Below are 132,562 nucleotides of genomic sequence, written 5' to 3'. Positions count from 1 at the left end.
GGTTTAATTGTAGAGCGTGTTGTGCTAAAAGAGATGAGAAAATGGTCACTTACATGGAGTTCATTAGCTGTGCAGTTGGAGGGGGTGAGACCAGCACAGCAGATTAAGTCCAGAGTGTGACCTTGTGTGTGTGTCGGGAAGATGATGAATTGATGGAGTCCAAAACTGTCCAGGTATGATGAAAACTCTCTGGTGAGAGATAGATTACTGTTGTCCATGTGTATAATGAAGTCCCCCAGTTCAGTTAATCCTCTTCGCCCCTTCTGGAGCATTGGGCCACAGTGAGTTTTCTCCACCGCTTTCGGCCTCCGTCAGTCTTCTTTACCTCTTGCCATGAGGTGTTGGCACTGTCTAGGTCTTTCTTGACATCCCTCCTCCAAGAGAGCTGCGGTCTTCCCCTCTTTCTTTTCCCCTGAGGGTTCATTCCAGCGCTGCTCTTGTGATGGATGATGGAGGCTTTCTTAGAGTGTGTCCTATCCACCTCCACTTTCTTCTGCTGATGGTGACTTCCACCGGCTCCTGGCCTGTTCTCTCCAGAAGATCTATGTTGCCTATCTTCCTAGGCCACCAGATGCCAAGGGTGTAGCGTAGTCTGGAGTTGATGAAGGTTTGGAGTTTTTTGATGTTAAGTTGTGTTAGGCCCCAAGTTTCACAGCCATACAGCAAGATGGACTTCACGTTGGATACAAAGATCCGCAGCTTGGTTCTGACAGAGATGCTTCTGGCCCTCCAGACGGGTTTCAGCTGGGCAAAGGCAACCTTAGCCTTACCTATACGCACCTCGACGTCCTTGGTTGCCGCTCCATCATTGCTGTTGACACTCCCAAGGTACGTGAACTCCTTCTCTGTTTCCAGCTCTGTTCCTCGGCAGCACACAGGTTTTTGCCTTCCCCACACTCTTGACCCGCATCTCCTTTGTTTTTGATGCATTTGCTATCAGTCCCACTTGGCTCGAGCTGTGTTCAAGTTTCTGGGTTTTCAATCTCATCTGACTGATCGTGTGGCTCAGGAGCGTGAGGTCGTCCACAAAGTCTAGATCTTCTAACAGTGCCGTCAGTGTCCATTGTATCCCTGTCCTTCCTTCTTTAGTAGTTTCCCTCATCACCCAGTCGAGTGCAGTTTTGAACAGCAACAGGCTTAAGAGGCACCCCTGTTGCACTCCAGTAGTCATGTTGAAGGGCTCTGTCAGATCTCCTCTGTGGGATACCTGTGCCACCACCAGGTTTGAGATCCAGGGTGAAGCGTCGGTCTGCTCGATAATGCCGGCGTCCAACAGCTTCTGCAGCTCAGCCGTGACATCGTCACGTAGGGCGAGGGGTAGCCGACGTAGAGGCTGTGAAACGATATCGGGCCAAATGGATTCTAAACAGTGCTGTATGCTTGTTTTATGTCATGTTTGTCATAAGTATTTAATACCTCACTACATCTGATGTATTTGCGTTATATAGGCAGTATTTGTGAGAGGTTTTACTATCTGTGGCTAGCGTTATGTCAGTGTTAACAAGCACTATGCCGTTGTCAGTTGGCTGATGCTAGTCCTATTTCGCGTTTTCCTTGAGCGTCTCTCAATATACCATCGGGCTTCATCTTAAACCACCTTCCTGAGGCCTGAGCAGACGTGAGGGCCACTGAACTTCCCCGTCAGATATCACCCGGGCTGCCGTTAGCTGCCATGCTAACTGCAGAGTTTATCAGCGAAAACAACATTCTGGACTAATATGTTCGCATTGCTAGGTGTATTGGCTGAGCTTGTGGATTATTCCAATAGATTGAGGACTTTTTTTTACCTTTCTGTCTGTTATTATTGTTCCTTGGGTTGTACCCTGTACATGTTAAATGCACTCTGAAAATAAACATGACTGATGATTGATTGCATATATAGCTGTGTCCAAGAAGATTAACTTGTTAAGTAATTTAGATCAATAAAAGGCATTCATTTTACATATACCAATGACCATTGATTATTTACTATTGATTACTAATTCATCCCTCCACAAATAAAAACAGTGATGAACCATAAAAATGACATGTATCACAAGTATAAAAGTATGACAAAAACTGTACAAAACAGAATAAGGACACTTTATAAGGACACATGAGGACATTTCTCTTCCTCTGTTTCTTTTATTTGCACAGTTTGCGCAACGACATAAGTCAGTGCAACAGAGTCCTGCAGAGAAACTTGAAACTTCTCACAGGCAGACTCTATGCAGCTGCAGTTGCCAGTATATATGTCACTTACAGTATATGATCAGTCAGCTGCCGAAAAAATGTAAATGGGGCTAGGTACAGGGCTTTCTGTATGGCCTCATTGGTCTTGCCAGAATTAAGCATTCCCCCTACTACTGATGCCCGCCATCAGCACTGCAAAATGGCAGCTTACCAGGCTGCAATGATGAGGTCCTGTCTCAAAACAAAAATAAATGCTCCATCACCTGGTGGATATGGTTGGCACATAGAGGATGGGAACTTACACGTCACCTGGATGACAAGAAATTCAGCCTGTCAGTGTTTTGAATGTTACACAGTGCAGCTGCAAAGAGATGTTCATGTTTCTCTGCAGGACTCTGTTATAGGTTATAGATTATGTTATTTGTTGTAGATTATGTTATAGACTCGCGAAATAGGACTAGCATCAGCCAACTGACAACGGCATAGTACTGGGTTGGTAGCGGTCTAAAATCCCAGACCGCTACCAACCCAAATCCAAACTTGCCTATATCAAGTCATAACACGATACAAAAATGAAATAAAATGGATAATCAAACCAATACTCTCCAACAGGCCACTGGATCTCCCCTCAACCACCAACTCATCCCACACACAGCAACTATGGGCCCTAGGAAGCAATTTAAGTGGATAAGACTGGAGAGAAAGAGAGCACAGGGAGAAAGTGCAACACCACTTACAACTGAGGCATGTAGCCGAGCTATGTAAACATGAAAAACAAAATCAAATGAATGGGCTTTTAATGCGCACGAGACATCTGCAAGTATATTGTCGCGCCCCTTAATATGACGGATATCAAGGTGGAAAGCCTGCAGAAACAGGCACCAACGCTAGGAGTCAACGGCACCAGCCAATATCCCTTTAACAGATCAAATTTACTCACAAAGTGGGGAGGACCGACCTGGTCAACACAATCCTCCATTCAAGGAAACAAATCAGGTTTAGTGACATGGTTCACCTTTCTGTAGTCAGTACAGAACCAAAGTGTTCCATCCGGTTTGTTCACCAGGATACAAGGAGAAGCCCAACTGGATGAGGAGGGCTCTGCTATCCCATTCGCCAACATATAATGCAAGTCAGCCTCCAAAGCAGTCTTCTTGTCAAATGGGACCCGATAGAACCTTGGGCTGATGGGATTAGCATCACCAACATCGATGTCATGTTTTATCAGGTCAGTTCTATAAAAAAACTTCTTCTTAAGAGAAGAAGTTTTAGTAGAGTAGGAGTAGAGATCAGATAGTTGACGTCACTACACTTATGAATCACTGAAAGTGGACCCTGAAACTTACCTGATAACCAGGACTAAAAGAACGCAGCTCTGTACCACGGTCAAACAGTCGCTTTATCTGTGCTGCGAGGAGACAAATCTTTTTTAGCCTACAGAAATAATTTACATATATTTGCAGGTTCCTGGGAGGTGGTGAACTGACCCAATCTTCCTGCAGCACTGCCAACGGGCTCCAAACAACATGCCCAAACAGCCGTGGGTACGGTTTGCTTTCACATATGCATAGTTCTAAGTGAACCAAAATAGAACGTGAAGACCCTCGGCACCGGAAACAGACTAACCCTGGATTTCCTGGACTGGACACGTTCCACACAGTGGCGCGGTCGCCGTTGCAAATCGCTTCCATTCTAATCAATGAGAGCATTTCCACCAGGCGCGCTGCGGAACGTCTCAGCAGTGTCCCAGAAGCGGCTCGCCGCGCCGCAGCGCTATCGATAGGTAGCAGTTCTATTTTAGCCGTTGCCGCTGCTGAACCGCGTAAATTGCAACAGAGCAGATCGCACAGGAAGTGCAACACAGACTCAGAGTAAAACATTTCTGCCCCCCTTTCAAAATAAAACACAATACGCAGGTCATACTTCACATCAACATTACGTCGTGGCCGGTGCTACCAGGTCAACAGTCAATCAATCAGAGCGTCTCAGAGAGTCATAATGTACGACGAGAGACTGATTGTTGAAGTGGAGAAACATAAAATCATTTATGACACCAGATCAACAGTTCTTCCACGTCGGAGAATGAAAAGATGCTGCGTTGTTGTTTCCTTTATACACACAGTCTATCACAGGATCTCGCATCCGTTCAGGATTATCGCGTGATCTTCCGTGTATACCGCTGGCTCCCAAGGCACCGCGCCGCTGCCGCAACGTGCCCGGTGGGGATTGACGCTGGGCAGAGGACGAAGCAGAACCGCGCCGCTGACGTGCCGCGGCTGTAACGCGTCCAGTGGAAATCCGGGGTAACTCCCCATTTCCACCGGGTGTGTGAGTGTAACGGAGTTAAGTAATGTGATTCCACTTGCCATATAAGAAAAACCTCATCTCACAACACGGGAGCTTGTTTGTCCTATGGCAATTAAATGCAGCACCCCTGTAGATTAGGGTCGTGCAACCTGGGGGATAACAGCAGTCGGACCTTGCTGTTTCCCTGGCATGTATGTGTGTGTGTGAGAGGAGCCGGGACTGACTGTACTATTAATGTCTCTACCAGGTACGCTTTGTGCACATATTGCCTCAAATAAACGGCAAGATTGCCAACCTGAAGGTCTGCTTCGTCTGTTAAACTACACAACGCAACGATAGATTAACTCCGCTACAATGGTGCCGTGACCCGTTCTTGACTGCAGTGGTGCCGGGGTATGTTCGTCTCGACCCGCATCTCTCTTTTTTGGTTATTGTGCGTATGTTATATGGTGGCCTGTCTGTGCCAGAAAAAAAAAAAGATAAAGGCGAGAGGAAAGGAAAGTTTGTTGTGGGTTGCAGTAGTGGACATGTTTTGATTTAATGATGTGTTTTAATGTGTATTAGTGGGGATATTTATTTCATAATTGTGGTCCATTTGATGCATAAATCCCCCGAGTTATATTTTTGTTTTCTCTCCTTTTGGGATAACTGATAACAGGTTAGTGAATTAAAGCTGCAGAAAGGCAACAGACTCTTACCTGTAGATTATTTTTCTATGACAATGTCTCAACATAACGTGTCAGGTGCTGGGAGGGGTTCTAAACAGTGGTTCAGTCAGTTTACTACTCTGGATGGGTTTAGTGAAGGCAGACATGTTACATCTACTCCTCACAGTCGTCCTGGGAGGGATAGTGCATGTGCCACTGCAGATATTGGGATGGATGGGGAATATGCACTTTCTGGTCAAGATGTACATGTTCTCAGTGACCTAGTGAAACAGATACGGACCAGTATAGGTGAGAACATTGTTTCATGTCTAAAGTCCATTCCGGCTAATGATGCTAACATGTCTCAGTCAGCCACAGCTGATCTTTCTAACGTTAACTTGACCATTACGAATGACAGTTATGAACCACATCCTTTCAGAGGGGAAAACACTGATAAGATTTCAGTCTCTGAGTGGGAGGCTTTACCTGAGTAGGAAGGGCATTGAGCTACGTTACCAGGTGGATGAGGTTTTGAGTAAGTTAAGGGGGAGGGCACGTGATGTAGTGACCATTGGGCTTCGCAGTCAACCCTCCTTGGACTTAGGGTCAGGCGCTCAACCTGTGTTTGACATACTTAAGCAGCACTTCGGTGACTCTGTGATCTCTTTTATGCCCCTTGCTGACTTTTATGACACAAAACCCCGACACAATGAGACAGCTGTTGATTATTGGATCCGGCTTAACAAAGCCATTGACATTGCTGTAGAGGGACTGAAGAGACAGGGAAAGACTCTCGACAATCCTTCCCGTGAGGTCACAGTCATGTTTATCACTCACTGTCCGGATGCTGAGTTGTGTCTAGTTTTCAGCTGTAAGTCGCTGGAGGAGTGGACTGCTACTGATGTTCAGGTGAGGTTGAACGAACACCACCGGAAGAGGCGCCTCCAGCAGCGTCAGTTTTCACACCCAGCCGGAAACTTGCAATCCAGCCAGGCTGCAAACGTTTTACAGTGCCACGCCCAGTGGAAGTGACATCCAAAATAAAAAGAACACCCCACGCACACAGCAAAAATGTATGTCTAAACAAAGAAAATCTTAAAAAGGGGATTACACAGCACACAGGGGATCACCACCACCCAGGAGAATCACCACCGTCAACCTTCAGCACTAGGGGAAAAGGAGAACACAGTTAACAGGGTTCAAAATAAAGAAAAACAACAAACCAAATTTTTTTTTAAATTGAATTAATAAATCAACCAGGCAAAAGACACAAAAGAGTCTCTGGCCAGAGATATCAAGTCAACAATAAACCAATTTTAACAGTTTTAACGCAATTTGATCAAATTAACAATAGAAATTCAACCATTAAAAAAACAAAAAGTGAATGAGTAAACAATTAGACCAAACCTTGACAGATTGCATTTAAAACACACAAACACACACTCGCACACATACAACCCAGCTGTCTCAATGAGCGGCTGAGAGTCTGGGCAATACGCCTCCGGCCGGGTGACCAACACACACACACACAAACACACAAACACACACAAAGCAGCGCTGCACGTAATGGCAGAAAGCAGGCTGAACACCGATGGCCGACTGGACAAGAACCAGACCGTCGGAACAGGAGCAGCAGCAAAGCAGCGGCAGGAAAGCGGCAGACAGTGGCGAACAGCGGCAAATTAGCCTTGATTAATCAGCTGTGCTCGTCATTGCCGTTAGCTTTACAGTCCCAGTTATAGGTTCGGGTGCATTGGCATCCCGTCCAAAGAGGGATGGGGTGAAGAGAATAACATGCAGCAGGGAATACAGTCGCCATGCAACACACGACCAGCAGACTGTTAGAGGGAGAAGAGCGGAAGAGGAGCTTAGCACCTGGCTACAGCAGTTAACAACAAAAGCATGTCATCACTCACCAATACACTGGTCGGCAGCGGTAAACAACCCCCAGGACCAGGAGACAGCAGGATCCCGGATCCGCCCTGGGCAAGCCCCCCCATACAGGTATGGGTCAGAGGCCGAAAGATCCGTCACGGCGGACCCCACTCCGGCGCCCCGGAGCTCCACAGCCGCCCCCCAGCCCATACCGCCGACCACAGCCCAGCCGGGAGGTGGTAGGAGGCTTCTTAGAGAAAACTTTTGTATCAGTTGCAACAATTGATGGGTGACAACAACGTGGCAAATTATGATAGGCCTTTCTGCCACAAGACCACATGATTCCTGGTTGGGATGAAAGCTGTTCAAATGGGCAGGCAAATTGTGTCAGGGTATTGTTAGGCCATCTGTGAGAACAATTGGTTGTTCTTGTAGCATTCACAAATATTCTAGTTTGACAGCTTGACTGGCCTAGGTAAGGACCTGGGGCCTCATGTACAAAGGTTGCGTACGCACAAAAACGTAGCGTACGTCCTTTTCCACGCTCACGTTCAGATGTATGAAATGTGAAATGACCGTGGAAATGTGCGGTGCCCACGTCAACTTCATGGCTGGCGTACGCCCGTTTCTCCAGCTATTATTCCTTTGGCGACACTTAGTGGCGATGCTGGGAAACTGTTAATCATTTGAAATCAGAGTGATGTGCGCATCAGAGACACACCTATGAACAATTAACACCTTGCAAATGGTGCAATCCGACATGAGTGAGTATTTAGGGAACGCGAGGATTTACTTGCAAATAATAATAATTGGCTCATAAGCCGATTAAATAGTTTATAATAGTTAATTTGTATAATATAATAATTGTCCCTTATGTAAACCAGCGCAGGGTATGTGCACATTCAAATATCATGTTTTTGGATTGTGTGTGTGTGTGTGCGCTGCTCGGATCCCACAGCATTTACAGATTACACGTTTTATCAGTAATTATTTTAGATTAAGGGATTGATGTTTGTTGTTGTTATTGATTAAATTTAATTAGGGCTGTCAAAAGATTAAAATTTTAAATCAGATAAATCACAGGGTAGCTGTGGATTAATCACGATTAATCACGATTAATTACCATTCGTAAATATGCCAAACAAATTCTAATTTTCTCTTTATATTGTTGTAGGAACGGAGAGATAAATAAAGTATGTGAAAATATAAATGTAAAGAACAATAAAATACTGTAAATAACTTGTAAACACCTATACAAACTTAGTAAAAAAATAAACATTACATTGTAAAAAAAAACACATTATAAGACAATATAAAAAAATAAAAAAATAAAATGCTGTAAATAACTTTTAAAAAAAAACTATACATTGCACTGTAAATAACTCACATTCTAAACAAAATATAAAGTATAGAAGTTAAATGGTTTTCTTACTAAACCCACAGCAGGAAATTCCTCATCATCACTTTGAAGCACTGCTTCTACTAGTTAGCGTTAGCGTCAGCTAGCATTCTGACGCTAATGTTAGCTGCTGTCTGTGTCCCCGTTAGTTAGAAAGTAACTGTTAATGTTATGATTATATCATTATCTGCGCCAGCAGCGCCATTTACAACTGTGTGTCTTTCTTTCTTTTTTCTTCATCCTCTCTTTTTTCTTCCTCTTCTAACTTCCTGATTGATAACTCCTCTTCATTTTCCTTCAGCTTCACACAGGTTAACGTGAGGAGACGTGGGGCCTCTTTAGGGAGGTTTCCGACCGAGATGTCATTGCAAATCAACCCTTGTTGTTTAAGTGGGACGGGGATGCGGCTGCTCACTGATGCATTTAGGCTCCGAGTGTCGGGAGCCTCCCTATCGGCTCAGGGCCCCAAGCAGTTGCCCGCCGCCTTGCCTGTTCATAAACTGCACGTCTACCCGTAGCGCGATGAAAGTGAGAAAGTGCGTAAATTAAAATGAAATGAAAAAAATTAACGAGTTAGTTCCACAAATTAATCATCCTGCGTTAACGCGTTAATTTTGACAGCCCTAAATTGAATACTTTAATAAATGTTAAACCTTTACTTTAAAAGTACTCTTTCTGTCTTTTGTGCTTGCTTGTTTGTGACAAAGGGTAATTGAAAGAAGCCAGTGTACGACCTCACACCTTCCTTGTTAATTAGTTATTACTGTCGAGAGACACTTGAAGGTCATTAAGTGACAGTTTCACTTCTCCTCCCATTAAGAGGAGTGGTGCCCCGTTTTTATAGTTTTAAGAAAATTGATAGCATAATTAATTATATAAGAATAATTAATCACATCTACTCATATTTTCTCACCAATAAAGTAAGTTGAATCACAACATAATTGGTGCCCCATGTGATGTTCTTGATACATTACCTTGTTACTGGCACGCTTGTGCAAAACACAGAAACCACTAGCTGTGAACGGATATTCAGTTTCTTCCTGCTAAACAGGAAAAGAAACGGTATCGAATCAGCTCGGAGACTGACTGGTGACCGTTTACTGGGGGTCACCCGCCATTAGGATTGTGCTGAGCAAACTAGTGTTGGTATTGTACTGCCAAGTGCATGTGTGGAATTGGAATTGGATTTGTGGAATATCTAACAAAGCGTTACTACTAACATTCACTTGAAGTGTGTTACATAACCTTTCGTGGATACTCTGTGTTTGTTTGCCACCCTTGTGCAGTTTAGAAACCACCAGGAAGTCACGGGACAACCATTCCCGTGCACAGTTTGCCACCGTCAGCTGACTGTATTTTAATGAGGCCAGGTTACTTCGCTCCTGCGCCTTACCCTGTGTTTGTTCAACCAGTAGGAAACCGCAATAGCCTAGCCGCCGCGCCTCTGAACAAAATGAGCCAGCCAAGCGACCTTTCTGCAGCAGCTCAACCACAGAAAGCTGGGACAGATGATTTCCTGCGGGACCTAGTTGCCGACCTTAGCCAGTGTTCTGTCGATGATATAAACCGGTTGAGTGAATATGATGAGAACAACTGCGATGCTGCTCTCCAGAAGCTGGGCGACTATGTACAGGACCCCCCAAGGTAAACCTGAACAAACTCCCTCCGGCGAGAGTGTATTTCGTCGGATGGGGAAGAGAGGAGGGAGAGGGCAGAACTCCTCCCCCTCCAAGGTGCTCTTTCTTCCCCATTCCTGACTTTTCTTGGAAACTTGGTCCGCCAGGGTAATGCGCGCCGCATTTACACCTCAGTTATCGTAGGGGGGTGTGTCGACACATTGGCTCTGTTGGACTCCGGCTCAGAAATCAGCCTAATGTGCTTCAGCACGAGGTACACCCAGGATCGGTCCACGGTCACACAGCACGTGTGGCTGGACCTAACCTTCCAGGGGTTGACCTTGATACATCCCGTTTACATCTGTGGGCTCGACACCGAACCACTTCTTATTGGTCAAGACCTCCTTGACCGCCTGCCGCCGCTGATCGACTGCCGTCAAGGTTGCATTTGGGCTCAGGTTGCCACGCCTAGGCCCTTAGAGACACCTCCACACACCCCTTGGAACAGGTGACGGCCATTCAGGAGACCCGCCAGCCTTCACCAAAGAACGACTCTTGCCTAAAACCTACTTCCAACCGGGAGTCTCTCATTCCGCCACTGCCCTTGCAGCATCGGGTCTCGGATGTGTCTGCTCTCCAGAGACACAGATGATTTCCTGCGGGACTGAACCTGACCTAATTCGGGGAAGAGCAGTCCAATTTTATTCTTCACTTTACGCCTCTGAACTCGAGGAGAACAAACAACTGTTCAACACTTTCTGCAGTGAGGTGCCCCAGGTGTCTGAAGAGACGAACTCTCAGCTGGAGGCACCGCTGCAGATAGGTGAGCTTCACGCCGCTCTGCAGGGAATGCAGGGACAGAAGGCTCCGGGCATTGACGGCCTAACAGTCAAGTTTTTTAAGGCGTTTTGGACTGTTCTCGCTCTGGATCTTTTAGATGTTTTTAACGAAAGCATGGTCATGGGTTCTCTGCCAGTGTCCTGCCGAAGGGCAGTGATCACTCTCCTGCCCAAAAAAGGAAACTTGCAGGAGATAAAAAAACTGGCGCCCTGTGTCTCTGCTTTGCACTGATTATAAAATTCTGTCCAAGGCTTTGGCTAACAGGCTGGGAGGGGCTATGGAGCAGGTCATCCACCGGGACCAGACATACTGTGTACCTGGCAGGTCTATGGTAGATAACATCTACCTAATTCGTGATGTTTTGAAAGTCTCCAGTTCATTAGGCTTAAACACGGGTCTAATTTCACTAGATCAAGAAAAGGCGTTTGACCGCGTTGAACACGACTTCCTGTGGAAAACCATGGGAAAGTTTGGGTTCAGCGCCGGTTTCATTGCTAAGATCAAGGTGTTGTACAGTGAGGTTGAGAGTTTGCTGAAGATAAATGGTAGTCTGTGTGCGCCTTTCAGAGTGTGTAGAGGTGTCCGACAGGGCTGTGCACTCTCTGGCATGCTCTACACACTCTCCCTCGAACCCCTCCTACAAAAAATACGAACCAGTATTAATGGCCTCGTTTTACCTGGTTTTAATGAACACATTGTTTTATCTGCTTATGCGGACGACATCATTGTTTTTATTAAAAACCAAAATAACATTGACTTTTTAAACAGCATCACCAAAACTTTTTACACTATTTCAAAAGCAAAAATAAATTGGAATAAAAGTGAAGCACTTGCTGTTGGTCAGTGGCGTGGCGGCCCCCCAGTTCTCCCCCAGAACCTAAGCTGGAGAACAGACGGCCTAAGATACCTCGGCGTATTTCTGGGCAATGACGCTGTGGTCAGGAAGAACTGGGAGGGTGCCACAGAAAAGGTTGAAGGAAAATTATCCAAATGGAAATGGCTGCTCCCTCAGATGTCTTATCGAGGCCGGGTTCTGGTTTTAAATAATCTGGTGGCTTCCCTTTTATTGCACCGCCTTAAATGTGTGGACCCTCCCCCCGGTTTTTTAGCTGAAACTCAAGCAAAGATGATACATTTTTACTGGAATGGTTTTCATTGGGTCCCAGAGGCGGTGCTGTTTTTACCCAGAGAGGAGGGGGGACAGGGCCTCATCCACCTGGCCAGTAGAACAGCCACCTTCAGACTCCAGTTTACTCAAAGGTTTTTAACAGGCCCAACAGATTTAGTTTGGAGAGGAGCGGCGAGCTGCATCTTCAGACGTGTTAATAATCTAGGGTTGGATGCTGCTCTGTTTTGAACTGATTCTAAATTTTTAAATTTAAGGGTTTTATCCTCCATTTTATCAGGGTGTTTTTTAAATCCTGGGCACTTTTTACCTGCAAAAGGAAAAAGTGTGAGTCTCTGCACTGGCTGTTGAAGGAACCGCTGATCCACGGAGCGAGGCTGGACGTCAGCACTGATGCCAATCCTGGACTAACGGCAGCCCTAAAAAAATCAAAAACTGTGTGCTTGGAGGGGCTCATCAGAACAGCAGGACCTGACATGAACAACACTGCAGCTTTGGCGTTTTTATTAAATCTTCACTCCTGTAGGATGGCCCAGAGGGTTCTGGAGCTCTGGAGGCAGAGGCTCTCTAGAAAGGAGAAGAGCCTCATCGTGGAGTACAGTAGAGGGGCCGCTGTGCCGGACGAGCTGGACTGCTTCCCTGACCTCGACCTCTGCCCTGATATTGGTGAGCTGAGTGGCCCCCTACTGACTCCACACAACCCAGAGAGACTGAGCCTCGGGAAAGCGGACAAAAGAACCCTCTATATAAACTGTGTCAAGGCCATCCATAAGAACAAGCTTCACGACAGACCATCCACTGTGTGGACAGAGAGACTGAAGGGCGGAAACCCCATCTGTCCACAGTGGAAAAGTTTTTATAAACCTCCCCTCAAAAAAAGGACTGGTGACCTCCAGTGGAGGATTTTACATGGTGCTATAGCCTCCAATGCTTTCATCACTGTGATTAACCCGACTGTTGCGTACAAGTGTCCTCTCTGTGTTTTAAAGGAAACGGTTTTTCATATTTTTACTGAATGTTGCAGGCTCACTGTTCTTTTTAATCTACTGACTCATGTTTTTAGTCTTTTTAATGAAACGTTTTCTCTGTCTGTTTTTATTCTTGGTGTTGGTTTTAACAGAACAAACAAAGTTAAATGGCAGCTTTTAAACTTTATCTTAGGTGAAGCAAAGCTTGCTGTTTATGTTACTAGGAAAAACAAGTTGGAGAACAAAGAAGGTCAAGAGGTCAATGCGGTGTTAGCCTGCAACATCAGAGCAAGACTACGGCTAGAATTTGCTTTTTATAAAATGACAAAAGATTTAGACACTTTTAAAAATCAATGGTGTTTTAATGATGTCATCTGCAGTCTTAAAAATAATGACCTGGTTTTTGCACATTTTTTAGTTTAATCTTTTAGATGTGAAGCTTTTCCTTGAATGAATGTTTTTTTCCATGTAGAAAAATGTAAATAAATGTTATTTTTAAAAATCAAAAAATCTCTCTCTCTCTCACACACACACACACACACACACACACATTACGAAGTGACAGGATTACACCAGATAACACACAGTTCAATGAACAGAGCAACTATTCGCCCACTGCGATGCTAACACCAGAACTGGACGGAGGCTAACTATTAGCCGGCAGTAGTGAGCAGCCGCAAACCAGACCAGCAGCGTTAGAGCACCGCGGCTGCGGGTGCAAATATAAATCTCAATCTCAAGTCTCAATGCAGTGTAGAGCCAAGCAGTCGTTCAGCGCAACAGTTGCGAAGCAAAGCGAACAATAAGCAGCCAAGCGACGCAGCTGTTAGCAGTTAGCAGCAAAGCAGTTAGCGGGCAAACAGTGCAGCAGTGAGGCAATTAAGCGGCGAGGCAAAGCAGCAGCGATTCCTTGCTGGTTAGTGGTTGTTATTCCACTACACAGGTATCTTTACCCTACAATAAAAGAATAGATATTAGCGACTTACGAGTGGCTGGAGGAGGAAGCTAAAATCACTGTGCTACATACCGGTCAGGCAATCACAGTCGACGCAGCGTGGAGCAACGCAATCTGTTACCTGGCAACGCGGACAGTAAGGCAAACAACCAGCTGGAAGCAACATGCAGACAGCAACACCCAAGCGAGCCGCTGAAATAAAATAACCAGAATGAAACAACAGGAGGGACAGCGTGAGACCAAACTATAGTGGCCACCGGCAGCCTACCTGCCACCAAACGAACGCGGAAGTGAAGGGCGCCCGGGAGTGACGTGACCCAGGCTCCGTCAGGCAAGTCGACAACCAGGTGCTTCCTGCCTATATTTATAAGGTACTCTCCTACAGCGAGTGGCTGGAGAGAGTCGCACAGCTGAAACCCATCAAACACTCTATACTGCTACATATTGGAGAAGCAAATCATCCGGGGGTGTAATTCCACTTATAACTCCCCAATCTGGCCTGTTTTAAAACCCAACGGCAAGTGGCAGCTCACCATCGACTACCGCCCCCTCAACAAACAGGTTCCACTGTCTCGCTGGCCCATGATCCATTTAGATCAGGAATTGGCCAAGGTGAGGAATTCCTGCTAATTTTCCACAGTTGATGTGGCAAATGGCTTCTGGACAATGAGAGTTGACCCAACGGACCAGTACAAACTGGCCTTCTCATTTGGCAACCGGCAATACACCTGGAACCACTGTCCGTTTGGGTACTCAAATTCCCCGGCCGAATTAAACATATTTTTGCATAAAGCCATGAGCGACGCTGACGCTCGTGGTAACCTCATCTATGTGGACGACATCCTCATGAGGAGTCGGACTTGGGAAGAACATCTGGCTGAGATCCGACAAGTACTGGGGCAACTTTCTATCCTGACGAGCCAGACCCACATCAAGATGTAGGGTCTGGGAACTCTCCATAGGCAGGGCTCAATCGGAGGGGTGGGATAAACGATTGTCTTTCAAATTCCCTCTCCACGCAATAGGATAGCGCTACAACCAATCAGAGCAACGGAAATGAGGTTTGGGAGTGCTCTGTGTTTATGTGCTGTTGTGAAGTTTGGTGAAGACATGCCGTAATCAAATGTTGTAATGGAGACATCTTTCAAAGACAGAAGAAAAAAGAAACTGTTGCCGAGAGATTACAACATATTGGAGTGGCGATAGGTGACACACTGGCAAAGTCGAAACGACTTTGTCAGCGGTGTCTCACCGTTTTGTTGAGACTAGAGCTGACTTGCCGGTGTACTGGAAATGGGTGGAGGACGAAAAGGACGTGGAAGCCTCCGCAGCAGAAGTCGTGCAGATAAAAGAAGGAAACGATGAGGCGGACAGACTGGCTAAGTTGGGGGCTGAGCAAGGCACGGAATGGGAGTTTACCCTAGTTGGGTCGTTCCTGTGGAACATAGAGGAGTCATGCTAGCTCACGCTCATGACTCTCCTAGCAGTGGCCACCGGGGGCAGAAAACCACAAGTGAGTTTGTGCAGAAGGTAGCATACTGGCCATCAATGTCACACGTAGACGGTTGCCTTGTTTGTTGCCAATTTCAACCGACAAAACCACTGAACCGGGCGCCCCTCCAGAGCAGAGGAATCACGTTCCCTTGGTCCCACCTCCAGATAGACTGGATCGGACCGGTTCCGGCCTCCTCCCGAGGAAATAAATCTCTCCTCACGGTCACCTGCGCTTTCACCAAATGGGTAGAGTGTCTTCCAGCGACCAATGACACCGCTACCACCTCCGCAGTTCTGCTCTTGAACCATGTGTTCAGCCGCTGGGGCCTGCCTCTATCTATCGACTTGGAGAGAGGTACCCATTTCACCTCCACGGTCATGACAACTATGCATGAGCTCTTGGGAGTTAAGGTGGACTATCACATCGCTTACCACCCACAGTCATCAGGACAGGTGGAGCGAGCTAACCGTACCATTGTGAGCATGCTAAAGAAATATGTCAGCGGCAGTGGTAGGGACTGGGACATGAAGCTCCCTTTGGTGTTGATGGCCATCAGAGCCACGCCCCACCGAGCTACGGGAGTCACGCCTTTCGAAATGATGACGGGTCGAGAGATGACGCTACCGCTACACCTCATGTATCACCCTGAGGACGTCAGCGTAGCAACCGCATATAGAGCACATCAATATGTGGCCGATCTGCGTGGACACCTAGCCACAACCTTTGCATGGGGTTCAAAAGAACTTGGAAGCCAGCACGAAATGAGCCAAGTCTTACTATGACCAGAAAGCGTCCACCCGCGAGTATGAGGTAGGAACAAAAGTCCTCTACTTTCGGTACACCAAACCGGAAGGAGTCTCCAAGAAATTCCTGCCAAGTTGGGCTGGACCCTTAGAGGTTGTGGGAAAGTTCCGAATCCGTACTTCAGCACCAAGCCAAGCTCCAGTCTTCCGTTGGGTCCACTACAACCAGATACGACCCTATAAGCCGTTTTTCACTACCCGAAAAGGGGGGGTCGGTCCCAGCTGCCGAAGCTGAAGCAGACTCCCAGGATACGGTAGAATAAACTCCCTTTGCCAAGAGATCTGGAGGGGTTAACTCATGCCGGGGGTGAGTTAACCCCTCCAGTAACTAAACTCCAACTAGTAACTTAGTCGGTTCTTGTGTTCTTTCAGATGGATCTCTCTTGGCTCATCGGCATCCTCTGCAGTCTGCAAGTGGTAGCGACCATAGAGATAGTGGAACCCAGACCTTAACTGAGATTGTCAGTGAGGACATGACTTATGTACGAGCAATCAGAGACCTAATGCATGATCTGATAAGGAAGGTCAGTGCGTCCGCCAGTGAGCTGGGCAGTGGTCGAATCCCTGCCTACTTGGTCCCACTTGATTGGTTGAGCGCGTTCTAGCCTCCGCTACGACATCAGTCGTGTAACCCTCTCAAGTTCATATAGCCTATAACCTTGGTAGTGCAATTCCCATTTACGTCAATCCCGCTGCTTTAGAGATCGGATTCCTCCTTAACCTCACAATTATTGAACTTAAGAACGTGTACCATCTAAAATCCGTTCTAAATGCCTGCGTAAGAACCTTTCAGGGGCTGGGGTACCGCAGTGTATTTTTCCTTTCTCACCACCTCCATGTTGTATGTTTCTTTTCTCTTTGTGTGTACGTTTCCTTTTCTGGCCTTAGCCACTAGCATACTGTAATCATTTGATACCAAACCCTGAGAACGGGAAGACCTGGAAGCTGATTGTATACAATAGTTTTTTTTTTTTTCTTTCTTTCTTTTCTTGTTTAGCCACTATTGTACTGTAGTCATTTGACACTTAACACTGGGAACGTGAAGACACTGTGATTGTATGCATGTTGTGTGACTTTATGATATATTGTTTTTTTGTATTTTCTTCTTTGTTTTTTTTGGAAAAAGTGATAGTAGTAATACCAAGCCGTCTGCCCAGACACCCATAGGTAGCCCAGACACGATCCACTTTCTAGAGTCATATCATGAACTGTCCATGTTCTCACTGTTCCCCTCAGAACCCTATTGACTTTCCTCTTGTCTCAGGCCTGTCGGCTTCCCTGATCAACAGCCACATAGGAGCAAGGCCCTTCGCTTGATCTGAACCCTGTGGCCTACACCCCAGCCTTCAAATCAAGAGGGGGGTTGTTGGGCCCAGCATGACTGTGAAGCCTCACTGTCCTTTTGGGAGGCCTGAATGCAGCCTGGACTTAAAATGGCGGTCGGAAAGACCCCCGGGAGCCACATGGTGGAGAACAAAGAAAGGAATCTATCTGCAGGGGGTCCAGCTGTGATGGACTCATTCCCCACAAACCAGTGCGGCAGATGACGTCAACAGCAGGCAACTACTAGCCATTGGTGGACATCACGGGATGCCCCGTGCGATTGTGTCTGGACAAATAGCTTAGTCAGAGCTTATTATAAACACGGGTAGTGCACACCCGGTAGTTTCATTATGTTTTTATTATTTATGTGCTTTTCTTTCATCGTCACCGTGTGCGTCTCACACATGGCTGTAACTTGTTTACGATAGTATTTGTGAGCTAAAACTAACTATAATAGAAGCCCTAATTTGACCAGTAAAACGGCAGATTTACTGGACAAACTCCAGCTAAATCTGTGTGGTTGAATTAGGCTCCTATTCCTCCCACGTGTCTCCCATTTTGTTGCTGTGATTTGTCCCTGTGTATCGCGATCCTGTGTCCTCAACACAGCTCGTGATCACTTATTGAGAGGAAACTTCCGTGATCTGTAAAAACCACAGTTTAAGTCGGTCATTGCCGGATAAACTATGTGATCTACAGATGTTTCTGATCAGACACGTTATCCTTTTCTACCTCACTTCCCTTAAAAATTATTAGCGTCACCGCCAATTTTCTCTCTCAACTCTCCTCGCTGACTCAGTGCCCCCACTGGTGAAAGACGGAAGAGCTGAGTGATAAAATCTGAGCCCGAGCGCCATCTCATGTGACACCATTGTTACGTGACGAATCGGACATTTTGTTAACCCGGAAGTGGGAGGAGCGTCACCGTGATCATCGTCACATCAGAGACCCCTCCACAACTTCCTTTCTCCTCCTCCTCCTACGTGTTATTTTGTTTACTTCCTGTTTTCCCCCTGCTGTTACCAGTTGCCAAAGTGACACGCCCACTTTTTACACCTACACCTACACACACACACACACACACACACACACACACACACACACACACACACACACTCCTGTACTCAGATCCATATCCCTTTTAATTTTATTTTTACTTTTCTTTCTTTTATATTGAAATGTAATACTTTAATAAATGTTAAACCTTTATTTTAAAAGTACTGTTTCTGTCTCTTGTGCTTGCTTGTTTGTGACAAAGGGTAATTGACAGAAGCCAGTGTACGACCTCACACCTTCCTTGTTGATTATTAATTAATACTAATATACTTATTATTAATTAGTTATTACTGTCGAGAGACACTTGAAGGTCTTTAAGTGACAGTTTTCCTGTCATTCTCCTCGCCTCAAGAGGAGTGGTGCCCCGTTTTTATAGTTTTAAGAAAATTGATAGCATAATTAATTATATAAAAATAATTAATCACATCTACTCATATTTTCTCACCAATTAAGTAAGTTGAATCACAACATAATGGTGCGCCGTGTGAGGCTCTTAAATATACCAACTTTGTCACAACTGTACATGTACAAAACACCAGATACCTTGTTGTTAAGTTTAACCTGACTTCTTGGAGTTCTAACTCACTGAATTGCTGAATTTGACAAATTGGTTAACTACCTTCCTGATGGTGTATTGCTACTGCTAAGCATGTTTTAGCATTTGTTAGCATGTGTCATCGAACCATGTTAATGAGATTGTCTTTGAAGATAACTATGTGCTAAGTGATTTGATCTCTTATCCGCCCGCGGGTTCTTGTGACGCGCCTGCTTGGCTTCTTCCCTTGATATTTATTCTCCCCCACCTTAGCCGTTTGCCTAAAAGGACATGCAGCAGGTGGAAGCCTCTCACCTCGCTTCTCTATTACGTCACTGTGTGTTTATTGTTTGTCTGTGTTTGTTTTATTGTGGGCATGCTATGCCAACGACTGTAACATTTACCAAACACTCAGCCCAAACCAGAAGAGCACGGGAAGTATGCCAAACAGCAGAAACCTGAAGTTGCTACAACAGAAGTAGACGCCTGGATCCAACAGTGTGTGTGGCTTCCTTGCCAGACATGCGAGGTAAAGACCAATGTCTGCCGGAGAAGCCTGGACACTGTTGTAGACTAGGCTAAACTCCGCCTAACTCAACCACAAAGCTGGTGTCAGTGAGAAGACACTAGGGCCTCCTCTCAACCTACAGTTACTAGCACTTCAACCCTTTCTTCTTCTTTCTTTTCCAGGGGAACCCATTCCCCATGGCAACGTGCATGACTTAAACATCTCTGTGGTCGTAAGGGGGATGTACTCACATTGCACTCCTTGAGTCTGTGCTTTCTGCACAAATTATTTGCACATCAGTGAGGACCTCGTCATTGGCTTATTTTCATAACCATATGTTTCTTTGTTTATGTTTGGTGTTTGTTATTGTGGTTTTACTGTTGAATGCGGAAGCACCGTGCTGCAGAGCCGCGCACCGCAGGTATCTTCCCCTGCTGTGAACGAGCAGGCAGATCATGTGGTGAGATGATGGCTGTTTAAACGTTATTTAAACAGACTTTGCCCGCATCAAGTTTGTGTGGATTACGCTGCCATCAAATCACAACACACGCGATCCTGTTTTTCATTCATAGAACACGCTGGGTTCTAAACACACTCATTCACTCTCTCTCTCAGGCTTCACTCTTTCTCTCTCTCATTCATGAATGAAAGGTCTCACAGACGTCATCTTGAGTCGAACACGCTCCTACAGCCATGTTGTCGCGTGTTCGGTCTGCAGCCTGATGTTAATGTGTTTTGGCGCCATCTTCGGTGGAGGCGTGCGTTACAGTCACAGCTACTTCGCATGGTCCTCCTACCAATTTGGACCATCAACCGCGTCACTCCCTTCTCTTATCTTATATCTTCCTGTTCACTAACACACACACACACACACACACACACACACTGGTGTTTATGTTGTATATAGTTGTGTGATTTTAGCTTTAGCAAGTAAGATTTATTGATTCAAATGGTCTGTATCTTTTGTACATGAATATTGACAAACGGGGGTTGAGAGTGTCAGTGCTTATCTTCATTACTGTTCAATTGGGATATCTTTGATAAAGTCAATTACAGTGATTATTTAGACTGATTTTGAAAGGCATATATTGATTGTCTTTTCCCTGATTTCAGGGTGGTGCCCCGATCTAAAGTTAATTAATTATTACAACAAATTAATTAATGTTTATTACTTTTATTTTAATCAATCAAATTATTGCCACTATTGTTGAACCACAATATAATGGTGCCCCGTGCAAGGGTTTTCAGAAAATTAATAACAAAATTAATTAATAAAAATAATTAATCATTCGTTTAATATTTTCTCACCAATTACAAAGTTGAATCACAACACGTGCAATACAGTAAGGAACCTGGGGGTCCTGTTTGACCAGGATTTATCACTAGATGAACACATTTATCAAACATGTAGAACAGCCTTCAACCACCTTTGCATTAAGACAATTAGAAATACTATATCACAACAAGACTCTGAGAAACTAATCCACACCTTTATAACCTCTAGGCTTGATTACTGTAACTCCTTACTGTCTGGATGTCCTAATACTGAGAAGCCTTCAACTGGTCGAGAATGCAGCAGCACATACTGACTGGAACCAGAAGACGTGATAACTCCCATCTTGGCTTCTCTACACTGGCTCCCAGTTAAAAGTAGAATAGATTTTAAAATACTTCTACTCGCATACTAAATAACCAAGCACCTTCTTATATTTGTAATTTAATCACTTCATATCAACCTAATGGTTATTCTTAAAATAAATAAAAGTAGAACAGGTGGTAGAACATTTAGCTACTAGGCTCCTCTCCTGTGAAACCAACTCCCTCTCTCAGTCAGAGAGTGTGATTCTGTCTCTACCCTTTAGTGTTGTGTCGGTCAGGAGTGATTCGTTCGAAATGACGAATCATTTGAGTGAACGAACTGACTTGGATCACTTCATGAACTGATTCTTCCTTTCTTAGTTCAGTTAAGCTCAGCAGCGATCCTGGCGGCCGGGAGTGGAACTGCCGCGTTCTGTGAATCACTCGTGAAGTCGTTTGCCGGCGCCGTCACTCACTCGTGAATCTTCGGCAAACGACGCCAGCCAACGTGGGCCGAGCGGGGAAGGAGTGACAAGTAAGAAGAACTGTGTCTGCCGTGCTGCTGTGATTCGTTCGTGCCGTCAGTACACTGACTCAGTCATGATTCGCAAACGAACTGACACACAGAGAGCTGGTGAACTGTGGCTGTGGACGAGAATCTCACGAACGAACTGAGAGCTGGTGAACTGTCGCTGTGGACATGAATCTCGCAAAAGAACTGACACACAGAGAGCTGGTGTACTGTGGCTGAGGAACGAGCTGATACTCAGAGATCTGGAGAACTGTCGCTGAGGACATGAATCTCGTCCGCGCTGTCACTCACTCTATGACCCGCAGCGCAAACGTACTGCACTCAGGGAGGAGGTGAGTCACGTAGCAGGGCACTGGGCTCCTGCTTAGCACTGAACGATTCGGTAAATATAAATTTGTAAAATAACGTTATATTCAACGATCGCGTGTATGCACCCGCCGGCTATTGACAAATGATCGTAAAATTAAAATAAATGTTACGCAACAATGACGTCAGTAATCCATAATATGGGCCTAAACTAAGATAATACAATGGTTTTCATAATTTTTATATCTCTATTAACAAAGAAAATACTTAATTTGTATCAATCTCGTTTCGCTGCTTTCGACGCCATCTTTGTTATGTGAAAACACGCAGTGCATTCTGTGTAGCCCTTGCTCCCAAGGGTGGTCTCGGAAAAATCTCAATACTGAGGGCGATACAGCCCTTAAACTTGGCCCTCAACTTAATTTTTCTGAGAATCGGGACAGCACTTGCACTAGAGGGAGAGCACATTTTTGAGATTGAGGGTTAAGATTGAGGGTTAAGTAAGGAATTGGAATTCACCCCTAGTGTCGAGAGAAGGCTGATCTAGTAAGATATTACCGACCTGTGGTAGAGCCTCTCTAAGGAGTCTAGCTGGTATAGGGTCCAACTGACATGTAGTTAGTTAAGAGGAGGAGACCAGTGAGGTCAGCTCCAGGAGGCTTATAGGAGTAAAATTATTTAGTACGTGTAAAGCTGGAGCCGTGATTAAGTCTAGGCTCGATGTACTAAACTGGTTGTTAATTCTATCTCTGATTGTTTCTATCTTATCGTTCAAAAATGTTATAAAGTCATTACTACTCAGCGATCGAGGGATCGATGGATTCGTTGCATCGTGGCTCTCTGTCAGCCTGGCTACAGTGCTGAAAAGGAACCTGGGGTTGCTCTTATTTTTCTCTATTAACTCTGAGTAATAAGAAGTTCTTGCATGTCTAAGAGCTTTTTTATATATATCAAAACTGTTCTTCCACAAGACATAGTGACTGTCATTATGTGTGGAACGCCACGTTCTTTCTAACCTCCGCGTATTGCGCTTTAACGCTCGAGAAAACCTTAACATTCTGCTTCCAATTTTACCAGTTCTCTCTCCACGGCTTCTCTTAGCGCATAAGGTACATTTCTAGGCTTGCAGAACTTGGGCACAGCCTCTGGAACTACATGTAGTCTGGCTTCAATACCTTTTAGCTTGCCTAGCTCAGGTTTGAACACTGATGAATGTCTGGCACACACATCATTCACTGTATCAGGAGCCACTCTGTTGACTCTTGACCAGTCCAACTTTAATTGACTTATCCAGTCTCTGCCCATTAATGCAGGACCTCTTCCTTTCACGACTAATAGTTCTAGCTTTTCTGAGCGATCGTTGCATTTCACCTTTGCTGGGTTAGGGTTAGGGTTATTTTTACCCTTGTACCATTCACACTGACATACACATAGTAGGGTTTAACAACATCACTTTTACCCGTTTCCATGGCAAAAAGATCAGTCCCTCCACTGTCCAATGTCTGACTATGTTGATGTTCGGTACAGCATCCACCATGCACCTTGTCGGCACACTGCAGTCTTCTCCGTTACTGTGGAGCTGAGGCCGGATACAATCTCCATCTGCCCGGTACTTGTGAGCGTCGCTCTGTTCCACGTGCTGGGGAGCGTCGCAATAAAATCTTCCTTGCTTTTCCAAACTTGCATGTGGCTGCTAACTTTCTCAAACTTGCAATGTACTCACTTATGTTTTCATTATCCTTTTTGGTTTCTTCCATGAAACTTGCATCTCTCAGCAATAAAGTTGGTTTTCGGAATGTAATGCTTTTCTAGCATTCCCACCAGTACGTTGTATGTTTTATCCGATGGTTTATCTGGCGCACACAAATCCATCAGTAAGCTATGCGCCCTTTTCCCGACCACCGTGAGAAATACCGCCTTGGTTTTCTCTACTTTAGTGTCCAGTCCATTTGCTGCAAGTATTGCTCTAGCCGCTGGTGATAACTGTCAAAACTCTCCTCACTTTCCTCGAAGTGGAAATCTTCTGGCTTACCGAATGCCATCTTCTGTTCGGCGGTCCTTTCACTCACCGAACGTCTCACTAGTTATATGTCGTTTTCGTCTTCTGCCTCACTGGAGCTGCTTGACATGCTAACTCTGTGACTTCCAACATAAACAATCCCATCCTCATCAAGGATTTATATCGGCTCGTTTACAGCAACTCGGAGGTTTTTGACCATAAAAACAAGTTAATGTATGTAAATAGACCTCCATAACTAACATATATGTGCAACAAGACCACTCTATGTGACCTTTAACTCACTTTAGGCGGATTTCCACTGGAGGCGTTACAGCCGCGGCATCAGTGGCGTGGTTCTGCTTCGACCTCTGCCCAGCGGCAATCCCCACTGGGCGCGTTACAGCAGCGGCGCGGTGCCTTGGGAGCCAGCGGTATTCACGGAAGAACACAGCTTCTTTCATTCTCCAATGTGGAATAACTGTTGATCTAGTGTGATTTAAATGATTTTTATGTTTCTCCACTTCAACAATCAGCTTCTCGCCGTACATTATGATTCTCCGAGATGCTCTGATTAATTAATGTGAAGTTGTGACAGGCTATGGTTATGTTATGAATGTTATTTACATTCTTTATTTACATACGTGTTGGAGTACTTGCGGTAATTTTACAGATTCACCACGCTGTATTTTTTTTAATGTTAATTTACATAAACATCCCTCATGTTGCCCCAAAAATTCTAGAAGATGTAATACCACATTATCAAAAAAATATTTTGTGTGGATGAAGATATTTCCTTTGTTCTACATTTGGTTCTGTTTGCAGGTGAACAAGTCCTCATTGTTAGGCTTTAAATAAACACCACTGTGTCCCACATACTCAAACAAAACACCACCTGTATCCGTGTAAATATTGCTGAACCTTTTCCTTGTTAACAGCTTAATAAAGAGGCTAAATATGTTTGTCTATGTCAACTTCTTCAAATTGTCCTCCCATCTGTAATACACAGTGCTAAAATGCCCCAGAGATGCTACTGCATGGTAGAGCAACAGTAGCAGGCCAGCTCCAACAACTGTTTTCTGCCATCAGGAGTAAAGAGAACATCCCAATGGACTGGTTGCAAGGTGCAAGGTGTTATCCTTCCTTTCTGGAAGAAGGGGCCCAAAGACCTCTGCAGTATTATCAATCCATCAATCAATCAATCAAATTAATTAATTACAGAGGGATCACCCTGCTGAGCGTCCCAGGGAAGGTGTTCCTGGGGCTGATCCCATCTGGTCCTGCAGCTTTCCTGATCTTCAGTCGCCTCAGTTCTCTCCTCACCTGCTCAGCTGTCACAGAGAGGGGGGAGTGAGGGGGGTGAGGTGTTGGAGAGAGGTGGTTTGGAGGTGAAGACAGTTTGGGGATGGTGTCTGTGGCCACAGGAGAGCAAGCGTGTGAAGTGTGGGGGGCAGAAGTGGAGGGTGGAGGGGGGCCCTGATCGAATCGGTTGAAGTACAGTGGCCCATCTCTGGTCGCCCCCTGCTGTGACTCTGGCTCCACCCTGTCCATGACCTGTGATGTTCTTCAGGCCTCTCCACACATCCCTCGTCCTGCTCTGCCTCAGCTGCTCTTCCAGCTTCCTCTTGTAGACGTCCTTAGCCGTTCTGATCACCTTCTTGAGCTCCCGCTGGACTTCTTTCAGCTCCTCTCTGCTCCCTGAAGCGATCACCCTCTTCTTCTTGTTCAGCAGGACTTGAAGTTGAGCGGTCACCCGTGGCTTGGTGTTGGAAAAGCACCGCACCCTACGGGTTGTTGCGACGTTATCCTCACAGAATTTTATGTAATCAGTGAAACAGTCATTGAAGCCATCGATGTCATCTCCATCAGAAAATGTCTCCCAGATTGTTGTCTCGAAGAAGTCTCTCAACCTCTCCTTGTCTTCTTCATTCCATATCATTACAGTTATTTTCTGTGCGCGCTGCCTCCTCACCACAGGTGTGGATTCAGGTCACAGACGTTTCAGGTTGTGATCAGAGCGGCCGAGTGGAGGGAGGGGGGTGGAGGTGTACTCACCCTTTATATTTGCATATAAAAGGTCCAGCATCATCGTCGCATCATCTCTCGTTAATAAACACACTTTACGTAGGAGTATAAATTGGGCTTTACACAGGAAGGGGCAGGGTACGTTGGCCCAGAGGTGTCAGGACAAATACAAAAGCCACAACACAAATACAATGGCCACAACACAAATACAAAAGCCACAACACGAATACAAAAGCCACAACACGAATGCAAAAGCCACAACACGAATACAAAAGCCACAACACGAATGCAAAAGCCACAACACGAATGCAAAAGCCACAACGGAAGTGACCCACAACGGAAGTGAACGGAACCGGATGTTGACAAAAGATTTTTGTTATGTTTTGTTTGTTTTATTTTTATGTTGATAATGCGGCGGTAAGGACCGTGATTATTAGTTAAATTATTAATTATATACCAATTAAAATACTAATTGTTATTAGGAATAATATCAACGTGTTGAAGTAGTTACTCCCGATTCTTTCACTGTGTTTCCTCAAGCGGAAGAAGTAGTTCATCGCGGATCTCGTTCTCAGCAGCGAGTAAGTCCGTAACTTTATTGACATCTATGAACTGACCATTTGATGGACATCATCCCCCGCCCCATCACACTCAGTCATGGTGCCACACCACAAGATCACTGTCTCCACCAATTCAACAGCAAACATCCCGAGAACACAGCAGGACAGAACAACAACACTCAGAACATGCAGAGCAAACATCAAACTGCAACACATCACAACAATAACACTTCTGTCAACACATAAGAACCAACTCCTATGAGTCTCTGCGCCATCAGCGCTCACTGTCTGCAAGCGGGTCTGCTCCCGTCACTACAATATTCAACACTAATTCGCGTGTTCGTCACATTTAACAGTAACTTTATGAACCGATAGTGACGATAAGACAAACATCCTCCCCGGGAATCAGTGGTGAAGTGACCGCATGTCTCAGTGCATCACACGGTCACAGCTCCACAGTCCACACCGTCATCAGTGTCACGATGACGTCATCACACGGTCACAGCTCCACAGTCCACACCGTCATCAGTGTCACGATGACATCATCACACGGTCACAGCTCCACAGTCCACACCGTCATCAGTGTCACGATGACATCATCACACGGTCACAGCTCCACAGTCCACACCGTCATCAGTGTCACGATGTCCGGGACTGAACACAGTGATAAAGTGCAGCATGTCAGTCTCCTCTCCTCAATGAATCCACAAAGCAGCTCGTTAATACATCGATAATACGTTTGAAAATAAATGTTAATGAGCGACGAATAAACAACTAAAACCTGCTTTGTCATAATATTTTTAAAAATGTAAACGAAACCCCCTCATTGTCTTCATTTATTCACATTTCTCATAAAGTTTTCATGTCGTAATTTTATGAGAAATGACTGATTCCCGGTTCATGAAGTTACTGTTAAATGTGATGAACACGCGAATTAGGGTTCAATATTGTAGTCACGGGAGCAGACCCGGCTGCGGACAGTGAGCGCTGATGGCGCAGAGACTCATGGGAGTTGGTTCTTATGTGTTGACAGAAGTGTTATTGTTGTGATGTGTTGCAGTTTGATGTTTGCTCTGCATGTTCTGAGTGTTGTTGTTCTGTCCTGCTGTGTTCTCGGGATGTTTGCTGTTGAATTGGTGGAGACAGTGATCTTGTGGTGTGGCACCATGACTGAGTGTGATGGGGCGGGGGATGATGTCCATCAAATGTTCAGTTCATAGACGTCAATAAAGTTACGGACTTACTCGCTGCTGAGAACATAGCGCGAGATCCGTGATGAACTAACTTGCTTGGAAACATAGTGAAAGAATCGAGAGTTATAAAACTACTTCAACACGTTGATATTATTCCTAATAACAATTAGTATTTTAATTAGTATATAATTAATAATTTAACTAATAATCACGGTCCTTACTGCCGCATTATCAACATCCATAAAAAAAAAAAAATAATTGTCAACATCCGGTACCGTTCACTTCCGTTGTAGGTCACTTCCGTTGTGGCTTTTGCTTTTGTGTTGTGGCTTTTGCATTCGTGTTGTGGCTTTTGCATTCGTGTTGTGGCTTTTGTATTCGTGTTGTGGCTTTTGCATTCGTGTTGTGGCTTTTGTATTCGTGTTGTGGCTTTTGCATTCGTGTTGTGGCTTTTGTATTCGTGTTGTGGCTTTTGCATTCGTGTTGTGGCTTTTGTATTTGTGTTGTGGCTTTTGCATTCGTGTTGTGGCTTTTGTATTTGTGTTGTGGCTTTTGTATTTGTGTTGTGGCTTTTGTATTTGTGTTATGGCCTTTGTATTTGTGTTGTGGCTTTTGCATTCGTGTTGTGGCTTTTGCATTCGTGTTGTGGCTTTTGTATTCGTGTTGTGGCTTTTGCATTCGTGTTGTGGCTTTTGCATTCGTGTTGTGGCTTTTGCATTCGTGTTGTGGCTTTTGTACTTGTGTTGTGGCTTTTGCATTTGTGTTGTGGCTTTTGTATTTGTGTTGTGGCTTTTGTATTTGTGTTGTGGCTTTTGCATTCGCGTTGTGGCTTTTGCATTCGTGTTGTGGCTTTTGCATTCGTGTTGTGGCTTTTGTATTTGTCCTGACACCTCTGGGCCACCGTAGCAGGGACATCACTAAAGATAACTTTTTTACTCCACTTGAGTTGGCAAAAAACATTACAAGCCAAGAAAATGAGCCTGGTTGGCACATTTTTGCGTAAAAACACAAATGTCGAATGCTGAAAAGTAACAATGCATCACTCACTGTCTACCAGGCCAAAACAAAAGCAGATAACCAGTGGCAGGGTTTTGTAATATTATCGACCTGGCTGCAATGAATGCCTCAGTTCTTTATAATAAAAAAAAAATGCATTGATGACACAGAGAAATTTCATCATGCACCTTGCAACTGAACTGTCCATGTGAGCGCAAAAGCCCGACACATCGTGGTGTGCAAGCCCCTACAGGAGTGGCAAGAGCAGTGCTTAATTTGTAAATCATAAGTACATACAAGAGTGTATGGCTGCCGACAGAGAGACTCTCCTCTCATGCACTCTAAATAAAAGCTTGCATCGGGGACCGCTTATCTGTTGCCATAAACATAAAATGACAATTGTAAATTGTGTAAAATGTGTAAAATGTATTGTTCAACATTTGATTTATGCTCCACAATTTAACCTGCCTGGTCATGCCTCAGTAAAGGCCAAAGTGTATGGCTGCAGTCTGGAGCCTCTCGTCTCGTGCCAACTCGCTTATTTTATAATTTTCAAAATAAAAGCTTGCGTCCGGTCTAATTAATATTTTTTTTAGTAATCATGAAAATACTTTATTATTATTGTATTATTCAAATGCAATGGAAAAATATACGGAACATAAATTGAATAGTAAATATGCAAAAAAAAGCTATATCAGGATTCTCGCTGCAGTTGAGTGCGGTACAATACTGACTGGCTGGGTTGAGACGTCCCAATAAGTTTCTCCGACCACTTAACTATTTGGTGAAGTGAATTTGTGTCAGAAGAATATTTAACATTTTCCACTGACCACTGATTAGAAACCACTGATTAGAAAGAGAATAAAAGATGTATGAAGTATGCTGTGGTAATGCCGGTTGGTGGTTGGAATGGTTGGAATGTACATGTGGTGCGTGTCCCTACCTGACCTTCACCGGAAACTCGATCCATTCTGCGCATGTGCAGAATCGTCGTTCCGCGTACGGATCCGGCACCAACAACAGGCAGTCTTTTCCTGGAATTTTGGAAATCAGCCAAGCACCCACCCTAGGTACCACTCATATATTTTTTTCGATTACGCTAAATAGTAATTACATCTCCTTTCCAGTAACACCTGTTTTGTGAGCCAAGGGTGGGCCAGTACTGACAGACATTTGTTCTACAGTAGAAAATTTAGGTTAAGCAATTAACCCTGGTTCTCTGAAACATGAGTGAGGCAGTGAGACATGAATGTGGTTGGAAAACAATTGTTTTTAAACATTTTTTCTTTTATTTTTGTATAATGTCAAGCTCCGAAAACAGTCTTATTAAAGAAAACCAACATGTTATTTTCTACAATGTTTTTTAAAGATTAAAACAAGTTTCTGATATTTTTCAGCTTCTTAAATGTAAAATGAGTATTTTCTGGTTTCTTTGCCACATACGACAAAGAAATAATTAAAACCGAATAATTTTTTAAGCTTGTGGACAAAATAAGACATTTGAGGACATCATCGTTTCAGATTTGATCAACATTTTATGGACCAGAGAACTAAGTTGTGACTACAACTGGAAAACAACAGAATCTGGATTGACGTGAAACGTGTTTGAGTGAACAACAACGTGACCTAAATTCCAGCCGACAGGTTGTGAAATGTTTCCATGACCGTGTGAAGGTTAAGAGTGAAAACAGTGATGTACTTGGCACTGGTCTGTGTACGGCTCTGCCCATTTCCTCAGTGACGCCACACTCTGTTCCAGCGGTCCGGCCTCTGGCTCCACGCAACCAGGCTCCGCTTCAGGTCTGGTGTATAAAGTCGGCAGCTGAAACAAACAAACAAACCAAGAAGAAGAAGAAGATGAGGCTGTTTGTTTTAATGCTGCTGTGCTGAAAATGTCTGACGCAGGTGATACATATTCGTCAGAGTTTGTACTCAACTGAACACCAGAGGGACACGTGTAAGGAAACAAAACCGTGCCAAAACTCAGTCCAGCGAAAAACAATGTGAATGTGGGCGAAATATTGTTCCATTATTATTACTCCTTTCCCACAACAGCTGTTTTGTTTATTTCCTGATGTTAGCCAAGGGTGGGCCAGTGCTGTCTGACATTTGTTCTTCTGTTCCAAGACAACACCCAAGGAAACACATTTTAAAGCTTGTTAGCAGAAGGTGGTTTCTTGACACATGGCTGGAAAACAGCAGAACAATTTAGGTTAAGCAATTAACCCTGGTTCTCTGTTCTCTGAGTGAGGCGGTGAGACAATTGTTTTTGAACATTTATTTCATTTGTTTTGTATAATGTTTTCCTGAATTTACTTCTTTTAACGCTTTTGCTTTTAATCTTTTCACTCGTTTATTATTGTATTGATTACACTTTGAATATGCAGACACCATAATTGCTCAGTGTATTTAAGTGGCCTTATTATGTATGTATGTGTTAGCTTAGCGTCCATTGTTGCCACAGATTTTTGGATCCTGTTTGACAGCCTGTGCCTCTTGTTGGCACGGAACCATGTCACACACAAAGATAACATCACGGTGCCTCACTGAACAAACCAGATCTGTTTGCATCACTGAACAAACCAGATCTGTGTTCATCACTGAACAAAACCAGATCTGTGTTCATCACTGCTCCTGACGTTGAGCTGAATAAATACTGCTAAACAAAAGAGAACAAACACTGCCTCTTGATGAATCTTTTTTTTTTTTTCAATCAGTGTATTAGTTGGGTTTTTTTTAAAGCAATAAAACCGTCATAAACACGAATCAGTGAAAAAAAATAAGTAAAAGTTAAATGAAGAAAAAATTGAATAAATAAATATAAAACATAAATAAAAGTAAAAAGGTATTAATTCATTCATTAAAAGAAAAATAAATAATAAAAATATGAATAAATGAGAACAAAAAATAGAATGATTACAAAAACGTACATATACGTATACATTACACCAAGCATTGTTCCTGTGAGAATCTTTTTACAATGTGGAGAACAAACCCACAAAAACAGCAACATTATTCACTTTATTAATAACTAAAACTGTGTTCTGTCAGCGTGTAACACAGGTTCACCACGTGTTCTTTTTTTTTAAATTTTTGTAAGTGAAGGTGTTCCTCTTGTTGGAAGGAGGTGTTGCAACGTTTGGCTAAAAAAATTGATTTAAAAAAAAGAAAAAAATCAACTTCCCTTTCCTGAAATAAATGAGCAAAGGAATCTGCTCGATATACATGAGAGTAAAATAACACAATAACCAATGATGTCTCTGTTAAGATTTGATAAAATCCTTCAACGCGATCAGCGGTGAGAGTTAAAGCTCCTTTGGCTCCACACACACACACACACACACACACACACACACACACACACAGGAGGAACACAGGTTTGTCTGAACCTCATAAACCTGATATTATGATAATAAACATCCTGATGATGTTTCTATGTCAGCTGAGATTTGCACAGAACCCCCCGCGACCCTCCTGTGGAGGATAAAGCAGTAGAAAATGGATGGATGGATCTCTTGAATCTCTTATCCAAACAGCATCAAAAACAGCACAGCGTTCAAAGCTGCCATGTCTGAAACCTGTACAACAAAAGATTAGAGCTTCTAATCTTCAATTAATTCAACATTTAACAGGTGTGGTCAAATACCTTTGTCCATATCCCGTATCTATTGACACTTTCTTGAGAATTACGGGGTTTTGTCACCACATTCTCACGCCCAAGCTACGATCAAAAACCAAAGAAAAGTCAAAAATGTGAAACTGTTGCTTGAGTTTCGACGTCACACTCTAACATAGTATAAGAAACACAGTTTTAGCGTCTGTTTTCCGAGCGCACTGTATTTTGTCCTTAATTGTTTGTTCCTGTGCTTTTTTTTTCTCTTACTACATGTTATATTACATCTTATTACTTGTTACATTTATCTGTAACTCGACAACAATTCAGTATGACAACCATCGCAATAGATAGACTCATTTTGTAATCTTTAAAACAAATTTCAGCTTGATAGTTGTGAATATTTTCTGGTTTCGTTGCTCCATAAAAAAAAGGTTTACATTTTAAGTTTGTGGACCAAACAAGACCTTTGAGAACATCATCATTCCCAGGTTTGTGGAAATCTTCTGAACCAAACGAATCATCGATTCATTGAGTTTGTAGCCCCAAAAACACAGGATCTGCTTGATATACATGAGAGTAAAAGAACACAATAACCAATCATGTCTCTGTAAAAAATGTACAAAATTCTTCAACGTGATCAGCGGTGAGTTGAAGATCCTTTTGTCATTTAGTCCAGGAAAGCAAGGTTGAAATTCAGGTTAATTTGTTTTCTAGCTTCTGCTTTTCATAGTCACTGACTTCCCTTCCTCCTCCTGTGACTCCTCAGATTCTGCTCCCGTCCACCGTCAGTCCTGGTGCACATAGGTCTGGTCACCTCAGGTGGAGGTTTTCTACGCTTAAGTAGTTCTGCTTTTTCGTACACAGAGAGGAGGACTCTTCATTTGCACAAGAAGAACAAAAGTATTGTATATGAGGATTTGCCTAAAATTAAATGAGTGGTGCAGAGGGTGTGGTGGTACAAGTGACATGCTCAGGTGCACAGGAGGCCGTGCTACATCAACACCCACACACAGTGTGCACACACACACACACACAACGGATGATAAAGGTGAAAGACTCAAGCACAGTCAACCAGGTGTGAGGCAGCCGAGTCACTTCTTCTTCTTCTTCTTCTTCGGCCTCCACAGCGTCTCAATGGCTATAAAGTCCAGACGATGGAAAACTTTAGTGATCCTGAATGTGCTCGCGTTCATCGGGTTCATGACTTTTTGGACTAGAACCAACACGGCGGACAGAGAGCATGTGGCAGACGTGGACGTTGGTGTGGAGAGGAAGCAGCTGGTGGAGCGGGTGGTGGTGCGAGAGCCCTTCAGTGGACAGGACGCGCTGATGAGGAGGCTCCGAGATCTGGAGAACATGGTCTACAAGGAGTTAAAAGGTAAAGATGAGAATTTAAAATAAAAAAATAAAAAAATGTGTACTTAGTGTGTGTGTTGGGGGTGTGTTTGTTTCTTATTTAATATCAGAATATGAAGTGACGTGTGACAATTTATTCCTTATTTTGGTAAAATATTATAATTGTATAAAAATGTTATAAATCCTAAGATCTTGATTTTTTTTCCTCAAATCTGATGATAAAATATTTATAAATATTCACATTTAAGACTAATTTACAAAAAAAAATAAATGTAAAACATCTATCAATAGCTAACATTTGATGGTTGTTCTTTTAACACCAGTCATTCTTGTCATGGAATGGTCTGATCGGAGAGGAAGCTGCGTCCCCTGGAGAACCTGGTCAACAGGGAGTTAAAAATAAGAAAACATGTCCTTAAAGGTCGACATCTGTCCCACGTCCTTAGCTCACGGAGATATGAGCTGTTGGTCTACTGCTGCCTCTTGTGGTCACTTTGTGTCACTTAAAACGAGGGCTTTTTAAAGCCAAAGACACAAAGTAAGACATTTAAACTTAGTGATGGAGGCAGCAGTGGATAAACAACTCCTGTGTGCTGTGATGTTAAAATCACTGATTTTCTCTTTGGACTTTGTTGCAGGGAGTTTAACTTTTAACAAAGCAGTTATTTGTTTCTTCAAAATACTTTACCCATTGCCGAATTGGTTATCATTTAGAATTCCCTGATTAATCCGGTAGTTGTCGCTGCACTACCTAATTAAATAAATCAGTTCAAGAATGACACATTTGTATAAACATACAAACAGACAATTGAATTGTCGTATTAAATTCTTGCATTAGGGACGGGCAGAGTGCCAGCGTCTGAGCGTCTGAGCTAAACCCTGGCTTTGTGTTATCTGTCTGTTTGTTTGTCTGGAACTGGTTTTTCGAGCTCCCACATTTTTCTGAGGGCTTAACCTTGATCACGTCTTGTTCCTTAATCATGTCATTGCTTCAACTGACACCTGATTGATTGGGTGTGAGGACCGGTTGGAATTCCTGGAATTGTTAATCATATGATCTCCTTTTTTAAGCACTAAATGTTGGTGCAAAATGGCTCAGTAGCGCCCCCAAAGGTGAAATCCAGTAGGACTGTCAGGGTTTGTTAAGGTTGGACCCGGAAAGCAGACGGAGACGGTGGTGATGTTACAAAACAAAAGTATTTATTTACAAAACGTAAACATAAAACGACTTCCAAAAACTAGGGAAGTGATAGTGGACAGGTTAGAGATTGAAAGAAGGAAAAGTGTCTTTGCAGCTACCACAGGGACGGCTCGGCAGGGTGGAAGTGTTCCAGCTTTGAACCAACTGACAGTCTTGGAGACGAGAATCCCAGGAGTGTAGGGAAACGGGAAAGACCAGTGAGTTCACGAATGGAGCAGGAGACGTGGCAACCTGGAGCGAGGAAAAGCGGGTGAGTATCCAGAGCAGGTAAGTTCAGCGAGTAGACGACAAGCATGTCTGTACCGTGTAGCATGAGAAACGATCTGACGCCGGTTAAGAGGAAAGGCTCCGCTTAGGAGTCCTGCTGATTGCTCATAAGGAGCAGGTGAGGCGGAGCCGCGCAGGTGTAGAGAATCACCGGTTTCTGGGAGAAGTAGGTCAGCCACGCCCCCTGCAGAGTCAGAGGAAGGAAGCGGCAGCAGCAGCAATACACAATAACAGGCTTGTCTGGGTGGTCCCGGTGGAAGTCCCTCAGCAAGGTCTTGTCCAGGATGAAGTGGCGTGGAACCCACGACCTCTCCTCAGGACCGTACCCCTCCCAGTCGACCAGGTACTGGTGTCCTCGACCCCTGCGTCGACTGTCCAGGATCCTCCTGGCAGTGTAGGCCTCCCCCCGTCGATGAACCTGGGTGGAGGAGGAGGGTTGGAGGGAGGGACCAGGTCCGATTCCAACACAGGTTTCAGCAGGGATACGTGGAAGGTGGGGTGAATTTTAAGCGACCTGGGGAGCTTCAGGCGGACCGGTTGATCCTCCGGTCGACGACGAAGGGACCCATGTACCGGGGGGCCAACTTTCGGGATTCGACCTGCAGGGGGAGGTCCTTGGAAGACAGCCATACCTTCTGGCTGGGTTGGTAGTCTGGAGCTGGGGTGCGATGACGGTTTGCTTGCTTCTGGCTCTGTAGGGAAGATCGTTCTAGGGAGGACCGCACCTGTCTCCAAACCGTATGGCACCGGCGTAGGTTGGCCTGGACAGACGGAACAGCGATCTCCTCCTCCTGGAAGTCGAAGATGGGAGGTTGGTAACCCAGAGAAGCCATGAAGGGCGAAATGCCAGTTGAAGAGGAGATGAGGGAATTATGGGCGTATTCCACCCAGGAGAGCATGGAGCTCCAGGAAGCAGGATGACGTGCTGCCACGCAGCGGAGGGCGCTCTCCATGCTCTGGTTGGCTCTTTCGGTCTGGCCGTTGGACTGGGGGTGGTATCCGGAGGAAAGGATGACGGAAACGCCCAAGGCAGAGCAGAATGCCTTCCATACTTGTGACGTGAATTGAGGACCCCTGTCAGAGACAATGTCCTGGGGGAACCCATGGAGCCGGAACACGTGATCGACCAGTAGATCCCCAGTCTCAGTGGCAGTAGGTAGTTTGGGTAGCGGGATGTAGTGGACCGATTTGGAGAACCGGTCAACCACTGTCAGGACCGTGGTGTTCAGGCGCGACGGCGGTAGACCGGTGACGAAGTCCACCGCTATGTGGGACCAAGGGCGGTGAGGGATGGAAAGAGGCTTCAGGAGACCGGCTGGAGGGCGGTTGGAGGTCTTTCCACGGGCGCAGATGGGACAGGCCTGGATGAAAGCTGACGTGTCCTCTGGCATGGAAGGCCACCAGAACCGTTGGCGAAGGAAGCGGAGGGTACGATTGTTGCCAGGATGACAGGTGAGCTTGGAACCGTGAGCCCACTGAAGAACCTCGGACCGTGCCGCACCGGGCACGAAGAGCCGGTTGGGTGGACCGTTCCCCGGATCCGGTTCCTCCAGCTGGGCCCGCCGAACTGTCTCCTCCACCGGCCAGGAAGAAGCCCCCACGATGCAGGAAGGAGCCACGATCGGTTCAGGAGATGAGGAAGGTGGATCAGGTGAGAACTGTCTAGATAAGGCATCGGGTTTAACATTACGAGAGCCAGGTCTGAAGGTGAGGGTGAAGGCGAAGCGACCCAGAAAGAGGGCCCAACGTGCTTGCCTGGAATTGAGTCTTTTGGCATCTCGTAGGTAAGAGAGGTTTTTGTGATCAGTCCATACAATAAACGGAAGTGACGCACCTTCAAGCCAGTGTCTCCACCCTTGTAGTGCCAAGATGACCGCCAGCAGCTCTCTGTTCCCCACGTCATAGTTGGCCTCGGCAGGAGATAGGCGGCGACTAAAAAAGGCGCAGGGATGCAGCTTCTTGTCAGCAGATGAGCGTTGAGACAGCACCGCACCAACCCCAGTGTCGGAGGCGTCGACCTCCACGATGAACTGCAGGGAGGGATCAGGGTGGGAGAGAATGGGTGCAGAGGTGAATAGTACCTTTAGGTGTTTGACGGCGGAGTCAGCGTCGTCGGACCAGGAGAAGGGTTGTTGTAGGGACGTCAGTCGAGTGAGGGGTCCAGCCACCTTGCTATAATCCCTGATGAATCGCCTGTAGAAATTGGCGAACCCCAGAAAACGCTGCAACTGCTTCCGTGTGGCGGGAGTGGGCCAGTCCTTCACCGCGCTGATCTTTGCAGGATCCGGCGACAGCTTCCCCTGGTCCACGATGAACCCCAGAAAAGGAACAGATGACGCATGAAAGGTGCACTTCTCGGCCTTGATGTACAGCAGTCTCTGCAGCACCATATGGACGTGTTGGATGTGTTCCTCTTCGGTCTCGGAGAAGATGAGAATGTCATCCAGGTAAACGAACAGGAACTTGTCCAACATATCACGTATGACGTCGTTAACCAGGTGCTGAAAGACTGCTGGAGCGTTGGTCAGGCCGAAGGGCATCACCAAGTACTCGAAGTGACCAACCGGAGTGTTGAAAGCAGTCTTCCACTCGTCACCCTCCCGAATGCGCACCAGGTGGTAGGCGTTGCGAAGGTCAAGCTTGGAGAAAATCTTGGCCTTGCAGAGAGGGCTGAAAGCAGCGTCCATAAGGGGGAGAGCGTACTTATTGTGGACGGTGATGTCGTTGAGTCCGCGGTAGTCGATGCAGGGCCTAAGAGTTCCGTCCTTCTGCACGAAGAAGAACCCTGCACCGACTGGGGAAGAAGAGGGACGAATGAGTCCGGCGGCCAACGACTGGTTAACGTACTCCTCCATGCAGGTACGTTCAGTCTGTGACAAATTAAACATTCGTCTGGAGGGTAACGTCGCCGAAGGTCGATCCCACAGTCGTATGGACGGTGAGGGGGAAGGGAGAGCGCCAGCTCTTTAGAAAAGACCTCCCAGAGGTCGTGGTAGGCCCTGGGGATCGTGGAAAGGTCCGGAGCCTTGGGCGCTGAAACAGGAACGACCGCAGATGAAGGCATGGCTGAACGGAGACACCTGGAATGGCACGGAACACTCCAGCCGGAAAGTTGACCCGAAGCCCAGTCGAAGCGGGGGTTGTGTAGAGCCAACCAGGGGAGACCCAAAACGACAGGCGATGACGACGACGGGATCAGGAAAAGCTGCAGTAGTTCGTGGTGGTTGCCGGAGAGAACCAGAGTAATGGGTTGAGTTCGGTGGGTGACAGTAGCCAGGATTCTGCCGTCTAGGTCGAGGATCTCCTTTGGTTCCTCGAGGGGCACCGTGGGGATCCCGGCTTGGTTGGCAGTCTGAAGGTCAATGAAACAGTCGTCGGCCCCGGAATCGACCAGACAGGAAAGGCCGACCGACTGCTGCGCCCATCGAAGCTGACCCGGGAGAACAACCTGTTTGTGGGTTGCGCAGGAAACAGCACCACCCGCCAACACTCCTGCGTGTGTGGGAAGTGATAGTGGACAGGTTAGAGATTGAAAGAAGGAAAAGTGTCTTTGCAGCTACCACAGGGACGGCTCGGCAGGGTGGAAGTGTTCCAGCTTGGAACCAACTCACAGTCTTGGAGACGAGAATCCCAGGAGTGTAGGGAAACGGGAAAGACCAGTGAGTTCACGAATGGAGCAGGAGACGTGGCAACCTGGAGCGAGGAAAAGCGGGTGAGTATCCAGAGCAGGTAAGTTCAGCGAGTAGACGACAAGCATGTCTGTACCGTGTAGCATGAGAAACGATCTGACGCCGGTGAAGAGGAAAGGCTCCGCTGTCCTGCTGATTGCTCATCAGGAGCAGGTGAGGCGGAGCCGCGCAGGTGTAGAGAATCACCGGCGTCTGGGAGAAGTAGGTCAGCCACGCCCCCTGCAGAGTCAGAGGAAGGAAGCGGCAGCAGCAGCAATAGACAATAACAATAATAAAAATAGTGAGGAAGGTGCAGGTGAGATCGTGACAAGGACAAAGCCAAAACAAATTCACACCTAATACAGGGTTTCCCTGTAGTGCAGCAGATTAATGGCATAATTTTCAAGAGAATTGTTAACATTGGTACAGATACTCTCTAAAGGCCACATTATACTTCTCCGACTGCGTAATGCGCTATCAGACTGCGTCACCACGTAGACCCCTCGAGCCTTCATACTTCTCCGTCGTGGTGCGGGATACGCACTGCAATTTCCCACCCGATCAGTAGGGGTCGCTGCGCAAGGTTGTTGTGCTTTTGGCTACAGTGAGCAATGGCGTCCGAGAGAGTAAGACTGTTGTTGTTGAAACAGTGGCCGTTTCTCACTTTTCTGTGTCACTGAACGCAGTTTTAAGATAATTTGAGGCGAGAAATTGGCCATTTAGAGTCTAAACATGTGCTGTGTGTGTTAAGATATGACGTATTTATAGTTTGGTAGCGGCGTTGTCAGCGGTGATCAGCTCCGCGTCTGTGGGCGCTTGGTGCTCACTGTGAGCCGGCACAGAGCAGCTTCGCTCGGCCTGTCCTGAGGACCAATCGCAGCTCTTGCCGTCTCTGTTGTCCCTTGACAGAGTGACGGACACTTAAAAAATATTTTGTGCAGTTGGAGACGACGCAGAGGCTCTTCGACAGGCTCTGCGTCAACGCAGAGGGGTCTGCCTAACCGACGCAGAGGGGTCTGCGTAACCTACGCATAAATTGGGCTTAAAGGTCATTTTTTTGGGAAAAGGGCACTGGCCACCCAAAAATTCAACATGGGGGCCATTTTTTTCAAGATTGCCGCTTTTCTGTCAAATGCTCATTATGTCAACTGTTCAAACAGTGATGTAGGCATAACATTTTGTAAAAATACTTAAGAATTTTTTTGGGGGGAAAATGTGCTTGTCCCTCAAAAAATTCAAGATGGCAATCGTTTTTCAAGATGGCCGCCATTTCTCTTGAATCCTTACATCAATTTTTCAAATGGTGATGCTGTCATCAAATTGGGTTCAAATATTCTGCAAAGGAACATTCTCATGGAAAAAGGTGTTCGCCACTCAAAAATTCAAGATGGCCACCATTTCTGTCAGAGCTCAATTTAATGTGTTAAGGAAGGGTTTTGTTTGATATAATGAACGTCATTACACAACCAGGGCACACTGGTGACTTCACTGCTGTGGAACTCAGCATGGGGTTCAGTGTCAGTTACATGTCAGGCAGGCTGCATATGGGGTCAAGCAAACCAGTGTCAGACTTTTGGTCCATTGAGCTGTCACTCCAAAATTCAGTAGCCAATCAGTAGACAGCTTCCTAAGGCCCATCCACAAACAAAAAACCCCGGCGCAAAAACAAATCAAGGAGCGCAAAGAACAAATGTTTTTTCAAACAATAAAATAATATATTTATGAATGATTAAATCAATATTTTTTTTGCTTCTGTAAACGTGGTGTTTGAATCGTGAAAAGTATTGGTTGAAAATATTGACACAACTCTAATTCCATAAAAATTGCAGCAGCAGCAGCTTGCTGTGGTATTTCCAGTGGCATAAGTTCACACACAGACAAGTGATAAAAGTCACTGCACATAAATTAGTAATCTATGAATTGATGACGCTGTTCGCTCTGCATAGTTCATTCAAACAGCTATCTTGAATTACCGAGCGATCAGCCAATCAGAAAAGAGTATCCATTGTTGCTGGGCAGAATGGACGTGCGATGCTCTGGTTCACAGCTCCACAGCTTACTTCCACACAGCTGCACAGCTGGAGTCGCGATACAATGTTTTTTTGGGTTCTTCTTGCACAGAAATACTCTGTAAATGTTGTAAACACAACAGCAGGAGCAGTTTTTCTACTGACCAAATAAACGGGAGCACACTGAGTTCACGATGACTCTTTCTGTCATGAAGTAAACTGAAATATGACGTGGCCTCAACACACAAGCTTTTATTCTGAAAAGTAAACCAAAAGTTTATTTTCCTCTCCCTCTCATGCTGAATTCCGCTGAAAATGAGAAAAAAAAACGTGTTCGGATCTGAATAATATTACTAGATGAATATACACTAGTTTTAACCAGAAAAAAGTGGTTTCAGGTAGAGCTGCAACTAACGATTATTTTCGTAATTGATTAATCTGTCGATTATTTTCTTGATTAATCGATGAATCGGTTGGTCCAGAAAATGTCAGAAAATGTTAAAAAACATTTATCAATGTTTGTCAAACCTGGAAATGACAATGTTCTTGAATGTCTTGTTTTGTTTACAAACCAAAATCTTTGTTGTGTGGAGCAAAGACTAAGAAAATATTCACATTTAAGAAGCTGAAACAATCAGAAATCTTGTTTTAATCATGAAAAAAGCTTCAACCCGGTTAATAGATTATCAAAATTGTTGTTAATTTAGTAATTGATTAATAATCGATTCATCGATTCATCGTTTCAGCTCTAGTTTCAGGGTTTAGTTACTCTTTAATGTCTGCGCCTTTGTCTTTTTGCATGTAGTAACGATCTGTTTGGAGCGCTGGAGTTCTCGGAGGAAGGCGTCACACAGTGTTCGCACATACGATGCAAATGCTCGCGACATATGACGCATGTGAGGTTCGCGCGGTTCCCCGTCCGAACTATAGAGGCAATACAATGCTCATATTTCTATTGTGTCAACATCGTCGGAAACATCGTTTTCTGCCCTTTTTCAACCAAGGAGGCGGCCAAAATCACCCAGGCGGCACGCCTTTGCTTTGGACAGGCAGGGAAAACCCTGTTATAGTCAGCTAGACTCGATTGGGGACTCGGTTCACTTGGGGGTTGCAACATTCAACCCCCAAGTGGTCCGAGTTTGTTTTCACACTGCACTTTAGTGAAGTTAACCAAATCTTTTTAATAACATAATACCCCTCCTTGCCTGAGGTGGCGCTACATCAATAATTACTGAAAGATAAGACAAAGACCTATGTTTTAAGCGGACCAGAGTTTGCGGAATCAGAGTTTGGTTGCGCATTCACACCTCCCCAAATGAACCAGACTTTCTGAGCAAATGAACGAGGATTTGAATTAGAAGGACTGGTGTGAATACGACTTTAGAGGCCATGTATGACCATACATCGGGAAGATCTTCATCTAGATACCCCCTGTTGGGCTGTAAAAGTGTAAACACCTGAACATTTATGGGCGTTACTGATAAAGCCGAAGATTCTAAACTCATGAATCAAGTCATCTTCCCTCGATTTTGCTACATACAGGTCTGTCAGCATCTCTAGGCCTGGTTGAGGGTGACAAGGGTCCGGGTTTGGTTGGCAATCCTGCATCGGTGGCTCCAGGTGAAGTTGACAAGGCTAAAGAGGTTAAGGAACGGTACGGCTACAACGCCTACCTCAGTGACAGAATCTCCCTGGATCGAACTTTACCAGACTTCAGGCCAGAGAAGTAAGTACATGTTCATAAAAGAGACATTATCACTTTTTTAGGGACATAAGAAATGACTGATTTTAGCCCCTGAAGAAAATGTACATCAGTATAAGTTCATGTCTTTATCTCACTGTTAGACAGACAGAAATCAGTGATTTTAGCTCACAGGGACACAGGAGCTGCTGGTCAACTTGAAAAAGTCTGTGAGTTAAATCTATGGCTAAGGCTTGTGGCCATGCTCTCAGGGAATGTGCCTCTGTGTTTTAGGCTGGTTCTCAGGGCTCAGGGACAGAGAGTTTGCCGAGTAGGGGTTGCCTTTAAGGGACGGCTTGACAGACAAGCAAAGCGTGCTAATGCATGTTTTGCTTGTCTATATGGATATGGACGAGCTTCATTTTCCTGTCTGTCCTTCTGCAGATGCAAAAATGCCACCTTCCCAAAAGACCTCCCGACGATCTCCATCATCTTCGTCTTCGTCAACGAAGCTCTGTCCGTGATCCTGCGCTCGATCCACACAGTCGTCAATCACACGCCGGCTCACTTGCTCAAAGAAATCATCCTGGTGGATGACAACAGTGATGACAGTCAGTCAGCACAAATCACCTTCTTTCTCTGTTTCCAGTTTCCATTACATTGTTCAAGGACTCTAAACCTTTTCTTGTGTTGGGTCATGTGATGTTATTTTTGTGAACTGCAGAGGAGCTGAAAGGTCCACTGGAATCTTATGTGAATAGACGCTTCCCCGGACTGGTGAAGATTGTCAGGAACCAGAGGAGAGAGGGACTGATCAGGGCCAGAATTGAGGGCTGGAAAGTGGCCACCGGAGAGGTGACGGGAATTTTTGATGCACACATGGAGTTCACACCGTACTGGTGAGTCAAGACTGGAAGCCACAGATTAATAGTTTTAGCTGATTAATCGGCTCCACTAGGACATTTTATGACCTGAGGCTTCTGTAACCCTCACTTAGTGGATAAAGCGGTAGACAATGAATAAATTAATGAATGGATTGTTTGTGTACTGTGTGCTGTGTGCTGTTTGTGTGTGTGTTGATTCTTACATTAGGGCCGAGCCTATTCTGGCCAGAATTAAAGAGAACCACAAGAGGATCCTTTTGCCCTCCATCGACAACATCATGCACGATACCTTTGCGGCAGAATACTATGGGAACACAGCCCACGGCTACAATTGGGAGCTTTGGTGCATGTACATGGGCCCACCAAAAGAGTGGTATGATGCTAAGGACGACTCTCTTCCCATCAAGTAAGAAAAAAAACTTCTTCCTTTAGGGGTCGCCACAGCAGATCCTTATCGCCATCCTGTGGCCTTGACTCCAGTAATTTTCCTTACTTTCTTTACTTCCCTGGGTGTCCTTTAGGTACTTTTTTGGTACATTCTCTTGTCTTCTTTCCACTGTCCAGAGGATACACCAAACTCTGCACAATCTTCAATTTCCAGCTTCCTCTTCTTGGTTTCCAATACCAAAAATGATGTTGCTGTCTTTCCACATTCTCCTCTGGCATCACCATGCAGTCTGCTAGCTCCTTCAGATTACATCTTCTACATAGTTTCTTCCTCCTCTAGCTCACCCTATGCACCTCCCTCTACTGTACATAGACACCAACAAAAATGACTCCAACACTGATATTGTTGGGTTTAAATCACTGCAGGACTCCTGCCATGATCGGCTGCTCCTTTGTGGTAAACCGTCTTTACTTTGGCGAGATCGGTCTGCACGATCCAGGCATGAATGTGTGGGGCGCTGAGAACATTGAACTCGGCATCAAGGTTTGTGTCTCATGTTCCTGTAACTCCTGTCATGTCTAACTGTGCGTGTCTCAGGCTGGTTCAGTCCTGACGTTGTCTTAGCATATCATTTAGCTATAATTTATAAGCCCCGATCTATGACGATCTATGGAGAAAGTAGCTGCTGTTGCGTGGACATTGACCCCAACACCAAATGTCCTTGTTTGGCTGTAAAATATCTGGCCTAAATTTCTCTCATCTGTACCATCTGTCTTCCAGGTATGGATGTGTGGAGGCAGTATGGAGGTGATGCCTTGCTCCAGGGTGGCTCACATTGCACGGGTGAAGAAACCCTACAGCCTGGACCTCGGTCCCCACACACGACGTAATGCTTTGCGTGTGGCTGAAGTTTGGATGGATGAGTTCAAGTCCAGTGTCTACATGGCCTGGAACCTTCCCATGGAGGTGAGCAAAGAGACAACCATTGGTACAACCATGGAAATAAAGCCAAATACATTGGAAATGGCTTGAATCAGTCTTGTTTCAATAAACACAAGATCAATTATAAAAGTTTGACTCTTGAAGGTATAGACCTCCCTTCATGAATTCTTCTGCTTGTGCAGAATCATGGTGTCGATATTGGAGACCTTTCCGACAGGCTCGCCCTGAGGAAGCGTCTGCAGTGCAAGAGCTTTAAGTGGTACCTCGACAATATTTACCCAGACCTGATCAGGTACAACGGCACGTTGTACTATGGCGAGGTGAGTCCACACTCTTTACCACTCTTTCACAAAATGCATAGACATTAAGAGTGATTTTCAAAGACAACTTTTCAATTTCAGATTCGTAACGCGAAGGCGACACATCTGTGTGTGGATCAGGGCGACCAGAAGAAGAATATGCCCATCCTGCATCCATGTCATGGATGGGGTCCTCAGGTACAAAACGGCAACCACACACTCAACGAAATTGAGTTCTTCTTCGTCCTTGAATTTTTCTTTGAGTCTTTGTTGCGGTTGAGGGAACACCTGCTGTATGTATGGGGTCAAATGATGGCGCAGTGGCCAGCATTGTTACCTCACAGCAAAAAGGGCAGATCGTGGTTTGATCAAGGAGTTTCTGCGTGCCTGGGTAGGCCAGTCGCACCATGCAATAAATCAAATAATTGCATGATAAATAAAAATGAGCTTGACGGGCGGATGGGCGGAGAGGGGCCCGGGGAAGCACTACGTGTCGCTCAGTGCCGTGTCGCGTTGAGCTAATGGAAAAGCATCATAAGCCTCCGTGTGCGGACGTAGTGGCCTAGATGAGAGTCAAGGGAGGGAGAGCCGCCAGAGCGATGGGAAGCGGGAGTGTGGAGGAGACCCGCGAGGAGCCTCCTCTTCCACCCACCTCCACATTTGTATGACTCTTCTGTCCGAGACTGTCACATAGCTTTATATTCCCGGAAGATGATTGTTACCACATTACATAAAGACGATGATTTTTACCATAGGACATGAAAAAAAAGAAAAGATTCTGGTGAATTATGGGATGTTTGTCCCAATACGTGAAACACCGGACAGAGACGGACAGTCATTTTGAGACCAATGTAAGCGATATGCGGAAAGTTGTTGTTTACTACTGTTGCTAGGCAGCGGACGTTTATCCGGCAGCACAAGTTTAATATTTTTGGTTGAACAACATGGTGAGTATAAAACGCTTCAGTGTGTGCGCGCCGTCTGCGGAGCCCCGCGCCACATCACACGCACGAGTATAAACAGGGTTCAACGCGAGCTTATGACCGAGACCCGTTTCTGTCAGATTAACTCATACACTGAATCAAAAATGTTTACAGCCTTAAACATATGGTAATTAACAGTGTTGTTGTTACAATGTTAAAATAGTTAATGTACTGCAATTGACATTAAATATTTGTGTTGCAGTTAAATAAATCTTTTAAAGATGTATAACCAGACTTCTTTGTTGGTTTTGCTATTGTTGATATTTAACACATTAGGCACATTACGTTAACCTGAAACTTACGCATTTGTTGTAAAACAGTAGCAACTAAATGCGCCAACACAACAAACATGCATATGCATCTGGTGCAGTTTGCCCAGCTGGGAAAAAAATGACCACAGATAGGCCGTCTCCGTCTTCCCGACAGCACAGTAAGGTATAGTGGTTGCGTGTGGTTTTTAATTTACATTTTATTTATTGATTTTGTTTGTTTTGTTAATTTATTTTGGATATTTTAAATGTCCAGTTACAGTGTTAAATATGATTTAGAAATAAAAGTTTATTCATCTTTGAATAAGGTGTACCTGGATTATTATGAGATTATTACATTACATTACATTATCATTGTATTAGATGAAAATGGTATCAGAATGACGATATTATCGTTTATCGCAATCATTTCTGGGACAATTTATCTTCCAGCAAAATGTGTTATCATGACAGGCCTATGCGTGGGTTCTCCTCAGGTCCCCGGCTTACTTTTTTTTTCTTCTTCATCTCTCGGTCTGTTCCACAATGCCGGGATCAGATGACACAAATTCAGTCTGATTTTCAAGCGATTATCAATGCATGTGTAGTGTAACGTAATTGAAAAACAGAGATTTGGCGTCTGGGAGAAGACTCAAACAAGTCTTGCATTGGGAAAGACACAAATATTGTGTCGTCTGATCTCAGCAGTAGGGGTCGCCACAGCGGAATATCTGTCTCCAGCTTGTCCTCTGCCATGTGTCCTCCTCGCAACTCCATCTTCAACATCCTTGACCAAACCATTTCATCATTGACTGTCTTACCAAACCATTCATTACATGTCGTTTAGCAGACGCTTTTATCCAAAGCGACTTACAAGGGAATTGAGTTGAACTTGTGACCATGATGTCTCTGCACCGGTCTTAACCACTGAGCTACCCCACCCCATTCAACCTGACATTTATCCTGTCCATCCTGGTCACTTGGGGCGTGATGTCGTACCAAACATTGAACACAACACAACAACTTTTCGGTTTTGTCTCAATATGACGTTGAGCTTTGTATGGGAACAGTCGCAAGGGAACAACGTTTTTCTGTCGTGGGTGAAGCCGGTCTAGCACCACGCTGACCTTACCGTACCATTTTACTCTGGGATCCCAAAGGAATGGACCGGTAAGGGCTGGTTATTTTGGTAGTATTCCTAATGGAAATGCAAAGAAATTAGTTTTGTACTGTACCAAAATTGTACCATTCCACTCGGCAGAAACACAGAACAATGACACAGTTTATCAGATGCCTGATTGGTTCGTATTTGTTTACTATTAATTTTCACTTTCTCAATTTAAACATCGTTGTATGGATGAAGCCAAAGTCTCACGAGAGCTGGAGCCACCAAAAAGCTAACAATATTTGTGACTTCTGCTGACTGCTGTTGACGTGTGTTGTGTCTCTGTGTTTACACTCAGATGGGACGTTACACCAAAACAGGTCAGCTGTACGTGGGCCAGATGGGCAGCATAGGAGCGGACACCCGCTGCCTGGTGGACAACGAGGTCAGCGATTTCCCTCAGCTTGTGGACTGCACTAAAGTCACCAATGTGAACCAAAAGACTTGGGATTTCTCTCAGGTAAGAAGAAGAAGGAACTACCATCTGTTCACTTTCCACTTATCAATATTCGGAGAGCTGTGTTGCTGGAAGTGGCAACACAGTGTGTATGAAAACTCGCTCTTTCCCCTTAAATTTAGTAGTTTCTTGTAAGTGATTTAGAAGCTTCTTCTAAATCGCGCCTCTTCTTCCACTTTTCTGAGATTTCTCTCAAAATCATCTCCTGTCTTATTACATCACTGTCATTCCCATGGTGGACTGATACCAGTCCCTGTGTACGATAGTTCCGACAAGCCGTGATCGTGCAGCTATCACTCGGTGGACACGGAGGACGGTGCCACAAGATCTGGAGCGAATGTCCATTGAATATCCAGTCCTTTTTCCCCATGCATCTCGGTGCTAGCTCGGTGCTAGCTCCGAACGTATGTGCACTGTGTGAAATTGATGAATATTCTGCTCAATACACAACGCCTGGGGCCCCTGTGATGTATTTTTGAGAGTCGTGACAGTTGCAGGTTCGTAAATTCATAACTGTGGATTCGTATCCAGGTCGTAACTTTTTGAATGGTATTCTCACGGTACTGCGGTCAAGCCAGCCGTGGTTCGCGTCTGCCTGGTCAAATCAGCCGCACGTGCGCAAATCGAGTAACGTTTACGGTAATCATAATGAAACGGCACTGAAGAGCTGGCAGTGATAGTGAGTAGTGAAAGATTTATACTGCTGGACTGAGTAGCATCCAACTGCAGCCCCGGAGAGCAACAACACCCCGGCGTTATGGAAGTTTTTTGTTTTTTTTAAGTTTGTTTGGTTTTTTTTGTTTGTCACTCCCAGCTCTTCAGTGCCCTTTCATTATGATTACCGTAAATGTTAGTAGATTCGCGCACTAGAAAAAAAGGTGCGGCTGATTTGACCAGGCAGACCTCACGGTTGTCATTTCGTATTTGTGTTGAATAGATTACCTCTGAGTATGTGCACATCTTTTTGACAGTTACCCCATAAATGTCTCTCTTCTTTGTCTTTGTGTAATTTTAAAGCCACACATGATTAAAAACACACTTGCCTGGCATCTCTGCAGAATGGTGTTCTTCACCTTTGTCTCCTCTGCTCCCCCAGGGCGAAGCCATCATAAACAAAGCTTCAGGACGATGTTTGGAGGTGAAGGAGGAGAAAGTGGACTTCGGGCACCGGTTCATCCTGCAGACGTGTTCGGGACAAACGTGGAGCTTTAAGAACACTGCCAAAGTGTAGGACAACTGAAGTGGGCAGTACTCACCTGAAGAAAAGAATATGGATCAGAGACAGGTCTGGTCTATGTCCATGACATGAAGTGCATATTTTTGTGTCCAAGTCCATTATATTAAAAAAAAAATCATCTTTTCATGACATCTATCACTTTATTCTATAAAACCTATTCATTTTCATACATTTTTCAGTAATTTCAATTAATAATATCATTTTTATGTTTTGGCTTCTCAAACCCCTAAGATATCAGGTGATGCAGCTGTCCGAGCAAGTGAGCAGACTAAGAAAACTATTACAAATTTTATTTTAATAATGATAAACTCAAAATAAAATACTCTGGCATTATTTTATGTCTGAAGTCTTTTGAATAATGTTTCCCTAATATCAATAGTTTTAAAGCTGCTAACATAACTGCAAAACTTTTGTCCGGAAATTTACATTTCTTAAATATCAGGGTGGTGCAACCATAAACATTGGACTTTATTTTGAAGTCAAAAGACAATAGCTGTAAACTGAATGTTGCATCAGCCAGAGGAACCCCAGAGAACCTTGGGACTAACCTAAAAGGTTTGTAGATCTTTGTCAAATACTGGTAAAAATAACTACTTTCAACTATATGTAGGTTGGTACACTTTCCATGTCAGGTGGTCCAACCAATGTAAAACTAGAAAAAAATTACTTTATCATAAAACTCTTTATTTAAAAAAAAAAAAAAACTGTTCTGTTACACACTTTAAAGCATTTTGCATAATAATTTGTACATTTAAGATGCCAATATCACTATCAAAATTAGCATGACAGAGGTTAAGTATTAACAATGATCCAGCTGATAACTGTGCTTTGATTATGAACTACACATGCTCCATGGTCTTAATCATAACATCTAGCACATATAGTTTCACCAGCTGGAAAGTTCTACAACAGTTATTATTATTATTACAGGGTTTCCCCCAGTGCATTATAAGCCTGGTCGGCCGCCAGGGTTTACTTGCCCTCCAACAGGCTAAGAGTTGTTGTTGTTTATTTATCCATCCGTCCATCCATTATCTACCGCTTCATCCTCCACCAGAGGGTCGCGGGGGGTGCTGTGCCTATCTCAGCAGACATTGGGCGATAGGCGGGGTACACCCTGGACAGTTCGCCAGTTTGTTTATTTATTTTAAATAAAAAAAATTTACACACCACAGATTTTTCTAAACCAGCTGTAATGCGCTGTAAATACTTCATTATTACGGTTCCATTGTTCTTGTCAATAAATATGTTATATTTAGGGATGCACTGATAATTCGGCGACCGAAACACAGCAAGTTCACTGTGGGACAGCACCTATTAAATGCAGCAACGTCTCTTTGCGCTAAAGTAAAACTTGGCTGCATACAGAGCAGATTATGAACTCCCTGTGACATTGACTTCACACCAGAGAACATTCTCTCTATTTGAGCAGTTAACTAAAGAGATCAGTGCATCTGATGCATCTGTTATTCCATTAATTGCAGCACTAAAGTGTCTTCTACACAAAGATTGAGAACATGGAGTGAAAACAATGAAAAGTGAGCTCTGCTCTTTAAGAGTCTGTCACCACGTTTTATTAACATCTATTCAGATCCCCTGCACTTCATCGCGACTGTACTCGATCCTCATCATAAAGATGTAATGTTATGTGAATTGTTTTTGATGGGTTAGGGTTAGGTTTAACTGATGACTAAAACACATGTTACTATTTGAAATGAAAATGCATATTTCATGTCATAACTAATGTGGTCAGGTGGTGCAACCAATATTTGTCAAGTGGTGCAACCAATTTAAACCAATAAATGATACGTCAAAGTGACCAAATTTATAAATGTAATGTGTGTAGTTATTATACTGAATATATGAATTTGTGTATTTGTGTGATTATTTTCCTGTCTTTAAATGTAAAAGTGGATGTTAAGGATGCTTAAAACCTGACCAAAAATCTAAAATTATTGTTAAAAAAAAAACACACAATGATAAAAATAATAATGTTTATCTAGTGTGGACACCTTAAGGTATAGTTGCCAAATAATTATTTTTAAAATAAATATTAGGAATGTATATATTTTTATAAATAGTTGGTTGTGCCACCTGACTTTTTTTTGTGTGAAGAAATACTGTTAAAAAATGAGTTAAAACAGTTAGAATAGTTATTCGATATATGAGTAATGTTCAAACACATTGGTCTGGACTCAAAAATATGCATTACATTTCTTTTGAAAATACCTTTTAAAAAATAGTTTGTAATAATTTGTCATTGACCCCTCTTTATGGTGACATATCGCAATAAAATATCTGTGATGACTTTTCCGACTGTTGCTTCATGTAATAAAATCCATCTGGTTTTGTTCAGAGATAGTTTTTTCAGGCTTGTTTGCTTCTGTCTGTCTGAAGACGGTGATTCGGATTTGTATTTAACTTCTTACTCTTGTAATATAACAATCTTCTTTTTGCAAGAATCATCTTCGTCCAACAACCAGCAGTTTACTGGGTTAAATCAGGATTTTTTGTCCTGTGTCAAATGCAGCGCCTCTAGTGGTGATTGTGAGATGACTGTTTTGACTTTAGAACAAAACTTTGGCTGTTTATTGTGTGACTGGGGGATTGAATTGAAGACAAAGAATGTGACAAGATCCAAAACTTTACGTTATGATTTAGAATTAGAACTAGAGTGGGGGAGAAAAAAGAAAAGTCTCAGTAAACATTTTAAATCACTTTTTAAAAATAATATTTTTATAGAATAAACCTCACATCTTCCTATCTCAGGTTATACGTGATTTTACTACTTTTATTTTGTGAATTTGTGCTATACAGTATAAATAAAATGTATTATTATTATTACTATCATTTTTGTTATATTATATTTTTTTGTTGTTCTGTGTTTTTGGCGACAGATGTTTATTCAAAGAAAAAATATTTATATCTTCATTTACACAAAAACATCAGATTTTTTTAAAGCAAAGAATTTTGTCACTTCCAAAAATGAGCTGATTTGATTTTAAATAATATTATCATGTGAATATAATCATTTTAATGCAGAAAAAGAGCTTAGTTTCATTAAATTAATTTTCTTATTTCAGAACAGCAGATAACATTTTTTTTACAATTACCCTGTTAATTGAGAAATCAATAAATCTAAACTTGAAAACCACAGGTGAGGGATCCACTCCCTGGACGGACAGACGTGCAGCCCTAACCCAAATGATTTGCTTTTTTATGAATTCTTTATTTATTTTTAGATGAATGCAGTGCATTTTTGTCATATCTTCAGAGGAAGCAGTTCAGTATATATTATAATTTTATGACATTTTATGACTTAATGATGTTGTCTGTCTTGCTCTGTTAAACGACAGAGACTGAGCGTTGGGAGTGATCTGATAGGAGTCGACTCGACTCGACTGTAAACCAGCCTGGTCAGTTATTTATCAACGTAAACCTGAATAATCAGCTTCTATTGTCACATAATCATCATCATTAAACTATAAGTGTGCCACTTCTTCTACTGCCCAGCACGTTGTGGATCTGTGTAGAACTTAACCGGCTTATAAATATTACCATCTGACATAAACATGACTAAATTAATCTTGATCAGATCAGATGTTATTTTTCACATTAAAATATATGGGGATTTATTGAATTCTGGATAAGTTTGTCATCAGTAAGTAGATTCTTATCAAAATAAAATGGGGGTATACTTGGGTGATCGCCTACCCACCACACAAAATTCATCTTGATTAGATCAGATGTCGCAGAGATAGACATCTGAACTTCTTCAATGGGACTGAACCATGTTTCATTTAAAGGTCCCATATTATACCCTATTAACCCAAGTGAAACTAGGTCCTGATGCCCTAATGAACATGTCTGTGTCAAGCTTTAGTCAAAATATCATAAGGATGAAGCACAATAGCAGTTCAATAACTCTGCCAAAACAGCCTTTTTCAGAACGCTCGGTTTTGTGCCTGGTCATTTACATGTGAATGAGACCCAGGTAAACACACATCCACTGCTTCCAGGGGAGTGTCGATCTAACTTACTATCCACAGCCATACTGTCGCCACTTATCACCTATTGTCATGCACCGTCGTCACAACCCCCGCTCCATATACCCCATAGTAATGTCCGTTTACCCGTTGTTACTGCGTTTCACCGTAATGCATAGAGTGACCACAATTTTGGCTTCTCACGATCATAAAAACATAAAAATAGAAGAAAAACGATTAATGCGCCGCGCGGCGTGTATGTAAATTCCCATGCTAGAAAAAGACCCTGAACGCACCAGTGTTACTGCGGCTGAAAGTGACGTGTGTGGATAAACAACATGAGAGAACGTGGAAACACGACAGAAAGGCAGCCTTTGGTTGAGAAGAAATGTAGGACAACATCTACATCTTTCTGCAGTGCTTTCAAACGCGTGCTCTTCACATTATTGATCCACACGTCACTCGCTAACCGCAGGCACGTAACTGGTGCGTTCAAGGTGTCCCTCCAGCATAGGAATTTACACATACGATCAACAACAAAGGGCTTGTGAAGCTTGTGAACATTTTTTTCATAAATAAAATATATCCACTGGACACACAAGTCCTCTGAGGCTGGAAGTTTGTGTAAAACACTGTGCTCCACTGTGCAGCCACTCTTCCTCCCTCGCCTGCACTCTCGTATTTCACAGGGACAAGGGGGAGCTACGGTGGAGCTGTGAAGTACTCTGTGAAGTACTCTGCCTGGCGGGGTGCCAACATTCACGGTGAAATGTCTGCACTGTCGTCACTTGGTCGGGAGGTATATACTTACACAAAGTGGAACCACTAAAACATGACTGAGTCTTGTTTTTTCACATTTTGGGGACTGGTATGTCCCACTGAGTCCCAAATATAAGTACTAAAAGATTGAAAAGTTGATTTTGCACAATAGGGTACCTTTAAATTGCTGCCAAATCTGTAATCTGGATTAGTTCCAGATTAATTTTAGTCTGATTGTAGGGTGTCTGACCAAATTTAAGTTTAAATCCGAAGAGTTTTGACAAAGATACTTTAGAGATCTTTATAAGAGATGGGGAATTTTTGAACATTTAATTGTGTTTTGTGACATCCTCAATGGGTCGTGGATATTGAATAAATGACCATAATTAACCATTTAAATCATCTGGAAAAACAAAAGTAAAACCCGACACAGAGTCAGAAAATCCGTTGAAAGTTGACCAATATGAACATTTATTTCTGGAAAGTTACAAATCATTTCCAAAGACTTTCTTATCAGATTATATAAGATTATGTTAATCTGATTTCACTTCCGTCTTTGGACAGTCCTTGGAGCAAAAGTACAACATTTTTCTTTTTTTTTGTTGATCCTCAATTCTGTTTTCCTAACTGAAGACTGAACGGTGCCTTGTCGTTAACAGTTACAGGTTTCTTCTTTTTCAACAGTAACAGAAAGGAACTCACGTAAAAACGGGAATGTGGAGATGAAGACGCTCATTTTTTTCTAAACCGGTGCGATTCCTAAAAGCTTTTGGTGTTTAAAAAATGCTTCAAAAGGTTGTGAAAATTGGGAGGAAAATGCATTAAACATTTAATTTTTTTATTTTTTAAATCTCCAATTCCAATTTTACTGCCATTTACCAGGTTTCTATGCTATGGCAATGGTATGAACGTGAATAAAGTTACACACGGGTGCAGTTCAAAGACTTTAAAATTCAAAAGATGCAACAACGAGCAGCTGACAGATCGCCCAAATTTTGTTTTTCAAAAAAATTAAGGGAACACATTTTTTAATCGTATGTTTTGTTGCCAAAGACATATTTGTATGACTAAATATTTTCATTTGTGTTTTTTTTTATATTTGAGAAATTGTGAAAATGTATAAATCCTTCTTATAGCAGGGTACGCTAATTAAAATGTGTAAATGGTGTATTAAGCATTGATTAACTGTATTTTTTATTCCCATTTTGTCTGTTTTTCAGCTTAATTAAGATATTAATTCATAGTCGGTTACAGTAAACTTAATTAAACATTTCTTAACCATTGTTAACATTTATAAACCTTTATTAACGCCCCTTAAACCACAAAAGCGTAACTATGGTTAGTAAATGTTGAATTATAGTTAACCTACACAAAGTGTTCAAGTTTCAAACGACGAAGAACGACATCCTCTGGACTGTGAAGGCCACCGTAGTTCACTTAAATTATGCCGTTGTTCCATGTGTTGAACACTAGGGGCGAAGTCTGTACATTTTGGACGTAGGAAACGAGGCGCCAAAAATTAATAAAAAAATTCAAGTCAGACTGTGTAAGCTTTGTTGTTGTCGTTAAAACATCCTACCCCGAGTTTCCATACCAGGACAATAAAAACACACCACCTACTGACAACTTTGTGATTTAAAAAAACAGTAAAACAAAAATCTGTAATCCAAAATGTTAAAACCGCAAAATATCTTATTTGAAAAACAAATAAATCTTGACTAAGCGTTGACATTGGGAAATCTCTCCATCTTTGTTTAGGCACCCGAAAAAAATCTCCAGTGACCAATCTGTGGGTCCTGACCAGGTGTCGGTGAAAAATAATTTGCATACTGGGGGGAAAAAAACAAAAAAAAGGAAGTCGCTCAAAGCAAAGATTGACAATGAAAACATTGTGGTCATGAATAAATAAAACGTACATGTGTTACTGCACGTCGGAAATAAATAAGGTAAAAACGCAGCACAAACAGAACTGCATCAGTGTGTGTGCACTAGCCCTTTTCACAGTTAGCTCCTGTTTTAAGAACAAATTCAAAAAGAAAGAAAACAAAAGAAAAAGAGTGGGAAACACGGAGAAAAGATTTGCTGCAAAGAGAAATCATCGATTTAGTGCAGAAAGATCTGAAAACACCTGCTGGTCAATTTTCCTTCATCATACTGACCTGTGGTGATTGTTATGTTTGGAATACAGGTAAACAAATAAAGCACAGGAAAAAAAACATTTGATCTTTGAAGCTTTGGAGAAATTCACCATTGTTTTCAATTCATCGCATTTTCGTCCGCAAAAACAACACAGAGGTCGTTTCTAAGATTCTGTCTCACATTAGCATAAATCAGGTGACACAAACGTTGACATTCCAGTGGCTTTTCATTACCCATTACTTTAAAAAGTGTGATAGTTTTTTGGTTTTCTTGCCCCAAAGTGTGGTTTTTTTAGGTATCGCAATGAGTCAGCTAATAATATCTACGCCAGTTTAAGTCTATAAACTTAAGAAAATGTTCATGTCTTTATCTCACTGTTAGACAGACTTTTCCAACAGGAAACTGAAGTTTATAAACCACTCACTCTCCCACACCAAAGACGATAGAGAAAATCAATGATTTTAACATCACAGCACACAGGAGTTGTTGATCCACTGCTGCCTCCATCACTAAGTTCAAATGTCTTATTTTGTAATTTCGGCATTTAAAATCCTTCATTCAGATTTACTTCAGTCACAAAGTGACCACACGTGGCAGCAGTAGACCAGCAGCTCCTGTGTTCCCGCAAGCTAAAATCACTGATTTTCTCTAGGGACTTTGGTGTGGGAGAGTGAGTGGTTTACAAACTTAATTTTTATGTTGGGAAAAGTCTGTCTCCCAGTGTCTCTTGGCTCGTTTCAGCAGCAGGGGGCACTCACAGCCATCAGCTCCCGAGTATGTGTCAGTACCTCATAAAACCACACATTAAAAAACCTGAACTATCCCTTTAATAACAAGTCTGAACTCCCCTTTTATCTCCATCGTTGTGATAACTTTCACTTTTCTAATCATACGACAGCGGGAGAAAGATGGGGGGGGGGGGGGGGAGGTACAGTCATGTGACCAGAAGCACAGTTTAGAGGAAAAAAAGAAGCTGGAACGCACTGGAAGCGAAACCTGAATGACCCGAATCACTTGTGAGATGATTTTTTTCCAAGCGGCGACTGAAGCATCAGATATATTAGTCAACAACCTTGCTTTATGAGTTCATATACTGTGTGTCTGTGCATATATACATATATAACAAATATATAAAGGCACAAACTAGAAATGGTGAACACAAATAATAAACAAATTTTGATGCATTTGTTTATGTCAGTCAGGAACCGCCCGAGGTGAATCTCTGAGCATGTCGACCACACCAGGGTCTCCACCTCACAGCAGCCCAGCAGAAATTGATCCTGATGCTCGCAAATTAAAGCCACTTTATTGATAAAGTTGTAGTTATTTTTGGATAATTACTCTGTTCTGTCACATAACAATAACTACAAGTTTTTCTTTGTGCGTTTATATTTTTGTTGAGTATATATATATATACACACACACACACATGTATATACATATGTATAAATATGTATGTATACATTTATATACTTTGTGTGTCTGTGTGTATACACACAAAGCTGCCACTTACCTATTTACTGTTGAGATCAAAGACATGCAGAAGGGTTATGCAAATATGTTGACATGTTGTAGACTGAGACTGGTGATTAAATCTGCGTATGTAGATAATCCTGAATATATATATGTATGCATACATACATACATACATATATATAAGTATATGTATATATACATACATACATATATATGTACAAATATATTTATACACATATACATACATACATACGTGTATATATACGTATACATATACACACACTACATTATTTGCAGAATTTGTCAGTTGCAATGTCTTCCAGGCACAACAGAAATTAAACAAAAATCACTAAAAAATCATTAAAGCTGGTTTAAGGGTTTTTGAAGTGTGGTTGTACGACATTATTGGGTTTACTCAGACATACAGAGAGAATCTGCTCTATCTACACATAAAAGTTGCTGAAATGGTTTTAAAAACATAACATTCGTTTTTTAATTTATTCAGGTGTCAGTTTTGTGTCATCATGCAGGTACAAAGCCACTTGCGTCTCACGTGTGCAGTGTGAACACTCAAATCAGCTATGAACCAGGCCTAAGTCTATTAAGACTTTTCTGTAGAGTTTGTGTCACTTTGTGAACCACTCACTCTCCCACACCAAACCCCATAGAGAAAATCAGTGATTTGTGGGGACACAAGCTGCTGGTCTACTGCTTCCTCGTCTGGTCACATTGTTTCACTGAGGTAAATCTGAACGAAGGATTTTAAACGCGGAAAACTTGCCATTTCAACTTAGTGACGGAGGCATTTCATAACCCTATGAAATTAAAATCATTGATTTTCTCTATGGACTTTGGTGTGGGAGAGTGAGTGGTTCACAAACTTCAGTTTCTTGTTAGAAAAGTCTGTCCAACAGTGAGATAAAGACGTGAACATGTTCTTAGGATATGGTAGACTCAAGCTAATGTAAATTATAGCATGCAAGTCTTTCTTTTTAGTGGCTAAATTGTGTTAGGGTCCCCCGTCTGTCCAATATAAACACGTCATACAACAACACTTGAAAAAGCATGAACTATCACTTTTAAGTATCAGCTTTGATTACATTTCAACATGTCAAAATCTGCAAGTACATTTGGACGAGTTGGGTTTACTACGGATAAATAAATAGCAGTACTGTGTTTTGTTCTGTAAAGAAAGAACTTAGTTGTTTGGTCCATAAACTGTGCACGTGTTTTAATTATTTAAAAAAAAATCATTGATTATCAAAATAAATGCAATTAGTTAATGTGTCCATTTATGTGTCCGAGTTCAGACATGTCCAATGTCTTCATGTTTGAACATTTATATGTTGTATATATTTAAAGTGTAAAAGGGGCCGTTTTCTATTCCAGACAATTGAATTACAGATTATTTCATGGGTTGAAATCTAAAAGGAGGTGGATCATAAAAGTTGCTGTAAAAGCAGCTGCTGTGAACGTCAGACATGTAAAGAATGAGGTTTGTTATATCTCAGAGTGCAGGATTTCCTCTATGAATGAATGAATGAATGAATGAATGAATGAATGAATGAATGAATCTGACGCTTCCAGTGCGTTTCTGCAGCGACTCTGACTGAGCTTAAATACAGCAGGTGAGCAGTAGACCAGGAAACTGACCATAGTCCCAACGTAAACCTTTATTCTACCCACCTTTTTTTATGTCATTTTCTGAGAAAAAGCTATTTCTGAAAACGTTCACGCTGACGTGCTTCCACTATTCTCATACGTGCTGATCACTACTTCTTTTTTCGTCAAAGTCTACGACCTGTAAAACCCTCGCCTCCCAGCAGGAGGTGTCAGCGTGTGAACAGTGCCTTCTCATGTTCTATAAAAAAGGAAGCGTGTTGTTGAGCGGACCTCAGCTGCAGCGTCTCACATGCTCCAGCACATACTCTGGGAAATGCAGACTGCACACCTGCAGGCCGTCCAGTTTGCAAGGCATTCTGGGATACTCGTCCTCCTTCCACTTGTTTTCGTCGGGGTCGAACGTAAGAATGGAGTCACTGTAGTGGCCATTGTAACAAAGGCCTCCCAGCACCATGATCTGCCTGTCCAACACTGCCACCCCATGGCCGCTGCGGCCGATAGGCATGGAGGCGAGGATGGTCCACTCGTCTGTCTCGGGGTCGTAGACCTCGGTGGATGGGCAGCCCTGCGACTCAAACGAGGCACGCAGGATCACACACACTCCCCCGAACACATACAGCTTCCCGTTGTGGGAGATCATCTTGTGGAAGCAGCGGGCATAGTTCATTTTGGATTTGTTCTCCCAGCAGCTGGCGTGAGTGCCGGGCAGCAGCGGGCCGCGGCCAGCGCGGGTCCTGTGAGCGTCCAAACCTCCCGCGCTCCCTCCTCCTCCTCCTCCTCCTCCGCCGCCTCCTCCCCCGCCTCCTATCTCCCGCCCAGGATCAAACACACACACCTGTTTGGACGTGGAGGAGGAAGTGATGCCGCCAGTGATGTACAGTTTACCATTGAGGACCGTCCCCTCGTGTCCGTACTTGTTTACGGGGTACGGGTCTACAAACTCCCAGTGGTCCTCTGTGATGTCGTAGCGCTCCGTGGAGTAGAAGGTCTCATCCCGCGTGCGTCCCGCCACAGCGTAAATAAACTTACCAATGACGCCAACGGCAAACTCTGACCTGCAGAGGACAAGAGACATGAATGTGTGTCAAAAAATGAAACATTCATAATTAAAATAATATAAATCAACATCAGTGTAAGTCTACAATATCTTAAGAACATGTTCATGTCTTTATCTCACTTTTTGAGAGACTTTTCCAACAGGAAACTCAAGTTTGTAAACCACTCACTCCCCCACACCAAAGTCCATAGAGAAAATCAGTGATTTTAACATCACAGCACACAGGAGTTGTTGATCCACTGCTGCCTCCATCACTAAGTTCAAATGTCTTATTTTGTCACTACGGCTTTTGAAAATATTTTCCAATCTCTTCCATCACTTGCAACAGCGCCATAAAGACTCCAGTGAAGTTAGTTTCAGGTTAGATATTCAACGGACATTTGCTCCAGATCAAGCACCATCATCTTCCATCTCCACCAAGGGACAGGTGCATGTGGGCGATTAACTGAAAATGTACCGATTTAACACATGGAGTCACATGACTCCACGCCCTCCAGTCTGTAACAAGAAGGGAAATGGACAGGCATCTAAGCCAGCAGGGCGGCCGCACGCCCAGTACTGAAAACAATAAGAAATTAGACTCCCTACTTTTAGGCAGGACCCCTTTGAGCAGTTACCTAAAGAGATCAGTTAATCGCATCTATTATTCCCTTAATTACAGCGCTAAAGCATCTTCTACACAAAGGTTGAGACCACGGAGTGAAAATAATGAAAAGTGCACTCTTAAGAGTCTGTCAACACGTTTTATTAAGATCTACTCGGATCCCCTGCACTTCGTGGTGACCGTACTTGATCCTCGTCATAAAGATCGTGGCGGAGAAGCGCAGCGCAAGGGTGGTGCACGTCTGTCTGCAACAGATGAGGGGGCACGCTCTATAATATCTATCTATAAAGCAAGTTGTGTCTATGTGGGGGTTATTTATCGTTCATTTATCGTTATCGAGGTGAGCTGCTCAATATATCGTGATATTGATTTGAGGCCATATCGCCCTAATCACGGCTTGTTCAAAGTTCGACCCATCGCTCTTGACTACCACGGTCTCATTTAGGGATTAATAAGAAATATGGGAATTATTAAAATGGAATAAAAAGAGGTGTGTCCTGGTTAGGCAGTCTCGTACTTTGGTCCTGTACCGATTAAACGTGATTTTTTTTAGAATTTATAGTTTAAAAGAAATATTCTAATGGTCTTACTACTGTAGATGAATAGGACACACAACTTTGTTTTATAGATTAGTATTTATTGTATTTTATAATAAAATTTCTAGAAAATTTGAAATTATTTGGTCACAATGAAAACCACCATGTTTGGAAAAAAGCCAACACTGCAGAACCTCCTCCCAACAGTGAAGCATGGTGGTGGAAATGTGAAGGTCTGCAGCAGATGCCAGAGACGGGTTAGTGGTTACAGAAGACATTTGGTTGAAGTAATGGCTTCAAATCCAAGTGTTCACATACTTTTGCACACGTTACATTTTCAGTTGTTATGAAATTAACCACTTTTGTTGAATTTAACAATGAAAATATATCTCTTTTTGTGTGTCCATTATTTGGAAAGTGTGCTTTACAAATTGGGACTTGGATGTATGTGTAATAAAGTTATTTTAATGGTTTTTTTTTTCAAAACAGTGACCATGTCTGGGTTCACATACTTTCAAGCAGCACTGTACATATATATATATATATATATATACGTACGCTTATATATATATATACATATCAGGGTTTTCTCTACATGTAATTGGTTGTGCTGCACCGCCACGGCAAAGGTGTTGCAAAACACCTTCAGAATTTCTTTTTTTTCTTCTTTTTTTTTAACCTTGTTTTCGTGTTGTATTATGTTTATATTAATGTAAATTATTGTATTAAATGTTTTTCGTGAAATGTGACACTAAGCTGCAAATAGCCTACTCTTATTTTGAAAAACCAACACCGGAACACCGGAGTCACCACCAGCCTGTGGCGTGCGAAAGACGAAGAGAGTTGAGATAACAGTCCGACGTGGAGGGAGAGAAAAGGGTGAAAGATATGTACCTAAGCTATGTTATATTTGATACAGCTTTGTTCACAACATATTACCAACACAAAAATAAGTAAATGAACGCACTCTTTACTCTCTCTCCCTCTCCTTCTTGCCCCGTGCCAATAAGGCTTCAAGCTCTCTGCGCACACTGGTTTAAAAGAACAAACAAATGATCAAGAGTTTTGTGCAAGCAATGTAAGGTCCCGTCCCAAATATGACAGGCTTCATTCAGTGACTGAAACAAATATATTAACATTAATGAAACGTTTACATGCAGTGCGTGTCCATTGCAAAGCAGACAGCCGCGCCGCAGATGTGTTTTTCCACATTCGAATATTAATTTTCACTCCATAAAAAATCCTGAGTTGGGATAAATGTGTTATTGATTGGTAAATACAGGATACGCATTATTTCTATCATAATTTCAGAGAGATTCTTATTTTTACATTTTTTTTGTACCACTGACACTTGTCAGTGAGCGATTACTTTAGGCCTAATAAAGCATGTCGAGTATTTGGTTATACAGTCGAGAGAGATAATAATTTTTTGTAGATTAATGTTTAACTGTAAAACTTAATTTTCTATTGACATAGGAAACCTGTTACGTTTCATATACCATTTTGAACAGCACGACATAACGTTAGCTTAGGTAATGCCCAGGTAATTGTTTATTTAAAGATGTTTACTTAGCTGCATTCAGACTAGTTTAGTTATTTATACTTATATTTTTAATTTGTTGTTGTTTTGGCTTAGTTATACTGCAAGATCCTCTTTTCAATTCAAGTACCAGAAAGTAAATATTGTATTTAGACAAAGAGTTTGAAATAGTCATAATTTCAAATTTCAAAATTCATGTCGTCATCGCCGTCGTCTTCTTTTTTTGTCACTTCCAGATTTCCTCTAAACTGTGCGTCTCCACCATGGCTAAATCACTTATTAATACTTTTACTTCTAAAACCTAGGTACATTTTATATCAGAAAATTACTTTTGATACTTAAGTACAGTAAATGTAATAATGTATGACTTTTCCTTTAGTCTGGTAAGATCTTTAAGGTACTTTATACAAGACTGCAATGCAGCACGAAAATGATGCGGCCTGAAAATGCCTTGTTTCTGGGGGTTCCTCTGACCTGGGCACCGACATGTCAGCCATGCGTAGCCACGAGTTCTGACGCGGGTCGTAGCGGTAGACTTTGGAGGAAGCGTGAAACTCGCCGTCAGGCCCCAGCTCTTCTCCACCCAAAAGGAAGGCAAAATTGTTGACAATAGCCAGACAGTCTGGCCGCAGCGGTACCTGAGGCCCCTCGAGCTCCCACCACACCTGAGGGACGGCAACATTAGTTACTGAGCCAGAGTTGACAGCTGACCTGTGGATCAAAGAGACACAGAGGAACACGCATATACCTTTGGTCGCTGCAGCAGCAAGATCTTGCTGTTGACCATACTGTGGCCAATCATTCCCCTGAAGACGGCGGTCTGCGGGCGGACAGATCGGATGCGGTTGGTTTGTGTCTCAACCAGAGGTTGCTGGTTGACATCGTGGAAGTAGCTGAGAGCCTGGTCTACCTCTTGCCTCAGCTGTCGAGAGTACCGGTAAAATTCTGACGTCTTCACCTGAGGACGGAAGAAGACGGGATGACAGACTGCAGCTCGCCAAAACAAAGGGAGGTAAATCCACCACACAGACCTGGCACTGACCTTCTCAAAGATGTTTGCGGGCGTCATGAGACAGAAGCGGATGGACTGCACGATGGTGTCCGTGTGCCTCCAGCGTCGCCGGTCGTGTCGCAGCCAAGCCTGAACAGCTTCATACAGCTCAATTTCTGGAAAGCGACTCAGGGCGTCACTGTTCAGGTACGCCTGTGTCACAGAGACTCAGTTAACACTTATTTGGAGCAAAAACGTCCTCAAAATTCAACTCACAGTAGAGCTATAGACATGTTTGTAGCATCAGTCAGGTGACCTTATTCAGTGGTGGACAACCCTGGATTTAAACATTTCATTAACGTACTGGAACCACAGGATGCAATGGCAAGCAGGTCACATTTTACTACAAAGGTGTTTCCTTCCATGTATGATCATGTTATTAGAGGTCAGATTTAGTGATTGCTGGACCTCCAGAGCAACAGAGAGCTACATGACTCTATCATGACATAAAACCAATGATCCTAGACTAAACTAGACAAGTCTAAAAATGGCTGAGCCATCTGTGCTAAAACATAGAGAAAAAAGATCAAATTGAATTGAAAGGATTTAAAGAATCAAGAACCACTTCACAGTAAACAATGTATCTGTAGCATTTCTTATCCAAACATCAAAGTCAACACTGATGACACACACGGGTGCACTATTTGAAACTATTTGCCAACTTTTTTCAGTAACGAGTAATCTAATCGATTACTCTTCTCATTATTATAACGCCGTTACTGCCAAAAAATGTGTTGCGTTACTTTATTGAAGGCAGTTGCTTTACATCAGACCTCTGAGCCGAGCGACAGAGAAATGTCTTGTTCCTCCTTGTCCTTGGTGAGGGTGGGGACACGAGACAATCGCAAAAGTGATGCCGATTGGCTGAGGTGGAGTAAAATTCTATGATAAGCCAATCAGAGGTGAAGTTGGGCGGGTGCTTAGTCTGCTTACTCACGCTGTGCACAGCAAAGGTGCGCAGTAGAAACAGGAATGACGAGCCCTGCCGCTTATATAACGATGCGGCTAATCTATAGATTTCTAACGGCTTCCACGGGGCGCTGTAGCAGGAAGCGCAAGAGCGAGACAGACAGGTGGAAGACATAATGCGCCGAAGAAGACGCTAGTGCGAAGAGCAACTCTTGCTCAAGTCTGCCAGTGGATCCTGACAGCGTGGGGCAGTGTGAAAAAATCCATGATTGCACGGACAGCTGTGTGATGAAGAGAACGGCACACGTACAAATGACAGTGAGCGCAACAACGAAAGAGAGACTGTGTCTGACAAAGTCGTTCTGAGGCTGTTCAAGTCCGACACTGAAGAAGAGGACTTCAGTGGTTTTAGTGTGCCGGAGGAAGATGAAGATAGATGAAGATTCGAGGAAGAAAGTACTTACATTACGTAATAACATACGTATAGTATGTCGACTGTTTTTTCTTTCTAATTTACACTTAAGATTAAATCTATTTATTATTTATTGTTGGTACATTGCTTAACAAGCATCATTTAGTTTAGTTTAGTATATTTAGTATATATAGTTTAGTAATTTTGCTTAGTTGTGGCCTGTTGAGGTTCAATAAATAAGTTCAAAAGTTCCAAAACATATATTGTGTTATTTTTTTCAATCCACTCTATAAGTATAGTAATTATAATATCTACAATAATCCATCACATTTTATTGGATGCTACTCTCACTTTCCCACAGCAATGTTAAGATAGTTTAGATTTGTGCACTGTGGATTTCTGCTTGTGTTGTATCGAGTGTCCATTTAATTATGGTATTCAGATTTATCATATATATTTGAAAACGCATACATGTTCTGTCAAAGAGGGGTGGAGATGGCAAAATATATCTCAAATAATAGCAAATTATTTGACATATAAGAGTATTTAAAAATTACTTGAAAGTAACGCAATAGTTACTTTCCTAGGTAACTAGTTACTTTTACAATGTGTAACTTTGTAACTACAGTAGTTACTGAGTTACAAAAATAAGTAACTAGTAACTACTGTAACAAGTAACTTTTTTAGAGTAACTTGCCCAACACTGTAATAGTTATAGTTTCTTAGCCGAGTCGTGCGTTTGCGGACCTGCAGTCTCTCGAGGCTGAGGTAGGACAAAAAGTCGGGACGGCTCATGAGGGGGACAAAGTTGTCAAGTAGGAAGTTGTCGAGCTGCTCCTGAACCCCCTCCACACCCACGCTGAAGTCCTCCAGGAGGCGCATGACCTCGGCACAGTTCTCCAGGCAGATCTTTGCCAGCAGGAAGGAGCAGCAGAACTCCACCACCTCCGTCAGCTGGACATACATAGCCGCCTGTAGGGCACACAGAAAAAACAGAGCAGGATGGTCTGTAAGCTGTGATGGTAAAGACATGCAATCGCAGTCAAAATCACGTGTGTCTTGCGTGTCCTACCTGCAGGATTTCTTGTACCGTGGGCATGCTGAGCTCCAGAGAACCATAGTACATGAAGCGGAGGATGTGGCCGAACCCAGCGGCTGTCAGCCCCTTCATGTGGATCTTGTCCTGGTCCCTCTCTCTCATGTCTGCGGTGAACATGACCCGGAAGTAGTCGCTCTGGGTCGCAAGGAGTGCCTTGTGGGCCTGCAGGTGGACACAAATTTCACATGGACACATTAAGATAAAAGACACCGAGCTCACCGAGATCGCTGCTGGTTACGACAAAATCCGCGCTTCAAAGTTTAGATTTTTCTCATAACTTTTTGAAAAATGTTGTACCGCATAATAAGAACTTGGAGGAGGACAAGATGAAGACCAAGAAAAAGTTATGATGAGAAAAACAAGGGCTACAAAAGAAGTAGAAGAACAAGATGAAAAATATAAACAAGAACAATAAGAGCAAGGACAACAAGACGACAAATTAAGTATGAGAAGGAGAAGGAGAAGAATAAGATGAACAAGAAATATGAACTAGAAGATGAACTAAGACAAGAACAATAAGGAGAAGAACGAGACCAAGGACAAGAACAAGAAAAACGAGGAGACTAAGGAGAAGAAGATGACGTATAAACAATAGAGATGCAACGGTATTCAGTATTTTACAGAACCGTTCGGTACACCCTGTTCGGTTCAATACGCAACGGCAAACAACAGTATTTCGGTTCGTTTCAGTCTGTCAAAATGTATTAAAATGCACAATGCTGCGTGATTAGATCCGCTCAGGAGCACAGACATGTGCAGCTGCTCTGCTCATCTTGCCTTCAGCGTCAATCAGCGCGAGTAAACGAGACTCTGAAAAAAGGAAGTTTGAAGAGTCACCGTCTTGGTATAAGTCCGCTGTGTGAGATCATTTAGGATTCAGCGTAGACTACGATGAGAATGAGAAAATGAATGTCAACAAACAAACCACGGTGTGCAAGCATCTGTTATGCAGCGCAGTGAAGTTGGTTTGAAGTTGGATATTCGACAGACACTCGCTCTACAGCGCCACCCAGAGCAAGCGTCATCACCCGTCTCTTTCACTTGGAGCAGCATGTTATAGTTTCTGTGAGTGGGTTAAAATTGTGTTTATTTTTATAGGATAGCACTAAACTTTAATTATTTTTAATTTGTGTGGTTTTATTGCTGTAAAATTTGATCTGATAGTGCATTATTGTTAAAATAAAGTTTGTGGTTTGATTATATCTGTGCTTTTAATTATTTTTACAATCCAATATTGCCTTTGCTAGTCTGAGTAGTTTTATATTAAGATATCGAAACCGTACCGATATCGTGGCCCAAAACCCGTGATACATACCGAACCGTGGAAAAACTGTACCGTTGCATCCCTAATGAATAACAAAAATAACAAGGACGAGAAGAAAAATAATTTTGTCACATTAATCATTATAAAACAATAAAAACACACAGTAGAGACAGTAGGGGTAATGAAGGTCTGAAAATACTACTCATAGGCGTTTTTGGAGGCTGAAGCAGCTCTACAGCACCTCCCTTCACTACATTTTTAATACAATAAATATGTTTCTTCAGTTAAAAACTAAAGAAATAAGAATATGAACATGATCACAAAGACAATGTTTGCTGGCCATACCAGGGCACAGAAGCTATATGTTTATTTCAAATTAAGCCAGAGTCTCTGTGTACCTGGAAGTGGTGCTCCTCTATCAACAGCGTAACATCCAGCAGCAGACGCTCCTCATACAGCGCCCGGAAGCCTGACGACACGCTCCCATCGTGCACCTGGGACAGGTACACCTCCACTGCCGCCCCCGACATAACACACCTGAAACCATGAATGAGGAGGAGTAGAAATGTTCTGTGAAAACATGTCTGCTAAACAGGGACATGAAGAGTAACGTGCTTTATTCACAAAAACAAAATCTACGTCAGTTTAAGTCTACAATATTTGCTATGTTCACGTCTTTATCTCACTGTTAGACAGACTTTTCCAACAGGAAACTGAAGTTTGTAAACCACTCACTCTCCCACACCAAAGTCCGTAGAGAAAATCAGTGATTTTAACATCACAGCACACAGGAGTTGTTGATCCAGATTTAGTGAAAGAGAGCAAAACTTCAGTTTGTCAGTAAGAAACAGTGGAACAATGCAGTCAACATATTCAATTGATATATTGATAGATCAGATTCTCCTCGTGTCCAAGCTGGTTCTTGACAAAGGGCAATACCTCACAATCCTTTCATCCCACAAAAACCTGCAACAATCCTTTAATACACTCGAACACTCAAAACTAGTTGTATTTACACAGAAAAAATGGAATACGAGTACGATGTCACCTGAACACCAGCCAGCAATAAATCACAATAATACAAATAAAAACAAACACACACTCACGCAGCACACTCACCTCTGATTGGCCACAGGCATGTCAGAGGGGGTTGTCCGAGCCAATCAGAGGACAGTGCCCCTTGTGTCCAGCAGAAGCTAACAAAGTCCCTTTAGTGAGCGTCAATCACCTGGACGACAGAGTCAACACACAACCACCACATTAAAGCACAAAATATTCCCACAGACAAATATTTTGTGTCCACAGTGTTGCTTGTTGGTTACATTTTTAGCAATTTATGATCAAAAATCACAAAAATCTTAATGAATGTAAGAATTTGGGCTTGGCAAATAATCTTCTGCTTGCTCTCTCAACGAAGGCGGTCGCATTTCTCTCCCTCTCCGTCTATCCCTCTCACTCCCATTGCCTGCTTTACTGTCTTGTCTGACTGGAGCCCCTCTTTGCACCATCTCTTCAAACCATAAACATGGAGAGCGCCCATAGACCGGAAGTTCCAATTAACACTTTTTTGGTGTGCATCTGCACCATTACATTGTTTATGAAGCCCTAAAGTTTTGAAACACATAGTTCAGCCACTGCTGAGAACGCTGGGTTTTATTGTATTCTGGGGCTGTGCAAGCGCTCTAAAACATCCTGGAATCGTTACGTAAGGATCACTTCTCCTGAACAGCAGATCCTCCTGCATCCGGTTGCATACATTGAACCGCAGAAGAAGAAGAATGTCCGTTGTGGAGGTGTTTCACTTGGGACAGTGTCTTCTTACTTTGGGTCCGAGCTTGGGTCATAAGTGTAAAAGGGACGGCGGCGGGGAGTCGTGACAAAGTCATTTTTAGACATTGTTAAAACAATGTTTTGATAATGAGTAACAGTGCATCCACCGTTCCAGAGGGGAAGCTGCGCTTCAACACAGTGCTGTCTTCTGGGGGTGAGATTTCGGTCTGAAACAGTGCAGCTGACCTCAACAGGCCACAACTAAGCAAACTCAGAGGTTTTTGAGGTTTTTTTTAACTGGTCTCTCAACACAATGGAAAGTTCAGGTTCGGGGGAACCGGTCTGTCCGGATGGGACTTTTGCTGCAGGCTACATGATGGACCCGTGGGAGAAGTGGAGTCGTGTGCCTGGCGATTCTCCCTGTCGAGAACTTCAGTTAATTTTTTTTAGGTGACAAATGAAAGACTGAAGTTGTTTTTCAAACTATGACTTCAATCACTATGCGCAAGTAAAAAAAAAAAAAGAGTCTGTCCAAGATCAGTTTAAAACAGGGGTCTCAAACTCAATTTGCCTGGGGGCCGCATGAGTTAGAGTCTGGGTGAGGCAGAGCCGTATCGCCGCATCCATATATGACACATACATAATGATCTTTATGACGAGGATTGAGTACAGTCGCGATGAAATACAGGAGTATTTAAACGTGTTGACAGATTCTCAAGAGCGCACTTTTCATTGTTTTCACTCCGGTCTCAATCTAGAAGACGCTTTAGCGCTGTATTTAAGGGAATAACAGATGCATCAGATGAGCCGACCTCTATAGTCAACTGCTCAAAGAGAGAGAGAAGAGAGTTCTGTCGCGGGGAGTTCATAATCTGCAAAGAGACTTTCCAGCGTTTAATAGGTGCTGTTCCACCGTGTACTCACATCTTGTTGGAATGGTTTCATTGGCGTTCCAAACTAATCTTGGACAGACTCTAAGCGGGTATAGACAGGCACGTGCTGGCCGCAGTTTTTGCGTGCGTCATCACAACTGTGCTTTGCTCCCGTCTTCGTCACATTACCACAATCCCACAGTCACAGTTATCTTATCCTCGAACTTCCCACTAACGGGCCATTGATTCTGTTGAACACCGCGGTTATATCCTGGTTGCAGCGAGAGTTGACTGACATCTTCCCCCTGGCACCTGCAGGTGGAGACTCTACGGTTGTGGCGGGCCAGCGCAGCCACTGAGGATGCGTCTACTAAAACTAGACTAAAACCTTTTTGAGTTTTTGTCACCTAAAACTGGACTAAAACTATCACGTATAGAAGTGACTAAAAATTTACTACAACTAATAAGCATTTTAGTCCAAAAGACGGAGCCTTTTATCCCCAATACCTCCCCCTTAAAATTTCCCCTTGGTTTTGAGTGCCCTCAACAATAAATTCCCCTCGTTGAGGGAAGTGGTATTGGGACATCACTACATGCAAATTAGCGTAGTGAACGTAACAAACGTGTTAACCTACGTCACATGTTGACAATTCTGCCGTTGGAGCGTGCTAATAGCTTCATTCAGAAAAAATGGCGGAACAGCCGTTTGTTTTTTTCGTCAACGGCGTTTTTTCTCCGTCCTCGTAAAACGCTATATCACGAATGTGATCTGAAATCTGACAAGTCCAGGGTATTTGTGTTCAAGTGAACGCAGGTACACACACACACACTGACAAAACTACCCAGATGTAGCAGACCGGGCTGGTGGCTGTTTGCCGGGTGCTTCGAGAGCGTTTGCCCGTCATGCAGCTCTGCGTGAGGGCGCGCTCTCTCGGGGCACTCGGCAGGTAGCCACTCGCTAGCTAGTTAGCTAGCTGCTTTCATAAATGGTCACTTATTTTCTGACATTAGTGTTCAAAGCTCAACGTTCCTTTGGATGTATATTAAATCAACATATTCCAACACAATTCGACATTGTAACATGCTTATTTGTGAAAATATATTACAATGAAAATGTTCCTCGGTAGATGTGGCCGCCATTTTCATTGAAAAATATCAGCCGGATTGCTGAATCCGCAAAGCATCATGGGTAATTTCATCTTCCACTTCTTTTTAAGCCTGCATCAGAGCTCAGAGCTTTGAGGGTTGATTTTAAGGGCAAAATCGCATTTCCCCTTGCTCAACCCTACACGTGAACGCGCAAAATGTAGGGTTAGGGGAAAAATGTAAGGTTAGGGGAGGTATTGGGACAGGGCCTAAGACTAAATCTAAGATGGTTGTCAAAAACAACAGTGGCCTAGAAAGCAGGCTCACCTTTTCGTGCACAGCTTCCTTAACCTCGTTGGTCGTGAACTTTACGTGTTTGTGACACTTCGATTTTTTTTATTAAATTTTAAATTTCGAGGTGCGCACGTGTCGATAGTCAATCGTTTTGTCGACAAAAGAGTCCCATCCCTACTTATGACCATCATGACATTCAGGCCATCTGGATTTATTCATATTTTTTGGCTGTAGAATTGCCAAAAAATGTACAATAAGCGAGTTCTTCTTTTAATACTACTTAAGTCAAAATCATTATTCCTATGATGTACTACGTGTAAATGCATGACGTTTTACACACACATACAGTGTTTCAGTGTCAGTTAATTAAACTATTTTAAATACGTCCTCCATGGCCGTAGCACAGACTCCGTGTCTGTGTCGCAGTCTCTGGACTAAAAATCAGCGACAGCGTGATGCCAGTCGCGGACGAGACTACGGTGTTAAATATTGAGATTTTTGACATTTCCCTGGTAAATATCAGAGATTTTTTTTTGGGACTGTTAAATATTTTTAAATAATCTACAGTTCGGCACTGTTCGGCTTGGTCCTTGTGTCCGAGCGTAGTGCTGGGTGGTATGACTAAAAATATATATCACGGTATTTTTCAAAATACTGCCTGTATATGTAGTTTATTTAAGTTTAAACATATTTTGCAACATATTACCTACACAAAAATAAGTAAATGAACTAATGACCAAGACCTTTCTCTCTCTCTCAACAAGGCTTTGTGCTCTCTGGGCACACTGGTTTAGATGAACAACAAACAAATGCTGATTTCTCTGATCAAAATGGTGGTATATTCAAAATTCATATCATAACGAAAATATAAGCCGGTATTCCGTGTGAACCAGTTTACCACACAGCCCTATCGGAGTCTCCGGAGCAAATACTCAGTCTGATATACAGTCACACACAGTGGTAGCTCGCTGCTCGCAATCAGCGGTGCTGTCACTACTTGTGCTACTGCCTTTTGTTGAAATGGGCTTTAAACAAACTTTGCAGCGTACAGTCACTTTTCCCACGTCTGTTGCCGCAAACTTCCAAATCACTGATACTACTCCTTTCTTGGTAACAAAATTCTCGCACTCGTTTGCGGTAGTAATGTTGTCGATATGTGTGCATTCGTGTCCATGTCCTGAGGGGAAACAAGTAGAGGAGGTTCCGCAAGGAAGCTCCCGAGGGCAAAATGTATGCCGTAGTAAGAGGAGAAAATAATCAATGTTTTTATTTTTAAAATCTTCAGGAACAAAAAAACTCGCTCAGGCCTACTGGCAGTTATTCAACCGGCCAACCGTTTAGGAATTACGGTACTGAGAAGGTGACACCACAAACGTTTTTCACTCTGGTTAATCTCGTCTGTGATTGGACTGTCGTTCTGCAGGAAGTCCTGAGGACCACCGTATTTCTCCGCTTAAATATCACAAACGTAGTTTGTAGTTACAGTAGTAGTTACAGTAATGAAAAGTATGCGTGTCAAACCCTGTCAGCGACGACAGATGGAAACAGAAGAGTAGTATTTATGGGTTTATATGACCCAAAATCCACTTTTGTATACATATTATGTGCTCCTGCATTGTCTAGTCGCTGTATAATAGTTTGTGTTTTATTTTCGTAGTGTTTCAAAAAGTCATGTAAAATAACATGGTAAATAACAAGCGTCGCTTTACTTGTAGCGAAAGTCCCGCCTCCACTCTCTCCGCTTCGTCTGCTACGGCCGCGGTAGCTCGCCCTCTCCCTCGCCTCACGAACCTCATCTGTTGACACGGAGAAAGACGACGAGGACGACATTTGACCGGCTGAGGATACCGTAGCGCTCAGGGAAGGGAGGGGGTGAGCAGAGGAGCAGTTCTTTGTTGTAAATTTCCGCCTCTCCTCTAGATGTCACTACTACTTACTTCACCTTTAAACCACCAAAACCTAATTTCACCGGTGAAAAATCGAAATACGATGTTTAAATGACCTGTATTGAAGTAATGCTGTTCTCCTTTGGACTATTATGTCCATCTTATTAAATCCATCATCAGCCCTACTCCAATACACAGTTGCTGAGCTCCTCCAGCTTCGGTTTCATCCAACTGCCGATGCTGCGCTTCTATCTGGACATCGCTCGCCTGCCATATCGGAAATACATTCACCGTGGTTCCCGACGAAGCTTCCACATTGATGACTACACTGCCTAAACTCCATTTGGTCCACGAAACGCCGTCGACCATGAATCTCTACCCGCAAAGTGGACCACAGTGAGTTAGCTCGCATTCCCAGAGCGGCGGCTAACGTTAGCTTATCCAATGACCGTTGCGACATCAAAGTAGGTTTAATTAACATCCGTTCTCTCACAAGCAAAGGACGTCTGCTCCATGACTTGCTCCTCGACCGCTAGTATGACTTTTTATGTCTAACCGAGATGTGGCAACAACTTAATGATTTCTCTCAGCTCAATGAAGCTACACCACCTGGGTTTGTTTACTCCAGTCAGCCCCGTCTCACCGGAAGAGGAGGAGGTCTCGCGAGACCTGGAAGATCTCGTCTCTCAAACTGATCCGGCTCATCTATCAGCCTAATTGCGACTCCTGCCCGTCTGACCACCATGGGGGCCATGGAACTCCCTCCCCCCCGGCATCAGGAACATTGTCTCATTCGCCATCTTCAAATCCCATCTGAAAACCCACATTTTTTTAACAGGTCTACTCCCTCTAACTCTCTAACTCTCTACCCGTTGCTCTTACCTTTTGTTATTTTTTATTTTGTTGTTGTACGGCAACCTTGAGTGTCTTGATAGGCGCCTTAAATATAATGCATCATTATTATTATTATTATTATTATTAGTAATAAAACAAGCGTGACTGTGTCCACAAACAGACTTTAACATTTAACCCCTAGTTGTAATGATTTATCTAAACCATTGAATGGATTGGGGAGTAAGAAGGATAAGGAGGTAAAGCTGAAAAAGTTCTAATCCGATCTGAAATCCTACAAGAGTGGGTTTCATACCTTTTGGAGCCCAGGCCAACAATCACAGGCTTTGACGGCTGAGTGCTAAGAGGCCGCTCGCATTTCCTGTGTTTGTGTTTCCCTGATTCTGAGGAGAGAAGACGGGGGGAAAAGACATATGGATTAATGTACAAATGTGTTTAATTAAAAAAAATTAGCTTTATCTGATCTACCACCAATTAAAATAAAGTATAGTTGTTCATTTTTGCCAGAAAAGAGTAATTCCCAGCAAACTCATGATTTACGACCATGACTTGCTGCTAAAACCTGCTGCTGCATCGAGTCTTCTCCACTTTGCACTTACATTGTGTTTCTCGTATTGTTTTCTGCCTCTCTTGTAACATGTGACCAATGTCACATAATGCAAATGTTTCAAACTAAAAGACATTGATAAAACACAGAAAACGTCTTAAAAATTGGTAAATCTACAAGAGATATTTGTACTTCTCCTTCGTATTTTTGTATAATTTCCTTCATAAAAGGCTACAACTTCACACACACTTCTTATTTCGTTAGTAATAAGAAAAATTTATCTCAAGGTGAAAAGAATCAATTTCTTCTAATCCAATAGAACCCAACATGAACCGACTCTTTAATTGGTGTAATTCCTGCAGTAGTTTTGATTTGAGCTGCGTTTCTGGAGAAACAGGTCAACGACAGTGCATCAAGAGGCTAAGAATCACTTTTACTCACTTAAGGACAATAGTTTGTGCCTTGTAAACTCAAGATGTATGGTCTGTGTGCATTTCTGTGCCATTACGTTGCAGCGGTTAGTCGTAAACCTCGGGCAGATGATGCTAAAAACAACCACAGTATAAAGAGCATAGCTTTACGACATCAACAAGAGTAAATACACAGATTATTTAAATCAGCGGTCAAAATAACAAACTGCCATATATGCGTTTGTTTTGAATTAGTAAACTTAATTTTAGGCAGGTTTTCTTTAAAAACATGCACATAAACATGAACATGTGATCTATTTCTGGGTCCTGACTCAGAGTTCGGGAACCACTGGTTTACACTGTACATGCTATACCCATGTTTTATCACAACTGAAGGTTGTGTAGTGGCCCCAGCTTCAGCAGCATTGTTCGAGTTCCTGAGAGCAGAAATTAGTAATTGCCGTTTAGTAGCAGTCAGCTTATTAACAATTGATTAATAACATTTATTAAATTAAAAATATATATATATTCTATTAGACTTATTCTTCCATAACAAATCAGTCATAATCTATAAAATATCCATCAACAAAAGGTGATGTTGATTTTCTGTTTACCTGTATGTTTGTATATTCTTGGTGTTTATGATGCATTTAAAATAAAAACATTATACCTTTCCCAAAACAAATGAAGAGTGAAGTATTATGTTATCTTTAGCAGCTAAAATGCTAAGATTTATGTCCCAAAACAAAGGCTAATGCTACACATGACAACCTTCATTGAGTCAAGGATTAGCCGTTAGCGAACGTTTATCGCGTTCGGGGGAAACATGTGAGTGAAGGCGTGTGTTTTGTGCTAAAGCTGCCGAACCACCCGCTTCAACTGACATCATGAATCGCGGCTGTGGTTCACGGGAGCAGCGGGGGATCCGACACTGCTACACCCGAGGAGCATCGTTAGCTTAGCACCTGCGTCCAGCCGTCTCACCTCGGCGGTGCGAATCCCCACAGCCCCTCTTCGACCAAGCAGCTCTGGCTCCTTCGGACATGAAGTTTCGGATTCGATACCGGGATCAAGAAAGCGTGCGGCAGCGGTGCACTGCCATACCACTGGTGTCCACCTGTCAGACGGAGAGACCGCCCCGTTTTAGGGCTCCGGATCACACCGCTAACTAGCCACAGCCGCGGCGGCGGCAGTAGCACACAGGCTCCGCGGTCGCCATTTTCTGCACCGGCGTCACTTCCCTTCTGAGCGGAACTGAAGGGCGTTGTGCAGAGTGGAGCAAAGATCGTCTCTTAAACAAATGCCTCACTCTGTTCCATTTACTACTCCGCTAACAGCTCTTTTGGGGTGAATGGACAATAAATCAAAGAAATCAAATAACATTATTCGTTTCGTAATTCGTTATTAATTAATTAAGTAATTTATGTATATATGTGTATGCAGTAAATTATGTTTGTACTTTTCACATTACAAGGCAATAGTAACTACAGAGGAAGCAGTAGTTTGGACTCAACAAACACTCATATGTTTATATAGTTATAATTTTGTATATATGTTGTGTTCTATACTATTATTTTATTATTGTCTACCCTTAAGCACAGTATATTCTGATGTGGTCTGGTGTCTATAATTGCTGTAACATTACAATTTCACAGTCTGGGATCATAAAGTACATCTATCCACCCATGTAATGAAGTGGATGTCATTTCCATACTCTCAGCTTCTCACCATGGCTGTGTATGCTGTCCATAGCTTGTCCTTCAGTTTTCCTATCAATTTGTCTGATCTCTGAGCTTAGTTTGATAGCTTATTGGGGCACTTATACTGCCCATAACTGCCACAGTGTGTGTTATTATAAATGCATGGATTTTGCCCTTGGATAATTTCACATCAAAGTAAAGTAGGAAGAGAGAGTTCATCCTCATAGAACTACAATCCATATAAGAGGACTACAAAAGTGTTCTAATGTGTAGTAATTAAGTAACTATTGTTTAAATAAAGTTTGTGGTGTGATTATATTTGTGCTTTTAATTATTTTTTACAATGTAATATTGCATTTGCTAGTCTGAGTAGTTTTATATTAAGATATCGAAACCGTACTGATACCGTGGCCCCAAAACCTTGATACATACCGAACCGTGGAGAAACTATACCGTTGCATCCCTAATATATATTCATATATTGCACCCTCTAACTCTACCCGTTGTTGTTATTATTGTTATTTTTATTTTGTTGTTGTAAGGTGACCTTGAGTGTCATGAAAGGCGCCTCCAAATATAATGCATTATCATTATTATTATTATTATTATTATTATTATTATTACATGTTATAATTTCTACGCAACCTCTGTAAATGAATACATTTTTATTTTTGTATTTTAAAAGTAATCACAAAAAAGCAGTATCGACGAAGTGGGTACATCATTTCACGTCAAAGTAAAGTAGGAAGACGGAGCTCAGATCCTCATAGAACTACAACGTGACTACAACAGGACTACAAAAGAGTTCGAATGTGACGTCACGAAACAGGGACCGCACGAACGCAAACATGGGAATATTTTAATTAAATAAAGTTGGGGAAAAGTTAGACAGACCGGATGTGTATTTTACTTATACTCCGTCGTTATTAGGGTACGAACAGCAGCGAATTGTGGTTTTACGTGAAAAACATTTTACAGGCGAAATTGCATCAGCCTCTGGGAAAGGAACCCGTTGCTTGGACTTGGATGAGCCAAGCGAGTTGTAAAACGTAAACACACGTATATTATATTGTATAATACTAAACCAATGCGTTTTCTAATACATATAATTAAGTATTAAATATTTAATTCAATAATCGACAGCGAGAGAAGAAAAAACAATTTATGTTTTGTCTTGATCAGGCATTCGTAACAGCTGCCTTCGTCGTTCCCTTTTCATTCAAGATGGCGGGCGATGAGTCTGGTACAACGCTTGGTCAGCCTCACCTGGCTAAACAAGACCTCAGTTCTTTAGTAAGTGTCCTTTTTGTTGGATCTACACGTTTATACATGTCGGTGACAGTCTGACCGCGGTTTTGTTAGATGTGTACCTTAAAAGATGACGGTTCTCTGCGCTGAATGCCGCTAGCGATGCACCGGCACATGACTGCAGCCAGGCCCGAGCCGGCGAGGCGAAGAACAACCACAGCCAGAGAATATATCCTGTATTAATAAATATACATAAGCCGATAACTTTAATCTACCATTAGCATCACATTTTTTCCTGTATTAATTACAGACACTTAAGCCAAACTGCATCATTTGCTGAGTTGAAGTAAAACATATCAATGGATATCGCAATGGTGATGGAAGTCGACCCTGTTCTGAATTGCTCGACCGTTTTACCTACATGTAGATGTCGTTAATGAATGTATAAATACATGGATAGTCGAAGAAGAAGCTAACATTTATTGTCATAGTTTCTGAAAATAATGAAATACACACAGCACATTTACAAAAGAAGCAATGTATTTCAAATACGTAATTCCATTTTATTGCAAAAACGTTTGAGTGTAAAATTACTCTTAAATATTTGATTTGATTTATTTCTGGATCAAGACAAAAAATACAACAATCCAAAGGATGACATGCAATAGTACGAAACTTATTTCCACAAGGAGCTGAAAAGACTCAGACTGGAGTGTGGGACATAACACATCCACTGTCTTTAAAAAATATATATATATATTTGGCTATAATGCTTCTTCTCCAACATAATAAACCATAGAGGACAAAATACAATAAACAGAAACTTGATTCCCTGTGAAAACTATATTTTTATGAATTTTCTTTGTGCTTTATACTTTGACATCCTTTAACTCTTCATTCCTCAGCCAGACTCAAGCTCAACACCAAGAGTATTTTCAGTAATTTTAACATTACACTCTGGGACAAGTAAAGCAGAATCCTCTGCATATAATAACAATTTACACTGTACCACAGCTGACAAGTCGTTTATGTACAATAAAAATAAAAGGGGCCCCAGGATCTTTGCGGCACCCTGCATGCTATTCTCTGAGGATCAGAGAGGGGCCCCTCTACATCGCAAACCTGTGTCCTATCTGTTAGGTAAGATGAGAACCATTTGAGTGCTAAGTTGCTAAAGCCCATGCACTGTAATTTAGAAATCAAAAACTCATGGTTCACGGTTCAAAAGTATTTTGGTTTACCGCAGCCTTAAATTACATGATGATTTACAGAACTAGAAGCTGAGCGCTATACAAACAAATAACGACATCCTTTCTGGTCTGTGAAGGCCACCGTGGTTCATGTATATTTATTCATCCAATTTAGGGGCAGACACCACTTTTTTTTCTTATTGTAAGACATTTATTAACAATACTTAAACTTCAACTATAAAGTCTTACAAAAAGACACACTGAAATTAAAATAAATATTATTTTATTCACTGCCAGCCATTTTCAGAGGATTTGACCCATCTTTCGAGACACACAGAATATTGTGTGCTATGACTATGTTAACACTACCAAAAGAAACAATCAACTTTCTTCTTTCATCTGGAAAAAAAGTTTGTTTATACCTTTTTCCATTCTGTAGTAATCGGCATGAGAAAATAGGCTGATTTCACTAGAAACCGTTTTTGAGCAAAAAATTGAGAAAACACGCTGTCAGAGCCGTCACTCTGTTGAACTCCAGCCACGGCTGCGGGTCTTTTCAAATTAAAATAGCCGCACTCGCAAAGCACCCCCCTCCCAATTAGTCTATTTTTAGTCGAAATTTCAGGGCTTTAGTCACTTGCAGAGTTTTGGGGAGATGTTGTTTTTTTGTTTGTTGTTTATTTGATTTTTTATTTTGGAAATGGACAGTGGAGGATGTATATATATTGTGTATTTTGTGAAGGTGATATGTTATAAAAAAGAGAGAGATAAAATGAATATTGAGCAGATTGAATTCAGCTCATTGATCCGGCCCTCAACAATATTTTATCTTTCTCATGTGGCCCCTTGGGAAAAATAATTTCCCACCCGTGCGCTAACGTGTCCTTGTCTGTCCAGGATGTCTCCTCCCTGACACCTCTGTCCCGAGAGATCATCAGCAGACAGGCCACCATCAATATTGGTATGAAGATCAGTTACTGCCTGTTATAACTCTCTGATTTTTGCTGCTGTTGGCTGTGCTTGGTGTACAACATTACATTTCTTTGCCACATCCACTTCCTTTTTTCCCCCAGGTACCATCGGTCATGTGGCCCATGGGAAGTCCACAGTGGTGAAGGCCATTTCTGGTGTTCACACTGTCAGGTTCAAGAATGAGCTGGAGAGGAACATCACCATCAAGCTAGGATATGCTAATGCTAAGGTAAGCAAGGAACCAGTTGTGTGACAGTAGTTGCCAAAGGTTTCAACCTTTTGATTGGGAAAGCCAATGATTGATCACTCCCCGTTTTAGATCTATCAACTTGATGACTCCAGCTGTCCCAGGCCAGAGTGCTACAGGTCGTGTGGCAGCAGCACTCCAGATGAGTTTCCTACAGACATATCCGGAACCAAGGGCAACTTCAAACTGGTCAGGTAAGCCTGATAGAATTTGGCTGTGTCCAACAACCACAAAAAAAGGACGCACTGACACATAATCAGCACTGATGGTTCTGTGAGCACCCCCTGCACTGAGAACCAGCCTGAGACCTTTCAATGAAAATATGGCTGACAAGCAGGGACCAGAGTTTACGCTAAATTGTGTGTACCTAAAAAAAAAAAAAAATTCACTGCCCGTGTGGCCGTCAACATACAGTATTCTTAAAAAGACAGACCAAACAAGAAATAAACACAGGAAAAAAACACACAAAATCTAAGATTGAAGTTTTCATTGAATTCTGGAAAACATACATTCCACAAATGGTGCAGGTCAAAATCTAATTATTGTACACTAAATAAGAAATAAACAATAAATACTCTGCTGAATGAACTATGCCCAGTCTGATGGGAAATAAGTGTGACGTATGAAAACACATGGCTCGGTGCAAATGTCACGATTCTCCTTTTAAGTCAGTTTGACGTAAATGAGAGGCTTGCTCAGAGTCGCGCTTTACCCGGAGCGTAGACGTTTACCCGGAGCGAATGTCTGTCGAATATCCAACTTAAAAAACTAACTTCACTGCGGGGGTGTAACCGATGCTTACAAAGTAATGCTTGCACACCGTGGTTTGTTTGTTGATGGTCCTTTTTCCCATTCTCATCGTAGTCTATGCTGAATCCAAAATTATTCCACACAACGGATTTTGTCATTCACTCGCCATTGTTTCTACACTGTTCAGACAGTGCTCGGCATTTGTATGCGGATCGCTCATTGGCACCAGGGGAACTCGGGGACGTTGTGATTGGCAGTGGAAGTGATATGAGCAGAGCATGGCACTGAATCCAGCGCTGCTCTCATGTCTCTGCTCCTGAGTGGATCTAATGGCACAGCATGCACGGCCATACAAAGTTTTGATTAAGTTTTGTGATATACCGTTGTTTGCCGTTGTGTATTGAACCAAACAGGGCGTGCCAAACGGTTCAGTTAAATACAGAATACTGTTGCAATATTGTAGTAGTTTGAACAATCTTCTTCTTCTTTTCCTTTCGGCTGCTCCCTGCAGGGGTCGCCACAGCGACTCAACCTCCTCCATCTAACCCTATTCTCTGTATCTTCCTTTCTCACACCAACTAACTTCATGTCCTCACTACATCCATACATCTTCTCTTTGGTCTTCCTCTAGACCAGGGGTTCTTAACCTTTTTGACCTTGAGGCCCAATTTTGGGTACAAAGTGGCCCAGGGCCCAATAAATATATATATATATATATTTAAAGATATATATAGGTTTAATTGATCTCACTCTCTGTTTGATTTTTATTCAATAATAAACCAAATCCACTTACTGTTTAACCTTCCCTGACCCTCTTTTTTCAGTCCCTGCTCAAAAATGACATGCCCAAACTAAATAGAGTAAATCTCTGCAGTTACAAGCTCTATGTGGATTATCTTGGTATCAAAATAAAGATAACACTTGTGAGTAGGGATGGGAATTTCACAAATTTTTACAGTCAATTGTCGAGTTCCACGTGTCGACTTTTTTTTTTCTGCAACAGCAGCAGTGCGGGGGTGTAAACTATTCTACAGTGTACTACTTCATTTTAGGCTCAAAAACATGGCTGTAATGTCCATTATTGACCATCAGAACAGCGATAATAAAAATGAGGGGCAAAAAAAGAGGAAAAAAAGCTCAGCTGGACCGCGCGTGTCGCCACTCGCCAGACGGCTCAGGGAAGCTGCCTGGACAGCAGGATCATCTTCTCGTGCACAGCTTCCTCAACCTCCGTGGTCGTGAACTTTACGTGTTTGTGACACTTCGACTTTTTTTACTCGTAATTTTTTTGTCGATTCTAAATAAAATTGCATTTTAAAGCAAATATCACCTTTTAAATATGCAGTAGGAGCTTAAAGACACATGGAGGTCATGTAACAATATGTGGACATGAGCTGTGCAAAGTCTGATGCTGCTGAAGCAGAGTAAAATGACAGGTTTTAGTAAAGAGATGTCTAAGTGTTCTCTCGTTTGGCACCATCTGTGCCATTTGAGATTTCTTAGGTACCAAATTATTTAAACCCATTTAATTTTATTTACATGTCACTATTGGTCTAAAAAGAACTTGTTTTGAAGAAAAGTAAGAAAACTGGCTTTAAATCGATGCTTCCTGTGCGGAGCACAATAACAACTCCGTGACTCTGCAGCATGTTCAGCTACGCGGCGCCATAGCTCTGGCTTACCTTGGTCAATTTGGGAGATTGACAGCTCGTTTTAAACCTAGACCCCGGTCTCCAAATGCATGTGAATCACTTCATTAGTGAGTCAAAAGGACATAAATTCATATGACGCATTTGTGCAGAAATTCACCCTTCTCTAATCAGAACGATCTAATGTCGCTCTGTAATTATCAATTAGACCGGCATTTGTCCCCAAAGCATGCTGGGAAGTATAGTTCTTTATTAGAAGCGGTTTTGCTCCTATTTTGGGGCTGGATCAGTGAATCTTGGTCGTAGATGGATGAAAATGGTACCGTTGGAATCTGGATTATCTACTTTTTTTTTTGTTTCATGTTGACGTTCCGGTGCTGCTTTTCAACATGTGCGTTGTAACATTTTTTTTTTCACTCCTGTTGGTTTGATCCATCAGTGTTTTAACTTTGTTTCGTGAACATAAGAATGGTTTATATGTTGTAGGTGAGTTTCTGTCCTTTCTGTTGGTATGCCGGTACCAGGGCATCTGTGAAGAAGAGGTTAACATGCAAAAACCTTGTCAAATAAAATGACATGATAAAATGGTCTCATCGCTTTTATCACATTAGCGTCAGCTAGCGTTCTGACGCTAATGTTAACTTTTGTTAAAGTCTGTGTCCCCGTTAGTTCGACAAAGTAACAGTTCAATAACAGCAGTCACATACTGTTAATGTTATGATTATATCATTATCTGCACCAGAACAACACTTGCAGCTGTGTGTCTTTCTTTTTTCTTCATCCTCTCTTTTTTCTTCGTCTTCTCACTACCTGATTGATAACTCCTCTTCATTTTCCTTCATCTTCATTTCTAACTTGCAGAACGATAACTTCACACAGATTAACGTGATGTGGGATCATGGCAGGGATTAAAACTAACTTTTTTCACCACCGTCCCGGAAGCGTCCCGAAAAACATTTTGAACCGTCCCGAATCGTCCTGAATTGTCCCGAAAATCTTTTTTCACATTTTGAGTTGTTACTTACTTATAATATAATAAAAACACAATACATTGTGTTGATAATAAATAATATATTTATTTCCAGACTAGATTTGTTGTGTTGTAGATGACAACCAACACACTCAGTCACAGAACTGTGGTCTACCGGACCTTCTGCCACTACTCCACCATTTAGTGACTGCATTTATTGTGTTGTAGTCGTCATGAGAAGGGCCATGCATTGAGATTTGCATGAGGCTGTTTAGGGCTGTCAAAATTACTCAAAAATGACTTTTGAAAAAACACAAATATTCAAATATCTGTATTTGCGCATGATATCAATGACGCGCGCATCTGGTGTGCGCTGCATCCGCTGCATCTGGAGGCTTTAGATCAGCCAGACTGTCAGGTGATGACAGCATGACGTCAATAACAGGACAAACTAATACAACCAGACATAACTACTTGTAGATGTAGTTTATTTAAGTTTAAACATATTTCACAACATATTACCTACACAAAAATAAGTAAATTAACTAATGACCAAGAGCGCTGATCTCTCTCGCTCTCTCTTTCTGCCCATACTGGTTTAGAGACTTTCCAGCGTTTAACAGGTGTTGTTCCACAGTGAACTCGCTCTGTTTCGACCGCCGAATTATCGGTGTTTCCCTAAATATAACATCTTTATTGACAAGAACGATGTAACCGTAATAATGACGCACTTGATAGTGTGACTTGGGTTTCAATTGGCACCTGGACATGCGTGCGCTGCGCTGATTACATGGGGGCGCATGCACTGTTGTTCCCCGGTATAGAAAAAGCCGTGGTGTATAAAAACATCTATTTTAAATAAATAAACAAGCAACGCTAAGCCTGGCGGGGCTTCATTCAGTGATTGAAACAAACATGTCAACATTAATGAAATGTTTACATGCAGTGCGGGCGCGCAAAGCAGACAGCCGCGCTGCGGCTCGAGCGGCGCACAGTGAGAAAGGAGCAGTTTCTGCGTCTCACTGAACAACACAAACTTGAACGTGCAGACATTTACCTTTTCACATAAGTATTTCCCACCGACCGCGAACCCGTTCTGGTTCACAGAAAGTGTTGAAAACTTAAACAGAAAAATGTAGTCAGTAAAAATTCTCTTTCGTCCCGTGGTCGTCCCGAGAGAGAATATTGATCGTCCCGATGACAATTAATGACGTCCCGGGACGGTGTTAATTTGAATCCCTGGATCATGGGATTGAGGTGGGGCCCCTTTAGGGAGGTTTCCTACTGAGATGTCATTGCAAGTCACCTGTTGTTGTTTAAGGGGGACTGGGATGCGGCTGGTCACTGCACATTTTTGATACATTTAAAAGCAGCCCTCAGGCTCCGAGTGTCGGGTGCCCCCTATCGGCTCGGGGCCCCAAGCAGTTGCCTGCCTTGTCTGTTCACGAACTGCACGTCTACCTGTGGTGCAATGAAAGTGAGAATGTGTGTTAATGCATTTTAAATAATGACCGCGTGAATTCCACAAATTAATCATCCTTCGTTAACACGTTAATTTTAACAGCCCTATAGGGTTTTTTATATATATATAATAATCATGATTATTTTTGATTGATATTGAAATCACGATTAATAAACACGATTATTCATTGATTTCAAAACTTTATTGGAGTATTTATTGAACCACCAAAACTCACATTTAAATATAACTTAAAAGGACAGAAATAAATTAGTAACATGTAAACAAGTAAAATAATAATAGTAAATTAAAATTATGTTAGCTATAAAAACAATAAATACAAATAAACAACCAATTTATATGCACTGCTGCACAACTTTTACAACATGCAAAAATCACTAATAACACAGGCAAAATCAAAACAAAATACTCTTATTTAACGTGACAGCAACTTGTGACGCTTGTCCAAAGTCTTAACATGCATCTTGAATCCTGGGTTGTTTGCGGTACTGATGCTTACATGTCCTTTGCTACCATATTTTTTTAATTAACGTCACGGCCTCCACTATCTCTTGATGTCTGCGGGTCGTGGTGAGATATTATGGGACACATTATAAAGAGTGTCCTTAATAGAGGACTGTGTTGCAGTGGCGCTGGCTGATGAGCTTTATCGCCTGGTCATAGACCACTTTATGACTGAACTTAAAGTGACTGAATAAGTTGGTCGTGTTGCCTTGAGGAGCAGACACGACAGCACGAGAAACTTTGCAAACAATTTCCTTTTGCTCGACGTCCGTCAAATTGAAGCCAAAATGTTTCCAGTTAGCTGATATTAATCGTTTTTCTTCGATTATGATCGTGAGAAGCCAAAATCGAAATCACATGCTTGTGACTTTTGCACCAAATATACCTCCATACACCAAAATCCATAGAGAAAATCAGTGATTTTAGCTGGCAAGGGATTACAAACTCTGAATTAACACAATAACATATCTAAACGTACTAATGGAGGCAGCAATGGATCAACAACTCCTGTGTACTGTGATGTTCATAATAATGTATCTTCTTTCCAGACACGTGTCATTTGTGGACTGTCCTGGTCACGACATTTTGATGGCAACTATGTTGAACGGAGCTGCTGTTATGGACGCTGCTCTGCTGCTGATTGGTAATTCTCCATTTCCTGTCGCAGCCTCCAACAAGACAAACTCTCGATAGAAAAGATGTCGTTAACTCCTGTGTTGTTTTTGGAAATCGCCTGAATTTTCGTCCGTGTCCATTTCTTGTCAGCGGGGAACGAGTCGTGTCCTCAGCCGCAGACGTCGGAGCACCTGGCAGCTATTGAGATCATGAAGCTGAAACACATCCTCATCCTGCAGAACAAGATCGACCTGGTGAAGGAGAGCCAGGCGAAAGAGCAGTACGAGCAGATCCTGGCCTTTGTACAGGGTCAGTCATGACTAACCCACACACCCTCTCGCTCGCCTTTGTTTTTGTTTGATCTGTTATTTGACTCTTCTGTGTAACATTTGTCCTGCAGGCACAGTAGCAGAGGGAGCTCCCATCATTCCCATCTCGGCCCAGCTGAAGTATAACATTGAGGTGGTTTGCGAATACATCGTCAAAAAGATCCCAGTGCCCATCAGAGACTTCATTTCTGAGCCCAGACTCATTGGTAAGAAGAAAGTTTGTTTTATGTCCTTGGCATTCACCATGTTGTATTTCATTGTTTGATTTCACTTTAAAAATAATTTTTTTTTAAATGTCCCCCTTCTAAAACTGCGATTAAACAATATTTTTTTCACTTTCTTTAGATTGATTTTTTGTAAGCAACACAAAGCCTTAATCATTAACCCTTTAAATACAGTAGAGCTGCAACTAAACTGATTCATCCTTTGATCCATAATATGTCAGGAAATGTTAAGAAATGTTGATCAAACCTGGAAATGATGATGTTCTCAAATGTCTTGTTTAGTCCACAAACCCAAAAGGATTCTGTTTTGTGATTTCTTTGTTATATGGAGCAAACAATTCAGAAAATATTCACATTTAAGAAGATTAAAAGTCACAGACTTGTTTTAATTAACATAGTAAATCATTTAGTAATCGATGAATAGTTGTTGCAGCCCTAAAATATTATAATAAACACATTATCACAGCTTTTTAACATTAAAATCCCCACTAAATATGCAATATTTTCTATTTTACATAATGATTAGTGCAAAATGTATAAAAATATCCAATTTGATTAAATACCATTTAAAAAAAAAAAAAAAAAAGTTCAATTCATTTCTGAATTCAATTAATGTATTTTTTTACCAACATTCATCCCAATCAATAGAAAAAGGCCATATTAAATCAATCCCCGGTTATTTTCATAATTGATTAATCGCATTGAGTGTGTTTTCTTATTTTTTCAAAAATCATTTCCTTTTTTTTCTTCGTAAAGGTGAACACTTTCAGAAATCAATAAAACTGAATAATTTTGGTTTGTGGCCAAAAGAAGACATTTGAGAACATTGTCATTTCCTGTTTTTGAAATTTTTGGACCAAACCAGTATTTAATTTAGAAAATAGATGTCTGTTGCCCTTTGTAACACAATATTGCCACCTTGTAGGTTATGAATAGTAAAAATATATATATAGTATTTGTGTATTTTTTTAAAATATGTATATGTAATGTAAATTAAATTTGTAATGGGTTTCAATTGCTACATTTCATGTACTTAAGGTGAGGAATGTAACTTTGTTTGAAATCATGTGTCATAGACATCAGGGTTTTTTTGTTTTTTTTGACCAAGCTGGCAAAGGCTGAAGAACCTGGGTGACGTGTGCGGCGTGCAAAGTGTGTGAACCCACCTTTAGAGTGTTGTGTATTAAGTGAAAAATCATGATTTGACCAATGAAAATCTTTTAAATTTTACGCCAAGATGGATCAAAAATATAAAAAAATTCAATTCCATTATAATGTTATTCATTTTGATCCAGGAAATCAACCTTGGAACAGATTGTACAGTGTTTGTGAATGTTATGATTGTGTGTCGTAGGCGTTGATGGCAGTTTGAGGCCTTCAGGGTGGGGGGTAGGGAGCTGATATCTTTGAAACAGACAAATGCGACGATTAATGTATGCATGGCCAGGATATAAAATAAGATATTACAGCTAAAATAGCCTCTTGACTGAAATGGAACTATGCAACAATGAAACTGTATTTACTGCAACTGGCCTGCTAACTGTTATTTCGTAAAGAAAAGAAACAACAAAAACAGATGATGAACAGATGACTACACTAGTGTGAGGACAAAAATGGTAACAGAATAAGATGGCCCCCGTCCTACATATAACATAAGTTATTTCATTTCAATTTTTAAGAGATTATTATGTCCAGTTGTATATGTCCTGTTCTGTGTAGCAGTGTAGCTCACAAAATAGTATCTGTGCTTCACTTTCTATGATGAGAAGGAGCACAAACAGAGAGGTGTGGTTTCTCCTTTGACCACAAGGTGGAGTATCCACTAAAATGAGCACTGCTCAGGAGTAAAGGAGGCAAACACTTGTATGAGAACAGTTTCCTCCTGATGGTGGCGCACCAGAGAAATGTATTATACACAGCACACGCGCATACGATGCAAGTGCTCGCAACATATGACACACGAGGTTTGCACGGTTCCCCAGACACACTATAGAGCCACTACAATACTCATATTTCTATTGTGTCAAGGTCATTGGAAACATTGTTTTCTGCCCTTTTTCAACCAAGACAGTGGCCAAAATCACCCAGGTGGCCTGCCTTTGCCTTAGACAGGCAGGGAAAACCCTGGACATTGGAACAGATGTCAAAAATTTAAAACGTCACAAAAATGTACGAACCTGTGGCAAATTTTATGTTGCACGCATTAACAGTAAAAATTTAAGGTTCAATATTTTCCTTCCTCATGTTTCAGTCATCCGATCTTTTGATGTGAACAAACCCGGCTGTGAGGTTGACGACCTGAAAGGGGGCGTGGCAGGAGGAAGTATCCTAAAGGGTGTACTGAAGGTGAGCATTAATGTCAACATCATAGTAGTTTTCTGTCAGACAGAGTAATTCTGAAGGTCAATGTACTGACCTGTTCACCGTCTGTTGTTCTGTGTGACCTCTAGGTGGGGCAAGAGATCGAGGTGAGACCCGGCATTGTCTCCAAAGACCACGAAGGAAAGTTGATGTGCAAACCCATTTTCTCCAAGATCGTGTCTCTGTTCGCTGAACACAACGATCTCCAGTACGCTGCCCCTGGTGGTCTCATTGGTACGTCCACACACCCAATTTAGCTTCTCATCTCAATAAAAATATACTGTTAATATAACATACGTGGCTCATTCAACCACACTTCAGAAAACCTGAACTATCCCTTTAACATCCACTGATGGAAAAAACACCTGTTTTTGCGCAGGTGTCGGCACCAAGATTGACCCGACGCTGTGCCGTGCAGATCGTATGGTCGGCCAGGTGCTCGGCGCCGTTGGAGCACTGCCCGAAATCTTCACCGAGCTGGAAATCTCCTACTTCCTGCTCAGGAGGCTGCTGGGCGTCCGCACGGAGGGAGACAAGAAGGCCGCCAAGGTGAGCAGTGCATTCCGGCATAGATCTTTGCCTGAATTAATGATGTGGAACTTCCTTTTCCTCTTGTGATGACACCATCTCGATTTGACCCCTGCAGGTGCAGAAACTGTCCAAGAACGAAGTTCTGATGGTGAACATTGGCTCGTTGTCGACAGGAGGACGCGTTAGCGCTGTGAAGGCCGATCTGGCCAAGATCGTCCTCACCAACCCCGTGTGCACGGAAGTGGGAGAGAAAATCGCATTGAGTCGACGAGTTGAGAAACACTGGCGGTAAATGATATCAGAAACACGATATTTGAATAATTAAAGCCACTTTTCTCTGATCCATTTAACAAATGTTCTATTTTGACGAGATTTGAATGACAAAAGTGAGAAGCTTACGTTCTCTGTTTTGATAGCTCAAATATGGAGCTTTGTCCTTTCCCTGCTCAGACTGTTCTCTTTTTGCATTGTTCATTTAAATCCATCCTGGGGAAAATTGACATAAAAACGGGCCAGAAAAAGAAGTAGAAACAGACCTGAAAAAAGTTGTAAAAACAGACCAGGAAAAATATGTATTTCCACCATTAGTGTTGTACAATGTGTTTTTGTTTTTTCAACCGATTGTCTGTCTTTTCTCCCGTCAGTCTGATTGGCTGGGGACAGATCAGGAGGGGCGTGACCATCACACCCACAGTGGACGACGACTGAGCAGAAAGAAGTGGGATGTGGCCGTGAAATCGTCGCCGACAACCATTAACACTCTACGTTGCTTCTTTTTATTTTTCTTGGGTTTTTGTTTACCTCACCACGAGGACGAGAACAGAGCTGGACATGTCGGTGGTTTGAAGACGCCACCTCCTCTTCCTCCCCTGAGGAGGAGGATGTGGGGCTTAGCCAGGCTTGACCTGTGAAGCACAGGTTTGTTCAGTGCAGAGATTCTCCTGAACTGTCCACACAGATTTCGTTCGGATAATAAAACACATTTGGAAGAAACTTTCTTGTCTCTTGATTGAGCAAAAGATAAATATGTCAATAAAATCATTTTTAAAATGGGGGTATACATGTGTTTATATACACATTTTCTTTTGTGTTTTTTTTTTTTTGCTTCTCTGTGACAAAGAAAACACAAAAACAACCATTTTGATATTTTTATATATACAGTATATCATTTAATTATAGTTTATGGACCAAACAACAAAAAATGTTAATTGCAGAAATAAGAATCTGAAAGTAAAATATACATTTGGTCATGCAAATATAACACAGCAGCAAATTAAACCAAGCAGGAGCAGATTTTTTTTTTCCACTTTAGATGAAAAACATGTTAGTGTGCTTTCACACCTACAGCATTTGGTTACACCAAACATGTTTGGTCCCTTGGTTCAGTTCTTTTGTGTAGGTGTGAATGCAGGTCTCGGACCACTTTATCCGCTCTACTTTGGTACGGTTCCCCTGGTCACACCCCTGGTGTGAGAGCAACCAAACCAAATGGGCCGAAATGGTCTAATAATTATATCCGTGAGAAACGCGCGCAGATATTATGGAATCGGTCTCGCACGTCCGCGTCCGCAGATTTTAGCCGTTAACGCGATAACTGGAAAGGCGTTTGAGATTAAATTTTCTTATTTTTTTTATGGGTCACATACCCCCTGTAGATGATCCCTATTGATTTTGAGCTGTCTACCATTATTATTAATTAATTAATTAGTTAATTAATTAATTAATGATATAAAAACCATATTTTCGCCTGTATCTTCCAAAGTATTGCAGGTATTGGCTTCAAATTTTGCATGGGCATCACATACCACCTGAGAATTATCCCTATCTTTGTAGCTTTATTATTAATTAGCAAATTAATGAATTTATTATGCTAAAAACACATTTTGGGCTTTATCTTCCAGACTGATGGAGATATTGCCTTCAGTTTTGTACAATGATTCATGTAACAACTATCTACAAGTACAATCATTATTACTTTGGCTATGATTGGTAATAGTTACATAATAAGTTAACTGGTTAACTTATTAGTGAACACAGAAAAAATAGTTAAGGCATTTTTTCTTTATTATTGAGCTCATTTGGACACATTAAGGATATCATGGGTTTATTTAGCACTTATTCATAATATTTATTACATTATAATATAAATGTATTAATTATCATATAAAAATTGTTAAGCCTCCATTTCTTTATTAATGCATTGAATGGAAAGTTTGAACATATTGTAGCTTTTTCATGAAATGTAATAAACATAGTGTATGCTTTTTCATGACATTTGGACACTTTGAAGATATGGCAGGTGTGGTTAGCATTTTAATATTCATAATATTTAACAAGGTATAATAGGTTAACTAGTTTTATTAAAAACTAGAGAGAAATGTATGAGTTCAGGTATTCTGTGTTCAATATGGAGTTTATATGGATACTTTGAACATGTATAAAGTGTAGTCAGCATTATATCATAATATTTAACAGTTATTTTGTTGAATTTATTAATAATTAATTCAAACAGTTAGTGGCAGGTGCGAGTGCGTATACTATACAGCGTAGGCTAGTTTAATGCATTATGGCTATGGATAATGCAGATGGTTCCGGTGCCGATGGTCTTCACGGCCTATTTTGGTTCATTTACAACAATGTATATGTGAACGCAAACCGTACCCACGTCTGTTTGCTACATTGTAACATTTTTCTGACTGGCGTGGACCAAAGCAATCAAACTATAGGTGTGAAAGCACCCATAATGATATAAAATGTGGCCCTAAAAAAATAAATTTGACTCATTATAATAAATAATTATTATATCAGTGAATTATTATTCACTGATATAATAATAATTCATCAATTCACAAGTTTTTGAAACTTTCAAAAGTTTCAAAAACTTTGGACTGAATCCCCTGACTTTTAATTTACCTTCATATGTTTTGTTTGCTTTGCTTTTTTTTTTGTAACCTAGTGTTAGATAATTTGATTTTAATCTTTAATTTCAGTTTTCACACACACACAAACCCATGCATTGGCTCCCTCCCTCCCCCTTTTACTCCAAACAACAAAAAAACAAGTTTTACATGTTTGTTAAATGATTATTATTTATGAATACAATTTGCACATAGCGACGATAATGATGTACAATTTCCGTTTGATTAAACTGAATCAAATGAAGTTTGACGTTGACTGATTTGCTGACGTCGTGAAAACGTGTTGACTGAAGGTGTTGATGTCGCACTTCCGGGATGGTGACACCAGCTGACGAGCACGAGACTGGACGCCACCAGGTGTGACTTCGACACTGGAGCAGAGAGAAAGACGAGTCAGAGTTGATTTATTTATTTTTTTAAAACGAGCTAAAGCAGGAGGATTAATCAAACGATAAATATCGCATAGCTGAGGTTCGTGAACGTCTCACATGGAACCAGCAGGTAAACGGAAAAAACAGCTAAATTCTTATTTGTAATCAGTTTAGATGAATGTGATTAAACCGCACGGTGATTTCTGTCCTGTAGGTTTCACTTTCTCTGTACACAAAATGTTTAATAAATGCATATTTTACCTTTCTGCAGGTATTAGTAAAAAGGTTGACGACTAATTTTACATTCGATGAATCAGTTTGTTTTTTAATAGTTAAATGTTTTTGTGATTTTCCAGTTTCTTTGCTCTGTATAACAAAGAAATGATTAAAAACTGAATAATTTTGTTTTTCAACAATTTCTGACAACAATCGTGAGTTCCAGCCATACATGTACATATATGTACATAAATGTATGTCATATTTCATCGAGTGATTGATTTATGCAGGGGCACAGTCAGGGGCTACAAGCACTCCGGGGGCCCAGCACTGGAAGGGGCCCCCAGAGAGTAAAAAAAAGTTTAACAAAATTGAAATATGTTTTTATAGTAAAATTGTTTATTTTTATTATTATTATTATCATTATTATTATTATCATTCTATGCATGTTCTTGCATCTTTTTTTGCGTACACATCGATTGGTTTGGTCTGAACACTTTGAATCCTGGCGTTTAAGTGAATTCATGTGCTTAGAAAACAAATAATGTGAATTTCACATTCACAGTGTCGTATTGAAAAAAAGTTGCACTATCGAAAGATATTGGTACCGACCCTCATTGTTGCCGCTTCCTTGGCAAACCTTGTTAGCCGCTGAGAGTACGAGGTTGGGTCCTCAGCTTTTGAGACTTGTGACACGCTTGGATGCTATGAGAACAGATACGCTGAAATCCAAAGTGGCTTTATTTGGTGCATTTATTGTATCAAACAGCACAGAGCTATTACAGTGCAGCTGAGATGGATGCATAAGTGGAATGAATGAAAACCAGCTGATTTAACGGATAAAAAAGGTGATGAATGAATGAGTGGCGTAGCGTAGTGGTCAACAAAGATTACGGCTACTACCCAACCGTGTCTCTTTCCTCATCTGTGTCACCAAGCTTACCTGGCTAGCTTCACTTGTAAATGTTAACCAACTTAAAAACAGAAGAAGAAGAATTTCTTCATGGGCCTTTTTCCATGGCAGACATTTGGAGACATGTTGGCAGGAAAATCTAGAAACAAGGACGATTGTGTTCAGTTGCGATTTTTGTCATCTCTCGTTGGTCAGATGGCCAGCGCGGGGCGCTACGGGAGGGCAGCGCTCAGAGACGATCCCCCCTTGACGTCATCATGAGTCAGATTCGCCGCAAACGCACAGCCTCGGACAGGAAGCCGCTGGGACGCTTCCTGTCCTGGTCTTCGGAACGGACGAGGATTCCAGAGGACGGGCAATCTGAGGCCAGAGAGGACGGAGGACAGAGAGGACAGAGCTCAGGTTTGTTTGTTTTTATTAGCATTTTCCGTTTCTACTCTCATTAATAGTTTTTTAGTTGTTCTCGGAGGTCGTAATTTGTGTTCCTCAAAATCATCAACTCGTTCAAGCTCCTCGTGCCCCAAATTTGGATGTTTTTTTTAAACACTTCTGTCCTTTTTCATATCCAAATTTTCACTCAGTCAGTCTGTGTCGTTTTTGGAATCGTTTTATAAATGTTATTAAATGTTTGTCAAATGATGGATTTAGCCACTTAGCAAATATAGGTTAAATTCATTGTGTATTTATGCATAAAATAGAGATTGTGTGTTTATCAAATGGGCTAGTTTAGCTAGTTAGCAAACAATGGTATAAATGTGTGAAGTCAACTAGTTATTAAAACATTGGAGTGACATGAACGTTAAACACACGCTACTGTGGTGTATTTGTGTGTGAAATAGTGTTTATGTATTTATCAAATGGGCTAGTTTAGCCAGTTAGCAATCATTTGTTAACACTAACTACGTGGTACTGCGTTGCTTTATGAACCAACAGGTCTAATGTGTTTATCAGATGAGCTAGTTTAGCTAGTTTTACAGAAGCTAGGATTTTGTGCTGCTATAAAGGGCAAACTCGGCAAACAGAAAAAACCATGTCCTCTCTAGAATGTTGAGGTGTTCGCCATTTCTTGCATACTGGACCTTTAAGAGAAAATAAATCACGCCCGTGTTCTCGCCTTATTGTTTCGTACCCGTGTGTTTCAGGTGTCGTCAAGTCGGCGGAGGATGAGCGTGACATCGGCTGGGGTCGAGTACGCATTTTCCTGCAGAGGCTCGGGAAGAAAGCGGACAGCAGGGTTCTCAGTTTGACTCACTGTGACCTGACCGCTACAGACCTGCTGGAGCTGGGTACACACACACACACACACACACACACATACTTATACTCCACTATAATTTAATGTCTGTTAAACCACAACACATATATAGCTAGTAATATTGTAACATTACTTTAAACGTGTACATTTTTAACCAACACTACCTGGAACACACACGTTTCATGGCAGCCATTTTGTCTCCTCAGCAACACTGCTGCAGTACCTCCCTGAGCTGGAAGACGTGGACGTCTCCTGGAATGAGCTGATTGGTGGGTGTCTCACCACACTGACCTCTCACCTCCATCATGTGAGCGGGATCAAGTCACTGAGGCTGTGCAGCTGCAGGCTGAGCATTGGTGACATCACTGGTCTGGGTGGGGAACCAAATGTTTTCTTCCCCCATAACTATCAGTATATATCTAGTATTATAGTAGAACTGTTCAGAACTGTTTTTTTGTTTTTGTTTTTTAGGCGAAGCTCTCGGCTGCGTCCCATTTTTGGAGGTCCTGGATTTGTCTTGGAATGGTGGCATCGGGGGCAGAGGATTGCAAGGCCTGCTGGGTAAACTTCCACCACCACTGAGGGAGATTCACCTGGTGGCCTGTCAGCTCACTGCAGCTGATGCTGCTGGACTGGGTAATAAAATGGCAGTATTCAAAGTCCTAATAAAATCTTTGTTAGCTTAAGTCTACAATCTCTTAAAGACACGTTCATGACTTTATCTGACTGTTAGACGGACTTTGTTTGTAAGAAGTTTGTACTCTCTTACAAACTCTCACACTCACTCTCCCACACCAACGTCCATAGAGAAAGTCAGTGATTTTAACATCACAGCACATAGGAGTTGTTGATCCACTGCTGCCTCCATCACTAAGTTCAAATGTATTATTTTGACACTTGGGCATTTAAAATCCTTAGTTCAAATTTAGCTCAGTGACACAAAGTGACCACACGAGGCAGCAGTAAAAAGCTCACAGGGACTGCTGTCTGGTGTGGTCACTTTGTGTCACTGAAGTAAATCTGAATTACGGTTCTTCAAATGCCCGGGTCACAAAATAACATATTTGAACTAACCAATCAGACAAATCACTGATTTTCTCTGTGGACTTTGGTGGGGGAGAGTGAGTGAATCCCAAACTATATTTTTCACATATTTATTTATTTTTTAAAAAGTAAACGTTATTGGTTTACTTGCTAGCTGGGAGGCAGCTGTGGCCTAGTGGTTAGGGCTTCAAGCTTGAGACCGGAGGGTAGCCGGTCCGAACCCCCGACCTGTCCGCAGCTGAAGTGCCCTTGAGCAAGGCACCTGACCCCCTCACTGTTCCCCGAGCGCCGCAGAATGCAGGCACTGCTCTGGGTTAGCATGTACTTCATCTCACTGTGTGCTGTGTGTGTTCACTAACTCATGGATGGGTTAAAATGCAGAATTTGGAAATTTCCCCACTGCGGGACTAATAAGGGAATCTTAATCTAATCTTAATCTTAATCTAATTTCCTACATTTCCCATTATGCCACAGGAACAGAACATGTGTCAACGCTCCATTTGTTCTGTCTGTGTTTGTCCTCTCAGGAGGAGTGTTGTCTTTTCTGTCCAGACTCTGCGTGTTGGATGTTTCCTGTAACCCTCAGCTCACGCAGGAAGTGGAGGGCGGCAGCTTCAGAGAACTGGCGTCCTCCCTCTCTCACGCCACCTCCCTGACGACGCTTCGACTGCAGGCCTGCGGTCTGACACCGGACTGCCTCGACTCTCTGGGTATGAGACATACTGACTGTGAAAAACACACGATAATAAACGTGACATCCCATCCCACCTCCTTGTCCTGCAGGTGGTTCGCTCCGTTACCTCCCCTCAGTGCGAGAGTTGGACGTGTCCTGTAACAGGGGTGTGTCAGGAGGACTGAACCTCCTCACTTTTCACCTGGATCACCTCACACACCTGGAGATCCTCGACGTCCACCAGTGCTGCCTCACACATGCAGACCTGGAGGCCCTGAGTGAGTATCTCTGCATGTGTTTGTGTGATCCGCCCAACAAACATGCCAGGATGCGCTTCTTTCATCCCAGTGAATCGTCTGAAGAAGTTTCGGGAGAGTTCTCCAAACGAGTATCAGTAAACTAAAAGTAAAGTTTTTCTAGCTTCACCTGGTGTCGGTATACTTGTATTGCAGGTTAAAAAAAACATGTATTGCGTGTGCAGCAGTCATGTGACTCCCTGTTTTCAGTCCAGGTGCTCCCAGCTCTGACGGCACTAACGGAGCTTGACGTGTCATCCAATAAGGAGGCAGGGGGCGTGGTTCACCAGCTAGTCTCCGCCCTCCCACTGACACAGATGAAGCGTCTACCGCTCAACAGCTGCAGTCTCAACCACGAGTCGCTCACTGCTCTGGGTACATACTATTATACTAATATGTACACAAAAATATGTTTATTTATTATCATATATGAACACAACTATAAGAAAGATAACATAAAAGTGAGAAAACAGGAGTAAATTGTGTGTTTGTTCAGCTCAGGTCATGCCGTCCCTCCTCGTCGTGGACATCTCCTGGTGTAAAGTGGTCGGCGGTCGCTCGTCTCTGCTCCTGGACGCCCTGCAGCCGTCAGTCATCGTGGAGCTCCGCCTCAGCAGCTGTGACCTCACCTCTGACGACCTGCGTCACCTAGGTAACGGGAAGCCACGACTGTTTCACTACGGTGGTGTGTTTGCGAGGTCATCACAGTGTGAAAATCAGATAAGTTAAGAGAAATTGAATATGATGATATACAAGTTAACTTTAAGGTAAGTGAATTTAAGGTAACACAGGAAAAAAAAAGTTTAGTTAAAGTCATTTTATTTAAAGTCAGATTAGTTAAGTTGTTTTGAATAAAGAAATCAAGTTAAGATAAGTCGAGATAAGGTCAGATAATTTAGGTTCATTTTAGTTAAGATAAAGGTTAGATAAGGGTAAGATAGGTCAAGATAAGGAAAGGTAGTTTGAATAAAGTTGAGATGATAAGTCAAGTTAATATAAGTAAAGATAAGTTAAGATGAAAGTGAGATTTGTCAACTTTTTAAACATTAAGTTTAAAATCAAGTTTTATTTAATCAAGTTAAAGGTCTAGCAACAAAAATCTATCTACAACTAGACGAGAAAAACTTAGATGATCTAATAACAAAACCCACAAAGAAACGTGGACTATCAATGATGTGATTCAATACTTGTACAGCTCTGGCAAGACATGGAAGACGTACTGGCACATGACGAGGGGAGAGGGGAGTATATATAGGAAAGGTAAAAAAGGCCAGGTGCAAACACTCAGGAAATCAGCAAAGGTTCAGACACTCAGGGATAATGAGACGAGACAAGGACAAGGTAGACGCAGAGCAGACAGACAGGAACTCCTACACCCACCAAAATAAAACAGGAAATGTGAAAACCATCCTAGGACACAAATACAAACTTAACATAACCGACGATGCATGACACAAGTTAAGTGAGAGAGACTTAACATTTTAGTCAAAGAGAATTTAAGGTATGTTAAAGATAACATTTTAAGTTAAAACGAAGTGAAGTTAAAGAGACTTTAAAGTTGAAGTGATGGAAAAGTAAAAGTAAAGCTAAGGCTGTGTTTTGTAATTTGTGTGGTGGTTGTTGTCTGTGTTGATGTTTATATTGTTGTCTGCGTTGTTGTTGTTTGTGCTGTTGTTGTACAGCGTCCGTCTGCAGACGTGGTTGTCTGACGTCTCTGAAGATCTTGGATCTCTCCTACAACTCCTCAGTCAGTGAGGAAGGCTGGGCCACTCTCTTTGAAGCTGGAGGTCTAGACTCGCTGGAGGACCTGGACCTGAGCCTGCGACCTTTGACCTCTGCCTCCTGCTCGGCCTGGCTGCCGGCACTGCTGCGAGCTCTGCCCTCACTGACGGTTCTGACCCGGCTGTCTGCTCATCGCTGGACGATCGGCTCTCAGGAACGACAGCAGCTGAGTCAGCGTGTGAGGAAGAGGAAAATCCTGCTGGAGTTTGATCCAGAAATAAAAGATGTGATGTCATCATGTAAGAGGACCAATCAGGAGAGAGCAGAGGAGTGACGCGCTCATGTGACAGACTCCGCAGATCATGAAACAACACTGTAAATACGAAATGAAATACAGACTTTTCCAACAGGAAACCCAAGTTTGTAAACCACTCACTCTCCCACACTAACGTCCAAAGAGAAAATCAGTGATTTTAACATTACAGCACACAGGAGGATATCCAATATTTCCTCCAACAGTGGATCAAAAATAATAATAACTTATTTTGTCACTTGAAATCCTTTGTTCAGATTTACCTCAGTGACCACACGAGGCAGCAGTAGACTATCATCTCGTGTCCCTGCAAGCTAAAATCACTGATTTACTCTATGGACTTTGGTGTGGGAGAGTGAGTGGTTTACAAACTTCAGTTCCTGTCGGAAAAGCTGATTTATATTTTATTGAAGCTATACTTAGCTTTCTTGCATGTCTCACAGCACTTAGTAAAAATTTGAGCATGAACACCTAAAAGTCCCGCCCTCCAGGGCTGAACAGCAGCAGCTATGTTCATACGTGATTCATTATCAGCCTGGACACTGGGACTGCAGAGGTTACTGTGCTTTGGGAGGTGATCCCGACAACACATGCTGCTTGTTGAGCTCAGAAACTGCAGAGTGATACGTGCTTTCACGTGAGAGTCTCCAAACACCACAAAAAGTCCACATGTTGGTAACACTGCTCTGTCAGAGATGCCGACTCGCAAGCCGAGCGATCGGCGAGGCGCGTGACAGAAGACAGACAGGAAGCTCGGCCAATTATTTTATTTAGTCATACTTTTATCATAATATATGACAGTTAAATGATGATGAGTTTCAAAACCTGGTGGATTCATCTTAGGTTTTAGAGTGACATACGCTTATTAGGAGCAATTTAAGATTACAAAAGAAAAGTGTAAAAATGCAAGAAAGTTAAGTATAGCTTTAAGTGAGTCTTGACTTAAGTGTGTCCTCGCTGGTAGCCATTTGGTTTTCACTGCTTGTCTCAGACTGGTTGGAGACGCTCACAGCTCATTAAGCACAGACTAAAAAAAACTGGAACTGTAAAAAAAAAAAAAAATGATAGAGTGAAATGTTATTGATTTATTGATTGAGGTTTATTGATGCACTTATGAAAAACAACGATTCCACATTTCACTGCAACATGTAAATGTAAACATGTAGATAATCTCTTTTTATTAAACAAATCCCAGTTTATTGTATTATGACCATTTCCATCTTTTATTTTTGTTCCTCTGACATAAAGTGAGTCTTTGTGTCTCCGTCAGTAGGAGGAGCTGCAGCTTCTCACAGTGTCTCCAATTTACTCTGATTCGCAGAAGAAGAATAACGTCCGTTGTGGAGGTGTTTCACGAGCGACAGTGTCTTCTGACTCTGGGTCTGACTCTGGGTCAAAGGTCGTCAAAGGGACTGCGGCGAGGAGTCGTGAAGAAGCTATTTTTAAACATTGTTAAATCAATGTTTTGATAATGAGGAGCAGTGCATCTACCGTTCCAGAGGGGGGAGCTGTGCTTCTGAGAGCTGGTGTGCTGATTATACTGGCCAATCACATGACTCTGTCTTCTGGGTGAGAGAGTTGAGTCTCAAATCTCGCGGCTGGGAAACACCGTCAGAAAAGCGGATTTCTACAGGTAATAAACGTTGGTTTGGGCCGAAACACAACAGCACCGATAGAAACAAACTTATAAAGTGTATTATTAATTTAACCCATGTTTAAACAGACACATGAATTTACTGATTCAACATTTTTATCTAAATTATTCAACTACATGAAATGATGAATTATTATTTGATCACATCACCTTTTCATTTGTTTTTAACCTGAAATATGTGAAATCAAAGTGTGAATTTGTGAAATAAAGGAACCTGTAATAGACGAGCGATGTGTTTGACGCCTTCATCTGTGACACTGTTAAACTTTAACTCAAGACCTGGCCATGAAAACATGATTTTATTTAGGGCTGGGCGATATGGCCTAATAATAAAATCCCCAATTTATTTATAATAAAGAATAGTTTTTTGTTTTATATCAACATCACGTTAGCTTCAGATTTTAACCATTGATTTGTAAATAAACAACGATAGTGAAGTGAATATAGTAAGCTGAAAAGTACAATGACATAGTTAAAGATTAAAACGATCAATAACTAGAGGGTTGATAGTCGACGACTACAAATGCTCCGCGAAAAGCAAAATTTGCAAAGGCAATGAAGGCCACTTTGGACATGTGGTGTGCAGCAGTGACCTTGGAAAGTAGGTCAAGGTCACCGATCTTCGAACTTGTCCAAGATACTTGTAAGAGGCATAGACAGTGCCAGTTTGACATCAATATGTCGAATATTTGTCAAGATATCGTGTTGACAAGCTCGTAAAGTGCCGTTTACACATTTCTCACATTTCCCCGCAAAAAAACCCCGTAAAAATTCAGGAAAAAATCACAAAAAGGTTTTTGGACAAAACGAAAAAAACACCTGGAGATATTCATTTTAGTCCGGATGGACGGACGGAATGACGGACGGACGGAACAGTGCGAACGCTATATGTGATGAGCTCACACTCCTCAATGAACCCACACAACAGCTCCTTAATACATCAATAATACGTTTGAAAATAAATCTTGCTTTGTCATAATATTTTTAAAAATGTAAACGAAACCCCATCATCGTCTTCATTTATTCACATTTCTCATAGTTTTCATGTCGTACGATTCGCTAAAAGTCAATTTTCACGTCGTTTTCGGCGCAAACGGCTTCGTAAAATCTCCGCCAACTTGAGGAGCCAAGACGGTTGCAATTCGAGTTGCTATGGCAACAGAGGTGGACGGCGGTCTGCGAGGGACAAAAGAGTCTCAAACTCACATTATTCAGTTGGTGGAAGAAAATTTCATGTTTTTTTTTTGGCGGAAAGGTTTGTTTATATTCATAGACTTTGAACATAAATATCGAATGTCAATTTGTATTATTATTGATTAATTCGATTATTTAATAGATCAGTTATTTAAGATGTGTCTATCAATTTCTTTTCTTAATTCAAATTTAGTTATTTATGTGTCAAATTCGGAGCAGAACGTAAAAAAAAAAAACACTTGACAAAAACACATTTTCCTTTCTCAATTTTATTTTCCTGTTGTCGTGCAGTTTCGACACAGTAGTGATTTTTTTGTGACTGTAACGTTATGACTGTCTGTACAAGAAGTGATGCAGACATTTAAAACAATAACAAAAAGTAGCAAACAAAAACAGCTGTGTATCGGATTTTTTATATATATAAAAACACTGAACTACAACAGTGAAACTAAAAGATTCCATGTTCATGTGAAACAAAGTCAACCATGTCAAACACTTTAAGGATAAATAAAATCATGATTATTCTACAGAATCTATTCAAACATAAATGTGAGAAGTTGTTTGACAGTTTAATTTTCAGGTTATTGAGAATTTGTTGTGTGATTTGGCTCAAAATGAGAATTTATTACAGATTTATTTTTAAAAACATCCCGATTTGTATATTTTTTAAATCACATTAAAGGAGCAAAAGACATTGACATTTGTTTAACAATATGGATAAATGTCTGAGTGGTTTACAAACTTCAGTTTTCAGTTGTAAAAGTCTGTCTAACAGTGAGATTAAGACGTGGAATATGTTATTAAAGATAGCGTAGACTGAAACTGACAGATTTTATTAGCCGAGTCTTTAGTTAAGTAGCTAAAATCTGCTTTTCCTTAGTCTCTCCCACATGCTCACAGGAGCTGCTGGTCTACTGCTGCCTCGTGCTGTCACTTTGTGTCACTGAGGTGATTCTAAACGAATGATTTCAGCCAAATTGTCAAAATAAGATTAGAATTAGAACTTAGTGATGGAGGCAGCAGTGGATCAACAACTCCTGTGTGCTGTGATGTTAAAATCACTGGTTTTCTTGGAAAAGTCTGTTTAACAGTGGCAGCTAAAATCTGTTCTTCCTCATGTTTTCGCTGATGTCAGCGCTTTCTCACCAGTAAGAATCATTGCAGACTCAACTCACGTGGGTTCACGTCATTCAAAGCAGAACCAAAGTTCCACCACCTTATGTTGCCAACAGAGGGCGTAGCTCAATGCGTAACCGACTCATATTGGGTTTGTGTTTTATTGTCTCTGATTTCTTCACTGTCTTTCACTCGTCTACAGCTGTTGATGACATCACAGTTCGTGAAGGTTTCCAACTCATTCATTTTCAGTGTAAATGTGTCAGCCTGTAACAAAATTCCAGTTCGGTAACAGGAATCATGCTGGTGTGAAAGCACTTCGAGTGTCCTGCTCCGTTCCATTTGTAGTCGGGCGTAAATGGAACGCAGCATCGGTATCTCAGGCTGATTCCTGGTGACAACCACGCATGGAAAAACACAGACTACTCCTTTAAAAATTGGATCAGATTCTCTCTCTCTCTCTTTTTAATGTTCTACCAAATATCAAACTTCTTCCTGTTTGTTTCAGACTCATTCGACTGTAGCTTTTTGTTAAAAAAGTGAAAGGTTCCATTACGGTGACCTCTGTCCCCTGTGAAGCTCTGACTCACTGTTGACCCGTGCTGTTCTCGGCGTTGTCCACCGTCCTGATGATGACAATCTGCTCCAGGCTCTGGGCGGGAGAGGGCGGCGGCCTCAGCTGCTCCACCAGAGCGTGCAGCGTGTCCGAGTTGATGGTCTGCTCCTGGTCAGGTTCAAAGGTCATCTCCTGGTCGTCGGCAGTGATGGCATGGTGGGTGGGCTCCGGCTTGAAGCTCTGGATGATATTTGTGTTGGTGGACTCAGTGGCGGAGTCTGAGGACAGGGGTGTGGCTTTGGGGTTGGGCGTGGCCGGATCAGGGTTTGGTGGCTCACCTTCAGAGACAGAGACTAAACCTTTGTCCTGAGACAGTTTACTCTGGACGAACGCCACGGGATGACTGGACGCCAGGAGGACCACTGCTCTCACGCACACACACACACACACACACACACAGAGAGAGAGTTGTATTTAAAACACAACATATGAAATGTCCCTTTAAGTTTCTCAACATTAAAGGGACATCACATCACAACATGTCAGGTTTTACTGTAGGTGTGAGGTTTCCCTGTTGTGGTCAGTTGCAACTGTAGGTACCAGGTGAAACGGTGTGTGTCAAGTTCGACTGTCGGCGTGTAGGTTCTAAGGATTGAATGTAGGCGTGTAGGGGTTGAGACTGTGTGTGTCGGTTACAACCGTTTTGGGATCGGGATCTACTGTAGGTATCAGGTGTGACTGTAGGTGCGACAGGTGTGGGTGTCTCACCAGCTCTGGCTCTCTCCTTGTGTTGTCGAACTTCATCAGCATGAGCTTTCTCCTGGTGTTTGATCATGTTCTTTACGCTGGCAAAGCGGTTTCCACACAGCAAACACTGAACGCCACTGTTTCCCTCTGAACACACGGAGACGGAGAGAGGAAGATTAAATCACACACCAACCCTGCCTGGTCACCGACTTGTCTTGTCCTTTACATTAAACGCTCTGAAATGAAAGGTTGTGGAAACTCACCCGGGTGAAGCCGCCGAACGTGTTTCTTTAGCTCGGACGACGTCACAAAACGGGCGTCACATTTTGGCGTTGGACATTTGTATGGCGTCTCACCTGACACAAACACACAAGCATGTGAGACAAACGGCTAACTAACGAAAACAGCTCTACAAATTAGGTCCTCGGGTTTACGACTCACCCGTGTGTTTCCTGGCGTGTGCAATGAGAGAGGAGGACACGGAGAAGGACATGCCGCACAGATCGCACTGGTACGGCTTCTCTCCGGTGTGTCGTCGCTTGTGATACGTGAGCGTGCTGGACTGAGCGAACGCCTGACCACAGATGTCACACACGTACGGTTTCTCCCCGCTGTGGAGTCTGAAAGAAAAAAAGTCAAATGAGGACTTTATTATACATACATTATAGTTTAAAAGTTGCACATTTGAATTTTAAAACATCTCGTTAATACCTGATGTGTATTTTGTAGTTGGACGAGGTGGCGAACTTGAACCCGCAGCGCTCGCAGGTATAAGGCTTCTCCTCGCCGTGGTGCATCCGGCGATGTGCGACCAGTTGACACTTCTGAGCGAAGCATTTGTCACACTCAGAGCAACTGAACGGCTTCTCACCTGCAAACAAAGATGAAGAAGAGACAAGGCCAGTTCAAACCATGGATGTATAATAAAATCTGGATAGAGCACCGGCCCCCTCTGCCTTGACAATTTTTACATGGTGGCCATTGTGGGTACTGTAACAAAAAATAAATTTTCCCATTGACCGCAATAGCAAAAGAGACGCCTGTAAAAGTGTCCACAGGACACCTCGAGACATGGACACAGGCTTTTATAAATCTTTATATCCTATATTTTCAATACATAGAGTTTCATGTTTGAAAAACATTCCTAAAGGCCATAAAAAGCCCAGACAAATCTTATTTCTCAGAGTGACGTCACAGCTGTGTACGAGCACAGCAAAGCGCGGTCATGTGGCGTCTCGGGAACAGCGCTGCTGTCAGTGAACCGTACGTAATTTATGAGAAATGTGAATAAATGAAGACAATGAGGGGGTTTCATTTACATTTTTTCATTTTAAATATTATGACAAAGCAGGTTTTAGTTATTTATTCGTCGCTCATTAGCATTTATTTTCAAACTTATTATCCATGTATTAACGAGCTGCTGTGTGGATTCATTGAGGAGAGGAGACTGACATGCTGCACTTTATCACTGTGTTCAGTCCCGGACATCGTGACACTGATGACGGTGTGGACTGTGGAGCTGTGACCGTGTGATGATGTCATCGTGACACTGATGACGGTGTGGACTGTGGAGCTGTGACCGTGTGATGATATCATCGTGACACTGATGACGGTGTGGACTGTGGAGCTGTGACCGTGTGATGCACTGAGACCTGCGGTCACTTCACCACTGATTACCCGGGAGGATGTTTGTCTTATCGTCACTATCGGTTCATAAAGTTACTGTTAAATGTGAAGAACACGCGAATTAGAGTTGAAGATAAACACGTTGAGTGAAAGAATCGGGAGTTATAAAACTACTTTAACACGTTGTTATTGTTCTTAATAATAATTATACAATTATATAAGAGAAATCAGACAAAAACAACACGATTCCTGTAACACATATAAAGTAATAGTCACGGTCCTAACTCAAATAAACAATTTTTGTAATGTTAATGTACACACCGAGCAAGACGGCTCGTTCACATAGCCGAGAGGCATTATGGTAGTGACACTACTGCGCATGCTCTATGGGCCCCATAACCCGGAAATAAACGCGGAAGTCAATAACTTTTTTGGCATATGCGCTGGGTGAGCAGCTTCATAGGAATGAACGGAAGCAAAGGGGCGGAGCTCTATCCAGTTCATATAATACATCCATGATTCAATCACAACAAAACAAACAGATTTTTTTTTTTACCTGGAGCTAAAAAAGTCTGGCTTCACACACACTAAAACACTTTGTATTGCATTTCTCTCAAGTTTTAGCAGATGTTCCAACACAAGGAAAAAACTTATTTTAGCTGCTTTGATTAAAAGACTGAAGTTTGTAAACCACTCACTCTCCCAAACCAAACCCCAAGGAGAAAAGTTTGTGTCACTGAGGTAAATCTTAAAGGATTTCAAATGTCGAAATCACAAAATAAGACATTTGAACTGAGTGATGGAGGCAGCAGTGGATCAACAACTCCGGAGTGCTGTGATTTTAAAATCACTGATTTTCTCTATGGACTTTGGTGTGGGAGAGTGAGTGGTTTACAAACTTAGATTTTATTAGCTGAGTCTTTTATTAAGTGCCATACATCGTGTTGATACTGATACTAAATATAATATTGGCTCATCCCTTGTTGTGAAATTGATGTTGGATGTGAAAAAGAGGACTTGACTCACCTGTGTGAATGCGCAGGTGTGTTTTCAGCTGTGTTGCTTGTCGGAATGTCTTGGAGCAGAAGATGCAGACAAACGGCTTCAGTCCCTTGTGGATCTTCTCATGGCGTCGCAGGCTGCTGGCGTCCTTAAACAGTTTGTTGCACTCTGTGCAGAGCAGTGACTGCTCGTCCATCTCAGACGGATCCTGCTCCCCCGACTCGCCGCCCTCCTCCAGATCCTCTCCCTCCTCACCGTCACCCTCAGCTCCCAATGAGCCGCTTTCATCCTCCTCCTCCTCCTCCTCCTCCTCTTCGTCCTCCTCCACCTCCTCCTCGCTCTTCCTCCTGCCTCGGCCCCTCCCTCTCCCTCGGCCCTTCCCTCTCCCTCGGCCTCGACCTATCCGACCCTCTCCGCTGCTGAACCGAGCCTTTTTGGTCGGGAGGTCTTCATCCTGTGAGGGGCTCCAGTCTGCAGAGGTGTCGCCAAAGTCCTTTATGCTGGTGTCAGAATCTTCTAAAGAGAGCTCTTCCCTCTTCACAACTCCTCTCCCTCGTCCTCTCCCCCTTCCCCTGCCCCGCCCTCTTCCTCTCCCTCTGCCTCTCCCCCTGAAGCTCTGGGTTTTGGGTGTGCCGTCAGCCGAGCTGCTGGCCTCCGCCTGCTCCACACCAACACTCCGGGGCCGCCCTCTCTTCCTGCCTCGCCCACGCCCGGTACTCAAGGGCGTGGTGGGCGAGTACTCTTCATCACTTCTGTCTTGTTCTACTAAATCGTTGGTGTCCTCTCCCTGGTCCTGAGCCTCATTTCCCTCCTCAGTCCACTCCTCTGCGATGGAGTCAATGGACAGAGGCACCGGGGAGCTTGGGCTGCTCGGAGACGCCGACTCCGACTGAGACGCTTTGCTCAGTTCAGATGAGTGAGGGATTTCCTCCAGATACTTTGTGGCCTCAGACATTCCCAGGAAAACTGCTGCTTGTCGAACAGCTGCTTGTCTGGTGCTGAAACCATGGAAAATATTACATTGGATATATTAGCTGAAAAAGTCTTGAATTACTTATTTTTGAAACTTTCTTTTTCAGGTTATGTGGCTCCGACTGCCAAAATAGCTGTGAGGACACAAAGGAAAAACTAACTTAAGCCACTTAACAAAAGACTCACCTAATCAATGCCACTTTAAAATCTATGATATATTAAGAACATGTTCACAGTTCACAGTAGCTTACTGTAAGACAGACTTTTCCAACAGTAACTCTCCCACACCAAAACCCATAGAGAAAATCATTGTTTTTAGATTGCAAGGAAACAGGAACTGCTGGTCTGCTACTGATGCAAATATGAGCAAATGATTTTAAATGCTGAAATGACAAAATAAGACATTTGAACTTAGTGATGGAGGCAGCAGTGGATCAACAACTCCTGTGTGCTGTGATGTTAAAATCACAGATTTTCTCTATTGGGGCTTGGTGTCGGAAAGAGTGGTTTGCAAACAGTGAGATACAGATGTGAACATATTCCTAACATGTGGTAGACTTAAACTGATGTAGATTTTATGAGCGGAGTATTTTGTTAAGTGGCAAAAATTTGTTTTCTTCTGTGTCCTCACTTGCAGCCTTGTTTTCACATCAGAACTTTGTTCGGCACTTAAAAAAAAAAAGAAAGAAAGCCTGAACTGTCCCTTTTAATAACGGTCTTTTTACCTGCTGACGTTCATCTGTCCAGTGTACATGAACTCCAGCAGCTTCTCCAGAGCATAGCGGCTGACCTTGTCAGGGTCCAGGGTGGTGACCTCCTGCTCTTTCTCGGCCTGGGAGGTGAAGTACTTACTGAAAGCAGCCAGAATGTTACGATGAGCTCTGAACTCCACATCTCTCACTGCAATGGTGATGTCACACAGGAAGTCCATTTCCCTCTGCTGGTGTAAGCGCTGCAGAAGCAGCTTCCCGTGGTTGGAGACGTTCGTCATCTCTGCTGCTGGTGGTGGGGAAAAACAATCAACTAACCGTTATTTTCATCATCAATTAATCTGGAGGTTATTTTCTTAAACTTGTTTGGTTCATAAAATGCCAGAAGGTGCTGAAAAATTTAGATTTGTATCCACAAACACATATAAGGAATCAATTTTAAGGATTTATTTTGTACAGAAACTAGAACATATTCACATTTAAGAAGTTGAAAAGTCACAGAAACTTGTTTAAGTATTGATAAAAATAAAAGAAACGCCCAATTAATAATCAATACATTTTAGACTAGAGCTGTGAATCTAACCTTTATTGATCAGGAAATAATCAAGAACATGTTGGTTTTCTTTAATCAAATTGCTTTCAAAGCTTCAAAGTATCTAAAATACGCTTGAGAAGACTTTATTTTCCACCTAAAAACTTTCCACATCATTTCTTTATCTGACATTTGCCTTTAAAAGTTTCTGTTTTATTTTCTCAATTCAACAAATCAATGAATCGATTTAGGAAATGTAGTGGAGTAAAAGTATACTATTTATTTATTTAGGAAAATGTAAAATTTGCCAGAAATATAAACAACAAAGCAAAGTACTCATATGTGAATTATGTACATAAGTACAGAAACAAAATATTTGTACAACACTTTACATTATTAAAGTGTGTTCCTTCTGTAAAACAAACCGAATGAACAGCTTCAGAATATTTCAACAGAGGTAAAGTAATATTAAAATGTAACGTACATAAGAGAAATAAAGCTAATAAAGAAAATTGGTAGTAAAATTAATAAATAAAAAAAAAACTTACTTTGAGTTTCAGTGACTCAGATTCACCTCCTATATCAGCGTTTGTGTGTATATTTATCTGTTCAGGAAATTAAGAAAATCCACAATGTGATTATGTATGCAAATTTAATCAGTGTGACATAAATAAAACACATAGTTGACCGTGTAAACAAAACATAAAATGAGCATATGAGCAGTGTCTGGATCAGCAGTGTAAACACACGCAGCAGATTTGGAAAATAAAAGCTCGCGCCCGCTTCCTGAGCGGGCCTGCGGCTAATGGCTAATGCTAACAGCAAGGTCGTACACGGATCCAAATCACTCGCGCGGCCTCTTTTTCTCGCCCGGAACATTCGTGGACACTTTTTGACCCGCAAACGTCGACTCATATGCGGTTATATAGCACCAGTGTGTGGACTCGGCGCGTTGTTAGCGCGGCTAAAGCTAATCGTTTCCGCAGTGGGTAAAAAAGCGCGGAAAACATTGTGCTCTTATTTCGAAGGTTCCACGGTTCGTGCCGGCGGTGCCGTGCCCGTTAAGTTGGCACTAAATGCTGTAAACGGTTATTTCCACCGCTAGTCGTGTAAACGCGATAAACGGTGCGATAAAAATGTCCATGCAAAGGCACCAATTTGATTCAAATAAAAGTAAATAAAAGCAGGGGGAAAAACTACCTCCTAATATCCTCGATCTCCAGCCATTATCCAGTGACGTCGGCTGTTCTCGCGAGACTTCGCGCGTGGACAAAGAGTGTGTGCGAGGTTAAGATGAACACCGCCCCGTTTTCTCCCAATCCACAAATATGAACAGAGAAAAAACGATGTAATTAGAATTAAAACACTACGGAAAGGAGGATCATACATACTCAAGGATCATACATACATACATGTTATTCCCTCCCTTTTCCCGTGATAATTAGATTTTTCCCCTCTGTTTTCCTCCTGTAAGCATCACTGCCAACTTATATTTTTGGATTCGACAATTAAAAATTCACACACACACACAAAAATCACAAATATTAGTATATGATGGTTTTAAATATTATTAGTAATTCACAATTGTCTAATGTTGAATTTTCACTGAGTTTTATTCACATGAAGAGAGAAACTGATGATGATGAATAAACCAGTGTTTCTACTGTTGCTGCTGTTTCTGTTGTTACTGTTTCTACTGTTGCTGTTTCTTCTGCTGCTGTTTCTTCTGCTGCTGTTTCTACTGTTGCTGTTGTCGTTGCTGCTGTTTCTGCATGTGTGTGTGTGGTTATGTCATGTAACACAGTGTAACAGTGAACAGGATCATAAAGCAGCAGCAGCAGGAGGAAAACATCAGTGTTTTCATCGATCCATGCAGCAGCTTCTGTGGATCAGAGCTTTTATCAGCTTTGGTTTAAATATTAATGACCTGCCTGTCCACTATCATACATTATTATTATTGTTATTGTTATTATTATTATTTTTATTATTAAAAATAACAATAATAATGCTAGTATTTAATTACATAACAAAACAAAAGCTGCTTAAATACTTAATTTGCACCATTTTCATGTCTTTGTACAATAATAATGAACTTGAATTTATTTTATTTATTTATTTTAATTTCCTGCGAAAATTAAAGTTTATTATCGATAATCATATTAATATATAAATATAATGTATTGAAACAATACTTGTGTGTGAAATATAAAACAAGGAGGAAAAAAAGGCCAGACATTAATATGTCTGAAACCAAGCATTGACTTCCTCCCACATCAACCCAACAACACCCTCCTCCCTCACATAAACCCACACACACACACACACACACACACACACACACACACACACACACACACACACACACACACACACACACACACACACACTGACACATTGATTATGTGGTTCTGCTGATTGCAGTCATCAGCTGTACCACAGAGAACATTAATGTTAGTTTAACTGAAGGTTGTGTGTGTGTGTGTGTGTGTGTGTGTGTGTGTGTGTGTGTGTGTGTGTGTGTGTGTGTGTGTGTGTGTGTGTGTGTGTGTGTGTGTGTGTGTGGCGTGTCCTTTTCTTGAAGAGCCAGTTGATGTCAAGGCGCAGAGCAAAAGTTTATTCAAGTGTACTACGACTTATTTTATACTAAAACTGAGCCAGTATACTTGAAGTTGACTTTTTATACAATATTTTATAAACCTAAGACTAGTATAGTGAAGTATACTTGGTTTATACTGAAAAGTATAAACAAAAGTCTCAGACTAAGTACATTAATACTAAGACTTATACTTTATTACTAAAGCTTATACTTGTACTATACTTGTGCTCCTTTCTTTTACCTTTTTTTCACACTTTAGTTCTCACTAACAAAGAGACACTATTTTGTTTACATTTTTACAAGCAAGTGTGGAATAATCAAGACAAAAGATTTATTTCTCCAGTTAAAGGGACAATATGTAGTATTTATGGGTTTATATAACCCAAAATCCACTTTTTTATACATATTATGTGCTCCTGCATTGTCTAGTCGCTGTACAATATTCTTTGTTTCATTTTCGTAGTGTTTCAAAAAGTCATTTAAAATAACATGGTCGCGGGCCGTGGTTGCATAGCCACTGTTAGCAGTGAGACGCCATGTTTCTACAGGAGCCTGTAAGGACAAACGCGAGAGAACAAATCAAGCGTCTCTTTAATTGTAGCGGAAGTCCCGCCTCCTCTCTCTCCGCTTCGTCTGCTACGGCCGCGGTAGCTCGCCCTCTCCCTCGCCTCACGAACCTCATCTGCTGACACGGAGAAAGACGACGAGGACGACATTTGACCAGCTGAGGACACCGTAGCGCTCAGGGAAGGGAGGGGGTGAGCAGAGGAGCAGTTCTTTGTTGTAAATTTCAGCCTCTCCTCTAGATGGCACTATGAACTACTTACTTCACCTTTAATACAACGCATTGTCTCAGTCACCATTTATCTGCCACGCGAGCTCCTGCTTTTTCATTTATTTATTTTTTTAAATAAATATATGCTCACTTTCTGCATATGCAATCATTAACAACGTTTGCCATAGTGAATCATGTTGTCTGTGTTCCATCGATGAGGGCTTTTTCTATCCTCATGCACAGGCTTCACTCAGAGTTACTTTGACTCAGTGTTGATTGAACCAAGTGTTATCACCTGTTCTCAACTCAGAGTTGGTCAATCTAGAGTTAAGGTTTTAACTCAGAGTTTGTTGAACCTGATTTCTTAAACAGTCCTCATGGACACCAAATGTTAACATTTAGGACTAAGAATAAAACTGTGGTTAAGGTTAGGGTAAGGGTTAGTTATTAACTAGTTATGGTTAAGGTTGAATTTATCTTCTCTCATGTACAGTGTTGAATCACATTGTTACTGTAAAGTGTTAATATACACGGTATGTGTTTAGTGGGCGTGGTTTAGCAGAGGAAACCACTGGTTGTCGTGATCAGCTTTGTCAATTTAGAGAGAGGGAGAAACAATTCTCTCAGGAAATGAAAGAAGCAGCCCTTCAAATGAAAAGCTTTACTTCTATCATTTCATTTGTAAAAACAAATGACATTTTGTAACTACATTTTAAATGAATATGATGTATGTATGTTCATTTAGAAAATCATAATAAAGAGATTACTGACATGTATTTATTTTTGTTTTAGCCCAGGAAAACACATTAAGTAATCAGTATAAAATCAGTAAATATGCAGGAGTATATGAAGAATGATCATTTACATGTGTAGTCCCTGGACTGGTTATAAAAAAGTACAGTTTACAGTGTAACTGAAATAAAATAACAAACTGCTAAATTACACGTATATGTATGTTAAATAGTAGAGTTAGTATTACACAAAATGAAGTTTATAAAAGTATAAAAGGACAGACTTTTAAACAACTTTGCTGTTCTATGATTTTGTTGATAATTTATTTATTTATTGTTGCTGTATATTTTTGACAGTATTTACATGGATTTGATCTTAGGATGGGATTCTGATCAAACATGTAACGTTTGAGGAATTTTGGACACTTTAAGTTGGAGTTACGACAACTTCCTTGCTGTAACTTGCTGTTACTTCCTGTGTCCATTGGGTTGCGCTATAGTGTTGTATCTTTATTGACATGTGTTATCAGGCTCCGACCATTTACTGTATACATTGAGGAAAAACTTCCCTGTCCGCAGCGAAAACATTGAAATTTGCCACGACTTCTACTTCTACTATAACAGCATGACTTCCTGTTGCCAGTAGGTGCCGCTGTAACTTTGAGCCAATGTTGGCACATACTGATTTTCAGACCATTCATTTTTTGGAGGAGTGGTCTATCTGCAGTCGCTACCATACAGGAAACCACGCACACTAACTGTAACCCTGTCTAACCTCACAAATCCTGTCATATGATTTCAAAATGGTCGCAACTCGTACAAACACAGCTACTCAAATGGTAAACATTGTTATGTTTCATTTTTATACACACGGATGTCGTTAACTAGCACATACATTTGGGCCAACGTTTTGTTTTCCGACTTCGCAAACGCAGTTTCTTCTGTGACCCAATCAGCATATAGTGGGCGTGTTTTCCTAAGTGGGCATTTAAACAATGCACACTGAAGTCAAGTCAGCCGTTTCAAACAAATAAAACAGCCGGGTCTTTTATTGTGAAGGTGTCTCCAGAGGAAGTGGTGTGTTGCGTTACTGCAGCTTTGCGCATTGCAGGAGAGGTGTGCGTGTGCGTGTGTGTGTGTGTGTGTGTGTGTGTGTGTGTGTGTGTGTGTGTGTGTGTGTGTGTGTGTGTGTGTGTGTGTGTGTGTGTGTCAACGTGTCTGCGCTCATTCACGAAGTGACTTCAGCAGCGGCTGCTTCATCCAAACATCAGGAGGTAAAAGAAAAAAATCGCTTATTCATCTTCACCCTATTCTTTTTCTACGTGTGTGTGTGTGTGTGTGTGTGTATGTCACCTTGATTTATGTGTGTGTGTGTGTGTGTGTGTTTCAGTGGCGTAAGTTGTGGTGCGTTTTTAGCGCAGGTGCATAGCTAAGGCGTAATTGTAGCTGGTTTGATTGGAGATGCTGCTGAGATGGAGGACGTGAAGGAATCTGAGCTGAGATACTGTGGTGGTGAAGGAGAAAGTCACATTTTATTACTGAAGCTCGCACACACACACACACACACACACACACACACACACACACACTGCTGCTGCTGCTTCTTCTTCCCTTTTCTTTATCAAAGTCCTGTTTCACTGTAAAAACCAAACAAACCTGTACTTCCACCTCAGTCAGTCCATGACCTCGGCTTCTTCTCTCCACTCAGACATATTCACCTCATCGCGCAACTTAAAGCTCTAGTGTTAAACCTGAGGCTCGCGGCCGACATACGGCCCGCCGTACACTTGTTTTCAGGTCATTCTGTTGTCTTTCCTGCACAATGAGTTAACGTGAGAGAGATAAACCAATGCAATGTTAAAATGATTGGCTGAAATGTGTTGTTCTACTGAAAGACAGCAGAGGAAACGAGGTCAGACATAACTACACCACTGATTTCAACGGAAAACTTCTACTTTTCTCTTTTCATTGAGGATATTCAACTGGTGAATCCATTTCTTTCTGAAAAAAACATTGATTGCATTCACTTATGTTAGTTATCATCTTTAATTTCATATTTAATCTCTGATTTTTGTCTTTATTTAGTATATGCTTGCTTTCTATTGAATTTTATGTTATTTGACATTTGAATTGGACAGTTTCTAACTTGTTAGTATAAGCCATTGGTGAGCAACTCACGGCCCGATGACAGATGATATTCCACTTTAAATGTGCCATGTTTTGTCTTCACAGTGACTTTGTCTTGCTAGCTAGCTAGTTAGCTCGCTACAACACATTAAAACAAATGAAAATATAGATCATAGGTCGGGCTAGGATGCGTCAAACGTGTGATACAGAAACAAATGTTAAAATGACAACTTTAGGTTAAGGAGTAAACCGTGGTTCTCTGAAACATGAGTGAGGTCGTGAAAGATCTCGTGTCTGTGGAGACAGAAAATGATGAGTCTTATGCTGCGTTCCAGAGCCCGTCCAAACAAATGTGATGTGGGACTTATCCTACCTGAATTGTACTAGCTCCTACTTAAAGCGTTCCAGCAATTGAAGTTGAATGTTAGAAAACATGGACGATCGTAATGCTTTAGATTTATGTTTAAAGAGGCATTTTGACTGTCAGCAATTTAGTCTACTTACATACACAAGCGAGCCGTATATGTAAAAGCCATACATGTAACGTCATGAGTATACTTTTACCTGACCCTACATATCTTCATGCTAATGGATAACAACAACGACATAATTTCACGCCATAACATGAAAAACAAGTTGTGATAAAATTGCGGTGTCTAAAACAACTCCATACACAGACAAGTATAGTTTATAGCCTGTTCATGTGACTACATGGGAGCCGCAATTATTCTTCGACGTCATTTTGGTGAAGTCGGGGTAGGTCGATAAGCCCCGACTTCGCGAATGGGAGGTCCCACTTCGACAGGCATTCCAGTGCACTTTTTCTCATTGGAGGTAGGATAAGTCCCACGTCCTACTGGTTTGGATGGGCTCTGGAACGCAGCATTACATCACAACTAATGGAGATGAAGGTGGAAGCTAAGCAGCTAGCATTAGCAAAGCGAGATGGCAGCAAACAAAGGGAAAGGGATGTTCCCCATGTTTCAGAGAACCAGGGTTAAAGCCTTACTTGGGTTCTCAATACTTGGGAAGTACGTACTTGGGAAGTATGACTGGAGTACATGTTTGCCAAGTATGGAAGTACACAAGTGCAGTACACAAGTATGATCATTGCAATTGGAACAGCAGCTACTTCCTTGTTCTACTGTGTGAATGGTGAGTGGCACCAAGTGCTTAAGCTTCATTACCACTACCTCCAACCACAGTGTTGATAAATGAACATCTAAAATACTTTTAATAAATGCATATATTTTTATTGTTATTATTGTCACATTTAAAATGTTAACTTAATTGATTCATTCATTTTTATTAAAATATACAGTACCATGTGGAAAATATATATAGTACAGCAGTGTAGAGTAGGATAGATAGATAGATAGATAGATAGATAGATAGATAGATAGATAGATAGATAGATAGATAGATAGATAGATAGATAGATAGATAGTGCAAGTTAAATCTAAATTTCAAAGTTAAAATAAATAAAACATTAATAATATACAAACTTTCAAACTGGCAGGTCAAAACTTTTACATTAAAGCAAACGCATTAATAACAATCTATTGATCACACCAAGTATCTAATGACAAAGTCTTCTAAGCCAGTGGATCATTTCATCAGGTCGTCATATCTTAATACACAAACCATGTTTGGATTCTAAATGACTAACTTCTCACTTCAAATTAACTCAAAACTGAGTTTCTTCCACTTCTTTTTAAGCTTGCATCAGAGCTCACTACATTTTTAGGATTGATTATAAGGGGAGAATCGCATTTCCCATTGCTCCCCTCCACACGTGAACGTGCAAAATTTAGGAATAGGGCAAAAATGTAGGGTTAGTGGAGATATTGGGACAGGGCCCTTATTGTTGCTTTTGGCAGATGTTCTCTCTGATGCTCTTTATGAATATTGATTTTTCTCCTCCTTCATTCGGATCCATCACTGTCGAGAAGCTCTTTAACCTCTTCTTCCCTGACCCTCTTTTTGGAGTCCCTGCTCGAAAATGACATGCCCAAACTAAATAGAGTAAATATCTGCAGTTACAAGATCTATGTGGGTTATCTTGGTATCAAAATAAAGATAACACTTGTGAGATTCCACCAGAGGTGTAAGTTTCACTGTAGATGCCGCTGTGTCAGAGTAAATGTACATGGAACACAGCATAACTGAAGGATTTTTTTCCCTCGCCTAAATTAATATTGCATTTTAAAGCAAATATCACCTTTAAAATATGCAGTAGGAGCTTAAAAACACATGGAGGTCTGCTGAAATGAAATGAAGCAGAGTGAAATTACAGAGGTTTTAGTAAAGAGATGTCTCGGCGTTCTCTCTTTTGGCACAGTTTGGCACCATCTGTGCCATTTGAGATTTCTTAGGTACCAAATTATTAAAAACCCAGTTAATTTTATTTATATGTCACTACATGTCTAAAAAAAACTGTATGATAACTCGCTGTAAATGGATGCTCCATGTGCGGAGCGTAACAACTCTGACTCTGCAGCGTCTTCAGTTACGCAGCGCCATAGCTCTGGCTTACCTTGGTCAATTTGGGTGATTGACAGCTCGTTTTAAACCTCTAAACCGGTATAATCAGACCCCGGTCTCCAAATGCGCGTGAATCATTTCATTAGCGAGTCAAAAGGACATAAATGCATATGAGGCATTTGTGAGGACATTCACCCTTCTCTAATCAGAACCATCTAATGTCGCGCTGTAATAATCAATCAGACCGGGATGTATGCTTTGGGAAGTATCCCAAAGCATACTGGAAAGTGTAGTTCTTCATTAGAAGTGGTTTTGTTCTTTGTGGAAATAACTTGTTTTGATAAACAGCAAAGGTAAGATGACATTTCTGCTTGTATTTCTTGAAAGTCAGTTGTTGTTTTGCTCTTATTTTGGGGCTGGATCCGTAAATCTTGGTCGTAGAGTGATAAAAATGGTACCGCTGAAATCTGTAGATTCTCCGGTACCGGGGGCAACCGTGAAGAAGAGGTTAAGTCTGGACATGAAGTCGACCTTGTTCTTAGAAATAGAACCGCTTTTACACTAAGGTTCACAACATTTTCCCTAATTTTTGAGTCATTTTGAAACTTTGTGTGGTCTTCTTTAGTCATTTTGAGTCTTTGTGTGGTCTTCTTCAGTCCTATTGAGTCTTCCTGAGTCCTATTTTTTGCCATTTTGAATCTTTGTGTTGTTTTTTTTTCCAGGCTTTTTTGTTCCTTTAAATCTTTGTTTGTCAAGTCTTTTTGAGTCTGTCTGGGTTGTTCGTTGGGGTCAGTTCGAGTTTTTCCGGTCTTTGTGTGGGCTCCCTGAGTCATTAAGAGTCATTTTGCTCTGAATCTTCTGATTCCCTCTCATGATAAGTCACTTGACAAGTTTGTGTGTCAGCTTCAGTTGAGTTTGAGTCTGTTCACTGTTGTAATGCTGCAAGACATGTGGAGTAACACAGGCTTAACAGGTTGTTGAAATGTCAGTGAGGAAGTGTGTGTGCGTGTGTGTGATGATGTGTTTTAGAAATACCTGCTTTTCCAGTATGAGCCTGTGTACATTTTTCATCCGTTGACTCACTTGTTCACTACTGGGAGAATAACTAATGGGTTTGTCTCTACCAGTGCACAAGTAGGATAGTGTGTGGATTGTGTGTGTGTGGTACAAAGGCTCACACACCCTCAGAGTCAATTAAGCACTCCCATGTTGCCAAATGTTTGCTATAAGAGCCATTTCATAAATAAGCAATATCACAGAGAGAGAGGGGGGGTCAAAGGGGCAGAGGGCGTGGTGGGAGAGGTTCATCCTTTAATAAATATCATGTCATGACTCATCAGAAACATGACACAGCAGCTAATGATCACAAATACATTACCGCCACCTACAGTGTTGATGAATGAACATATACAATACTTTTAATGAATGCATATATTGTTATTTTCACATTTTAAATATTTAAAGGTGCCATTTGTAAGAATGTGGCCAAAAACGGTTACTACATTCAAATTCAAAATACCAAGGTCTTTTAGGTTTTGTTTTCTGACGTAACTGGCAACCTGTGGTTGCTCGGCAGCTGAGACTCTACTGACTGCAATGATTGGTAGACGGCGGTAGGTGGCGCCACCTACCAAAACATTATTTCAAAACATAAACATGTTTATGTTTATATATGTATATATATATACATATATATATCTATATATATATAGATATATATATATATCTATATATATATAGATATATATATATTATATACATATATATATATATATATATAAAATGTAAATGTGTGTATATATGTATTTAAATATTATAGTGTCCATTATATTTAAATACATATACAATGACAGTGCGACCTTAATATAAATCTAACATTAATATTATACAAAAGTTCACACTTTCAGGTCAAAACGTTTGCATTAAAAACAACGTGTCAACAACAGATCCATCTATCACACCAAGTATGTAATGACGGAGCCGTCTGAGCCAGCGGTTCATTCATCAGAACAGGCCGAGGTAACGATGCTCTGTGCCGGGCACTGTGAGTACCGAGCGTCCACAGAGGCGGAGCTGATCACCTCCGACAGCGCCGCTGTCAAACTATAAATACGTCATATCTTATTACACAATTTGAGAATTATTACACCAATTCTCAATGTTCTTGAGAATTGGAACAGAATTCCATTATATATATTATATTATTATAATAGTAATATTATAAAAAGTGACTTTGACTTCTACCAAAGTCATTTTCTGGTAACATACTTGTTCTTTTACTTTGACTTTAAGGTAATTTCTAAAAAGACTGGTGGTTTCATTCTGAGCAGCAGATGCTGTTGAATTGATGCAGCATCAGTGATGACAAACCCTGATAAATAATAATTTATGGTTTAAAGAAAAACACATTAACACATTATTTATGTTTTGTAAACTAGATCTAAACCATTTTTAAGTTTGATGTCAGTTTGATTTATTTTAGACTGCAATGCTTTAGCTGCTTCAGACAGGTTAGTGGAGCCGGATCTGATCTCTTTTACAAATACCAGTGTGGGTAGTCCCACATAAAGGGAGAGTTCAGTTTTTTGTTGTTGTATACGTTACTGACACACTGTGCTTTGTGAAGCAAGACAAGACAAGCCAACACTTAGTAAGAAAAGTATTTTTTTTGTAAAAAAAAATGTTTCATTTAATTAGGGCCTGAGCACGAAATGTGCCAGGAATCTATTGTTCTTGTTCAGTTGGTGCTCTTGCTCTTGAAATTTGGCACGGAGATTGGGTAGGCATAAAATGCGATAGTGGCATCGGTTCCCAACCCGTGCTTAGCCCCAGCGCTATATAGTGCCCCCCAGAAGTCAGGCTATGGTCAGACAAATGTAGTCCGATCTGGACGAAATTTGGTCAGTGTGTTTGGCTTAGTCCAAATCTTCTTGAGTAATATTTTAGGAATTTTTGACGAAGATAAAGTGGTCAAATTTGGATAAAATGCTAAATTTTTCATTTATTATTTTGTGTATAAGTCACACATAATTGTTCTAATTTGAACCAAACCTGGAACAGTTGTTGCTCTCATGATTCCAAACAAATATTTTACTGTACTACCATTAGCTTCGCGGACCCAGTAGTCGGCCATTTTGGAAAAACTAAAAATGACTAGTCTATGCATTTGAAGTAACTTCTTCTAGCACGTTTGAGCTAATCCCGCCAAACTTAGTAAATGTGTTCTAGACAAATTAATGATTTAAATTCTTTTTAAAGATTTTCTCTAACTCAAAAGGCGTGGCCTCAGTGGTCCAACAAAGTTTTAATTTTCATTTGACTACCCTGACCCAGTATCCCTGAATGAACTACTGTTTGCCAATGACCAAAGCATTCTAAAAGAGAGCAAGGAAGTGCTCCAGCACCATACAGATAATCTAAATAGGGCATGTGAATCCCACAAAATCAGGATCAGCATTGGGAAGACAGAAACCATGTCAGTTGGCCACCGACCAGAAAAACTGGAGATCTCTGTTAACGGCAACCCCTGAAACAAGCCACAGAGTATTTAATACTTGGGGAACATATTTACGGAGGATGGGAAGATAGACAGAGAGATAGAGACAAGAATACAAAAAGTAAACTCTGTCAACTACCAACTCCTAGAGCACAAGCACCAGCACCTCTCTTAAAGCACCTGGGCATACCCATGGAGACCAAGGCCAGGTTGATCAACACAATCTTCATTCCAACCCTCACCTACCAGTGTCAGATATAGACCATCTGCAAGACACAGGAAAGGAAACTCACAAGCTGTGAGATGTGGTGCCTGCTGAGAGCAGCTGGAAAGACAAGGAGAGACAGGGTCAGGACGGTCTTAGCAGACACCCACTTCAACTCTGCCTGCGCCAGGGGCTCAAAGGGGGTGCAGACACAAGGCATCCATCATGCCCTGCTACTGCAGGGGTAAGAAGGCGCCACACACCTGGTGAACACCCATGGTGAAAGGGAGAGGCCGAACGGGAGCGCCCTGAACTCATAGTGGCAGTCCTGAAAAGAAGACCACAGACATTGCCTGTGGTGTAGTGCTATGGGGACACGAAAGTACACATCCTTCGGGTCTATTGAGGTAAACCATTCCCCTCTGGCAGCAGTACGCAGAACCTCTGCAATACTGAGCATGTTGAACTTCAAGACCTTCAGGAACCTGTTGAATCCCCTCAAGTCGGGGATAGGGCGGAGTCTGCCATCTTTCTTTTCCATGAGAAAGTACGTCGAGTAGAACGCCCAGGTGACAGGGTCACCGGTATGATGGTCACCTGGCCATAGGTTGGGAGCCGGCATCAGAACTGAAGTTTGTAGCTGTGGGTTAACATGGAAATCACCCAAGAGTCCGTGGTGGAAGCAGCCCAGTAGCTGAGCTGTTACTGGGAAAAACAGCCGACGACCGGCCCCGGACTCTAGGTGCCCTGGGGGAACGACGGATGGTGTCAAAGGTCTGAGGATGTCTAGAGGGCAGTCTTTCGGGGGCTCGAAAGACCTGAGGATCTTGTTGAACCGGTCGCTGAGACCTGAGGCTGAGAGCGGTGCCTGGGGAGCTGAAGAACTCCCAGGCCTGCTTGGAGGAGGCATACTCTTGTGGAGCTCAGAGAGCTCAAATCTGCCTGGCCTGGATTGTGCACGCAAGCAACTCTACGGCAGCCGACCGAAAAATCTCACCAGGCTCCACTGGGATGCTGCGGAGGGTTCTCCAGCACATCTCAGTGAGAGGCGACTGTGCCACCTGGCGGCGAGCCTGGACAAGTGTGGACATCAGGCGCCCCAGTTATCTGGATATCAGTGCAAATGCCTGCAGAGATGCGTCACCAAAGCTGCGGATAGATGCGTCCAGTGTAGCATCTCTCAGGGATGCTGAGAGAGAATTTCCAATGTGTCCCTTGCATGCTGCCGCGTCGTAAGCCTTAGAGAGCAGGTCATCTGTAGACCGACACTGGGGGTGCCTGGCACCTGGCATCCGGTCTCAGTGCCTCATCAGGTGGCACAATGAGAGCCAATATAGCGGGCTCAACCGCTGGCATGTGGGCCAAGCCGAACTTGGCTGCATCCTGCATGGCTGCCAGGGCCTGGCCATCTGATGTTGCATGAGAGAGTGTTAGTATCTCTCCAACTCCTTCAGTTGTTCGTCTCACGGAGGCACGGTAAAGGTGGCGGGGGCTGGTTTACACCTGAAAAAGGCACTGGCGGGAGCTGTTTGAGCCTGCGGAACATCCACCTGCAAGTGGGCAAGGGCCATGCGATCATGGCACCCATGGAGTCATCCCCGGACCCAGCACCGCGACTGCGGGCTAAGGAGCAGGAGATCTCCCCAGAAGTGTGTGAGGCAGCATCCTGGGGAACCATGTCCATCCCGTAGTCGGTGAACACGGTGGCTGAAGCCGCCACAGAGAGCCCATCCTCCTCTGGTTCGGACATGGTGGTAGGGGAAGCGGCAGCACCCACTGCACCGGTCCCAGACTGGATGGCTAGGAAGAGGGTCTTCATCTGGCTTAACTCTTCAGTCAACTGGTCCACCCTGGAGGCCAGTTTAGGTTTCTTGACCCTCTTCCCAGAGGAGGCACCCACAGCCTCTGCAGCCCGATGCTTAGATCAGCTAGGCTGTGCTGGAGGCAATCGCTGGGCTGGGGTCAACTGCTCCCGTTCCGGAACATACACATTTAAAAACAACCAAGGTTGACCAAAGTGCTGTACATAGTGACATGAAATAGCATAACAAAAAAAAAGACCTCCCTCAGGTGTTCAAGGCCAAGGCACGAAGGACACCTATCATGACCATCAGAGAGGCCATACAGGTCGAGCAGGAGTGGTCACCAAGCATGGTGACAGTGAGCTGGTGAGGGAGCGAGCGCCTGCCTTCACCGGCAAAGGACAGCTTGCTACTCCAAAATACAAACCGTCAACACCGAGCAAACACGGCTCGAGATGCTGCTGTTACTAAAGGTAGTGGGATACACCTGTGATGGGAGAGGGAGCGAACACACTGCCTTCACCAACAGGTGTCTAATACAGTTAGCCTTAGTTTAACACGTCAGCTAACCACAGGATAGATTGTCACAAGGCTTCCAGCGACGAAGCGACAATGAACGCTTTTAGTTCAGCTAGAACTCACTGACGTGCGTCTACCTGCAGAGCATGAAGATGAAAAGGAACAGATCCTGAATGATGTCACCAGAAGATATAGGCTGGCCGGTATCATCAGTGGTCAAGGGTGACTTTGTTGGTACACTCAACCTGTGCATGCGCGAGATGGAGACATTCAGTGCTAAACACCGTCTCTGGCGGTCAGTAAGGATGAAATAGGACTGCATTCACATGCTGTGAGAGTACAGATGGTGGAGCCAGGTGGGCGGGAACAACAACCAATCATTCCATGTAGTCTCAATGAAATAATTGGTCATGTTTTTGACATGTTAGAGACACCTATTTATTATGCGACTTCATTTGTTCATACAAACGTGATTAAAAAATGAAAAAAGTTTCAGAAATAAATTCAGCTTTAACTAAATCTGCTGTGGAAGCTTCTTTTTTTAAAGTAAAGCATGTGCCTGAAGCTGCGGCGACACTAATTTATCTGCTGCTGAGGTTTTGTTCACTCAAGTAACCGGTTTATTTTTGCTGGAGGCGTCAAAGACTGAAGTCTCTAAATATATGTGTATGTGTGCCCCTAAACTCAGATTTATACAATTAAGGTTTATCGTTAAGACATTTAAACAACCTGAAGCCATAAGGATGAATAAGATCAGTTGTCTCATCCACCCCACTTTAAAGGCTGGATTTAAGGTTTGCTGTCAATTTGCAAAGGTTAATAAGCTAACTGGGGTTTGTGTGCGTGGGCAAGTTGTGCTCATCTGCTGTCAGTGTTAGGAGCTGCCCTTGTTGCAAAGGTTAGTTACATGATTGATGGTTCATCCTCAAAGAAAGAAGCTTAAACAAGGCTATGATATAGTCCTATATATTATAGTCCTGTTTAACTGGATATATTTTCTCAGATGGATTAATTTTGTAGATTAAATATGGAAGTAGGACAATATTCTTGGAGTGAATGTGAAAATTACAAATTTGATTGAATTGATCTTGCGGAACATCACAAAAATAATTAGCTGTATAAAAGTGCCTAAAATCAATGTATAAAAGTATAACAAAAAAGTCTAAAAGTGTAATGAAAACTTAAACATTGAAAGTTTGATGTAAAAAAAGTATAATGTAAAAAAAATAAAAGCTTAATAACAAATTATAAAAGTATAATAATAAAGTGTAAAAGTATAATTAAAAAGTATAAAATATAAAGTATAATGAAAACTTAAAAATTAAAACAAGTTTTAAAGTATAATAAAAATAAAAGTATAATTAAAAAGTATAAAAATATGAATTGTGTGATGAAATGGCGTACGAGCAAAACAAAAATGATGTATAAAAGTAGAACCGAAAATTCTGACAAAAATAAATATGAAGCTATGTAAGTGTTATGTAAAGTATGTATGGCAAGTATTATTAGTAAGTTGAAGTATTAAAGCATAATACATATTAAAATGTGTAAGTAAAACAAAAAACTAAAAAGTAAAAGCAATAAATACAGATATTTATAATATTAGTAAGTAAAGTATGTAATATAAAATACACAGATATTTGAAAAATACACAAGGTAAGCTTATATTTTCATGGTTCTGTTATTTTTCCTGTTTTTCTGGACGTCGAAACTCCTCCCGTCAGAGGACGAAACAGGAAGAATGCTGACATCACATGTTTGTCTTTAGAACGGGTAAATTCATTCTCAGGGAGACACTCATGGAACAAAAATGCTCAGTGTCAGCTGAGCTGTTACCGTGGTGACTCACAAACATCCTCATCCTTTTGTTTTTGAAAAGTGACCTGATGAATTTAAACTTGACTCAAAATAAACAATATTTGTCTTATTGCACCTGATTCTAACCCCTCGGTATGATACATACTCACACATCTTTAGGTGATGAGGTCATGACATGTTTGTTTTTGGGGATTTCTTTAAACAAGAGGAAGAGTGTTGTCACATGCTGTGTCGCATGATTACCAGCCTATATTCATTCAACAAACAGTTCAGGATTTGTTTCCTCATCCTATGACGCATGAATAATCTATCTATGAATTCCAGATTGTGTGTGTGTGTGTGTGTGTGTGTGTGTGTGTGTGTGTGTGTGTGTGTGTGTGTGTGTGTGTGTGTGTGTGTGTGTGTGTGTGTGTGTGTGTGTGTGTGTGTGTGTGTGTGTGTGTGTGTGTGTGTGTGACAGGTTTTACGGGCATAAGTAAGTGCAGTGCCAAGTTTGACGTTGCCTGGATAAGTAATGCAAAAGATATCGTTATATATATATTGGTAAAAGCACACACTGGCTTTCGCCACTCGACTGTAGCCACGCCCCCTCTCTATGGGCTGAAATATGTGCCACCAGAAACTGAATTTGAATCGTTTATATTTGAATTTGAATTGCTAAACTTGAATAGTTGCAATAAAAAACTGAATTTGAATCACACAATTTGAATTTGTATTGTTTAATTTGAATTATTGCATTGAAAAACTGGATCTGAATAGTATAATTTGAAATTGAATTTTTCAAATTCAACACTACATATCTTTCACATTAAGTTCTCACGATTCAGATTCTTCAGATTCAAATGACTGTGACAGACATCCGGGTAGTGCAAGGATGAAGGAAGAACAAACTCTCATCTCATCTCTCATTGCTAAGTTAACGTTAGCCTGCATTTACGTTACCTTAGCTGAAGCAGCCGGATAGATTTGTTTGTCAGCCTCTCATCTGCTAACCAGTAGCTCTTAAACAAATCCAGTCAAGTAAACAAACTAACGTAAAGTGAAACTTACCGGTAGGATAGAGCTACAGCCAGTGGTTAATGAAGCCGTTCGTGGCAGCTCTTGTAGTTTGAAATAAAGACGAACACATTATTAAAGCAGAACTCGACCGGAAGTTCCTAATATTTTAGTTTGTATCAGCGTCATTACCTTGTTTATGAAGCCCTGAAGGTTCTAAACAGTTCAGCCACTGCTGAGAACGCTGTGTTTTATTGTAATCTCGGGCTCAGCGAGATCTCTGAAAATCCTGTTATAGTTACGTAAACAGCAGTTCTCCAGATCCTCCTTCTCCGGGCACTAGTCCGGGCACATCCGGTTGCGTACATTGAACCACAGAAGAAGAATAACGTCCGTTGTGGAGGTGTTTCACGAGCAAAAGTGTCTTCCGACTCTGGGTCAAAGTCAAGTGAAGAAGCTACATCACATCTTTATACACAAACCACATTTTTTAATTCCAAATGACTAATTTCTCGCCTCAAATGATCTTAAAACCGCGTTTTGAGACACAGAAAAATATTTATTTCAGGTTTGTTTTCTCTGCTGCTGTGTTCTGGCGACAAACCAAAGCAATGATCCTGTATCTGCGCTCGATTGTTCTTCCTTCATCCTTGAACCATCCGGATGTCTGTCACAGTAATTTGAATCTGAATTTTGAGAAATGAATTTGAATTGTGAGAACTGAATGTGAAAGATATGTAGTGTTGAATTTGAAAAATTCAATTTCAAATTATACTATTCAGATTCAGTTTTTCGATGCAATAATTCAAATTAAACAATACAAATTCAAATTATGTGATTCAAATTCAGTTTTTTAATGCTATTATTCAAGTTTAGCAATTCAAATTCAAATATAAACAATTCAAATTCAGTTTCCGGTGGCACATATTTCAGCCCATACCTCTCACTCACACAGAAGCTGAGGCAGATGACGACCGCAGTGCTCGACTGTCACTAAACTTCTGCTGTGCAATAGTAACAATGAGCGCTCAAACACACCAAACCAACAATTACTAAAAACGCACACAAAAACAGATTTAGCACGGCCACTGCACTAGTCTATCTATAAATTCCAGGAACGTCTGTCTGTGTGTGTGTTATTGGCATATCTCTCCAACCGATGGTCCGATTGATTTCAAGGCTTTTCAAAGGCTGTAGAGCCTTTGAGCAATGCAAGGGTCCAGGAACTATGCCAATATCGCATTTTCACCAGACCTGACCTCCATGCAAATGTATAGTTTTTATCAATCAATCTAATCACAGTTTATCTCACGGTGCTTCACAGGGTTGGTAACATCCTACCTGGGAAAAACCCCTTTATAACGGGGAAAAAGAAAGAGGTAGAAACCTTAGGGAGAACCATAGGTGAGGGATCCACTCCCTGGACGGACAGACGTGTAGTAGATGTTACCCAAAACATACAACACACAATAGTAGTATAGAACTACCACCACTAAGTTCACATATCTGCCACTAGGGGGCGAATATAAGCGTGGGAATGTGCGTGCATGTGGAGTGTGTGTGAGCGAGAGAGGGAGAAAGAGAGACACTTTCAATCGTATTCATGCATATTATACTTTTATCCCATGCAAACATCTCTAGCTTATATATGTGATTATGGTCTGAAATAGATATCTGTACTTTTCCACAAATGACTGTAATGTGTTATATGCTATGGTGTCTGTCTGCCTGTACAGCTGTGAAAATGAATTTCCCCACGGGAACAACAAAGTAACTAACTAAGTGTTCCTCGCTTTGGATAAAAATGTAAGCTAAAATGCTCAAATGTAATTTGTCTTTAGCAAGAGGGTTAGGAGCACACACACATCTGTATATGTGCATTAGCCTTTGAAACACAATTCAAACTATTTAAAGAGAGGGAAAGGAAGGTTTTGGTCAACAAAGTATTTGTTTCAAAAATAGTTTTTACGGAGTTTTGTATCTACTGATGCCCTATGTAGAGACTTAATACACCCTTGGAAAAGTCTATTTACAGATAACATGAAGTGACTTTAAATAAAACAGACATAATTATAGAAAGGGGGTCAGACATGTCGATACATGTATCAGGGGTTATACGATATGGATGAATTTATTTTATTCCACCCTTCTTATTATTATCTTATCTATCTAATTAACATTTATATCCTCACAATTTCCAGGGGTTAACACACGGTCTTTCCTACATATTTCATTCTTCTCAGTGTTAAATACAATAATGGCTGATGTAGACTGCCTTCTCAAGAAGTTCCACTTATTTTTTGATAGTTTATGTTTTCTTTAATTGTAGTTTATTCATAGAAATACGGTAAAATACCAGAAGTTTCTCAACAAGGGATTAAAGCACTATGTCTTGTCATTAGTTTCTTATTCCGTTTTTGAAATTGTAAACCTTACACAAGCAATGTTTTTTTTTTGTTTTTTGTTTTTTTATCTAACCCAACAAGTATGCAGGGACAGGATGTAAGGGTTAAAGGAGGTGTTTAAACTTTATGGTTCCTCCCCACCACTCTGACCCACTGTTATGAAGTGATAGAGGTAATACCAGGCTTAACAAAGAGCAGGAAAAAACTGTATATACTGTATATATCTGGATGATCTGTACAAAGGACAGTGTTGTTCATGAATTAAGTTCAAGAATCTGAAGATTTGGATTGAAAAACAACCTTAAACAATAAATCTATGTGAAAGTTAAACATGGGACATTGTTTAGTTTTAACAAAGCAGCTCCAAGACACAAAAGCCCTGACAGGAAGTCTGTTCAGAGACAGAAGCCATCTCTGGTCTCTGATATTCTCTGATAAATGTTTGTTTTTAAACATTTTCAAAAGCTCTGGTGTTTCATCTCTGATTAAATGCTTGTAGCCGAAACCTGCCTGGTTTTACCATGGCTGGTCATTACACAACATGAAGGAAGGTGTGGTCAGTGATTTCAGAGCTGAGTCACAGTGACTCTGGTCTGCTGCAGTGACACACACACGTTTGTACAGCAGCCTTAGTGAGGAGAGTGGACACAGACATTACTTTGTCCCATCACAACTAAATGCCTAACCTTAACCCAGTGCTTCTCAATTATTTTCTGTTATGCCCCCTTTAGGGTCAAGAAAACAATTCGTCTCGTCCCCCACTCTCCCCCACGGCTATTAATAGTATAATTTGTCTATAAAATTGTTAGAAGTGCACCTCTGCATAACATTGTATGCTTATTAACATGAAATAAAACAAAATATAGATCAACTTACAACAAAGAATAACTCTATTAACATTGTCTGTTTGTCTGTCTGTAACAGAAAAGATTTAAAGTGCATACATTTGTGGATGTGGATTTACACTGAATTCTACTACGGCAAAAACGGCATGTTACACCTGACCTAAACCAACTTTTATCCCAAACTCTAAAACCAAGTCTTAAGTCTAAACTCTCAAAAAGTCCTTTAAACCTGCCAAAAATGTTGTGGCCCCCACAAAGTTATCAGCACACACATATTCTGGTATACCTCTCTTAATAAAGACACTCATAGGTTATTGATTTTCCTAGCCCCTTTACCTTGACCTCAACAATCACAACTAAAAGTTAACCCTTGACCTAAATGTAACCACATCTTAATTCTAACCCTGGATTCTAGTCTGAACTCCCTTTAAAACGCCTTTTCATTGATTAATACCCAGCTTTACTTAAACCTTAACTATCCCAACCCGTATCTTCACCTTAATCTAAACTACTGTCCAAGTGTGTGTCTCATAGTGTGTCCACACTCAGAGACTACTGTGTGTCGGTGCGTTTCATTGGCTCGTTCTATTTCTAAATCAAAACCTGTGAAGAAAAATGTCCTGTCCACTTCTGTGAATAAACATTCCTCCTCGACCATACAACTTCTCCTACGACAAACTATTATCTGGACGCTGGTGTAAAACACTGAATACAAAAACCATCTTTCTGAGTTCACATACCATGGTCAAATAAATAAACCCTTAACCAACATTTAACCCTTTATATCATCATTTAGATTATTATTTTGCTTAATATGGGATGTTTTACAGTATGGGCGAGTATGAATGAACAAAACACGTAAATGAGCACACAGTCTTTTCTAAACGTTTATTTCTGACGTGGGATTGAAACAGAATCAGTGCTTCAGTCGTGCTCTTGACAGATTGCTATGGCTTCAGTTGTCCACCAGATGTCACCGTCACTGAAGCGATGAAGCTTTGAATCTTTTTCAACACAATTGCTTGGAAAACCGGCCGCTTCGGTCTAACAAACAAACACACACTCAAGCTATCCAGAACTAGCTACAGGAAGTGCTGGGGGCAGTATTGCTCGCTGTTTACATCCCGCAAGGAAGCAGAGAAGAAGAACACACAAATTATGTTGGAAACAGGCGAAGAGTCTCGAAAACCGAAAACCATATTTATGGGGTAATTGTATGTATGTATGTAATTTAAGAATACGATAACCACAGTAAAAACAGAAACATTCAGTGATTGTGTAAACAAACATATTTTAAAAAGCCTTGTATCAACAACAATCTTGCATTACTATGATGTCATAGCCTCAGTGTTCCTGTGTAACAGAACCTGTATTGTACAAACTAAGTAACTCAAAATGATCCTAAATATAAATCATCATTTTACAACATCCTACAGGTGAAAGGTGATCCCACGGCGATTAGAGCATCTGTATTCTGCTCAAAAGTCTGACATCTTCCCTGGTGAGTCAGCAATTTCCTGTAGAAATCATAATGTAAGATGTTTTTAACAAACCAATCCGATTGGAAATCATGTGCAATTTAAGTTCATTATTGTGGTTAGTAAAACCTAGCTATATAATGGAAAATATCAACCTTGATAACTTGCACAAGTAGACTAGATAATGTAGCCTAGCCGTGACACACAACTGAACTTAACAGATTAAGTTGTTTTCAGAAGTGAAAAGCTGCAATTTCAACATGTTAAAGCATCCAGAATTATAACAATGTTAATAGCGTTT

General features: G+C 41.9%; 5 protein-coding genes across 5 annotated transcripts; 3 read left to right on the top strand and 2 right to left on the bottom strand.

Moving 5' to 3' along the window:
* Window positions 1-42,317: 42,317 nt before the first annotated feature.
* On the top strand, window positions 42,318-49,206 carry LOC310937518 (polypeptide N-acetylgalactosaminyltransferase 17-like; the record flags this gene model as incomplete). Its single annotated transcript, XM_083901801.1, has 11 exons — window positions 42,318-42,369; window positions 42,471-42,654; window positions 43,054-43,220; window positions 43,334-43,508; window positions 43,702-43,899; window positions 44,307-44,424; window positions 44,662-44,847; window positions 45,006-45,143; window positions 45,225-45,320; window positions 47,817-47,978; window positions 49,072-49,206. The coding sequence occupies 11 exons, from the start codon at window positions 42,318-42,320 to the stop codon at window positions 49,204-49,206; spliced, it is 1,611 nt and encodes a 536-aa protein (XP_083757927.1).
* A 10,072-nt stretch (window positions 49,207-59,278) lies between these two features.
* On the bottom strand, window positions 59,279-76,429 carry klhl15 (kelch-like family member 15; the record flags this gene model as incomplete). Its single annotated transcript, XM_083902044.1, has 9 exons — window positions 59,279-60,250; window positions 63,407-63,597; window positions 63,681-63,890; window positions 63,975-64,136; window positions 66,052-66,276; window positions 66,377-66,565; window positions 68,066-68,204; window positions 74,723-74,810; window positions 76,369-76,429. 9 exons carry the CDS (start codon window positions 76,427-76,429, stop codon window positions 59,467-59,469), a joined length of 2,049 nt encoding a protein of 682 aa, XP_083758170.1. The 3' UTR covers window positions 59,279-59,466.
* A 1,866-nt stretch (window positions 76,430-78,295) lies between these two features.
* eif2s3 (eukaryotic translation initiation factor 2, subunit 3 gamma) lies at window positions 78,296-91,162 on the top strand. Its single transcript, XM_083901289.1, has 12 exons — window positions 78,296-78,377; window positions 80,420-80,483; window positions 80,596-80,723; window positions 80,814-80,935; window positions 86,643-86,737; window positions 86,860-87,018; window positions 87,110-87,244; window positions 89,514-89,608; window positions 89,713-89,857; window positions 90,003-90,172; window positions 90,270-90,442; window positions 90,799-91,162. The coding sequence occupies exons 1-12, from the start codon at window positions 78,309-78,311 to the stop codon at window positions 90,860-90,862; spliced, it is 1,419 nt and encodes a 472-aa protein (XP_083757415.1). The 5' UTR covers window positions 78,296-78,308; the 3' UTR covers window positions 90,863-91,162.
* A 2,398-nt stretch (window positions 91,163-93,560) lies between these two features.
* Window positions 93,561-99,896, top strand: lrrc31 (leucine rich repeat containing 31; the record flags this gene model as incomplete). Its single annotated transcript, XM_083901799.1, has 10 exons — window positions 93,561-93,573; window positions 94,768-94,974; window positions 95,715-95,858; window positions 96,034-96,201; window positions 96,299-96,463; window positions 97,399-97,581; window positions 97,655-97,822; window positions 98,051-98,215; window positions 98,337-98,492; window positions 99,523-99,896. 10 exons carry the CDS (start codon window positions 93,561-93,563, stop codon window positions 99,894-99,896), a joined length of 1,743 nt encoding a protein of 580 aa, XP_083757925.1.
* A 3,406-nt stretch (window positions 99,897-103,302) lies between these two features.
* On the bottom strand, window positions 103,303-110,591 carry mynn (myoneurin). The gene is made up of 8 exons (XM_083901303.1): window positions 110,533-110,591; window positions 109,468-109,741; window positions 107,795-108,768; window positions 105,854-106,013; window positions 105,584-105,762; window positions 105,406-105,498; window positions 105,164-105,289; window positions 103,303-104,817 (listed from the first exon to the last, which is right to left on the bottom strand). The coding sequence occupies exons 2-8, from the start codon at window positions 109,731-109,733 to the stop codon at window positions 104,426-104,428; spliced, it is 2,190 nt and encodes a 729-aa protein (XP_083757429.1). The 5' UTR covers window positions 109,734-109,741; window positions 110,533-110,591; the 3' UTR covers window positions 103,303-104,425.
* Window positions 110,592-132,562: the final 21,971 nt, after the last annotated feature.

This window comes from Microchirus variegatus (genome assembly GCF_963457635.1).
Source record: "Microchirus variegatus genome assembly, chromosome: 15".
NCBI classification, from domain to species: Eukaryota; Metazoa; Chordata; class Actinopteri; order Pleuronectiformes; family Soleidae; genus Microchirus; species Microchirus variegatus.
Note: the sequence above shows the minus strand (reverse complement) of the source record. Positions and strands in the feature narration are given on the sequence as shown.

Coding starts and splice junctions, on each gene's coding strand:
- eif2s3 (XM_083901289.1), top strand. CDS start 78,309: ATGGCGGGCGATGAGTCTGGTACAACGCTTGGTCAGCCTCACCTGGCT. Junction 80,724..80,813: donor TAGGATATGCTAATGCTAAG/GTAAGCAAGGAA, acceptor TCCCCGTTTTAG/ATCTATCAACTTGATGACTC. Junction 90,443..90,798: donor CGAGTTGAGAAACACTGGCG/GTAAATGATATC, acceptor TTCTCCCGTCAG/TCTGATTGGCTGGGGACAGA.
- mynn (XM_083901303.1), bottom strand. CDS start 109,733: ATGACGAACGTCTCCAACCACGGGAAGCTGCTTCTGCAGCGCTTACAC. Junction 108,769..109,467: donor GGACAGATGAACGTCAGCAG/GTAAAAAGACCG, acceptor CCATGGTTTCAG/CACCAGACAAGCAGCTGTTC. Junction 105,763..105,853: donor AACTACAAAATACACATCAG/GTATTAACGAGA, acceptor TTTTTCTTTCAG/ACTCCACAGCGGGGAGAAAC.